General features: G+C 42.1%; 5 protein-coding genes and 2 long non-coding RNA genes across 17 annotated transcripts; 3 read left to right on the top strand and 4 right to left on the bottom strand.

The window, feature by feature from the left end:
- The first annotated feature begins 15,993 nt into the window (after positions 1-15,993).
- tmem14a (transmembrane protein 14A) lies at positions 15,994-25,259 on the top strand. Its single transcript, XM_014213842.3, has 5 exons — positions 15,994-16,121; positions 24,203-24,285; positions 24,411-24,512; positions 24,646-24,733; positions 24,896-25,259. Exons 2-5 carry the CDS (start codon positions 24,210-24,212, stop codon positions 24,942-24,944), a joined length of 315 nt encoding a protein of 104 aa, XP_014069317.1. The 5' UTR covers positions 15,994-16,121; positions 24,203-24,209; the 3' UTR covers positions 24,945-25,259.
- LOC106612563 (glutathione S-transferase A2) lies at positions 24,865-27,824 on the bottom strand. Its single transcript, XM_014213828.3, has 7 exons — positions 27,546-27,824; positions 27,004-27,107; positions 26,783-26,834; positions 26,563-26,695; positions 26,298-26,439; positions 25,998-26,123; positions 24,865-25,515 (listed from the first exon to the last, which is right to left on the bottom strand). Exons 2-7 carry the CDS (start codon positions 27,088-27,090, stop codon positions 25,387-25,389), a joined length of 669 nt encoding a protein of 222 aa, XP_014069303.1. The 5' UTR covers positions 27,091-27,107; positions 27,546-27,824; the 3' UTR covers positions 24,865-25,386.
- A 6,871-nt stretch (positions 27,825-34,695) lies between these two features.
- LOC106612571 (uncharacterized) lies at positions 34,696-40,940 on the top strand. Of its 5 annotated transcripts, none has more exons than XR_014392808.1 (4): positions 34,696-35,030; positions 37,539-38,717; positions 39,248-39,602; positions 39,723-40,940. It is a non-coding gene; the product is annotated as an uncharacterized LOC106612571 (long non-coding RNA). The 5 variants fall into 5 exon arrangements; XR_014392810.1 differs by having other exon boundaries at positions 34,701-35,030; positions 37,539-39,602; positions 39,723-39,840; positions 40,365-40,940; XR_014392811.1 differs by having other exon boundaries at positions 34,701-35,030; positions 37,539-39,602; positions 39,723-40,059; positions 40,365-40,940.
- Positions 40,941-46,055: 5,115 nt separating this feature from the next.
- On the bottom strand, positions 46,056-53,628 carry LOC106612585 (uncharacterized). The gene is made up of 2 exons (XR_014392806.1): positions 52,904-53,628; positions 46,056-51,732 (listed from the first exon to the last, which is right to left on the bottom strand). It is a non-coding gene; the product is annotated as an uncharacterized LOC106612585 (long non-coding RNA).
- Positions 53,629-56,452: 2,824 nt separating this feature from the next.
- Positions 56,453-69,625, bottom strand: LOC106612589 (serine/threonine-protein kinase ICK). 3 transcript variants are annotated; one of them, XM_014213909.3, is made up of 14 exons: positions 69,528-69,625; positions 66,230-66,514; positions 64,711-64,765; positions 61,991-62,112; positions 61,763-61,842; positions 61,507-61,639; positions 59,657-59,828; positions 59,221-59,388; positions 58,594-58,941; positions 58,207-58,409; positions 57,971-58,131; positions 57,499-57,615; positions 57,246-57,353; positions 56,453-57,152 (listed from the first exon to the last, which is right to left on the bottom strand). In XM_014213909.3, the coding sequence occupies exons 2-14, from the start codon at positions 66,328-66,330 to the stop codon at positions 56,998-57,000; spliced, it is 1,923 nt and encodes a 640-aa protein (XP_014069384.1). In that variant the 5' UTR covers positions 66,331-66,514; positions 69,528-69,625; the 3' UTR covers positions 56,453-56,997. The 3 variants fall into 3 exon arrangements, with proteins under 3 accessions (XP_014069384.1, XP_014069364.1, XP_014069359.1); XM_014213889.3 differs by lacking the exon at positions 69,528-69,625 and adding an exon at positions 68,277-68,413; XM_014213884.3 differs by lacking the exon at positions 69,528-69,625 and adding an exon at positions 68,273-68,406.
- An 801-nt stretch (positions 69,626-70,426) lies between these two features.
- Positions 70,427-79,226, top strand: fbx9 (F-box only protein 9). 5 transcript variants are annotated; one of them, XM_045703577.2, is made up of 14 exons: positions 70,427-70,718; positions 71,606-71,686; positions 72,292-72,426; positions 73,883-73,940; positions 74,365-74,452; positions 74,572-74,699; positions 75,018-75,132; positions 75,332-75,450; positions 75,668-75,758; positions 75,851-75,946; positions 77,631-77,724; positions 77,853-78,257; positions 78,416-78,576; positions 78,736-79,226. In XM_045703577.2, exons 1-14 carry the CDS (start codon positions 70,716-70,718, stop codon positions 78,842-78,844), a joined length of 1,683 nt encoding a protein of 560 aa, XP_045559533.1. In that variant the 5' UTR covers positions 70,427-70,715; the 3' UTR covers positions 78,845-79,226.
- Positions 79,227-85,302: 6,076 nt separating this feature from the next.
- On the bottom strand, positions 85,303-100,832 carry elvol5a (polyunsaturated fatty acid elongase). Its single transcript, NM_001123567.2, is given in 8 exon segments — positions 85,303-86,397; positions 86,602-86,736; positions 87,087-87,211; positions 89,357-89,528; positions 90,741-90,818; positions 98,923-99,110; positions 99,492-99,556; positions 100,751-100,832. Coding segments are annotated over 7 exon segments (888 nt in total). The 5' UTR covers positions 99,550-99,556; positions 100,751-100,832; the 3' UTR covers positions 85,303-86,265.
- Positions 100,833-121,431: the final 20,599 nt, after the last annotated feature.

Below are 121,431 nucleotides of genomic sequence, written 5' to 3'. Positions count from 1 at the left end.
CATTGACAAACAGTGTCCGCAAACGGCCTACATAAAGCTGTCCCAACATCTTACTGCTGCTACACCTGGCTATCAGCGGAGCCTTATCTGGCAGCGAAACAGTTCAATTCAGCCTCATTTATTGCCTTTTTAAGAAACAGCTGATATGGCTGACTTGTTTAAACAAATGTGGTTTCTAATGATAATTGAGATGTACAAACTATGGAATAAGGGGACGACAAGCGGATAAGAGGCAGTTCATCATTCCGTTTAAGCCATTGTTGAGCGAGCTAGGACGGACGTAATCAATATAACTATTTGTTTAGCACTTTTGAAATGTACAGTGACAGAATTCAGAACATGGGCCGTTCTTAGTGTTCTCCCTTTACACCAAGTCGGAACCATAGGATAAATAAAGGGGGCATTTAAGCAGACAATGAAAGCTCTTACAATATTCAATGATTACATTTCTCTAAAACAGGCTATAGGCTACATGTGCACCACCAAGTCAGAACAGTAGGCGAAATTTAGAGCGGTAAATAGACCAAATTATTAAGGTGAGGCACATGGACTAGTAACATCTTACTACAAAACATACAGTTAGTATTACTTTCTTAGCTACAGTATACATATCTCCCAGGCATATTACATAATTTATGCAGTGGCATACAATGCATTTTTGGACTCACCTTGTTGTGCTGTGCTCGCTTTGAGGACAATACAGTGCCACCGATAAGGCCCGCTACCAAAACCTGCGGACTCTCCTTCACCGCAGCCATCGTGAGTAAAACATTTAAACGTGTTAACCCTCGCAAGGTTGCCAGCCCAGACGGCATCCCTAGCCGCGTCCTCAGAGCATGCGCAGACCAGCTGGCTGGTGTGTTTACGGACATATTAAATCAATTCCTATCCCAGTCTGCTGTTCTCACATGCTTCAAGAGGGTCACCATTGTTCCTGTTCCCAAGAAAGCTAAGGTAACTGAGCGAAACGACTATCGCCCCATAGCACTCACTTCCGCCATCATGAAGTGCTTTGAGAGACTAGTCAAGGATCATATCACCTCCACCTTACCTGTCACCCTAGAGCCACTCCAATTTGCTTACTGCCCCAATAGGTCCACAGACAACGCAATCGCAATCACACTGCATACTGACCTAACCCATCAGGACAAGAGCAATACCTATGTAAGAATGCTGTTCATCAACTACAGCTCAGCATTTAACAGCATAGTACCCTCCAAACTCGTCAATAAGCTCGTGACCCTGGGTCTCGGCCCCGCCCTGTGCAACTGGGTCCTGGACTTTCTGACAGGCCGCCCCCAGGTGGTGAAGGTAGGAAACAACATCTCCACCCCGCTGATCCTCAACACTGGGGCCCCACAAGGGTGTGTTCGCAGCCCTCTCCTGTTCACCCATGACTGCGTGGCCATGCATGCCTCCAACTCAATCATCAAGTTTGCAGACGACACTACAGTGGTAGGCTTGATTACCAACAACGACGAGACGGCCTACAGTGAGGAGGTGAGGGGCCTCAGAGTGTGGTGTCAGGAAAACAACCTCACACTCAACATCAACAAAACAAAACAAAGGAGATTATTGTGGACTTCAGGAAACAGCAGAGGGAGCACCCCCCTATCTACATTGACGGGACAGTAGTGGAGAAGATGGAAAGTTTTAAGTTCCTCGGTGTACACATCACGAACAAACTGAAGTGGTCCACCCACACAGACTGCTTCTACTGAGGACTGCATGTAATGACTGCACTGGGACTCCCTCTACTGGACAGCATTTGAACTGTTCTGCACATTACAGTTTATTGGTCTGTCTTCAGTTTTTTATTTTTTTATTTTATTTAACTTTTATTTAACTAGGCAAGTCAGTTAAGAAGTAATTCTTATTTACATTGATGGCCTACCCCGGCCAAACCCTAACCTGGGTGACACTAGGCCAATTGTGCGCTGCTCTATGGGACTCCCAATCACGACCGGTTGTGATACAGCCTGGAATCGAACCAGGGTCTGTAGTGACGCCTCTAGCACTGAGATGCAGTGCCTTAGACCGAGACTGAACAACAGCTTCTATCTCAAGGCCATCAGACTGTTAAACAGCCATCACTAACACAGAGAGGCTGCTGCCTACATACAGACTTGAAATCATTGGCCACTTTAATGATGCCACTTTAATAATGTTTACATCATTTAAATCAATCAAATTTCAATCAAATGTATTTATAAAGCCCTTCTTACATCAGCTGATGTCACAAAGTGCTGTAACAAAACCCAGCCTAAAACCCCAAACAGCAAGCAATGCAGGTGTAGAAGCACGGTGGCTAGGAAAAACTCCCTAGACAGGCCGGAACCTAGGAAGAAACCTAGAGAAGAACCACGCTATGAGGGGTGGCCAGTCCTCTTCTGGCTGTGCCGGGTGGAGATTATAACAGAACATGGCCAAGATGTTCAAATGTTCATAGATGACCAGCAGGGTCAGATAATAATAATCACAGTTGTTGTAGAGGGTGCAACAGGTCAGCACCTCAAGAGTAGATGTCAGTTGGCTTTTCATAGCCGATCATTCAGAGTATCTCTACCGCTCCTGCTGTTTCTTGAGAGTTTTAAACAGCAGGTCTGGGACAAGGTAGCACGTCCGGTGAACAGGTCAGGGTTCCATAGCCGCAGGCAGAACAGTTGAAAATGGAGCAGCAGCACGACTAGATGGACTGTGGACAGCAAGGAGTCATCAGGCCAGAATTACATATCTTACATTACTCATCTCATATGTATATACTCTATTTTATACTGTCTATTGCATCTTGCCTATGCCACTCTGCCATTGCTCAACCATATATTTATATGTATATATTCTTATTCCTTTACTTAGATTTCTGTGTATTAGGTAGTTGTTGTGGAATTGTTAGATGCATGTTACATTTTGCTGCGCTGTCAGAACTAGAAGCACAAGCATTTCGCTACACTCGTAAAAACATCTGCTAACCATGTGTATGTGACCAATAAGATTTGATTTGATTTGATCAGACCAGATCATTTTGTTTCTCGTGGTCTGGGTCATTGTCCTGTTGAAAAATAAATGATAGTCCCACTAAGCGCAAACCAGATGGGATGGCGTATCGCTGCAGAATGCTGTGGTAGCCATGCTGGTTAAGTGTGCCTTGAATTCTAAATAAATCCCTGTCAGTGTCACCAGAAAAGCACCCCCACACCATCACACTTCCTCCATGCTTCACGGTGGGAACCACATATGTGGAGATATTCCGTTCACCTACTCTGCGTCTCACAAAGACACAGTAGTTGGAACCATTAATCTCACATTTGGACTCATCAGGCAAAAGGACATATTTCCACCGATCAAATGTCCATTGCTCGTGTTTCTTGGCCCAAGCAAGTCTCTTCTTCTTATTGGTGTCCTTTAGTAGTTGTTTCTTTGCATGAAGGCCTGATTCACGCAGTCTTCTCTGAACAGTTCATGTTGAGATGTATCTGTTACTCTGTGAAGCATTTATTTGGGCTGCAATCTGACGCTCAGTTATTTTAATGAACTTATCCTCTGCAGCAGAGGCAACTCTGGATCTTCCTTTCCCGTGGCGGTCCTCATGAGAGCCAGTTTCATAATAGGGCTTGATGCTTTTTGCGACTGCACTTGAAGAAACTTAAAAACATCTTGACATTTTCCGGATTGACTGACCTTTATGTCTTAAAGTAATGATGGACTGTCGTTTCTCTTTGCTTATTTGAGCTGTTCTTGCCATAATATGGACTTGGTATTTTACCAAATAAGGCTATCTTCTGTATACCACCCCTACCTTGTCACAACACAATTGATTGGCTCAAACGCATTAAGAAGGAAAGAAATTCCACAAATTAACTTTTAAGAAGGCACACCTGTTAATTGAAATGCATTCCAGGTGACTACCTCATGAAGCTGGTTGAGAGAATGCCAAGAGTGTGCAAAGCTGTCATCAAGGCAAAGGGTGGCTACTTTGAAGAATCTCAAATAAAATATATTTTGATTTGTTTAACACTTTTTTGGTTACTACATGATTCCATATGTGTTATTTCATAGTTGTGATGTCTTCACTATTATTCTACAATGTAGGTAATTGAGAAAAAATGAAAAACCCTGGAATGAGTAGGTGTGTCCAGACTTTTGACTGGTACTGTATATATATACACACACACACAAAGAATGTTGCTGTGCTTTTATGGCTATATGCACCATGCCACTGCCTACTTCATTTGTTAATTTAGCAACAAGACAGCTCATATAGTGATTCTATCACCTATATTTTAGCTTTAGTTAACTTTAAAAATGCAAAATCTTCTCTCAGCCTCATGGCAAAATGTGTAGAATAGCATGAGATTAGCTATAAAACTGCACATTTTTCTCTTTGCCTCATGGCAAAATGTATAGAATTGCAAGAGGTTAACTGTTTCTCTACCCACCCAAATTTCTTCAGGCCCACCCAATCAATGGGACGCTCGAGGGGAGGGCGTTCATGCAGGAACCAATGGGATACTCAAGGGTCGGGGAATAACCACATGCAGGAACGCCCGAAATTGTGGGCTGCAATCACACACTATTGGGGAATTGGAGAGAACAGGAAATAGTGCAGATGGTTGTGAGCACATAACTTGTGCATGCACTTCGGACTTTCACCGATCACTTCATTACCGTCCTCCTGGCAGCAGAATATTATGCTGGCAGCACAATCTTGGTTTTATTTAATTTTCTAAATAAGAGTCCTCCTACAAAGACATATGGAAGCCCTGAAGCCCAAGGCAAAAATCTACTAAAACTTACTCTTGGAATTATCTTGTTTGAGATATTATCACTTGGCACTAGTATCTCGTTTGAAAGACAATTGCTATTTTGTCTAATTTGTTACAAAGCTTGTCAGAACGTGTAATGCAGTGTTTCCTAATCTTTTAATAGTCCCGTACCCCTTCAAACATTCAACCTCCAGCTGCGTACCCCCTTTAGCACCAGGGTCAGCGCATTCTCAAATGTTGTTTTTTGCCATCATTGTAAGACTGCCACACACACAGTATACGATACATTTATTAAACATAAGAATGAGTGTGAGTTTTTGTCACAACCTGGCTCGTGGGAAGTGACATAGAGTTCATAGGACCAGTGCACTAATAATAATATAATAATAATCAATAATTTTGCTCTTTATTTAGCCATCTTACATATAAAACTTCATTGAATATTGTGAATAACTCACCACTGGTTAATGAGAAGGGTGTGCTTGAAAGGCTGCACATACTTCTGCAATGTTGGGTTGTTTTGGAGAGAGTCTCAGTCTTAAATACATTTCCATACACAGTCTGTGCCTGTATTTAGTTTTCATGCTAGTGAGGGCTGAGAATCCACTCTCACATAGATATGTGGTTGCAAAGAGCATCAGTGTCTTAACAGCGCGATTTGCCAAGGCAGGATACTCTGAGCGTAGCCCAATCCAGAAATCTGGCAGTGGCTTCTGATTAAATAAAATGTTCACCGAACCGCTTGTTGCAATTTTGATGAGGCTCTCTTGTTCAAATATCGGTAAGTGGACTGGAGGCAGGGCATGAAAGGGATAATGAATTCAGTTGTTTGTGTCATCCATTTCGGGAAAGTACCTGCGTAATTGCGCACCCAACTCACTCAGGTGCTTCGCTATATCACATTTGACGTTGTCCGTAAGCTTTAGTTCATTTGCACACACAAAATTATACAATGTATGTTGTAAAAGCGTTACATTCTTGCTGCCCATATCATTGCATGTTGCAGAAAATACATGAGAGTTCAGGGGCCTTGCTTTAACAAAGTTAACCATTTTCACTGTAGTGTCCAAAACGTCTTTCAAGCAGTCAGACATTCCCTTGGCAGCAAGAGCCTCTCGGTGGATGCTGCAGTGTACCCAAGTGGCGTCAGGAGCAACTGCTTGCGCGTTACCACTCCATTAGGTCTCCCTGTTATGGCTTTCGCACCATCAGTACAGATACCAACACATCTTGACCACCAAAGTCCATTTGATGTCACAAAGCTGTCCAATACTTTAAAAATATCCTCTCCTGTTGTCCTAACGGACATATACCAGGAGCTTTGCCAGGCCCGCCACATCTGTTGACTCATCCAGCTGTAACGCATAGAATTCACTGGCTTGTAGGCGAAGCGACAATTGTTTCAAAGCATCTCCTGCCATGTCACTGATGCGTCGTGAAACAGTATTGTTTGATGAAGGCATTGTCTGTATAGTTTTCTTGGCCTTTTCCCCCAGCATTGTCCCAGCCATATCCGCGACAGCAGGAAGAATTAAGTCCTCCACAGTAGTATGGAGCTTGCCTGTCCTAGCCACTTGGTAGCTCACCATATAAGATGCTTCTAGACTCTTCTTATTAATGGTATCTGTTGCTTTTATACATGTCTTACTACTCGAATCTCAAAAAACTCCTGTGGCTTATTTTTCAAATTGGCATGTTTTGTTTCTAAATGTCTGCGCAAGAGCGAAGGTTTCATTGAGTTGTGGGATAGTACTTTTGCACAGATAACACTACTCCCAATATAAGTGAACCCCAAATCAATGTAGTTCTCATCACATTTGCGCCTCTTCGATGGTCCATTGTCCCTGTCTGTTGTTCGGTGCTTTCCCAGGTGAGGGGGTAGTAGCTCTTTGGCTGTATCAGATTCACAACTGTCAGTGTCCATGCTAGCTGGGCTAACAAGTGTAGAATTACTGATTCTAGCATTGGATGTGCTCGTGGAAGCGGAACAAATTGTGTCATCGAAAGGTGCAGGTGTAGTAGTGCTGGTAGTAGCAGTACTACCAGTAGAGCTGGTATGTGTCTATGGATGCGGGCCTTACTTTTTTTTAACCATTTATCAATTTTCGAGCAAACTGAATGAGCAGCAGCTACGTTTGGCTACATACGGACTGTTAGTGGAATTCCCGTGAGAGAGTAACGGTTAATGTGATTGTTTGTTAATTATTTGACTAGGCTACCTGTATTTGACATTGTGTTGTTTCGCTGAACACTAGATGCTTTCATTTTATTTTTGGCAGTGAAACGAGGCTACTCAGGCGAGAGAAAATCCTCACCCAAATGTATAGCCCTGTTGGAAAATATAAATGGACTGTTTGAAAATGTGAATATTTAAAAATATATATATTATTCTGATTTAAAAAAAATGTGAATCCCATTTTTATTTGGCGTACCCCCTACGGCATTGCACGTACCCGTTTGGGAATACCTGATGTAATGCATTGGTTCCCAAACTTTTCCAGTGACTGTACCACCAACTGAATTTTGTTCTGCCTGGAGTACCCCTGAATTACCCCCGCATCTGCATTTACCAGTAGCCATATGGTCTCATGAGTTTTCTCAAGTACCCAATGTGGATAGGCCAAGTACCCCCAGGGGTCCTAGTACCCCTAGTTGTTAGCCATTCATTCGCTGATGTCACGCTGGTATAAAGAATTTGGAGACAGGCGCAGGAATATACAATAGTGGTTTTTAATACACCCAAAACAAACACGTATACAAAAACACTGGGCTGTACCCAAACAAAACAGCAAGGGTAAACCTCGTTGAACGACACGATACCCGTAATACACAATAATAAAGCAAGCAGCATAACAGCTGCACCAACGCATAGGTACTCACACAACCAACGGACATGGGAACAATAACCGACAAAGACAGAGGGCACATATATAACATACTAATCAGGGGAAATGGGAACCAGGTGTGTGTAATCAGACATGACAGTCCGGGGTTGATGATGATGAATTCCGTTCAGTGAAGCTGAGAAAGCTGGTGACTTAGACCTCCGGCACTGGTGAACAGAATGAGCATCAGTACCCGGGGATCTGTCACAGCTGATTCAAATGAAATGAAATCAGAAAGTATTTGTCACATGCGCTGAATACAACAAGTGTAGACCTTACAGTGAAATACTTACTTACTACCCCTTAACCAACACTGCAGTTTTAAGAAAAATAAGTGTTAAGTAAAAAATAGATAAGTGAAAAATGTAACTAAAAATAACAAATCCTTAAAGTAGCGAGGCTATATACAGGGGGTATCGGTACAGAGTCAATGTGCGGGGGCACAGGTTAGTCGAGGTAATTGAGGTAATATGTACATGTAGGTAGAGTTAAAGTGACTATGTGTAGATAATAAACAGAGAGTAGCAGCAGTATAACAGAGGGGTGGGGGGACAATGCAAATAGTCTGGGTCATCATTTGATTAGCTGTTCAGGAGTCTTATGGCTTGGGGGTAGAAAGCTTTAAGAAGCATTTTGGACCTAAACTTGGCGCTCCGGTACCGCTTCCCGTGCGGTAGCAGAGGGAACAGTCTATGACTAGGGTGACTGGAGTCTTTGACCATTTTTTGGGCCTTCCTCTGACACCGCCTGGTATAGAGGTCCTGGATGGCATGGAGCTTGGCCCCAGTGATGCACTGGGCCGTACGCATTACAGTCTGTATCGCCTTATGGTCAGACGCCAAGGCAGCGATGCAACCAGTCAGGATGCTCTCGATGGTGCAGCTGTAGAACTTTTTGAGGATCTGAGGACCCATGCCAAATCTTTTCAGTCCCCTGAGGGGGAATACGCTTTGTCGTGCCCTCTTCACGACTGTCTTGGTGTGTTTGGACCATGAAAGTTTGTTGGTGATGTGGTAGCTCTCAACCTGCTCCACTACAGTCCCATTGATGAGAATGGGGTCATGCTCGGTCATCCTTTTCCTGTAGTCCACAATCATCTCCTTTGTCTTGATCACATTGAGGGAGAGGTTGTTATCCTGGCACCACATGGCTAGGTCTCTGACCTCCTCCCTATAGGTTGTCTCATCGTTGTCGGTGATAGGCCTACCACTGTTGTGTCGTCGGCAAACTTAATGATGGTGTTGGCGTTGTGCCTGGCCATGCAGTCATGAGTGAACAGGAAGTACAGGAAAACACTGAGCACGCACCGCTGAGGGGCCCCCGTGTTGAGGATCAGCGTGGCAGATGTGTTGTTAACTTTTATTTTTGTTATTTTTTTATTTCACCTTTATTTAACCAGGTAGGCTAGTTGAGAACAACTTCTCATTTACAACTGCGACCTGGCCAAGATAAAGCAAAGCAGTGCGACCGACATAAACAACAACACAGAGTTACACATGGAATAAACAAACATACAGTCAATAATATAATAGAAAAAGTCTATATACAGTGTGTGCAAGTGAGGTAGGATAAGGGAGGTAAGGCAATAAATAGGCCATAGTGGAGAAATAATTACAATATAGTAATTAAACACTGGAGTGATAGATGTGCAGAAGATGAATGTGCAAGTAGAGATACTGGGGTGCAAAGGAGCAAAATAAATAAATAACAGTATGGGGATGAGGTAGTTGGATGGGATATTTACAGATTGGCTATGTACAGGTACAGTGATCTGTGAGCTGCTCCGACAGCTGGTGCTTAAATTTAGTGAGGGAGATATGAGTCTCCAGCTTCAGTGATTTTTGCAGTTCGTTCCAGTCATTGGCAGCAGAGAACTGGAAGGAAAGGCGAAATATACCTGCTGGAGTGCATGTTACGGGTGGGTGCTGCTATGGTGACCAGTGAGCTGAGATAAGGCGGGGCTTTACCTAGCAAAGACTTATAAATGACCTGGATCCAGTGGGTTTGGCGACAAATATGAAGTGAGGGCCAGCCAACAAGAGCATACAGGTTGCAATGGTGGGTAGTATATGGGGCTTTGGTGACAAAACGGATGGCACTGTGATAGACTGCATCCAATTTGCTGAGTAGAGTGTTGGAGGCTATTTTGTAAATTACATTACCGAAGTCAAGGATCGGTAGGATAGTCAGTTTTACGAGGGTATGTTTGGCAGCATGAGTGAAGGATGCTTTGTTGCGAAATAGGAAGCCGATTCTAGATTTAATTTTGGACTGGAGATGCTTAATGTGAGTCTGGAAGGAGAGTTTACAGTATAAGCAGACACCTAGGTATTTGTAGTTGTCCACATATCCTAAGTCAAAACCGTCCAGAGTAGTGATGCTGGACGGGCGGGCAGGTGCGGGCAGTGATCGGTTGAAGAGCATGCATTTAGTTTTACTTGCATTTAAGATCAGTTGGAGGCCACGGAAGGAGAGTTGTATGGCATTGAAGCTCATCTATAGGTTAGTTAACACAGTGTACAAAGAAGGGCCAGAAGTATACAGAATGGTGTTGTCTGCATAGAGGTGGATCAGAGACTCACCAGCAGCAAGAGCGACATCATTGATGTATACAGAGAAAAGAGTCGGCCCGAGAATTGAACCCTGTGGCATCCCCATAGAGACTGCCAGAGGTACGAACAACAGGCCCTCTGATTTGACACACTGAACTCTGTCTGAGAAGTAGTTGGTAAACCAGGCGAGGCAGTCATTTGAGAAACCAAGGCTGTTGAGTCTGCCGATAAGAATGTGGTGATTAACAAAGTCGAAAGCCTTGGCCAGGTCGATGAATACAGCTGCACAGTATTGTCTCTTATCGATGGCGGTTATGATATTGTTTAGGAACTTGAGCGTGGCTGAGGTGCACCCATGACCAGCTCGGAAACCAGATTGCATAGCGGAGAAGGTACGGTGGGATTCTAAATGGTCGGTGATCTGTTTGTTAACTTGGCTTTCGAAGACCTTAGAAAGGCAGGGTAGGATAGATATAGTTCTGTAGCAGTTTGGGTCTAGAGTGTCTCCCCCTATGAAGAGGTGGATGACCGCGGTAGCTTTCCAATCTTTGGGGATCTCAGACGATACGAAAGAGAGATTGAACAGGCTAGTAATAGGGGTTTCAACAATTTCGGCGGATAATTTTAGAAAGAGAGGGTCCAGATTGTCTTGCCCGGCTGATTTGTTGGAGGCCAGATTTTGCAGCCCTTTCAGAACATCAGCTATCTGGATTTGGGTGAAGGGGAAATGGGGGAGGCTTGGGCAAGTTGCTGTGGGGGGTGCAGGGCTGTTGACCGGGGTAGGGGTAGCCAGGTGGTAAGCATGTCACTGTGCGGACGACGTCATCAATGCCCTTATTGATGTGGTGTACTCCTCAATTCCATCGGAAGAATCCCGGAACATATTCCAGTCTGTGCTAGCAAAACAGTACTGTAGCTTAGCATCTGTGTCATCTGACACCTTTATTGACGAGTCACTGGTGTTTCCGGCTTTAGTTTTTTCTTGTAAGCAGGAATCAGGAGGATAGAATTATGGTCAGATTTGCCAAATGGAGGGCGAGGGCGAGCTTTGTACGTGTCTCTGTGTGTGGAGTGAAGGTGGTCTAGATTTTTTCCCCTCTGGTTGCACATTTAACATGCTAGTAGAAATTAGGTAAAACGGATTTAAGTTTCCCTCCATGAAAGTCCCCTGCCACTAGGAGCGCCGCCTCAGGGTGAGCATTTTCCTGTTTGCTTATGGCCTTATACAGCTCATTGAGTGCAGTTTTAGTGCCAGCATCGGTTTGTGGTGGTAAATAGACAGCTGTGAAAAAATATAGATGAAAACTCTTTTGGTAAATAGTGTGGTCTACAGCTTATCATGAGATACTCTACCTCAGGCGTGCAAAACCTTGAGACTTCCTTAATATTAGATTTTGTGCACCAGTTAGTTGTTGTTTACAAATATACACAGACTGCCACCCCCCCTTACCGGAGGCAGCTGTTCTATCTTGCTGATTCAGCCACGACTCGGTGAAACATAAGATATTACAGTTTTTAATGTCCCGTTGGTAGGATATTTGTGATCGTAGGTCGTCTATTTTGTTATCCAATGATTATACATTGGCTAATAGAACTGATGGTAGAGGCAGATTACACACTAGCCATCGGATACTTACAAGGCACCCCGACCTACGTCCCAGATATCTCAGTCTCTTTCTCCTACCAATGACAGGGATGTGGGCCTTGTCTAGTGTCTAAAGTAAATCCTTTGCGTGCGACTTGTTAAGAAAAAATATTTGTCCAGTACGAGGTGAGTAATTGCTGTCCTGATATCTAGAAGCTATTTTTGGTCATAAGAGAAAGGGGTAGAAACATTATGTACAAAATAAGTTGCGAAAAACACACGATAGCACAATTGGTTAGGAGATCGTAAAACGGCAGCCATCTCCTCCGGTGTCATTATCCATCCATGGATATGATCATTTATTGACAGTTATTTGATTGCTTAAAACAGGGCTGCTTTTGAATGCCAAACCATGTAAGTGGGCAAGAGTGGAGCGATGAGGAGAGCGTAATTGGGCAGATTTCAAAAATGGTGTCTGCATTTTCTCCCGCTCCAATTTCTCTCTGGTACTGCTCAGCCACAAGCTCTGGGCATGCTCTGCTGCCTAGCATTTTTCATTTACTTTATCACTATTCTTTTAATTAGGCCCATTTGGTTGTAATTATTTAGCCGAACCCACCCACAGTAGCCTATATCTAGTTTATATTCTACTTTCTAATATTAAGATATGTAGTTTCTATTTTGAAGGATTTCAAATGTATTAATGGATGCTTTAGGTAGGCAATATATAGAATAGAAACACCCTAATATAACTAATCAAGGCCAGTATCGGATTCTTTTCATAGCTGTAATCGAACAGTCTGTCACCGAGGGCATGCGCAATGCTGATATTACCAAAAGAGAACACAGATTACTGGGACACGTTATAGTATGAAAAAAAGCCTCTCAATTTACAATAAAGAAAAGCCTCTCAATATACAATGGCTCTGTGGTTCTGTGTAGCCTAGTAATGCTAATATATTTGAGACCAGTCTATTGCAGTTAATTTTGTCTATGACTTAATAAGTCAAATATCTTTGAGTAGGTAACAGGGAAACGAGTCCCAGACAGTTTGCAATAGAACATACCAGAGGGGGCACTGTTTACTAGACTACCTAAATGATTGGGATCATCCATGGTTGTTGGTTATTTACCAGGTAACAAGAAGTGAAAACGAAACAAGGACTCAAGCAATAGACTCCTTATTTTACTCAACTAGAGATCGAAATAAATGGTGTTTCTTTGAAAAGATGGGCCTGGTTGACATGAAAAATACATTCAAGGGAAAAGAATCCACAGACACAGATTATCTTTCTGCACATCTCTTTATTTACAGTGCTGGCTGCCGTGTTTAACACAAACGCTGGACATTGAATGCTACCTGAACTGACTCAGAAAAATAACATAAGTAGGCCTACAGTATCGCAGCGAGGTCAAACAAGTGTGTGTGTTAGTCAGATTATCTTGTGTCAACAGCAACACTATTGATTATTCTCTACTCCCAATGCATGTGGTGTACTATGGTCTTTGCCATGCTCTCACTAACCCAGATATTTTATCTTTCTCTGTCTCTCCTTCCGGCGGACCTGAGACTCTTGGACCACGACTGAGGACATCCTGGCCTGAGGACATCAGTCACTTGCATGAACACAGAAATGGGTTATTAGAAAAGTACATGAATAGAACACAGAAATTGGTTATTAGAAAAGCACAACCAATAATATTTCCATCACACTGTGTAGCCTTGTGACACTGTGTAGCCTTGTCTTTATTTTTTTCCTTGGGCTTCCGTAATGACATGCTAAACTTTGTGAATATATACAGTGCATTCTGGAAAGTATTCAGATGCCTTCACTTTTTCCAAATTTTGTACATTACAGCCTTATTCTAAAATTGATGAAATATTTATTTTACTCATCAATCTGCACACAATACCTCATAATGTCAAAGTGATAACAGGTTTTTAGAAATACCTTATTTACATAAGTATTCAGACCCTTTGCTATGAAACCTGAAATTGAGCTCAGGTGCATCCTGTTTCCATTGATCATCCTTGAGATGTTTCTACAACTTCATTGGAGTCCAACTGTGGTAAATTCAATTGATTGGACATGATTTTGAAAGAAACACTCCTGTCTATATAAGGTCCCACAGTTGACTGTGCATTTCAGAGCAAAAGCCAAGCCATGAGGTCGAAGGAATTGTCCGTAGAGCTCCGACACAGGATTGTGTCGAGGCACAGATCTGAGGAAGAGTACCAAAACATTTCTGCAGCATTGAAGGTCCTCAATAACACAGTGGCCTCCATCATTCTTAAATTGAAGAAGTTTGGAATCACAAAGACTCTTCCTTGAGTGGCCGCCCAGCCAAACTGAGCAATCGGGGGAGAAGGGTGTTGGTCCGGTAGGTGACCAAGAACGGTCACTCTGGTCACTCTGACAGAGCTCCAGAGTTCCTCTGTGGAGATGGGAGAACCTTCCAGAAGGACAACCATCTCAGCACTCCACCAATCAGGCCTTTATTGTAGAGTGACCAAATGGAAGCCACTCTTCAGTAAAAGGCACATGACAGCTCACTTGGAGTTTGCCAAAAGGCACGTAAAGGACACTCAGACCATGAGAAATAAGATTCTCTGGTCTGATGAAACCAAGATTGAACTCTTTGGCCTGAAGGCCAAGCGTCACGTCTGAATGCAAAGCATCGCGTCTGCCAAGCTGCAGGGACTTGGAGACTAGTCAGGATCGAGGGAAAGATGAACGGAGCAAAGTACAGAGAGATCCTTCATGAAAACCTGCTCCAACGTTCACCTTCCAGCAGGACAAAGACCCTAAGCACACAGCCAAGACAATGCAGGAGTGGCTTTGGGACAGGTCTCTGAATGTCCTTGAGTGGCTGTTATAAGAATTTTATATCTTGATGATAATAATCAATAATCAATTCGCCTTGACTAATGCCCAAGGTTTGTAAGACAATGGGTTAAAATAATTAGGCAAGGACTCAGCTTTCTGCAAAAGGTTTCTGTAGCTTTATTCAGAGAACGTTCTGGCGTTAGGATAACAAAACAGTCATTATATAGTTCTTGCTTACTTACGCACATGCATTTACACACAATCTGTTGATGACCTGCAACCCCCATAAACTTCTCACACTGTTTATCACCTTCTGGCTCAGCCTGTTCCTTTCCTTCAAGGTTAGGAACTCTCTGAAGTTTTACTCCCTTGACCATCTGCTTCTCTAGCTCTCTATACTAATTGCATACACACATTTCTTTCCCTCTCCAGTGGTTCCTGGACTTTCTGGAACTAATCAGACCAATCGATCCCTACATTGATCATTACATTGATTATTCATTAACCATGCTGTATGACTAATAATTCATCATGGTTTATTGATTCATTTACCTTTATTAGATAATTCTCTTATCAGTGGCCAAGCCAGAGCTTGGACTTGAACCCGATCTGAAAATACAGTGCCTTGCAAAAGTATTCATCCCACTTGGCGTGTTTCCTATTTTGTTGCATTACAACCTGTAATGTAAATAGATTTTTATTTGGATTTCATGTAATGGACATGCACAAAATAGTCCAAATTGGTGAAGTGAAATGTAAAAAATAACTTGTTTCAAAAAATTCTAAAAAATTAAAATCGGAAAGTGGTGCATGCATATGTATTCACCCCCTTTGCTATGAAGCCCATAAATAAGATCTGGTGCAACCAATTACCTTCAGAAGTCACATAATTAGTTAAATAAAGTCCACCTGTGTGCAATCTAAGTGTCACATGATCTCAGTATATCTACAATGGGGCAAAAAAGTATTTAGTCAGCCACTAATTGTGCAAGTTCTCCCACTTAAAAAGATGACAGAGGCCTGTAATTTTCATCATAGGTACACGTCAACTATGACAGACACATGAGGAATAAAAATCCAGAAAATCACATTGTAGGATTTTTAATGAAATTATTAGCAAATTATGGTGGAAAATAAGTATGTTATATATATATAATATAAATAATCGTTTTTTCACTGTAAGCCCATATTGTCAACATACCAGTCTGAGCATTGTATTTTTCCATAGAGGTCTTAAAATAATGTTTTTGCATTTGCTTATAAGCACAATAAAAATTGACATTGATTAAAATGTAATATTCTTTGAATGAGTTATCCACCTTGCAATGTTTTGAAATGCGAGCTTTTATTTGGAAGTTTTCCTCATTACCATATGAAAGTGACGTAATCGTTGGTGCTGCTTGCAGAATAGTAGTGATCCCATCCCACTGCCGAACAGTAAACATTGGAGGCGTCTACGTGTGCAAATTTCTAACTAATTTGGTTTACGTTTAATGAGCAAATACCAGGTAAATTCATTATTTTCAAATCTGAGTTGTATGCATACATTTCAAGTGGTGTTTTGTCAAGTGTTGTGTACCTTTCTGTTTGCTAGCTAGCTAGGTGTAACTAGCTATTATTTTGTAGCCTAATGTTGGACTGAACGTTACTCCTTGCAGTCCATGTACCTCACATGGTCTGTTTAAAGGGCGAATTTACTTTGGAAGCCCAAAAAGCCAAATACTCCCATCTAAACGCGAATCGAATCTCAATTGCGATCCAGTTATAGAAACATAAATCCCCCCCTAAATTCACTGTCTTTATCATTGCCACTGGTTTGTTTTTGGACAATAATTTCCCACTCCAGGTTAGGTGGACGTCATATTGTATTTGTATCTCCCCTTTTCTTAGGCCAAGTATATGGATCAGACAACGTCGTTTTTATTGATCTGTTTGTAAGCGTCAGCAGAGTAGGCTACCCTGTAGTTTGTCGTATTAAAAACATTATGCTGTCTCCAGTCAGTGTGTGCTAGAATTGCATGAAATGTATTTGATCAGCCTAATCCACGACACTACTCGCTCCATTGAAGTCTTTTGTTCGAATAGTGATTGAGTTATTATTAGCCTAAATTATGACTATCCAATCTAATCATCACATTACTAATAGTAGGATATTTTACATAAGTCTGCAAATGCGAGGATGCACTTTATGCTGAAAATTAGCTTCCCCTAACTTGATACCCACGCGCTGCCTATGTTAAAAGGTATAGCTTGTTAAAGTGATATGACATCTTTTCTAGGCCCACAGATAATAGGGATTCTATAATTACAACTAGGCTATAAAAACAAGTGTGCGCGCTTGGGTGTCTGTACCAGTAAGAAATTAAATCTACTTTTAACACCAGACTAACAGGCATGATTTAAGGGCTAGCTGTGAACACCCCTTCAAATTTGTGGATTTGGCTTTTTCAGCCACACCCGTTGCTGACAGGTGTATAAAATTGAGCACACCGTCATGCAATCTCCATAGACAAACATTGGCAGTAGAATGGTCTGTACTGAAGAGCGCAGTGACTTTCAACGTGACACGTCATAGGATGCAAATTTTCCAACAAGTCAGTTCATCAAATTTCTGCCCACCTAGAGCTGTTATTGTGAAATGGAAATGTCTAGGAGCACCAACTGCTCAGCCAGGACCGCCAAGTGCTGAAGTGTGTAAAAATCGTCTGTCCTCAGTTGCAACACTCACTACCGAGTTCCAAACTGCCTCTGGAAGCAACGTCAGCACAATAACTGTTTGTTGGGAGCTTAATGAAATTGGTTTTCATGGCCGAGCAGCCACACACAAGCCTAAGATCACCATGCGCAATGCCAAGCGTCGACTGGAGTGGTGTTTAGCTCGCCCCAATCGTACTCTGGAGCAGTGGAAATTTGTTCTGAAGTGATGAATCACACTTCACCATCTGGCAGTCCGACGGACAAATCTGGGTTTGGCAGATGCTAGGAGAACGCTACCTGCCCCAATGCATAGTGCCAAATGTAAAGTTTGGTGGAGGAGGAATAATGGTTTGTGGCTGTTTTTCATGGTTCAGGCTAGGCCCCTTAATGCTACAGCATACAATGACATTCTAGACGATTCAGTGCTTCCAACTTTGTGACAACAGTTTGGGGAAGGCCCTTTCCTGTTTCAGCATGACAATGCCCCGGTGCACAAAGCGAGGTCCATACAGAAATGGTTTGTTGAGATCGATGTGGAAGAACTTGACTGGCCTGCACAGAGCCCTGACCTCAACCCCATCAAACACCTTTGGGATGAATTGGAAAGCTGACTGAGAGCCAGGCCTAATCGCCCAACATCAGTGCCCGACTTCACTAATGCTCTTGTGGATGATTGAAAGCAAGTCCCCGCAGCAATGTTACAACATCTAGTGTAAATCCTTCCCGGAAGAGTGGAGGCTGTTAAAGCAGCAAAGGGGGGACCAACTCCATATTAATGCCCATGATTTGCTGTGTTTTAACTTTAACATTTAGAAACGTCAATCATTGCTTGCGATACAGCTTTTGAAACATATCTTTCATCGGCGAGAAAGAATCCTTTAAATAAAAAAGATACACATACTGTAGCAGTTTTGAACTGATCCGACGAAACTACACTTCCCAGGTTACACTTACACAGGTGTTCGGCGCATGCTAGATAACTAATTAGCTCAGGTGATCGCCTCTTGTCTTTCGTAAAAAGCGCTCTAACATGGAGATATGGCCTTGTGGGAACACTAACCCTATCAAGGTGTGTATCAATTTAACCTTTTTTTATTATTATTTCTCGCAGTTATGAAAGATATGGTCCTTATGTTTCCAAAACTGTACCACAACTGACGTGTGATATTGTTAAGATTGAGCCAGGGCCTAAAATTAACACCCACCAACTGCGGGTAGATTTTGGCATTAGCGGGTAAAATGTCTATTTCACCAGCCACGTTGACGGGTGGTCAGGGTTCTACAGCGCCAGCATTTCACTCGCATTTGTGAATAAAATAGTCAAGTATGATCACATTTATATTAAAATAAATGCTGCAGTAGTTGTAAGTATTTTTTGCCGTTTTGTTTCATAGCTGGTAAAATAATCACACAAAGTCAAAGAACTATGAATCATATTGCCTTTTTCACCTCGCGCTGCAACACTGCCTGGCTGGGGGCTGTGTGCACGCAAAGAGTTGAGTGAAATACCTTTTTAGAAGCGCTGCGCCCAGGCATAAAAGTTGGTCTAATTTACTTGAAATGAAAGTCTACTGAAGTGAGACTTTGTCCTTGTGTTTCTTGGCTCTTTACTTTGTTTTGTTCAACTGCTAGGGAAGAGAAGACAATATGGAGCCAAATACCTGCCAAAAGGTTGTTAGGATTGTAAGAAAATCCATTTGTAAATTATTAGGATCGTAAGAAAAGCCTTGCGTGAAACATGAATGTAAACGTTACAATAGATCTGTAAACGTACAAACCCTATGTTACGACTATTAATGAATATTTACACGTTATTCTTACTTTACGTCTCCCTTTACTCTGTTATAGATATTTTTATGTGTACAAACTGTTGTCAGTAATGTGGCTTCTGCAAAGGACATGAACTGAACGTAGCTAGTCGAAGTTAGCTAGTCAATCAAGCAACTCTAGCCCAGACGTTAGTTTGCAGCTTCCGGTTTAATTTCCAAAATAAGTCTGGAGCTCGTTTTAGAACTGCATTCAATAACGGCGTTATACCAGTAGATGCCATATTATAGGCTTGGGCCTTCAACAAATGACTTCTGTGAGAATGATAAAGAAACAGAAGAGCCATGTCTAGAATAACCACCTGAGCTGCAAAATAGAAAGTAAATATGATTTAGGCTAGGCCTATTTTATTTATTTATATTTTTTATATTTTATTTCACCTTTATTTAACCAGGTAGGCCAGTTGAGAAAAAGTTCTCATTTACAACTGCAACCTGGCTAAGATAAAGCAAAGCAAAGCAGTGTGGCAAAAACACATGGGATAAACAAACGTACAGTCAATAACACAATAGAAAAAATCTATATACAGTGTGTGCAAATGTAGTAAGATTAGAGAGGTAAATCAATAAATAGGCCATAGTGGCGAAATGATGACAATTTAGCATTAACACTGGAGTGATAGATGTGCAGATGATGATGTTCAAGTTGAGATACTGGGGTGCAAAATAGCAAAAATAAGTTACAATATGGGGATGAGGTAGTTGGGTGGACTATTTTACAGATGGGCTGTGTACAGGTGCAATGATCGGTAAGCTTCTCTGACAGCTGATTCTTAAAGTTAGTGAGGGAGATGTAAGTCTCCAGCTTCAGTGATTTTTGCAATTCGTTCCAGTCATTGGCAGCAGAGAACTGGAAGGAAAAGCGGCCAAAGGAGGAGTTGGCTTTGGGGATGACCAGTGAAATATATCTGCTGAAGCGTGTGCTACGGGTGGGTGTTGCTATGGTGACCAGTGATCTAAGGCGGGGCTTTACCTAGCAAAGACATAGATGACCTGGAGCCAGTGGGTTTGGCGACGAATATGAAGCGAGGGCCAGCCAACGAGAGCATACAGGTCGCAGTGGTGGGTAGTGTATGTGGGGCTTTGGTGACAGACTACATCCAGTTTTCTGAGTAGAGTGTTGGAGACTATTTTGTAAATTACATTGCCGAAGTCAAGGATTGGTAGGATAGTCAGTTTTACGAGGGTATGTTTGGCAGCATGAGTGAAGGAGGCTTTGTTGCAAAATAGGAAGCCGATTCTAGATTTAATTTTGGATTGGAGATGCTTAATGTGGGTCTGGAAGGAGAGTTTACAGTCTAACCAGACACCTAGGTATTTGTAGTTGTCCACATATTCTAAGTCAGAACCGTCCAGAGTAGTGATGGTAGTCGGGCGGGCGGCTGCGGGCAGTGATCGGTTGAAGAGCATGCATTTAGTTTTACTTGCATTTAAGAGCAGTTGGAGGCCATGGAAGGAGTGTTGTATGGCATTGAAGCTCGTCTGGAGGTTTGTTAACACAGTGTCCAAAGAAGGGCCAGAAGTATACAGAATGGTGTTGTCTGCGTAGAGGTGGATCAGAGAATCACCAGCAGCAAGAGCAACATCATTGATGTATACAGAGAAGAGTCAGCCCGAGAATTGAACCCTGTGGCAACCCCAGAGACTGCCAGAGGTCCGGACAACAGGCCCTCCGATTTGACACACTGAACTCTATCTCAGAAGTAATTGGCGAGGCAGTCGTTTGAGAAACGAAGGCTGTTGAGTCTAATCCGCTATCTAAATATGCCATGCTGTTGTGTGTTTTTTAATGGCCATGTAATTGCTTAATTTATTTTTATAGCCGCGTGGGGCTATTGTGGTGATCATGTAACCTAATGAATCACACTTTTTCCAGTATTTGGGAGCACGGACTGTAGGCCTCATATTATGCATTTCGACTGTTATATTAATGAATTCCACTCTATATAGGCTTGTTAAAGCCATTTGCGTTGCACAACCCCATCACGCAGAGGCTATATCCATTTCAATAAATGAGACAAAACTAAATATTGATTAAGTCTTGGCTGTAACCTGTCCTGAGCGAAATAGCAAAGGGGTCCCAAATGGTCAAGACTATCTATAGCCTATTCTTATTGCGAGATCTTTTTTCCCTATCTGTCACTGCACGTGCACCTTCAACAATTTTTTCACATTTATTTAGAGGCCTGTGAACTAGTCTCTTAGTTTTTATTTTATTGAACCTTTATTTAACTAAGCATGTCAGTTAAGAACAAATTATTATTTACAATGACGGCCTACTCTATAATAAAAACAGTTAAACACAAATAGTTAAATGATTCCGCAAGACACCAGTACCCAAAATGATAGCCTAAATTGCAATGCCTACAAGTTGAAGGACAATTTTTTTTTTTTTGGATAGGCCTAAATTAAACATTTAATTATTAAACTGAATACACATGCATTTCAATAAACAAATGGATAAGACTGTTCTATTCTCTTTGATTTGGTTCCTATTGCAACTCAGACAAATGACTAAATGGATGACATACTGACTGAAGGATGAATTAAATGTACTAATATGTTGGAATGATGAGTTGCACGCATCATGCATGCTCTGCACTTTATTTGGCTAGTAGGCAAATAGGCCTACATTAGGGTAAAATTACTATGACTGCAGGACTCCAGAAGGTCATCTTCTGAGGCTGAGGGGTGCTTTCCTCAAGGCGTATTGTGCTGTGGTGCTGCATGGAGTTCACAAGCTCTTCAACTGGGCAGCAGTGTCGCAATGGGGGGAATGGCATATATGGAGACTACCTTCATTTCATTTACATTTACATTTACATTTAAGTCATTTAGCAGACGCTCTTATCCAGAGCGACTTACAAAATGGTGCATTCACCTTATGATATCCAGTGGAACAACCACTTTACAATAGTGCATCTAAATCTTTTAAGGGGGGGGGGGGGGTTAGAAGGATTACTTTATCCTATCCTAGGTATTCCTTAAAGAGGTGGGGTTTCAGGTGTCTCCGGAAGGTGGTGATTGACTCCGCTGTCCTGGCGTCGTGAGGGAGCTTGTTCCACCATTGGGGTGCCAGAGCAGCGAACAGTTTTGACTGGGCTGAGCGGGAACTGTGCTTCCTCAGAGGTAGGGGGGCCAGCAGGCCAGTGGTGGATGAGCGCAGTGCCCTTGTTTGGGTGTAGGGCCTGATCAGAGCCTGAAGGTATGGAGGTGCCGTTCCCTTCACAGCTCCGTAGGCAATCACCATGGTCTTGTAGCGGATGCGAGCTTCAACTGGAAGCCAGTGGAGAGAGCGGAGGAGCGGGGTGACGTGAGAGAACTTGGGAAGGTTGAACACCAGACGGGCTGCGGCGTTCTGGATGAGTTGTAGGGGTTTAATGGCACAGGCAGGGAGCCCAGCCAACAGCGAGTTGCAGTAATCCAGACCGGAGATGACAAGTGCCTGGATTAGGACCTGCGCCGCTTCCTGTGTGAGGCAGGGTCGTACTCTGCGAATGTTGTAGAGCATGAACCTACAGGATCATTTCATGCATTTCATCATCATCATTTCAAAGTCCATATGTTCATGACCCGATTCATATAAATTATTTCAAATTCATATTATTAACTCCTACAGAATATGCTTTGGAAAGATTTTGAGTGATTAAATAAATATCAAAATATTGAGTTGCAAAGACTCCAGTGGTCATACATAATTCATAGATTCACCAAACATCTTATTATTCTGTGTTTCATTATTCCTGATATATACAACTGGTTAGGATTTCAGACAGCCCAGAGAATGGGATGGTGCAATATTGAATTAGTCATATTTTGATGATGGGGATGTCCACTTCACCCAGCGACATGCCCATGCTGTGGAGATACACCTAGCGGACTGAAACTTAACTGTTGTAGCACTAGCTGTATTATGCCTATCTACACTTGTACTGGCAAACAAATCCATTACCGTAGCTACCTAAATGTGAAGTACACTCAATAGGAGTAATAGAGAATGGAGACTTTTAACTTGAAAACGTGCAGAATACTTTTTTACCGTTTCCCTGACTTCCATTTTTATTTTTATTTTTTTTAATACTGCGTTATGCTTGTTTGAGTAGCACTCCTAACAGACAGTTTGGTGTATGTTTTTTGTTGTTGTTGGTGAGATGAAACTGCCAAAACTCTGAAAGGTATTATTGTACATCAGAATTGCAACACAAGATTTGTTCAAGCCTAAAAGTCTAATCTTTACATGGTGTTTGTATGTTCACAGATTAAATGTCACATTTACATTCATGTTTCACGCATGGCTTTTCTTACGATCCTAACAATACATACGTTCAAGCTTTTGCCAGCTATCTGGCTCCATAAGACAACACTTCTACTAACAAGGCTCAATCTCACAGGCACAAACATGACTGGAGTCTCACTATCACGATAACCTCCCGCCCTTAAAGGGGCAGGTGAAAATGTTTGTCTTATCTGTGATATTTTGGTTAAAAGACTCGGGTCACAAAAATGTAATTATTCAATATACCACATTAGAAATAAATGTATTGTTTTAGAAACATTACAAGTCATGTGCATCTTTTTTGTGGTCTGTTGGTGTAATTTTAGCAGCAAAAATAAAACATCTGACTGGCTGGTGGAACAAAAATGAAATGTTATGACCTGGTGAGTGTCTGGGTTTGTTTTCATGCACAATCTTTCACTTGAGAAATACTACAGATGATCCATTATATAGACCAGATACTCTAGTGGCCGTTATAAAAATGAAAAGATGTCTTCAAAAATGGAAGGCAGTCGGGAGGGGGCAAGATCAGGTGGGACCATTCTAGCCAATGAGAGGGCAGATGAACAATCCGATTTTGGGCCCAGTTATCCCTCGCTTTGACTCTTCCTCTCTAGAAAAACTGCTCCAACGCTAGGGCATTTTTTGCTTGATTTTCAAGCGAAGGTCTTTTAAGGGTGGGACTATTTGAGCACACTCTTTCGGTTCGCCTAGTCGAAGCCAGCCGACCCGAAATATGGGTAAGCCTTAAGAAGATTTATTGATGTGTCCCAATACTCCTATTCCACAGCACTGCAATGGCAATTGACTGGCTTGGATTTGGCTATGCTGCAGCCATAGCCCTGGGGGGATTCATGGGGTACAAGAAAAAAGGTAGGAGTTTCCAGTCAAGCAGTTCAAACTACACAAAGCAACATGAATTTGTCTGTCATTGTCTCATTGACCCTGTTAACAAGATGATGGAAAGTAATAGCTATTTTTGTATTTTTTTACTACAGGTAGTGTCATGTCACTGATAGCTGGGATATTGTTTGGCAGCATGGCCGCCTATGGGGCCTTAATGATTTCATATGACCCAACCAAGACTTTCTACTCCCTCGGTAAGTATGCCTGCTTTGCTGGGATGTGTATGTGTTGGTCACCAGAAACCTGAATGAAATATAATTTATTATTTTAGGCCTTGACATGTCTTTAAATAGCATTTCATAAATGCATAAATCTTTATTTTCTCAGTTGCCTCAGGAGCGCTGACAATAGTGATGGGAATGAGATTCAAGAAATCTGGGAAAATAATGCCAGCTGGCATCATGGCAGGACTAAGGTGAGAATCACCAAATGTGCACTATACTCAGTATTGGTTACATTTAACTCCTTTTCATTGTATTTTGATGTTTGTTACAATTGACCCTGTTGGAATGTTTCAAATTAAATAATTAACGTGCACAATCAATATGAAGTTATCATATCTGGTTTCTTTATTCAGTTTGCTGATGGTCCTGCGACTTCTCTTCATGGGCGTGATTGTAATGTGATTTGAACAACACAACTGTGTCTAAAGTGAGACTGAATATCACTGCAAGGGATGAAGTTCCATTTGCACATTGTGCTTGCCTATGTATTGTTTTTGTAATGATTTGTTCAATGAATATGGGAACAGAAATGCAGTAACATTTACTACTTGATCTGAATAAATGTTATAGCACTGAAGAAGGTATACTTACATACTTAGTTTGACAATCATGTTTAGCTGCCTCACTGTAAATAACATAACTGTTTGATATAAATGATGGAATAGCTCAACAGACATATGTAGTGTTTAATTACAGCTGATATTTTGTTTAACAGCCTTTTTTGTTATTTGTGTGTATTATTGAACAATTTGGTCCTTACATGTTACAAGAAATGACAATCTGGAATAATGTATATCTAATATTATTATATTCACTTCAACTCTTTACATTTTTTAGATAAGCATCAGTGCTTGAAGTTGAACACCTCATACACAGTCTTTACATATAAGTCATCTGGTTGAGGCTTTCTCTTGCTGCCTGGCTGCAGGAACTTCTGAATGGCTGGCAGGCTTTTCATCCTCCCTTGAAAACCCTGAAAAAACCATTTGCACCCAATCAAGAATTAATCAAATGAAGTATATATGGATCTTTTGACCTTTCTTTCAAATATGCTGCTGACTATGTCCTAATTATCTCTCCTTCCTCCCAAAGTGTGCCTTGGTTCACTTCCCTTAACAGATTTGAAAGGAAATGACAGTCAAATAAATATGCCTCCACCAATCCAATGCTTTTAGAATTATGGGAAGTAGTGAACAAGGGCATACTTGAGAGATTATTGGGACACACCCAGGGTGTTGCAGCAGTACAGTACATGTAAAAAATAGACAGGGTGTTGTACCAGTACGGCCATACTTATGTTTATCTGTATGAAAATGTGCAGCAGGTATGCAATATTCATATGCTGTTTGGGTTATGTGAACCTGTAACATGTTTTGATGAGATGCACTTAAAATGTATCAAGATTTGTCTCAACTTATTTTGCCAAGAACAAAATACATTTGTAATAAACTTTACCTTAACAACAGGGAATTTGGAGAGAATTGTAGGAAATTTCTCCTCCAACATCAAGGTGATTTCAAGTAGCTGGACATCAGCACAGCTCAACTGATCACCCACCAGGTACTGGGAGCTAGCAAGAGCCTGTAAGAAATCAGCGCACACCCTCACATTAGACATTACATAAACTTGTACAGACGTGCCAACCTTTCACTTAGCAGACATGGTATTTCGCAATGACAATAAAACTGCTTAGATTCAGGTTACTTTAGTGAGCTCTACCCTTCCCAGCCGGCCAAGGCCCAAAGCATACAGTACCTTTTCGAACACGGGAATGTAGCGGCTTGTAGCTTTCCTCTCAATGTCCTCCAGTTTAGTTTTCTTGGCATCAGGTGAAATGAATGGCAACATCATTATCATTTCCATCAAGTCCCTCACACCTTCAGAATACATGTCAATCCTAAAGGTAAATGAAAACCAAACCCTTAGCAGAATTCCCCCCTTTTGTACAAACAGCTACCATTATGCCTCTAATACAGCCAAACAAGCAAATAAAAGTTATGACATTAAAATTCATACATACATGACTCGTTCTTTTAGGTCATTCCCGTAAAGATTGTATTTCCCTGCTATGTAGCTTAGGATAGCCTTGGTTTGAACCAGCTTCATTCCATCAATTTCCACCAATGGAACTTGCTCAAACATGAGTGCTCCATCTGGGGGGAAAAAAAGGTCCAACAATTAAACACCCTTCAACACAATGAGCATGTTATCAGAGTTATTAACACCGTGAACAAACTTACCACTCAACAGCTTTACATATTCGTCGTGCTTTGTCAGATTCACTTCATCAAACTATGGATATAAAATATATATTTTCAGAACGACATCAGTTTAGTGATCCATCTGTGTGCATCGCCTGTAGGCCTGTCCACTATTTCACTTAGGGTAGGTCTACTTGAAAATGCAAGTCCTGTAAACAGCCCACAGCCACATTTTTTTTGTATTTGTTCAGCCTACTTACCTCAACTCCAGCAACTGTTAAAAGCCATCGAATTGACTCCATTTTCCCCCTCCCATTGAAATAAGTCAACACCACTTTTCCAGACATGGTGAAATTGAAGTTTACTGCAGGAAGGAAACAACCACACTCCATTACACTTTCATGTGCAAATGCAGTAATGTTGTGTTTGATACATTGCATTATATTTAGTGTATGCAGGCAAATCCCTGTCTGTTTGTTAAAAGTAATGACAGTGTCAAATAAATTACAGTGCATTTTAATCAGACTACTCAAACTATTTTTTAAACGTAACCTTTATTTAACTAGGCAAGTCAGTTAAGAACAAATTCTTATTTACAATGATGGCCTATACAGGCCAAACCCAGACAACGCTGGGCCAATTGTGCGTCGCCCTATGGGACTCCCAATCACAGCCGGTTGTTATACAGCCTCCTCAACTAGAACCACATATGAAAATAAAGCTGAAAAAAACCCTACAAAACATACGGTTGTCTGTTTAATTATCAACCTACAATTTTAAGATAAGTTTAAGAAATACTGACCTTGTGTGTCGGAGAGAAGTATATACCTGTGTGAACACCAAAAAAGTTAACTTGCAAAGTTATGTAACGCCACACCTTTGGAACTCCTTCCGGACAATCTCAGGGCTGTTCAGACTGTTGGAGGTTTTAAACCTTTCCGCTTAGACTTTGATATGGTTATATACTGTATTTGCTTTGTTTTTAAAAAAAACAATTTTTACATTTTTACTTTTATTTTTTGAACTTTGAGATTATTCTTGTATAATAAAAAGCGCTTTACAAATGTCATAAATTATTATTAATGACGTAGCAGGCGGGGGGTGGGGACATCTCTTCTGCACTGTTCAACAAATCCAGTAAATGTGGAGGAGGAGTTAAGATGGAGTGTCGCCTTGTTAATGGTCGTCACTAGTTACAACAGCCACAAAGTCTTAAACCCTGCCTATTTCTACAATTTCCCTTATTAAAATCAGATTTTAAAGCTCAACCACACTGCTAATCTTATACCTAACCATAATTTAAGAAAGTTCATCTGTGTCATTTACAGTGGGACAAATGAAGCATAGTGGGCAGAACAGGAAAGGAGGTGTGCAAAGCCAAGCACGAGCTAGCGAGTGCCTGTTGGCACCTTGTTCTGAAGTGCGCGTGTGAACAAACTCCATTCGACCTTGCACTCTTTCTAAACAATGCATTTTTTTGTAACTTTGGCAATGCGTTAAGTCTGTTACGAACACAGCTCACAGATTCTAGTTTTGGGAACAGAAAAATGTATTAAGATCAATGTTTCATCAATGACAACATTTGCAGAATGTCAGCCCAGTTTACTTCCATCCTCTTCCACTTCCTCTCACTACATTTGGTGGTGAGAACGTTCAAAACGGATGCTTCAGCTTTATAGCCCCTGTGACATGTCTGGGTTACCCCTTTTGTCTGTGGTACAGTATGAAAATAGTCAGAAACTGTTCCTACAATGGAAATCCATGATCACACTTGTAAGCTTTGGGCGCATTCACTGGATACCTTTTGTCAAGTCGGTGACCATCGTTGCTCACTGCCTTTCAAAATGTGTTGTGTTATGGGTATAGAAATTGTCCTACATGTCTACTGCATGAACTTTTGACTGCAAGTTTCTGCAGTTGCTTTTCACCAACTTCATTCTGCAGCATAGCTGCGGGATGTAGAGGTGCAGCACCCCTACAAAAACATTGAACAAATAAATATTGTAATGACCTGGCTAGATCATAAAGGAACAATTGTCCAGGCAGAGGATTGAGTTTACGAATTCACGGTTTATTAACCCAACTCCACACAGGCTACTGTTTGGCCATAGCCCACGTCAAATAAATGAAGGATACCCGTATAAAACAACCGTGACCATCTCTTGTGAAGACCAGACATAAGAGAGAGAACAATGGCTAAACATGGCCTTAAACTTGCGATGCTCCACCCCCCCTTCCAACCTCCCCTCTCTCCGCCGCTCTACCAACCACCAGGATGCCCAGCACAAGAACATTCCAGGCATTCCCGTGGTTGGCAGATAGCAGGTTGCCTGGCATGTCGGACCCCACTGTCTGTGGTGTCAAACGGCCTAGTTACTCCCACCCTCTCCATGGGAGCCCCCATTGGGAACTGTTGGAGCTGAGCATGAGAACGGCCTGGATGGCACTTTCTCGCTGTGCAGTTGTCACAGCAGTGGGAAAAAGTCCTCCACATCCCTCTTTTGCTGGCCCCAGTAAAAGCCCAGACGGAGGTGGCAGAGGGTTTTTGTGACCCCAAAGTGTCCGGTCCCCACCCCCCCATGAGTGCTCTGGAGCACAGCCTCCCGCAGTGCTTTTGGGACCACCACCTGCCACCTATCCTCTCCTGTAGCTGGCTCCTTCCATGCCCGCTGTGGCACGCCATCAGCCAGCCGCAGTCTCTCAAACTTTGACCATAACCTTTTGGTCACGAGTGAGAGAGCTGCCACCTCTTTCCATGGTGGTCTCAGCTTCGCCTCTACCCACTGTAGCACAGGCTGTAGGTCTGTGTCCTGTCCCTAGTGCTGCCACCATTCAGCCATGTCGACAGTCTGCAGCTCACAGCAGACAGGCCCGCTCGCCCGACACACTGTGGCACAGACCCCCTCCTTCCCACACAGCTCTCTCTGCAGTACAGGGCCGACGGGACATGGCTTCGGCGTTGGAGTGGCGTGCCCCTGCCCTGTGCACCATTGTGAAGTCGTACGGCTGAAGCTCCTCCAACCAGCAAGCAACCTGCCCCTCTGGCTCTTTGAAAGACATGAGCCACTGGAGAGCAGAGTGGTCAGTCCTTACAGTAAAGGGCAGGTCACCCAGGTAGTACTTGAAGTGTTTGATGGAAGCCACAACAGCCAGGAGCTCCCAACAGGTGACACAGTAGCGGCGCTCATGTTTGTTGAATGTTTTGCTGAAGTACGCCATCACTCTCTCCCCCTCTGGCCCCACCTGGGCCAGCATCCCACCCATGCCCACATTGCTCACGTCTGTGTCCAGGATAAAGGACAAGGTGAGGTCAGGGGGGGCAAGCACAGGGGCCACGATCAGTGCACGTATGAGGGTGTTGAAGGCCTCCTCGCACTCCACTGTCCAAATGAAGACCTTGTCCTTTGGCAGCAGGTGGTTCAGGGGAGCAGCGATGCTTGAGAAGCCCCGTACAAACCTCCTGTAGTACGAGGCCAGGCCCAGGAAACTCTTCAGCTGATGCTGGTCGGTGGAGGTGGGCCAGTCTCGGACAACACCCACTTTGTCCTCCATGGTTCTGATACCCTCCTTCCCCACTTGGTGGCCCAAGAAGGACACCTCTTTCCTCATGAAGTGGCACTTCTCGGGTTGGAGCTTCAGGCCTGCGGCAGCCACCCTCTCCAGCACACGCCGTAGCGCCCCCGGGGCTGACTAGAAGGAGCTGCCATGGGCCAGGATGTCGTCGAGGTATCCCAGACACTCCTGTCGGTGAATGCCATCCAGCACCCTGTCCATCAAACGCTCAAAAGTAGCTGGAGCATTGCACAGGCCGAAGCACAGGACCTTGAACTGCCAGTGTCCTCTGTTAGTGGAGAACGCAGTTTTTGCTCTGGCCTCTGGGGAGAGGGGCACCTGCCAGTAGCCACTGCAGAGGTCTAGCGAGGAGAACCAGGAGGACCCCCTAACCAGGTCCAGTGACTCATCGATACGTGGTATGCGGTCTGAGTCCTTCCTGGTTACCTCATTCAGCTGCATGTAGTCAGCACAGAACCTCAGCTTTCCCCCTTCTTAGGAACCATGACGACTGGTGCCGCCTAGGGGCTGTCTGAGGGCTCGATGAAGTCTGCCCGCTGCATCTCCAACACAGCCTTGTCTGCCGCCTCCTGGCGTGCCAGCAGGATACAGTGGGGATGCATCTTGATGTGCATATCTCCCTCACTGCAGACAGTGTCCTCCACTCTCCCATCTGGGGTAGCTAGGCTGCGGGGCACACGGCCCGGGCTCACGGTGGGATGTATCGTGGAGGTAGCTGGGGGAATGTAACACACAGCCGTAGGTGATAGAAGGGCTGGTAAAAAGTCACGCACCGATGTGGGGGAGGGAGGGCAGCCATGAGTCTCTGCTGCTTTAACTGTTGGAGTAAGGGGGTAGTTGGGTTGTGTGAATGTGAATTGGGAGGGCCATGATGACTGCCGGCCCTCCCTGGAAGCTCAGTGTGCCCCTATTTAGGTCTAACTGGCAGCCTGTGCTCCTAAGAAAGTCCAACCCCAGGATACCATGGTCCTGCACAGCTGCCACCCACACAGGATGACGTACAGTCCTGCCCCCTACTATCAGTCATTATTCCCTTCCCTTTCATGGGTGCCAGCTCACCTGTGACTGTGCGGAGCTACACAACTGTGGGCTCAAACCTGGCACAATATCCGGCCTCACCAGGGTTACTGTGGACCCAGTGTCCACCAGGGCAGAGCAGGGCACCCACTCCACAGTGACACGGACATGACAAAAGTCCCCAACACAGGTTCGGCCCACCACAACAACAGGCTCCATCTGCTTGCACTCGTCTGCTTCTGGGGTAAGTGGAGCCTTGCTCCCCCGTCTGTGCCGGTGGGCTCCTCCTGGCGATGGTGGTGGTTGGGAAAGAGAGCCAGGGGTCCGGACTGCTCCGCCTATGCGGACCCCGAGCCGTTTCCCTGAACTCTGGGGGACCTAGGGAAATCCCAGCGCAGATGGGACCAGGGCAAATCTGACCACGACTCCATTTTGTTGCTCCCAGCCTATAGACAGAAACTAAAACAGGAAACGCTCGTGCTCAGGTCTGTTCAACGCTGGTTCGACCAATCTGATTCCACGCTTCCAAGATTGCTTCGATCACGTGGACTGGGATATGTTCCGGATAGCGTCGAACAACAACATTAATGTATACGCTGATTCGGTGAGCGAGTTTATTAGCAAGTGCATCGGTGATGTTGTACCAACAGCAACTTCGCCAACCAGAAACCGTGGATTGATGGCAGCATTCGCGCAAAACTGAAAGCTCGAACCACTGCTTTTAATCAGGGCAAGGCGACCGGAAACATGACCGAATACAAACAGTGTAGCTATTCCCTCCGCAAGGCAATCAAACATGCTGAGCGCCAGTATAGAGACAAAGTAGAGTCGCAATTCAACAGCTCAGACACGAGAGGAATGTGGCAGGGTCTACAGTCAATCACGGACTACCAAAAGAAAACCAGCCCCGTCGTGGACCCCGATGTCTTGCTCCCAGACAAACTAAACAACTCCTTCGCTTGCTTTGAGGACAATACAGTGCCACTGACACGGCCCGCTACCAAAACCTGCGGACTCTCCTTCACCACAGCCAACGTGAGTAAAACATTTAAACATGTTAACCCTCGGCAAGGCTGCCAGCCCAGACGGCATCCCTAGCCACGTCCTCAGAGCATGCGCAGACCAGCTGGCTGGTGTGTTTACGGACATATTCAATCAATCCCTATCCCAGTCTGCTGTTCCCACATGCTTCAAAAGGGCCACCATTGTTCCTGTTCCCAAGAAAGCTAAGGTAACTGAGCTAAACGACTATCGCCCCGTAGCACTCACTTCCGTCATCATGAAGTGCTTTGAGAGACTAGTCAAGGATCATATCACCTCCACCTTACCTGACACCCTAGACCCACTCCAATTTGCTTACCGCCCCAATAGGTCTACAGACGAAGCAATCACAATCACACTGCCCTAACCCATCTGGACAAGAGGAATACCTATGTAAGAATGCTGTTCATCGACTACAGCTCAGCATTTAACACCCTGGGTCTCGACCCCACCCTGTGTAACTGGGTCCTGGACTTTCTGACGGGCCACCCCCAGGTGGTGAGGGTAGGAAACAACATCTCCACCCCGCTGATCCTCAACACTGGGGCTCCACAAGGGTGCGTTCTCAGCCCTCTCCTGTACTCCCTGTTCACCCATGACTGCGTGGCCATGCATGCCTCGAACTCAATCATCAAGTTTGCAGATGACACTACAGTGGTAGGCTTGATTACCAACAACGACGAGACGGCCTACAGGGAGGAGGTGAGGGCCCTCGGAGTGTGGTGTCAGGAAAACAACCTCACACTCAACGTCAACAAAACAAAGGAGATGATCGTGGACTTAAGGAAACAGCAGAGGGAGCACCTCCCTATCCACATCGACGGGACAGTAGTGGAGAAGTTTTAAGTTCCTCGGCGTACACATCACGGACAAACTGAAATGGTCCACCCACACAGACAGCGTGGTGAAGAAGGTGCAACAGCGCCTCTTCAACCTCAGGAGACTGAAGAAATTTGGCTTGTTACCAAAAACACTTTTACAGATGCACAATCGAGAGCATCCTGTCGGGCTGTATCACCGCCTGGTACGGCAACTGCTCCGCCCACAACCGCAAGGCTCTCCAGAGGGTAGTGAGGTCTGCACAACGCATCACCGGGGGCAAACTACCTGCCCTCCAGGACACCTACACCACCCGATGTAACAGGAAGGGCAAAAAGATCATCAAGGACAACAACCACCTGAGCCACTGCCTGTTCACCCCGCTATCATCCAGAAGACGAGGTCAGTACAGGTGCATCAAAGTGGGGACCGAGAGACTGAAAAACAGCTTTTATCTCAAGGCCATCAGACTGTTAAACTGCCATCACTAACATTGAGTGGCTGCTGCCAACATACTGGCTCAAATCTCTAGCCACATTAATTATTAAAAATTGGATGTAATAAATGTATCACTAGTCACTTTAAACAATGCCACTTTATATAATGTTTACATACCCTACATTACTCATCTCATATGTATATACAGTACTGTATACCATTACTGCATGTTGCCTATGCCGTTCGGCCATCGCTCATCCATAAATGTATATGTACATATTCTTGTTCATTCCTTTACACTTGTGTGTATAAGGTAGTTCTTGTGAAATTGTTAGATTACTTGTTAGATATTACTGCATGGTCGGAACTAGAAGCACAAGCATTTCACTACACTCGCATTAACATCTGTTAACCATGACCAATAAAATTTGATTTGATTTGGCTTGTGTTGAGTGCCACCTGTAGCGACACAGCACGAATGAGGTCATTCATTTCAGCCACCCATGCAGGCTTTTCCGGCTCTGGGCTGCTCTGCCCCCTAGCCCGCACAATGGGTGTGTCTCCCTGCACCCCCACCGAAGCCCCAGCCCACACGAGCTCACTCTCCAAAGCCATCTCTAAGGCTATCTGCAATGCCTCAGGATGAGCCAGCTGGGTCTTTAAGCGCAGCTCGATAGGAGAGAGCTCCTGTATGAACTGGTCCCTTGCTAGCTTGCTCTGCTCGAAGGGGTGCATGTGTGCATAGTTTATATTTATATTAATGAAATCTCAATCATAAATGTTAGAAACGTACATTTTTTCCCGTACAAGCAGACATTCCGACGTAGCCACCTTGAACTATAGTGTAGCCTACGCTAGTGTATTTCGTGTTATTCTAATGGCCTAGAAAACATGATGCCCAATCTATAGGTAATCTATCTTTCCCTCATCACCTCATGGCATGGTATGTTATCTTATCTCGCTGTATACAGATCTAAATGTTGTTAGCTAATCACAGACTGTGTTGTTGCCAGTAGCATCAGACAACCAATAAGAGTTGTGTCCACGGCTTTCAGAGGAGTTCATATGCGTTATTCGGGTTCCTTGGGATGTACATTCAGTCGAATTGAGCAGTTCATAGACTTTCCCAGAGGGTCCGTGCTATTCGGGATCCTTGGGATGTCCCTACCTCTATCAAGTAAAAATGTGAAATGCTTACGTTTAGTGTTAGTTTAGAGTAAGGACGTCCCAAGGAATCCCGATTGCAGTGACTGTTCATAGACTGAGAGACTGGCACGGTATTTGAGAGCTCGGCGGCGACACAGACAAGCGGCAGAAGCGATTTTCGAGTGTCTGCCCCAGATAGTTTCCTTAGAGACGATGAAAAGAATGACCAAGATGTACTTGATCCAATTGAGGAGTAAGTAGGCTATATTTAAGTAGTGATATCGTTTGGAAATATTTAGGCCTACTGTGTAAAGGCATATTTTGTTTATTTGAATTTTTTTGGGTTGATAACGAGTTGATAACATATTGTCGAAAGCACGTTGGCGATATTATTTACTGTGTCGATAGCGGAGTAGGCTAGTGTACAATAACGTAATTTGATTTGCTAGTATTATTTATTTAATGGATGAATTAAAATGTAAATGAAAATATACACATGTGGTGCTATAGGATATACATATTTTACATTGTAATACATTACCCCTACATGCCATTGTGCTATAGGATATATATATATATACGTGCATATTTTACATTGTAATACACTACCCCTACATGCCATTGTGCTATAGGATATATACACTGCTCAAAAAAATAAAGGGAACACTTAAACAACACAATGTAACTCCAAGTCAATCACACTTCTGTGAAATCAAACTGTCCACTTAGGAAGCAACACTGATTGACAATACATTTCACATGCTGTTGTGCAAATGGAATAGACAACAGGTGGAAATTATAGGCAATTAGCAAGACACCCCCAATAAAGGAGTGGTTCTGCAGGTAGGGACCACAGACCACTTCTCAGTTCCTATGCTTCCTGGCTGATGTTTTGGTCACTTTTGAATGCTGGCGGTGCTTTCACTCTAGTGGTAGCATGAGATGGAGTCTACAACCCACACAAGTGGCTCAGGTAGTGCAGCTCATCCAGGATGGCACATCAATGCGAGCTGTGGCAAGAAGGTTTGCTGTGTCTGTCAGCGTAGTGTCCAGAGCATGGAGGCGCTACCAGGAGACAGGCCAGTACATCAGGAGACGTGGAGGAGGTCGTAGGAGGGCAACAACCCAGCAGCAGGACCGCTACCTCCGCCTTTGTGCAAGGAGGAGCAGGAGGAGCACTGCCAGAGCCCTGCAGAATGACCTCCAGCAGGCCACAAATGTGCATGTGTCTGCTCAAACGGTCAGAAACAGACTCCATGAGGGTGGTATGAGGGTCCAACACCGTGCAGGACGTTTGGCATTTGCCAGAGAACACCAAGATTGGCAAATTCGCCACTGGCGCCCTGTGCTCTTCACAGATGAAAGCAGGTTCACACTGAGCACGTGACAGACGTGACAGAGTCTGGAGACGCCGTGGAGAACGTTCTGCTGCCTGCAACATCCTCCAGCATGACCGGTTTGGCGGTGGGTCAGTCATGGTGTGGGGTGGCATTTCTTTGGGGGGCCGCACAGCCCTCCATGTGCTCGCCAGAGGTAGCCTGACAGCCATTGGGTACCGAGATGAGATCCTCAGACTCCTTGTGAGACCATATGCTGGTGCGGTTGGCCCTGGGTTCCTCCTAATGCAAGACAATGCTAGACCTCATGTGGCTGGAGTGTGTCAGCAGTTCCTGCAAGAGGAAGGCATTGATGCTATGGACTGGCCAGCCCGTTCCCCAGACCTGAATCCAATTGAGCACATCTGGGACATCATGTCTCGCTCCATCCACCAACGCCACGTTGCACCACAGACTGTCCAGGAGTTGGTGGATGCTTTAGTCCAGGTCTGGGAGGAGATCCCTCAGGAGACCATCCGCCACCTCATCAGGAGCATGCCCAGGCGTTGTAGGGAGGTCATACAGGCACGTGGAGGCCACACACACTACTGAGTTTCATTTTGACTTGTTTTAAGGACATTACATCAAAGTTGGATCAGCCTGTAGTGTGGTTTTCCACTTTAATTTTGACTGTGACTCCAAATCCAGACCTCCATGGGTTAATAAATTGGATTTCCATTGATTATTTTTGTGTGATTTTGTTGTCAGCACATTCAACTATGTAAAGAAAAAAGTATTTAATAAGATTATTTCTTTCATTCAAATCTCGGATGTGTTGTTTAAGTGTTCCCTTTATTTTTTTGAGCAGTATATATATACGTGCATATTTTACTTTATAATACATTACCCCTACATGCCATTGTGTGCTGGAGCTATGGGTGTATTTTTCCACTGGCACTAGGCCTACACATTCACACTCGAACTGAATTGAATGGGGGATGCATAAATACTTTTCACTGAAGAAGGGAAACAAGGTACAACATGCAACTTCGATGGAAGACCTAAAATCATGCCTGACAAAATCACAACGGTATCCTAATATAGTGTGGATACAGTAGTAGCCTATTCTACAACAATGTAACAATGTGCTAGTATTATTTATCTAATTGATCAATTAAAATGGAAATGTGGATGGGTACACTACTTCATTCAATGATTACGGTATTGTACAAGGTAGATACAGGAGTAGTCTACAATAATAATGTAATTGAATGTGCTATAGTATCATTTATTTAATTGATGAATACAATTGTAAATGGGGATGGGTAGACTACTTCATTCAGTGAATACTGAATGTATTGATACCCCTGGAGTATGTTAATGACTGCTTTTCAGCTGTTAAACTATGGCAATGTCAAACTAATTTCTAAATCTCTTTCTTTTAGTCAAGATGTGATGAGACAGAGCAACCAATCAACTTCACTGCAGCTGCTCAAACCACCACCCTCACTTTTCTCCCTCCGTAAGTAACCACAGCCTCTTCTCCTGTTCAAAATGGTGGTGCTATTTTGTGTGTTATCTTGAATACCAGGCAGATGTTTGAGTATAGAATAAAATGGTGTTAAAAAAAAAGTACACTCTTTGAGAAAGGGGTTCCAACAGGTTCTTTGGCTGTCACCAAATGATAACTTTTTGGTTCCAGGTAGAAGTATTTTTGGTTCCATGTAGAACCCTCTGTGGAATGGAGCCCAAACGGGTTCTACTAAGACACAGAAGGGGTTCTACCTGGAACCAAAAAGGGTTATCCTATGGGGATAGCAGAAGAATCCTGGTAGTTTGTTGATAGCACCTTTTTATCTGATTGTAGGCCTATATTGCACTGGTGGTTTTCTGTAAAAAATACAATTAATTGGTGGTGGTGAGTTAAGATAATCAGAAATACTGTGAAACATCCCCACTTTTAGCACACATTTGCACAGTAACCTTTTATGTGTGCTGAGGCATTTCTGATCACTCAACATTGACAGGACCAACAAAAAAGACATGCTTGGGGCTGCATCTCAGTGCTAGAGGTGTCACTACAGACCCTGGTAGTGATTGGGAGTCCCATAGGGCAGCGCACAATTGGCCCAGCGTCGTCCGGGTTAGGGTTTGGCCGGGGTGGGTCGTCATTGTAAATAAGAATTTGTTCTTAACTGACTTGCCTAGTTAAATAAAGGTCCAATTAAAAAAAGAAAAACATACAAACAAAAGATAACGTGTCTAACTTGAACCGTTATGCATTTATTAGGAGACTAGATACAAATAGCTAATCCTGGCTACCAATGTTCTAGCATTAATTTATTGAGGCAAGCAGATCAGAGATATCAAGGTGGTACTTAAGCATATGCCATGTGTATATGTGACACACACACATATGTATGGTCATATTTTGAATGTTTTATTTTGTTTATTTTGCCTCCCAGGTATTTGCATTTAATGTATGTATATAAATACTGCCGCTAGGGGAGCTGTGACGTCAATGGAGTGCGTTAGTGAGATCTTTCACATTTCTTCATTATGGAGAATGACTAGTTCTGAAAACTAACGTTTCTTCGTCTCATAATTTTATTCAATTATTTCAGGTATGTAATGTGCAAAAGTGCAATATGACTCAAAATATTGAGGTAACATGGTTAATTACATAGTCCATGAGTTTGATGATGTTTGAAGGCAACTGAAGGGAGTGTTAACCGAGTGAAAAACTGGTTGGTATTTTCTCCATTGTAAGTAATGGAGTTAGGCTAGCTTGCTAATGGTTTACGTGTAAGAGAAGGAATTAAGACGTCTGAACTTTTTGTACTTTTATTTTACAACGTTTTAGATCCAATTTGTTTTATTTTCTATGAACAAAAGCCTCAGTTTACGTAAGGTAATATATGTAAATGTGATGTCACGATAAAATATGTTAGTGTTAATATTTGTACAAAAATAGCGTTTAACAGTTCTCTAGCTTGATGCTAACCAAATTTAGCTTGGCTAAGTGCTAGTTAGCTCTAGCCTAGTTAGTTTTAGTCAATGTCAGCTTACATGTTAGTGGTTTATAATGTAATGGTTGTACCAATGTTTCGCATAGGCGTCCAGTAATTACGTTTTTTGAAATTGACACTGATAGTACAGTGAGTTGTAGATATATGGTGACTCCAGGTTTGGATGAACGGACCTTGACGGGTACCAGGAATTGTAGGACAACCAGAAGGTAATTATCTTTGCACACAACAGCAGCGTCCAGGCCTCCAGATTATTCACTTTATCGCCTGCTGTTCTGACGGGAGCCACAGCTGTTTACTGGGGTTGCCTATACTGTAGTATAACAAATGTGTGATTGACTTAGTGTTTTTCTATTGATATTTTTGTATAACGTACTTTGAGATCACTGATACTCCACCTGATGTGGTGGAAGTTGTCAAACCAGATCAGAACGCCTTCGAGGACCACCTTCATGCAAGGATGTGGAGGTTTTTGACCAGGTAAAAATGATTGTCCTCTGTTAATTTATTTTCTGGCCTTCCAAGATATATATATATATATAAGAGCTGTATTTGTAATAATATGAAATATAATTGCGTTTATTTCTATTATCAATCAAGGTGAGACTGAACATGGACAAGGCGCATGAGAAAAAGGAGAGTCACCAGAGGTGAATCAAGGGAACCAAATATTCGACATCTGGGCTATGACTTGGCTTGGAAGAAGGACGAAAGGAAGGTGAGACCTGGAAAAGCTTTGTGCTCTTTCGCTCCTAGCTGGGGTCAACATCCGTTAAGGTGAATCTAAAAATCTCAGATGATAACTATTTGCATTTGCCGCCTCATGGTGGGCGACATCATCACGCTGTCAGCAGTACCATCACTGGCCCAGAGATTTCTCCAAATAGTCAATCTCAAGGCTAACCACTGGGTCACGTTAAGTAACCGCCACTTCCAGGTAGGTAGTTAAGGTGTATGACTCCAGTGGTCATGACAACATCCTGGAGTTTCTCTCACAACTCATCTCTATCTTGTCCAGGGACCATCCCTTACCTCCCTCATCAACCCCTCTGACATAAAAAAAATTGACATGTATCCTTTCTTTTCTGTCTGCCATTAACATTATTGCATGTCTAATCAAACATTTAAATTAAATCATTCAATAACTGTATTTTTACATACATGATAATCCCTTGACCTGTGTGTTTGCTTGTTTAAATCTGTATCCTACCCTTTTCCCTTTACTCTGCTCCTGTTCTCCAGGACCTAGGGGTTCTGCCTAACACCCAGACATGGATCCACCTGATGTCCTCCATAACCAACCACCCTCTAACTTTTCATTACATCAGCTACTGTTATTGTCATTATCTGCTAAGAGCAATAAAACTATCATACTGGCCACATAATGTGAGATGCACAGATTAGCTAAAAACACTAGCACTTCAAACATTCAGAACAGAGGGCAGCAGCGCCTGGACTTTGCAGTTTCCCTCATCAAGTCCACCTTCCAAGACTGACTACTTGTTGAAAACAAGTGACAGGCAGAACCTCCCATCCACACAGTGCCCAACTCCTCTCTATTCCACACACCAGAATTCAGTATTTCAGTCTATGATTACCATGTGAGTGTACAAACATATCTGAAAATAAATTGACACGTACCAAAAATGTTTTACATTTATGTATTTAAATCTAAAATACTGCCAGATTGGTTTTCACAGCTGTTTCGTAAGGTTTTCATTATTGTAAATTGTAACGTATCCCTTGATGGTGTTTGTTAGTTCAACATTATTCATTGTTGTATCATAAGACATACAATAAATATATATTCAACCACAAGGGTGTACGAATGCGCTATGATTATTATTATTTTTTTCATCATAATAGAGGACTAATGTTATTTCAGTGTAGATAAGGGAAGGCCTGTTTAAAATGAAAATATCCCAGCCAGACAAGCCAGTGTATGAATAAAAGGTATTTGCATATGAATGGAGTGGGAATTAGCTGACTTTGGGATCTGTAAAGTAAGTAACAATGTGGGGGGGGGGCATTGAAATTATATTTTTTACCCTGATGCCTGTTTATTCATGAAAAGCAGAAGATGGTAAATAACTGCTTAGCCTATGCAAATTAATAGGAATGCATTTAGCCTAATTGGTAACAAATATGATGTGGGATCCTAGTACCGATTTTGTTTGTCAAATCCAGATTAAATATAGGTCTTCATGTGTATCAAATCTGTAGGCGATTGTGGGCAAAATCAATGTCAAACTGCTGAAATGTTTAGGCTTCATCATGACCTGTGGTTAAAACAGGCTGGGGTGTTTTCGGTTCCGTTTAGTCTGATTCAATGGGATTCTCCTGAGTAATAAATGTTTTTATCTGTTAAACTGTTTGGTCTATGTATAGACCTATAAAGATTCTAACATTTTGGTATTTTGCGGTAGGCATAGCTCTAAATTGCAGAGCATTTAATAAACCAACCACATTTTCCTGTGATGTTTGAACACGATCTTCGATAGCCTAGTAGACAGCAGAAATAATCATGTAGTTAATCATTGTTACAGCCTAGATCGCTTTATATCATCTGGACTGTTGATTTTTCTATGGCTAAGCAAACAAGTGGTAGCATATGCTTTTTGCCTGTCTCTATAACAAGGGTTAGGCCTATATCCTCACATACCCTCTCAATTCAAACCTTGCATTTAACCATAAACCATCTCCACAGAAATGTATAGCCTACGGATTGCGTTGTAACAGTGATTGTGTCTGTTAATCCGGTAAACTGGGAAGTGGGGAAAAAAACGGGGTTCAATCATGACATCAGGGATTTTCAGGTCAGATAAAGATGCCAGAGTTTCTGATTGGAATTCCGAGTTGGATGACCGTTTGAAACAAACAAAAAAATCACTGTCAGCAATTTTTTTTTAGAGTTCCCAGTTGTCTTGAACGCACTGAAGTTCGAAGTCAGAGATTGCCGACTTCCGAGTTGTTTTGAATGCGCCACTAGAGACGTAGGCTACCTCTTGTTTCTGAATAGGGCTACCTCCAACAAAGAAGCCCTTGTGCCTGTATTGATGTGAGAAATAGGCATATCTACACAGTAATGGTGGATGGCTACGATATCAACTAGCCTAATAGGTTTTGTATTGAGGTGATAGCCCTATTTTAACCAGGTAGGCCAGTTAACAAGTTCTCATTTACAACTGCGACCTGGCCAAGATAAAGCAAAGCAGAACGACAAAAACAACAACACAGAGTTACGCATGGCATGAGAGAAATTACAGTCAATAACACAATAGAAAAATCTATGTACAGTGTGTGCAAATGTAGTACAATTAGGGAGGTAAGGCAATAAATAGGCCATAGTGGCGAAATAATTACAATTTAGCATTAACACTGGGGTGATGCATGTGCAGATGATGATGTGCAAGTAAATCAACAAATTAAATAAATTAGATTACTCAGGCAATGAACATGTAGACGTTTGTAAGACATTCATGGTGAGATCTTTAATAATAAACTAAACAGATGTAACAGTGTAGGTTCCGTCCCTCTCTTCGCCCCAAACTGGGCTCGAACCAGGAACCCTTGCACACCTCAACAACTGACACCCACGAAGCATCGTTAACCATCGCGCCATAAAAGCCGCGGCCCTTGCTACGCAAGGGGAACAACCACTTCAGGTCTCAGAGCGAGTGACGTCACCGATTGGAACGCTATTAGCGCGCACCACCGCTAACTAACTAGTCATTTCACATTGGTTACACAGACACTTAAACTAAGTGGCGCGTAACACATGTAGACGTTTTAAAGGCGTTCATGGTAAGATCCTTCATAATAAACTTACACCAAACTGACACATGAGGCGAAGTGAACACAACGTGAATACTACGTCTACATAACGTGTACGTATCACTTGACGTGAACGCGTCGACAGTTTGACGCCTTAGCCTGTTAGGGCTAGGGGGCAGTATTGACACGGCCGGATAAAAAACGTACCGGATTTAATCTGGTTACTACTCCTGCCCAGTAACTAGAATATGCATATAATTATTGGCTTTGGATAGAAAACACCCTAAAGTTTCTAAAACTGTTTGAATGGTGTCTGTGAGTATAACAGAACTCATATGGCAGGCCAAAACCTGAGAAGATTCCATGCAGGAAGTGGCCTGTCTGACAAGTTGTGTTTCATCTTGGCTCTTTTTATTGAAGACTGAGGATCTTTGCAATAACGTGACACTTCCTACGGCTCCCATAGGCTCTCAGAGCCCGGGAAAAAGCTGAACGATATCGAGGCAGCCTCTGGCTGAAACACTTTATCGCGTTTGGCAAGTGGCCGATCAGAGTACTATGGGCTTAGGCGCGTGCCCGAGTCGACCAAATGCTTTATTTTCTTTCGTCTGTTTACCTAAACGCAGATTCCCGGTCGGAATATTATCGCTTTTTTATGAGAAAAATGGCATAAAAATTGATTTTAAACAGCGGTTGACATGCTTCGAAGTACGGTAATGGAATATTTAGACATTTTTTGTCACGAATTGCGCCATGCTCGTCACCCTTATTTACCCTTTCGGATAGTGTCTTGAACGCACGAACAAAATGCCGCTGTTTGGATATAACTGGATTATTTTGAACCAAACCAACATTTGTTATTGAAGTAGAAGTCCTGGGAGTGCATTCTGACGAAGACAGCAAAGGTAATAACATTTTTCTTATAGTAAATCTGACTTTTATGAGTGCTAAACTTGCTGGGTGTCTAAATAGCTAGCCCTGTGATGCCGGGCTATCTACTGAGAATATTGCAAAATGTGCTTTCACCGAAAAGCTATTTTAAAATCGGACATATCGAGTGCATAGAGGAGTTCTGTATCTATAATTCTTAAAATAATTGTTATGCTTTTTGTGAACGTTTATCGTGAGTAATTTAGTAAATTCACCGGCAGTGTTCGGTGGGAATGCTAGTCACATGCTAGTCACATGCTAATGTAAAAAGCTGGTTTTTAGCTGTGGTTTGGGTTTATGTGACATTATATGCTAGCTTGAAAAATGGGTGTCTGATTATTTCTGGCTGGGTACTCTGCTGACATAATCTAATGTTTTGCTTTCGTTATAAAGCCTTTTTGAAATCGGACAGTGTGGTTAGATTAACGAGAGTCTTGTCTTTAAAATGGTGTAAAATAGTCATATGTTTGAAAAATTGATGTTTTTGCATTTTTGAGGAATTTGAATAAAGCGCCACGGGAATACACTGGCTGTTGATTAGGTGGGACGCAGCCCATAGAGGTTAAAAACAACTTGTCTCCATTGACAGTCCATGTTAATTCATGGCGGTATTTTATAGCGCTAGGAAGACATTAGGTGACTCGGTGAGAGGTATCAGTAGCTTCACGAGGCTTAATTCTGGCAAGAATCATCCCCCATAGTCGACGAAGCACTCATGCCCATCATTCTAGCAGTCACCCTCAAGCGGTCTCTGCTCCGATGCCCTGGCAATCTCCTCGGCCAGATCCTCTGACGTCCATGCACACGCACCTCCTTGGCCATAATCGTCCCCTACCTCCACCTTCACTTTCGGATTCCCTCAGCATTTAACCCCATTCTCACGTACATTAGCTAACCACGGTAGTCAGCTAGCTAGCTGGCTAACTTTTATCTACGTTTTTACTTCAGACACCAATGTAATGACCTGGCTAGATTATAAATGAACACATTTCCAGGCAGAGGTTTGAGTTTACGAACTCACGGTTTATTAAGCCAAATCCACACAGGCTACTGTTTGGCCGTAGCCCACGCCAAATAAATGAAGGATACCTATATAAATCAAACGTGACCATCTCTTACCTGACGTAAGAGAGAAAACAATGGCTAAACAAGGTCAAGGTCTTAACTTGCAATTCTACATCCCCTTCCAAACCCCCCACGCCACTCCACCAACCGCCAGGATGTCCAGCATCAGAACATTCCAGGCATTCTCGTGATTGGCAGATAGCAGGTTGATTGGCAAGTCGGACCCCAAGAACACTGGGTACAACAGTGTAAGTACAACACAACCAACTGATAGCATAACACATAACTGTCTGTGCGGGTTGCTACAATATTAATGATACATGTAAAAAATTGAATCATTTGTTTTATTTTATTTTAAAAGTAGTGCACTGGGCTTTTACTAGTCCTGTATTAGGGACCTATTTAGGCGTCTGTAGCGCGGGTAAACATGCAGACGTGACCAAAGACATGACTAAAACCAGAGCCAACTCTGCAGCAATTCATGTATACAGTGGATATATAGGATATAAAAATGAATGTGATATTTGAGGCGCTCTCACTAATTGATTGTACAATGTACACACATATGATTTTAGTTTGTGAGTTTGTCAGGCATTCACTCATTGCAGTACAATGTAGAGAAAAACATGGAAATTCAAGAGGGTGCTACGAAATTAATGTCAAAACATAGTTTTCTTTGCTTTATGTCACTATCAATTACATATAATTAATGATTATTGTTCTCTACAATATTATAACATTAATATACTTGTACTTGACAGTGTTGATGAAATAAGAATGTTAATTTGCTGTGACCGTTGCTAGTTTAGACTGAGCCGCTCTTTGTTGTATCTCTTCCATATTTGGCGTTGTGAGGTGGTACCATTTGGAGGTGTTTATGTAGTTAGACAGATCAAAATAAACTTGATACCTTCCTCATTTTCACCTCCAGATCCTTGGCTTTCATTGCCTATATTGGCAATCAATCTACATTGAGAGTGGATGTTTCTATGGTGATTTAAAGGGAACGATTTAGAAATACACAATGAAAACAGGAACAGATTGTCTTCCTGGAGAGTGGATATTGAAATGTAGTCTCTTAGCATTGTAAATAAATATATATTTAGTTCTGTTGATGAAAGTTACTTGAGAAGGAGACCAAGTCAAGACGCTGGACCAGGTGGATTCAGTATATAGTAAGGCTGTTTATTATGAGACAAAGATATTTGGCTGAGCGTGCACGGACTCGTTCGTTTAGCTCTTAGGGAACTAGCAGAAGAGAGAGCCCCGAAAACATAGTGTGCGTTTTATTTATACAATGAAATAACAGTGTGTTGACGTAGGTTGAGTCTAGTGGGTCCGCTCTCCTGACTGGTCGATGAGTGGAGGAACGGTCCATTCTCCGGGAGTGTCGACTTCCCATTGGCCCTTGGCAGTGTCCTTTGTCCTCGGAGTCCAACACCCCCAAGTGTGTGTGTGTGTGTGTGTGTGTGTCTGCTAAGTCGTGTCTGGGTATGGGGTGTTGTTTTTTTACACCAGTGGTCAGTTCGTGTGGCTAGGGCGCTTCCTGTTTTGTCATGTTATGTGAGTGCTTAAGTCAGCCAATTGTCTCTGAGTGTGCTCGTGATTGGTATCAGTTGGTTGCCCAATATGTCTCTGGAGCCCTGCTGTGCACCGCTGCAAAGCATGTCGTGCAAATGCCCTCCTTATACATCACTAGGTAAAAAGTTAGATTATCTTTATTACAAATCCCCCTCTTCACGTCTGCAAGACGTGACAAAGAAAAAGGGGAACAAGCTGCAGCAAAGCGGGAGTGAAAACAAACAAACGGAAGTACACAAATTTGTCAGAGACAAATTTTGTGAGTCCCCCTCTTCACCCTTCATCTCAGCAGATATCTTGTCAAGTCTCAATAGGGATTAAAATCATTCCCATTACAAACCACCCGTTTTGCTAGATATTTCACATACATTATAACACATCTATTTTTATTGGATTCAGAAATTTCACACAAATTCAAACTAATTCATGCATCCCAATAGATGGTCTCATCTAACATGTGCTCCTCATATTTAAATGAATCCTCCACCTTGCTCGGCGGTAGGTACTTGTCGTCTCATTGATCTGAACTTTGACTCGGTCCGTAGCTCACCATCTGCTCCGTTATCCATCTCTCTAGAGTTCTGGTGATTAAACCTCTTGCACACGGGACCAAACAACAACCACACAACCCAAACACACTCACACAGGTGAAAGCAGCCCATAATACAGTTCTTGCAACACTTTTCCATTTCCCAAACATGAGCTGTGTTATCAAAAATGTACGTACAGCAATGAACCTAATCATTCTACCTACACCATCCTCTTTGCCCGTAATCTATCGAGAGTCAGTCTATTTTACCAGGTCATGAGGAGGTGGCGGATAATTGGTCAGAGAACCTCTTTACTGCATCCCCTGTTTCATTCATGAATCTCTGTTGATTAAAAGATGTCATTAATTCAATCCACATTATTATTTATTGTTAACCACCAAAATAATGTAGTGTTAAAGCCTTCACATATTTGATTCATAGCTTTGTATTCATCTGGAACTTCCCTGAGGATGCCAATAGCATCCCTCTAGACAAAGCTACTCCCATCCTGGTCAAAACTCCTCCTGTCCCTACTTTAGCCTCCTATAACTGGCCTCTGATGACTAACTCGAACTGGTTAGACCAATAACCCCAGGGCGCAATTCCTAACCACCCTTTGTGGTAATTTCTGTCGTATGCGTCCTTTGCTGGTACTAGCCCACCCTTCATCAGTTGTAGGTGCTATGAGGTTAAACATTTTCTCCTGTGCTTTCAAACCTAAGTCAGTCACATTAACAATTACCTTTCCAGCCATTAAAATCATCTAAGTTCTCGGTGCCATTCTTGTATCTATAACACTGGTGCTCATCAGGAATTTAGGTGAACCGAGGTGGGTTGGCTGAGTACTTCAATCTGGCCAACCCATATTCCTGTACAGTTGTCTGCTTCCCCAGAAAATTGTTTAATGTTTACCTTAAATTCTACATCTTGATCTTCTTTGATTCCTTATTCTGTATGTCACTCATCAGTGTATTATATAGTTTATCTTTTACTTCTTCTCAATGACAACGGTAACCTATGTTTAGTACCAGTAGGTGGTGGATCTGAATATATCAGAAAGATTAGACTATGATGCAGCTCAGAGTCTCTACTCTTCCCAAAAACCGTCAACCCTCTCCTGCCCTTAGTCTCTCTGCTTGGTACCACCCCATACTCACACCTCTAGGAGCACACACAGTGATGAACGGTCGGGATAGGAAATCTTCGTTAAGGAGGTAACCCCCGGACCTTATTGGTTCTCGGTTCTTCTCCTAACTCTGTGTGTGATCATCAGTGCTCATATGTGTACATACCTTTTTGCAGTGGGTAACTTGAACCCAAGTGACTCTCTCAGCTTTTCTAATGGCAAAGGCAATGGTTTAACAGCACCTGGTATGGGCCTTCCCAACGGGACTGCTTCCAGTTTTTTTCTCCTCAGGGACTGGATCCACACCCAGTCTCCTAGTTCGGATTGAGTGAATCACCTTCTCTTGTAATTCACCTGTTGGACACAAAATCTTGGACATACGGGTTTGGTTAAAAAACAGTCTTCTCATGTGCTCTGCTAGTATTTCTTCACTTCTATGTCTACCTGTTCTGGTATCTCTAACTCTGGCATTCTATAGGCTCTACCTAATTAGCTAAAATGTCATCCATCATTTAAAGAGATAGATCCCAGTATCAACACTAGGGATAATATCTTGTCCTCATTTTTTAGTTACCATAATCTTGTCCACCAAGTAAGTTGGGAACACTTCTACCCATTTGCTATGCTTATCTGTTATTTTTAAACACCCCTTCTTCCCCTCATTTCGGAATAGTTCAATAAGTCAATTTCCAAATGTTGGAATGGAAATTCTACAAAAATGTTTTTTGTTCTAGTAGCATCCTATCCTGTTCTATCGCCTGCTCTACCATACTCCCCCTATTTATACATGGCTCAAGCCATGTATCAATTTTGCTGCATTTCTTAACAATGTCTTTTGTAAGGTTAGTAAATTATCCTTATGTCAGCCCTTCTCTTGTAGGATTGCCCCCTTTCATATACCACATGTCCAATTCTCCCTGGGGCATTCATCCTTAGCTACCCTGTGCATTTCTCTATCAAGTGTCCTATCTTCTTTAAGATTGAACAACTTCTTTCAACTAAATTATCATATCTTTTCCTAGCGAATTTTACCAAACATAACTTAAAATCAAAACTATAATACATGCCTATGGAGCCGATAGTCTCTCCATGTATTAATATCCTAACTAAATGAACCTAACTAAATGATCCTGCTATCTTCTATTCTTATGTCTTTTCTGTCTCTCCAGTGTTATTTCTGTCCTCACCGGTTTATAATTTAACTATGCTGGTCTCCACTCACTAACCGTTATCTAATTCTTCTATGTTACTTTTATCTTCTCTTCCTTGTTTATGCTCTCCTCCTTCTACTTCCAACCCATCAAGGTCTCAGCAGTGCAGGGGAGTACTAAATGTCTCATGATCTTATTACATATCTACCTAAATTTATCACGATACCCTCAATAATCCTGGATTCCCTACAGATGTCATATATTCCTGTCCTGTTGGCTTAGAATATATCCTAATGCTTGACATAAGTCTACCATTTAAAACTTATTTAACAACAAAATATAATATTACTATTATATTAATTCCAGTCTTGTTGTGTTAAATCTCTTCCACTAAATACAACCACAGCTGACTTCCTAAGGGAAAATAAACTTATCTAGATAATGTAAAAAGTACCCCTACTTATCAAACGATATTCACGTAACATAATCAGATCAAAATGACTAATCTGAACTACTCCCCAAAGAAAAATTATTGTACCCTTTTCGTCATTTTGTCTTCTCATTGGTTCAAATTATCAATTGTGTCTAAGAACTTTAACTCCATCATAATTATCAGTTCTCCAAATTTCCTTAAAGTTAGTATCCCAAATGACCTTAAATTCACCATCCAATGGCTTTTCATTGCGGCTGATCAGACCACAAAAGGAAAAGTCACCAGTGGGGTCAAAAAGTCATACCCCCTTTTCAGAACCGTTTTTTCTTTCTTACTACATTAGACAAATGAAAGCTAATAACCTTATCTACATTTTGTATCTCAAGTTCCCAGAACATTCCCTATCAAAAGAATTTCACGTGTTTAATTAAAACTCAGAAAATAAAACTTTAAAATGCCATGTGTGTCTACCCCTTTAAGATATCCTGTCCCTAGGAATTTTTCCCCAAAGAGCTAAACGCTCCTTATTCCATAAAATAACCACTTGGTCAGCATTTCCTCATACTACACCGATTTCAGAAACCCAAAAGTTAACTACAAACAAAACCTAAAAATGCTTATACTTCCATTGTACTCCCCCCAATCATTAGTTTTAAACTTAATTGAACATGCGCTACCCTTGGATACAATACTGTACTTCAATCTATGAAACCCCATATTTTAACGTACTATTTAACCAATTTGACCCAAGATTGCTTAAAACCCTAAAACCCTTTCAGTTTGTCTGCAAACCGGCCCATTCTGTTTGCTAGTAATACCCTGCCATTATACACAACTGTGTTTAATGTGCACCTTCCCTGTTAATATAAAATTAACTCCACCTGTAATTCAGAGTATAATGTTTAAATACATAAACTTCCTTTTCTAATTCACTGGTGTTACCTAAACATTCAAACCAAGAATCAATAACCAGCTTCACATCACCAAATGTTTCCTTCCAGCCAAACATAGCTCAGCGCACATAACCAATTCTCTTCTCATCTTTTGTTTTACCCGTAAGCAAAAATATAACCCACTACTCAACCAACGTTCTGCCTTACCTCTATAGTAAGATTAAAACCCAACTTCACAACTTCCTCTTCTCTTTCAGCTTCACATTTATGAAATATCCAAGACTTTAAAAGTAACATGTAAATCGCCATACTTATAAAAAATAACATCATTCAACTCTTTCTTTGTATGCTATTTCCAGCAACAGACAACGTATTATATCAAAATTCCCTCGCTATTATTTTCTAATTAGTTAGCCTTTCAATGTAAACTAATCAAGCTATCAAAATGTTACATTTATATCTTAAACAAACGCTAGCAACCATATCTCTCCAGGCAAAACATATCTTCTTACATTTTAGTCCCATGGTGCATGGGCTGGGATCCGAACCCGGGCCTCCCGCGTGGCAGGCGTGAAAACTAAACTATTCGAATGCATACTCGGGTTCAGTGTCTTCCACCTGAAGCAAAGGAAACATTAGGCCCCTATCAGCCTGACCAGGGTCAATAGCGGTGGTGATCAGCCTAGTAGTGTACACTCACAAAAATAACAAACAGGGGAGCTGATATCCCCAGCCTCTCCCAGGGAGGGAGGTACCCCGACCCTGTGCGTGGTGCCTTAGGTCGTGGAAACGGAAGCCATTGTCCCATTTTCCCCAACTAAGGTTTCAGTGGTTGGAATCGAATTTATGTAGGGCGCGCAAATCGGCCCTGGTTTCAGTCAAAGTTCTGGAAGGGGTTGGGGCTGGAGTGCAATGTGTAAGGTGGTGCCAAGGTGCCCCTGATTTACCTTTGACCTGGACAGAGTGTGAAGTAACTTCCTTCACTTCGTACGGCCCAGTCCACCTGGGTTCCAGCCACTTTCTCTTGTGGACCTTGACCCTCACCCAGTCCCCAACTTTTACCTTCAGTGATGGCGAGTCTCCCAACAGCTCCCCCTCTTGGACCTTGCGGATCTGTGTGGAGAGAGCTGCAGAAAGTTCCGTCAGTTTTCTCACATACAGACATTACAATTTGTTGTACATCAAGGGCGGGCATTTGACCTCCCTCCCTTGGTGGACCAGGCATATTCAAACCTGCACATACCTTAGCTATTTAGCCTTAAGGGTTTGAGTGGCGCGTTCCACTAACTTTGTATACTTAGCCCGTCGCTGGTTGGAACCAGCGATGTATTCACGGCGCGGACACTTACTTATCTCTGGTGTCACACCCTCATAGACAAAGAACTAAAAATTATGTGTTGTGCAGTTATCAATTAAAGTTTTAAATACCCCAGTACAATACCAACAGCACGGCGGCTGATCAATGCTATTATTACAATTTTATCAATAATTATTTATAATTAGAGGGGGATTCGCGGAACGTCCAATCAACAATACAGAATTACACGTATCCGACTATTTATTGATGCTCCTAGCTGATGACCACTTCAGCTAGCCCCAATCTCACGGATATTTCTAGGTTAAATACTATGCACCCGACTGTATTGATGCTCCGGGCTGAGAGTCACTTCAGTCCGCCCCAATTTCACGGAATGCAATATCACTTGTACCCGACTATGTATTAATGCCCCACACCAAACGCCACTTTAGCTGGACAGAAACTCACAGATACACTTTTACCAATCCCAGTTTCACTGATGCTACTTGGTTACAAACGTGATCAATCCCAGTTTTACTGATGCGCCTAGTCGAGCGCCATTTCGACTAGTCCCAGTGTACCGATGCAACTTGACCTAACAACTAATTATCCGACTATATATTGGTGCTCCTAACTGATGACCACTTCAGTTAGCCCCAATCTCACGGATATCTCTGGGTTAATTTATATGCACCCGACTATGTATTGATGCTCCGAACTGAGAGTCACTTCAGTCCGTCTCAATCTCACGGAATGCAATATCCCATGTACCCGACTATGTATTAATGTCCAAACCAAACGCCACTTTAGTTGGACAGAAACTCACGGATACATTTTCAGGCCTATAACAGCAAATATCCTTGTACTCAGCCTTAACGTTTGTCTATATAATTTCATGCAATATTAACAGTAATTCATACTCACGCCCAGTACTACTGATCAAAATTTGGATAAAGACTATAATACAATATGCAGATTTTGTTTTAACAGGCTCTGCTTACCTTTTTTTAGTCGAGCTCGTTGATCAGTTTCCCGGGGCAAGCAGAATCGCCGATGACTCCTGCGGACAGGTCACCCGTCCTTACGAGATTGTCCCGGACTTGTCTCCTCTCACATCAACCATTAATGGACCGAATTCAGGAGTTTGAAACCATCCTCTGCTACCAATTTTGTTGATGAAAGTTACTTGAGAAGGAGACCAAGTCAAGACGCTGGACCAGGTGGATTCAGTATATAGTAAGGCTGTTTATTATGAGACAAAGATATTTGGCTGAGCGTGCACGGACTCGTTCGTTTAGCTCTTAGGGAACTAGCAGAAGAGAGAGCCCCGAAAACATAGTGTGCGTTTTATTTATACAATGAAATAACAGTGTGTTGACGTAGGTTGAGTCTAGTGGGTCCGCTCTCCTGACTGGTCGATGAGTGGAGGAACGGTCCATTCTCCGGGAGTGTCGACTTCCCATTGGCCCTTGGCAGTGTCCTTTGTCCTCGGAGTCCAACACCCCCAAGTGTGTGTGTGTGTGGGTGTGTGTCTGCTAAGTCGTGTCTGGGTATGGGGTGTTGTTTTTTTACACCAGTGGTCAGTTCGTGTGGCTAGGGCGCTTCCTGTTTTGTCATGTTATGTGAGTGCTTAAGTCAGCCAATTGTCTCTGAGTGTGCTCGTGATTGGTATCAGTTGGTTGCCCAATATGTCTCTGGAGCCCTGCTGTGCATATAGAAAAATACCCTGTTTTCACTCACAAAACTGCAGCTACTAGTTAGCTTTTCAGTTGACGTTCGAAGTTAGCGATATTCCATTCACGCTAAACAAGCTAAATTCTCAAGAGTAAATAGTCTAACTTTTAACCATATAAGGTAGATACATGGGGTTTGAACTATGTTTTTCTGACCGAATTCTCTATTGAATGGACATATTTGCGTAAACCTTTAAATAATTCATCCTTTTATGGGTGATATGGCGGTTGGATAATTTATTTCGACATTATAAAGAAAAACTTGGCACCTCCCGGACTTCACTCCTTGACTTTCCTCTTTAGTCGGTTGCTTCAACCTTACCACTCAAACAAGTCCGATGTCATGTTGGCTAGCTAAACTCATTCGTAGAAACAATTAATTGGGTCTGTCATCTCGACACTCCTCCGGTGTAAAGTTGTTTTTGACGAAAATGAAAACTTGTCAGTTTTTCACTTTCACAGGGTCGGAGTAGTAACATGTTCAAGTACTTAACTCTTACATCTAGATGTTCCGCTAGCGGAACACCGCTCCAATATCCAATGATAGGGCGTGGCGCGAATTACAAATTCCTCAAAAATCCAAAAACGTCAATTTTTCAAACATATGACTATTTTACACCATTTTAAAGACAAGACTGTCCTTTATCTAACCACACTGTCCGATTTCAAAAAGCCTTTACAACGAAAGCAAAACATTACATTATGTCAGGAGAGTACCCAGCCAGAAATAATCACACACCCATTTTTCAAGCTAGCATATAATGTCACAAAAACCAAAACCACAGCTAAATGCAGCACTACCCTTTGATGATCTTCATCAGATGACACTCCTAGGACATTATGTTATACAATACATGCATGTTTTGTTCAATCAAGTTCATATTTATATCAAAAAACAGCTTTTTACATTAGCATGTGACGTTCAGAACTAGCATACCCACCGAACACTTCCGGTGAATTGACTAAATTACTCACGATAAACGTTCACAAAAAACATAACAATTATTTTAAGAATTATAGATACAGAACTCCTTTATGCAATCGCGGTGTCCGATTTTAAAATAGCTTTTCGGTGAAAGCACATTTTGCAATATTCTGAGTAGATAGCCCGGCCATCACAGGCTAGCTATTTTGACACCCACCAAGTTTGGCACTCACCAAACTCAGATTTACTATAAGAAAAATTGGATTACCTTTGCTATTCTTCGTCAGAATGCACTCCCAGGACTTCTACTTCCACACCAATGTTGTTTTTGTTCCAAATAATCCATAGTTATATCCAAATAGCGTTCAAGACACTATGCGTTCAAGACACTATCCGAAGGGTGACGCGCCGGCGCATATCGTGACAAAAAAAATCGAAATATTCCATTACCGTACTTCGAAGCATGTCAAACGCTGTTTAAAATACATTTTTATGCGATTTTTCTCATAAAATAGCGATAATATTCCGACCGGGAGACGTCGTTTTCGTTCAAAGACTGAAAATGTAAAATGGACTCTTCACGTGCACACCCGTTTCATTGTTCTCAGATCGACCACTATCCAAATGCGCTACTGTTTTTCAGCCAGGGACTGCAGAGTCATCATTCAACGTTCTGGCGCCTTCTGAGAGCCTATGGGAGTCTTAGAAAATGTCACGTTACAGCAGAGATCCTCTGTTTTCGATAAAGAGGCTATAGAAGGCCAAGAAATGGTCAGAGAGGGCACTTCCTGTTTAGAATCTTCTCAGGTTTTGGCCTGCCGAGTTCTGTTATACTCACAGACACCATTCAAACAGTTTTAGAAACTTTAGGGTGTTTTCTATCCAAATCAAACAATTATATGCATATTCTAGTTTCTGGGCAGGAGTAATAACCAGATTAAATCGGGTACGTTTTTTATCCGGCCGTGAAAATACTGCCCCCTATCCTAAACAGGTTAAGACGTTGACTCGAAACTAGGTTGTGCCTTTAGATTGAGAAAATTAACTAAGGATGAATATGTGTTTAGAAGTCAAAATATCGTAAACATTAAAACAAAAACAAAACAGTTTTTTGGTCAAGGTTGGTAGTGTGCTTTAGAAGAACAATTGTAGAAATAGGCAGGGTTTATTACTGTGGCAACCCAATGGGAGGACTGGAGATGTGCATGTCAGCATAGCATCATGGGTAAGATAACATATATTGTGAATAAACATTAAAAGACAAATCACATTTTCTCTGACGATTTCGCGCCTACATTTCCTCAAGAGATCTCATAACGTCATATTTAAATATTAACATTTCAAAACCGTAACTACAATTCGTATGAGTCTTTCTCAATATTTAAACTGATGGGATAACTAAATCTTATTGAATGTGGGAACAAGTGAGCCTAGGCTAGATTATGCACATGGAGTAATGAGTAGGGTTGTGTTTTAAATGCAAAAGTAATTTTTTGAAAAAAAACCAAGAAAAAAAACCCCTCCTGCCTTCCAAATGAAAACTAGTTTGAAAATTCAAACATATTTTTGGGGAAAGAGATGTTTCTGGTCGATGCATTATCAAATTAGAGTCTATCGACCAATGAGTTTATTGAATATAAAACCAAAACAGAATTGATGTCAAAGACATGACCTTACAGCTTGTCCAAAAACAGTTATCAAGAAAAGAATGTGTCATTACAATACCACATAAATAACAATTTTGCAATGGCATTTGGTAACTGGCAGTTATATATGTTTGTACAATTTGGCCCAGCAGATAAACCAAGTCAACAGTAGGGCCTCTCTCTCAATAAAAAAAGAGCCATGTAATTCAATAGTTGTTTTAGAGAAAAAAAATCTAAAAGAATGCATCAAATATAAGTGTGTTCCTGTATTGCATTACAGAATGTCTCATGAAAGAAAGCACCAAGAAAAATATATTAAAACTACAAAAAAACAAGACAAATCGGCAACATAAAAACAGGGTTCAGCCAAAATATCACAGTGATATTTGAAATATAAAATGCATAAAGACTGGATAGGTAATTTAAACATCATGGAGGCGTTTTACAAAATCTATGGAACAAACATTCTACAAAGGCAACAAAGGGGGTGAGAAAGCTATGCAATAAACAAACCTGGTAGGGAATTTGTCACAAACAAAATCTCAAAATAATCTATTGCATGTGATAACACCAACTTTTTGCTGAGTGCATTTCGCCATATAATACACATACATTGGAAAGGTTGTACATTGAACAATATATACACAGAATAATACAAAACCAATGTTATTGCTGTATAACACATACATACTTTGATATGAAAAACTGATGTTTTCCTTTTATAGGGAAAAGAGAAATCAGGAATACAGACATCTGTACCAGGCCATAACACAAGTGCCCCAAAGAGGCCACTAGCGGTGTCCATATTTGGCAGACCAGTCTGTGCGCCCATGGATGGCCTGAACTGGGGGGCGAGACCGTAGGCCAGGTGTAGTCTTGGTGGGTGACGGCACATAGGATGAGGCACCCATCTGACTTCTGCTTGACGACCTCCAGGTTGCATAATCTGTGACAGCAGGGACAAGCCACATTATTACATTACTACACAGCACTAAACCTGGATTGACAACTGGGCATTGAGACTACAAAGATCACTCACTTGATGCTGTTGAGTCCCCTATCGGTCCAAGTTGCACTCTTTGGCCGGCAGAGTCAACCTCTTTTTTGAAATAGGATGGTACATATCCACTTGGAAGTGTATTTGAACCTGCGATTGGGCCATCAAAGAAAAGGACATTCAAGTTACATTTTTACTGTAAACACATAGACAGACATCACCTTAGCTTATACCACAGCCCTCTGTTTAGTAAGGTGACAGGTGCCAGGACGTTGGTCCCAACCCAAAACGTTACCATGAGTGTTTCTGCTAGGAAACGTCCCTCCTACAGGAATACTGCTGCTGCCCCAGAGGTTGCTTTCACTGTAGTCTTTGTTGGAATTTATTGCCATATTTTTTTTGGTACTTAAACCTGCGGGTGAGATAGGAGAGATTAGGAAGTAGAAGTTGAGAAAGTTTGCAATGTAACTTAATTCACAACAAGCTGCCCCTTGCGGCTCAACAAGGCTAAATCATCATGACTCAGCAACATTAACCAATCCTTAGATTATCATTGATAAATCAAGTGATGAAAATAATGTAGTTTCACCCAGATTTTATGTCTCTGATTTCGTAGACAAATGGCAAATAAACCGAGTTCAAAGTTTACTGATAAAAAAGGCTCAATGCCGAATGAGTGGCCAATTTTATGATATACAAACAGTAACTAGACGTTCCTTACTGAAAATATGAATTTGTAAAGAAGGTAATGTTTTTATATTTTCTACCTGGTAGATATCTTGACTGCTTCAAGTAATGCTGTTTGGCAGAGGCTGTCCTCAAAGGCTCCTGGTAGGACATGGCCTTGTTCAGATTCAAAGGTGCATTGTCACCTGTCGACACCTGCCCCTTACCTTTGGGGTTGCTGAAATCCAAAACATTTCCGTACCTGAAAGACAAAGCAGAAATACATAAAGCCTTTATCTGAAAATATCAAACTGATATCACATGGGGACAGTCTCACCTGCTCAACGTCTCCTCTCTTCGTTTTTCAGAAGGAAAGTTTGTTTTGCACAGAACACTTAGAGAGGTCAACTCTGTGTCCTCAAAGTCATCCCAGCCGTCACCCTTTAAAAGGCCTGAGCCGTGGCCCCATCGCCGGCGTCCTCCACCCTTAGGTTTCACCTGATAGCTTAAGAAGTTGGCATTTTCAGCCTCCTGGGTCAACTGGAAAAAGGAAATGGTGTATTAACAAAGAAGCAAAATGGTTCAATTACATTTCATCAACTTTGCATGCCTAGCCATTGAATTTTGGATGAATTTAACAAGGTATTCTAACATCTAATGACATGATTACACTGATGACAAGCATTCGTGCTCAGCTAGCCCTGGTTGATGACCGCAAACTCACCTGGCTCTGCAAGCTCTTATCAACAATGTAAGGTAAACGGGTCTGTGGGACTCTCGCAGTCTCCTCCTGCTTCACAATGCGGTTGGGCTGCTCTCGCAGCAGCTCTGTGTGCCTCTGGTATAATGGAACCAGGGTGGGGGCTCCCTCGATCTCTTGCAGGGGCCTGGACGAGGTGAAATGTGGATTTGGGGGCACTGACTGGGGAGGGGGCACTGGTTTGAGCAGCAGTGGTTGTTGCTGCTGTGATGGTTGTGGAGGTAGAGGACCAGGCTGAGGCCTGCCCTGCTCCAGGATCTGCTGAGGAGTGCCCAACGCCTGACCCACGTAGAAGTACGAGTACCTGAGGGCCTGCAAATGGAGAATAAAATGATTGATTGGTTTCCATTCAGCCCTAAGCAGGACATATTAATCAGCCAACATGCCATTAAATGTTAGAATATCTAAAATTGTTTAGCTATGCACAAGCTAACACAGCTGTAGATCTATTATTTATTTCAGTATTCACCAGTCTATTGGTGGATGTTAAAATAACTATTCTACGGATGCATGCATGTTCATATGTATCCATTCTCAACATTTATTTTAGTACAGTTTTAACAGAGATATGCCCCAGCCAGGGTTAGCTACCTGTGCAGAGGCTGGCCTCTTCTTAGGGTCCCACTGGAGTAGGTCTCTCATGAGGTGGATGGCCTCAGTACTGGCGTTGGGGATCAGACTCCTCAGATTACTGGGGACACATTGAGGCCAGCGGAAATTCATGGCTACCGACAACTGGAAGCCCTCTGGCCAGTCATTCTAGAGGAAGTGGATTAAAAACAATTATTATTGAACTGCTTCAATTTCACCATACAGAAATAAAACAGATCATTTAAAAAATGTTATGACAAAAATTGTGGGAAAAAGTTTAATTTCAAAAGCATGTCACACAAGACCAATCACATCTTCAGTGAGGTTTGATTTATGCATTTAACACCGTGAGACATTCTACATGAAGATGTGAGGACAGTATAGCTTATAATCAGGTTGATATACTGGATCTAACAGCCCCAGAGAAGAAGGCTACCTTCTTTGGAGTTCCCAAGACTTGGCAAATTTTGAAGATGGTGTCCACTTCACTGGAGCCTGGGAACAGAGGCCTGAGGGTGTAGAGCTCTGCCATAATGCAGCCAACAGCCCACTGGTCTATAGGAGAGCTGTAGGAGGTGGACCTCAGCAGCACCTCTGGAGCTCTGTACCTGGAGATCAAATCAAAGTTTGTCTCATACACAGATTAGCAGATGTTAAAGCAGGTAAAGGGAAATGCCTTTGTTCCTAACTCCAGCAACACAGTAAATGTCTAACAGAACCACAGTAATACACAAATAATCCCCCCCTCCCCCCAAAAAAGAAGAAACAAATATCAGAACTAGCAATGTCAGTGTCCGGGATATACTTGGGATGTATAGACAAATAGGGAAAAAGTTATGTACAGCAGTAGTTATATAGGATGATCCATATTGAGAATACTGTATGTACAGTGCATTCAGAAAGTATTCAGACACCTTGACTTTTTCCACATTTTGTTACGTTACAGCTTTGTTTTAAAATTGATTAAATGTTTTTTCCCCCCCCTCAATCTACACACAATACACCATAATGACAAAGCAAAAACAGGTCGTTAGAAATTGTTGCAAATTCATAAAAAAATTGAAATATTACATTTACATAAGTATTCAGACCCTTTCCTCAGTACTTTGTTGAAGCACCTTTAGCAGCGATTATAGCCTTGAGTCTTCTTTGGTATGACGCTACAAGCTTGGCACACCTTTATTTGGGGAGTTTCTCCCATTCTTCTCAGCAGTTCCTCTCAAGCTCTGCCAGGTCTCTCCAGAGATGTTAAATTGGTTTCAAATCCGGGCTCTGGCTGGGCCACTCAAGGACATTCAGAAACTTGTCCCGAGGCCACTCCTGCATTGTCTTGGCTGTGTGCTTAGGGTCGTTGTACCGTTGGAAGGTGAACCTTCGCCCCAGTCTGAGGTCCTGAGAACTCTGGAGCAGGTTTTCATCAAGGATCTCTGTACTTTGATCTGTTCATCTTTCCCTCGATCCTGACTAGTCTCCCAGTCACTATCGCTGAAAAACATCCCCACAACATGCTGCCATCACCATGTATCACCGTAGGGATGGTGCCGGGTTTCCACCAGACGTGACACTTGGCCTCGGCCGCCCAAAGCGTTCAATCTTGGTTTCATCAGACCAGAGAATCTTGTTTGAGGAGTGGCTTCCATCTGGCCACTGCCATAAAGGCCTGATTGATGGAGGGCTGCAGAGATGGGAGAACCTTCCAGAAGGACAACCACCTCCACAGAGGAACTCTATTACTCAGCTCTAGGAAGAGTCTTGGTCGGGTCTAAACTTCTTCCATTTAAGAATGAGGGAGGCCACCGTGTTCTTGGTGGGTATTGTGTGTAGGTTAATGGCGGAAAAAAATCTATTTAATACATTTTACAATAAGGCTGTACCGTAACAAAATGTGAAAAATGTCAAGGGGTCTGAATACTTTCCAAATGCACTGTACATAAAGTGAATAATGAATTGGTTTAAATCAAATTCAAACAGTATAATGTTGCAGGAATGCTAATCTTATATCTTTGTCTAACTACAGAAACAATTTTAGAATAATAGACATTACGTAAACATTAAAGTGAACAGTGTTCAATGACTGTACATAGAGCAGCAATCTAAGGTCTCAACACAAGGAAGGAAGAAAGGCTTTATAGGCTGGTTGATGCTCCACATGAGAGAAAATACAAGAGGAATCATGTCACAAGCTGACAGAAAAGGAGACCAATAAATTCAGATGGATCAAGTTCTGTCTTACTGATCAATCACAAAATGGTGTCAGACACATCATATGGAGGTAACAAAACTAACCATCTTGTTGAAACATAGTCTGTGTACGGCGGCCGAGATCTTATCTCACGGGCAAGCCCAAAGTCAGCTATTTTCACCAGCTCTGGTCCCATGCACAGAAGGTTCTCAGGTTTCATATCCCTGTGAAAAAATCCTGAGGGCAAAATCATACAGTGAGCATACAAAGTAACAAGTGTACCTCATTTATAGAAAATGTGCAACTAAAAAACATCTCCATGCTAGTGTATCGTTCTGATAAGTATACAGTGGATCATACCATGCTTATGAATAAATGCTAATCCCTGCAGTATCTGGAACATAATATTTCGCACAGCAGATTCAGGGAACAGCCGAGACCTGTAACATGATACAAATAACAATACATGAGGCATGATTTTGACCTACTGACATACTGAGAAAATGTATCCAAAGCATTGAACCCATTTCAAATTGCCTATATTTAGGCTATGATAAAAAATAAAAAAATAAAAATAAAGTTATTTACCTGTCTTTCATTAGTTGATACAAGTTCTCCTTCATGTATTCAAACACAAAGTACAAGTGGTCATTTTCCCGTATAACCTCCTTGAGTTTGACCACATTTGCATGGTTGAGTTTCTTCAAGGACTGAAAGAACGAACAAATTAGATGGTACCTCAGCAATCAAGAACAGGCATAAAGAAATCACCTCAATCTGTATATCATCAAAAACAGCTCTGCAACACTCCATGTAAGACTTCGATACATAAAACGTTAACACATTCAAGGCCACACCCTTAAACCTGCCATACAACAAAACATTTTTGTTCAAAATCAAAACATTTTTGTTCAAAATCAAAACATGGTTTGACAATCAAAGCACTTCCCAGTGGTCACTGGCCAGGATGTCATTCTAAATAAGAATTTGTTCTTAAATCGACTCACCTGGATAAATGAAAGGTAAAATTTAAAAAAGATATATAATAACCTGTATATCATCTTGGGTACAGTGTGGGAGACAACTGGTATTTCTAAAAGTGCAGCCATTAGTGATTAAAAAGCATAAACAATGTTTTAAGCAAACCAGGGCAGATCAACAATGACAAGCCACCAGGGTCTGACAATCTAGATGGAAAATGACTGAGGATAATAACACACGATATTGCCACATCTTCAATTTAAGCCTACTAGAAAGTATGTGCCCTCAGGCCTGGAGGGAAGATAAAGTCATTCCACTACCCAAGAATAGTAAAGCCCCCTTCACTGGCTCAAATAGCCGACCAAGCAGCCTGTTACCAACCCTTAGTAAACTTCTGGGGGGAAAATGGTGTTGTTTGACCAGATACAATGCTATTTCACAGTAAACAAACTGACAACAGACTTTCAGTAAGCTTATAGGGAAGGACACTCAACAAGCACAGAACTTAGACAGATGACTGATGATTGGCTGAGAGAAATTGATGAAAAAAAGATTGTGTGGGCTGTCTTGTTAGACTTCAGTGCAGCTTTTGACGTTATTGATCATAGTCTGCTGCTGGAAAAACTTGTGTTATGGCTTTACACCCCCAGCTTTGATGTGGATAAACAGTTACTTGTCTAACAGAACACAGAGGGTGTTCTTTAATGGAAGTCTCTCAAACATAATCCAGATAGAATCAGGAAATCCCCAGAGTAGCTGTTTAGGCACCTTGCTTTTTCAATTTTTACTAATGACATGCCACTGACTTTGGTAAAGCCAGTGTCTATGTAGGCAGATGACAACACTATACACGTCAGTTACAACAGCAACTGAAATGACAGCGACACTTAACAAAGAGCTGCAGTTAGTTTCAGAATGGGTGGCAAGGAATAAGTTAGCCCTAAATATTTCTAAACCGAAAAGCATTTTATTTGGGACAAATCATTCACTAAACCCTAAACTAAATCTTGTAATTAATAATGTGGAAATTGAGATGACTAAACTGCTTGGAGTAACCCTGGATTGTAAACTGTCATGGTCAAAACATATTGATACAACAGTAGCTAAGATGGGGAGAGGTATGTCCATAATAAAGTGCAGCTCTGCATTCTTAACAACACTATCAACAACGCAGATCCTACAGGCCCTACTTGTCACACCTTAACTACTGTTCAGTCGTGTGGTCAGGAGCCACAAAAAACGACTTAGGAAAATTGCAATTGGCTCAGAACAGGGCTGCACGGCTGGCCCTTGGATGTACACAGAGCAATAATATTAATAATATGCGTGTCAACCTCTCCTGGCTCAAAGTGGAGGAGAGATTGACTTCATCACTACTTGTATTCATGAGAGGTATTGACATGTTGAATGCACTGAGCTGTCTGAACTACTGGCACACAGCTCAGAAACCCATGCATACCCCACAAGACATGTCACAAGAGGTCTCTTCACAGTCCAGAACAGACTATGGGAGGCGCACAGTACTACATAGAGCCATGATTACATGGAACTCTAGTAACTGATGCAAGCAGTAAAATTAGATTTAAAAACAGATTAAAAAAAGGTAAAAACACCTTATGGAACAGCAGGGACTGTGAAGCAACAAACATCGGCACGGCCTCATGCACACACACAATAACATACACATGGATTTAGTACTGTAGATATGTGGTAGAGTAGGGGCCTGAGGACACACAGTGGGTTGTGAAATCTGTGAATGTATTGTAATGTTTTTAAAATTGTATAAACTGCCTTAATTTTGCTGGACCCCAGGAAGAGTAGCTGCTGCCTTGGCAGAAGCTAATTGGGATCCATAATAAATACAAGTCACAGTAAACGGGTGAAGCAGGACTCAGTTTTCCCATGCACTGGAAAGTATGGAGGCAACTTTCAGCATGCCATATTTTCTTAGTAGAAGGGAAAGTCATTATGGGTCTTGGTGGTGGCACATGCTATTTACAGCTGACATTCCAACTAAGATCCCACAGGGGCTGGATTATTCTAATATGCTCCTATGCTTCTTTGGTACCAAGCTCTAAAGTAAGGAATGAATGTCTGGCACAGGATCTAGAGTTCAAATCCAAGGGCAGTACACAGAAGAATCACCTTCTAGATTATTTGTGCTGGTTTCTGTGGTTCTGAGCGGGAATTTAAATAGTCATACAAAAACTGTAACAGGTGAAACAGTCAACAGCTGTGGTAGGTTGTATTTATTATGTTTCCATGTTTTGGAATCAATAGATTGAGCATTTTACCCACAAGCATCATATCTGGAAAGGAGCACTTACTATAACCTCACGAAGATTCATGCATTCTTCCCATGAGTAGAACTTTCTCTTCATTCTGAAACAAATTTGCAATCATTCACAATTAGCTTAACTTAAAGGGACATTTTGGCAATGAAGCCCTTTATCTACTTTCCCAGAGTCAGAAGAACTAATGGATACCATTTTCATGTCTCTGCATCCAGTATGAAGGAAGTTTTGCAAGCCAATGCTAACTAGCATTAGAGCAATGACTGGAAGTATAAGGTATCTACCAGCAATAGTGCTAACACTACTTAGCAACTTCCTTGGGAAATAAAACTGGTATCCACAAGTTCATCTTACTCCAGGGAAGTAGATAAAGGGCTTCATTGTCAAATGCCTTTATTATCCTTTTAATAAAAAGGACAGACATCATAGATCCTTTTTATTATAAAACATACTGGGACTCTTAATTGATATAAGAAGTTTGATTCATAAGAGATGAATACTTAGTGCGTAAAATATATGATTGAAAACACCAAACAGGTTCATAACATGTAGGCCTTCTCTATTTCAATCTCAAGACAGAGAAACCACCAACATCATGGATTTACGCAGCTAATAATGGCTAGTCCGACATTATCTGTTCCAGCTGGCAGATAGCCGCTGATAGGTTGGTAGTGAGGGATACTGCATGATTCTGGCATGTTCTACCTGTCCAGAGTCAGACAAACTTGTGGATAACATTTTTATATCTCTGCATGTATGGGTATGAAGGAAGTTAGTGGAAGTGTCGCGAGCCAATCCTAACTAGCGTTAGCGCAATGACAGTCTACAGGTACAGTAGCGTTGCTTTACAACCAACCTTTACTTGGCAATAGGCTACTTTCTCAATTCCCAACTTGGAAGCCACCGCTGTCTTCTAAACTTCCATGGCTAGTTGTAGGTGGTTCATTGGAATTTAGAAAATGCTCTGTTAAATTAAATAAATGTTTTGCGCCATGGTCGAAAATTTGCTGCTTACCCTTAACACTACCTACATATCAACAGCTATCCGCCAGCTGGAACAGATAGTAATGTCATACTAGCCATTGATTTATTAGCTTGGATTTATGCTGCTCGTCTGCGGCTGACCCACACACTTCCTGTCAAAGCTATAAATAGAATCCAGTGGCTTTTATGGTGCCGCCCAAAGGTACCGTACCCACTAAGATATGCCTTTTTTATCAGCTAAATGTGTGGGCCTGTCAGTCATCCGTGCACTTTTATTTGTCTACACATCTGTTTAGCCAGCTGTCAGCTTAACCACATATACTATGGGAGTGGCCACCTGCTAATGCCATTCCTAGCAAATCCCACAGGCACTGGCAGCTCATTTTACTACACAGCTTAGCAGCTACAACCACTTGTAGGCTAAAGCCCTACAATTTAGCTACCAGAGGATAATATGTAGCCTACACTAGCTACCAACCCTGCAAGGATGAACTGGATAGGCACAGAGATCAGACATATTTTTTCATAATAATAATAATATTTCAATGACAATGTGCCCTACACTCACTTCTTAATGGCGACTAGTTCCCCTGATTCCAGGCTGCGGCCGAGGATGACTGAGCCGTAGGTGCCATCCCCGAGCTGCCTGAGAGTGGTGTATCTATTCATGGCGCTGCCCTCTCCTCGCCATTGCCTAGGGGAAGATCAGATCACTATGGGCAGGAGGAACACAGAGGTGGCAGGCTTGAAGCCCCCTGCATCTGTTGAGTGTAACCAGATTTTCCTGTGACAACAGCAGTGGACCACAGGCACAGCTGCAGGACTCATGTTGTCATGGGCTTCTTGCCTCTTCCTGAGGAAAAGGGATGGGATGTCATTAGAGGAAGCCATAAAACCAGCAGAGGAAAAATATACACTTGGTTAGTTTTAAACAATACAAGGAATCTGTGACAGAGTTTGTAATTGAATGCACGTTACACAATTTATCTAAAACAGACAGTAGTACTCGTTTAGCCTACCCTACTCATAGATGCTAACTACCTTTAGCACCTAATTTAGGGATGCAAATTTCGGTCAATTTTGCTGCCGACTATCTGACCATCAGTAACCTTAACCGGTCAACAAATATTTTTTACCCAGAAAATACTATGCATGCATACAAGGAACGGACAATTTAAATTAAGAGCTTAATGGAAACTTGCATCAATAGCAAGTATATCATCTTAGAGTCAAAATGATATAGCCTACTGTTGAGCATGCAAGCTAATAGAAGCTAATAAAACGTAATTTTCAAACATTTGCCAAAAGGCAATTCGCGGGAAAACACCGTTCTAAACAGCGCATCTAATGTGAGCGGTTCCATGTGTCAGAGATGAAAATCTGTTAGACATTTTGAACGAGGGGGCATCTAATAGCAACAACCATGATTAGTTGCTAATATGACTAGGATTAACGTTAGTTGCTAATATGACTAGGATTGTGCTTTTAGCTTCTGGACAACGAAAGAAAGTTGACATGAAAACCAATAAAACAGGAGAGAAATGCTGGTTAAAGGCATAACAGTCTCTAAAATAATTGCCTCCACGTTTCTGTGGATGGATTTTGGCAAGGCTACTTTGAATCAGGATAAAACATTATTTTAAGTAAAGTAAAAAAAAAAAAGCCTCAAACTCACATTGCATAGTGGTGGGTGACACAGCCTGCCTACCGTTGACTATAGTCTATGCACTCGAATGGCAAATGGAGGCGCGCTTTAATTACGAGTGGAGATGGATAAATAAAAAATACTATTTTTAATCGTGGCCAGTTAAACACATGATTGCATTTAGAATTGTTATTGAATTGTTATTTTTTAGGCAATGACTAAGTCGGCTCTTTTTGCTGGCGCGTGTGATAAATAAGATACATGACCACTAACGAAATGCACCAATGTCATTCCACAAAAGTATGCAAATGAACGTAATTGTTAAGCATGAAAGGTCAAATGTATTTTCGTTAAAGGTTAACATCTCTAGCGCTTATAGATGAAGGCATCGGTTTCCTAAACGTGAACACGCATCGCTTGCGGTACGGTTTGGAAACATAAGGAATATCTTCCATATCAGCGAGAAATAATAAATAAAAAACGAAAGGTTAAATTACTAGGGTTAGTGTTACCACACTAACAGACCGGAGGCAGACCACCTGTGTTACAGTAATTAGCCATCTACCATGCTCCGAACACCTGTTTATGCGAAGAAGGCCGCCAGAAACCAGTTGCAACTGAAAACTACAGGCGGCTGCAACTGTCGGTAGGACGCTACTAATTAAGAGTACATACTTTGAGTCTAGCTAAGTCATCACTAGCTAACTAGTGACCTAACGTTACCAAAAGACATGCATAAGATTAAGTGTAAAAAAAAAAACTGTGGTAATATTTCTGACCATAATGTCATGTTTACATAGTTAGCAGTACTGCTAAATAACTTACTGCTGCAACAAGAAACAAAACAATGCTGCAGCGAGCTAACGTTAACGCGTTGGTTAGCTAGCTAGCTAACTCACGTTAGCCACACGATCAATCTTTGATTGCTGCTGATAATGACAAAAAGTAAGAGTAAAAGACGCTCACCCACTCTGTTTCAACTCGATGAACAAAGCATCGCTGAACTACAATAGTCAACCACCCTCACATAGGCCCATCACAACAAATCACAGCTGCGCGACCACCAAGGCAGGGTGTAGCAGATTTGCGTATTCTTCTTCAGTGGTGTTTGGCAACCAATGTTATATTACCGCCACCTACTGGACTTTCCCTATTGATGTTCTTCCCACTTATGACGAAGCCTGTCAATTTTTTTAATTTAAATAATTAGACAAGAACAGATTTTTTTATTTACAATGACGGCCTACCCCACACGACGCTGGGTCAATTGTGCACCACCCTATGTGATGCAGCCTGGATTCAAACCAGGGACTGCAGTGACACCTCTTGCACTGAGATGCAGTGCCTTAGACCGCTGCACCACTCTGGAGTCTAACATCTCTTCTGTTCTGTTCTGTTCTGACCATTGACTCTATTCTGACACCAACACCTTGTTGGAGCCATAGATAATGAGAGGACTCTAGTGTCCAAAAGCTCAATTTAGCATGGGCAGAGCCATTGAGGCCATTCAACATTTTGAAGTAGTAGGTGGGACTTCCTATGGGTTATTAAGAAAGGATCTTCTTCTTTGGTATCATGGCATTCAAACATTTTGTTTGTGCATGCCACCACGGTAGTGTGTGGTCGATGACATTACATGTTGTGACAAAAATAAAAAGAGGGAAAGGGAAAAAATGCACCACCAACTAACCCTACGCCTACTGTTTATACTAAAGACGGGAGTCTTTCGTTCAACACACCTTGTAACTCTTCTGTGATTTATGTAACATTTCTGCAGTACAGTTGATAACCATGACAATGAATGCTAAGAAGCCAACCTTACTGAAGCACAAATTCGTATCACTCTGTATTGGCCTAGAGCAACTACTCACTCTTGACCTATCATCCTCTACTCTCTTCACTGCCTCAGCATCGGACACGTCTGTTCTACTCTCACCCTGTCAACCTCAACCTGCCTCACACCGGGCACTTCTGATCCCCAGCAACACGGGCACACATCCACCAATACTAGAAATTCCTTTGTCCCATGCCCTTCTGCACACTTCTCACGTCTCAGAATCTCCCTCCTACAGACTGCTGCAACCTGACCATAAGCTTGGATCTAAAACACCTTAGTGGGTTTGGCACAAAAGCTGTCACAGAATAACTGACATATCCTAACATGACTTTGTCATGTAAAGACTCTACTTCATAACGACAGACAGTGTCTTCTCAGTTTTACCAGGTTCGCCACAGGTTCTGCGTCGCACCAAACGGCGGGCGTCACAGACAGCGAATCTTCCATTTCAGTCGCTCCACCCCACCCCAGTAATCACTCCTTTCAAAGGTCCTAAATCAAATCAAAATGTATTTTTCACATGCGCCAAATACAACAGGTACCTTACAGTGAAATGTTTACTTACAAGCCCTTAACCAACAATGCAGTTTTAAGAAAATCCCCCCAAAATTAAGAGATAATAAAAACAAATAATTAAAGAGCTGCAGTAAATAACAATAGCGGGGCTATATACAGGGGGTACCGGGACAGAGTCAGTGTCAGTTACAAATAATAGTTCTCTAACATTCTCTGATTGGTGCCCATCGTCACATTTTTATTATTTAACTAGGCAAGACAGTTAAGAACGAATTCTTATTTACAATGACGGCCTACCCCGGCCAAACCCTAACCCGGCGCCGCCCTATGGGACTCCCAATCACGTCCGGTTGTGATACAGCCTGGAAGATGCCAATTGTTTTGGAAATTCTTTCGCGGGACACTCAAAGTCAATATCAAATGAATCACTCTTTATTGTCAGCAAGCTGGAGAGGTCACAGTCAAAATTAGATGCATAACTACTGGTCTGAAGTGAGGTCTAAAAAGGGCGCTCCTTACATAGAGCCTTATATACTGCTATCTAATCCTACATACACATTAATAATTGGATTGGATCCCACATGTGACTGGCTCCGTCTCTATCTTAACTTAAATAACATATTCTGGGCGTTCTGCCAGATGCTGCTCCGGAGGGGGGCCCCCTTTAATGCTCTACACTTGGTGCTTTCATGACAACTGGGAAATCGGAAAAGAACGATGTCAAATCATGACGTCAGTGATCTTCAGCTCGGAGTAAAACAAAGATGCCCGAGTTTCCGACTTGGAATTCCGAGTTGCGTGACCGTTCAAAACAATTTTTCCCAGTCAGAGTTCGTTTTTCCCCAGAGTTCCCAGTTGTATTTAACGCAGTGAAGTTGGAGATTTCCGAGTTCCCAGTCGTTCTGAACGCAGTATAAGTACTCAGCTGTTCGAGGCAAGTCGTCGAAATGGCTGCATTTCTGCGATCTCTCAAATTTCCTCGATGTGTTGTACGTTTTTCTGACCGTGATCTGTAGACCCTCATCTGAAAACGTTTACGGACAACAGAAGACCACAATGGTAGCTCAATGTCGTTTGCTATGGCTAAGCCTTGCACCTAGGCAGTTATCTAGCTAGCTAGGCTAACGTAGCTAGCCTGCAAGTATGGTCACTAACGCCTACTGCTTTGCTGGTGGTTGCATGACCTGTCTCGTAAGCACGAATGATACGAACTAACTCGCTAGTCAGCTACCGATAGTTCATGTATTGATCAATTAAAATGGCCAGGTGTCAACAGATGACTATACAAACTAGCTAACTGTTTGACAAATAAAACATGGCAATGGCATGCTAAACCCTGCATGCTTCTTTAAGTAGCCAACTCCACGATTTACGATGGAGTTGAGGGCAACTAGTCTGGGCGGACTGGAGCTCTGACGTCAGATACGTTTTTATAAAAATAAAAAAACGACGGATTTCAGCAACGGAATAACAGCCTGCATTTACACATGACAGTGTCCTCTGTGTAAATGAATGCTATTTCGTGCGGAAATACATCGTTTTTGATCACTTTTATGTGACATGGAAACTCCAGTCCGCCGCACAAGTCGCTGCTCAAATCCATCATAAATCGTGGAGTTGAGTTTAGTTGGCAATTGTTTAGGTAAGGTCAACTAGCTAGTGCCATGTTGGGAATAGGTGAAGCCAAGAAAGAGTGAGTGCTTGTTTGTTTGCTAGCTAGTTATTGTGGTGCCACATTTGTTTGAATAATAGTGTTGTAGCTAACTTGTGCAATTTTGTTGTTGTTGCATGTTCACATCTCAAAGTAACTTAAACACTGATCACTTTTTCCTTCCTTGAATATTGGTTGGGTGTGGTTTGTCTGTCTTGTCTAACGGCTTCACTTCCATAAACACAGCTTGTATTTGGGAATTTTTTTTTAATATATTTTTTTTATTTTTCTGCAGGCTGAAAGCATTATAAATTCTCGTGGCATTGTAGAAGATCATGAGGGAGATAATGAAGATACTGATGACTCAAACCTCCAAGTAAGATGGCCTATACAAATGTCTAAACAATTGTCTCAGGACCGCTCTGAGTGATAATGAAGAGTTTAATAGAAATCCATATTGGCAATTTTTTTCCCCGATGATAGCGTACCTATACACTCAGTTATGAACAAAGTTTATGAGATTGAGGGTTATTGCATTTTGTGTGTGTACACAGGGATTGCCATTAAAGTCTGAAAGGCACTTGTCAGGAGTATTTTTTTGGTTGCCCGACGATTATGATCAATTTGTTATTTACATGCAGAATTGCCATATTGTATTGCCTGCCTTTCACCTGCAAATAGGGGAGGAATCAGAAAGATCAGAACTAAATACAAAATAATTCCAGTAACCAGTAAAAACATTCTCAGAGCAGGCTCAACTTGCCAGACTGCAATAAATTGTCTGTCTCCCACTTAAACAATGGGGAGGAACCAGAAATATCAGTTTTACGTTACTGGAATTATTTGCAGTATTCTATATTTTTTTTTTAATCACCTGCCCAATGGGGCAACCTCAGAGCATGCTAATCTTGAAAGACTGCTCAGTTCACTTAGGGAAACCCTTAATGTCAATCACTTATACACTGTTGTTCATGTGACTAGGTGGAGCTCAATGTGTTCAGGGCCCAATGGATGTCTGAACTGAAGCCCAACTCTGGGTCCAATGGGGGGAACAGAGGACTGTCGTCAAGAGCTGCAGACCTGAGAAGAAAACAGGAATTGGCCCGGGAGGAAAAAGTAAGCTGTTTTGTTAGCCATTTACACTGAACAAAAATATAAACGCAACATGTAAAGTGTTGGTCCAATCATGAGCTGAAATAAAAGATCCCAGAAAATGTTCATAGGCACTAAGTGTATTTCTCTAAAATGTTGTGCCCAAATTTGTTTACATCCCTGTTAGTGAGCATTTCTCCTTTGCCAAGATAATCCATCCACCTGACCGGTGTGGCATATCAAACAGCTGATTAAACAGCATGATCATTACACAGGTGCTGGGGACAATAAAAGGCCACTCTAAAATGTGCAGTTTTGTCACACAACACAATGCCACAAATGTCCCAAGTTTTAAGGGAGCGTGTAATTGGCACGCTGACTGCAAGAATGTCCACCAGAGCTGTTCCCGGAGAATTTAATGTTAATTTCTTGACCATAAGCCACCTCCAGTGTAGTTTTAGAGAATTTGGCAGTACGTCCAACTGGCCTCACAACCGCAGACCATGTGTAACCACGCCAGCCCAGGACCTCCATATCCGGCTTCTTCACCTTCAGGATCATCTGAGACCAACCACCCAGACAGCTGATGAAACTGTGGGTTTGCACAACTGAAGAATTTCTGCACAAACTGTCAGAAACCGTCTCAGGGAAGCTCAAATGCGTGCTCGTAGTCCTCACCAGGGTCTTGACCTGACTGAAGTGTGCCGTTTTCACTGACTTAAGTGGGCAAATGCTCAGCTTCAATGGCCACTGGCACACTGAAGACGTGTGCTCTTTACAGATGAATCCCGATTCATTTTATCGATGGCAATGTGAATGCACAGAGATTCCGTGATGCGGTCCTGAGGCCCATTGTCCTGCCATTCATCCGCCGCCATCACCACATGTTTCAGCATGATAAATCATGGCCCGATGTCCCAAGGATCTGTACACAATTCCTGGAAGCTGAAAATGTCCCAGTTCTTCCATGGCCTGCATACTCACCAGACATATCACACGTTAAGCGTGTTTGGGATGCTCTGGATCGACGTGTACGACAGCGTGTTCCAGTTCCCGCCAATATCCAGAAACTTTGCACAGCCTTTGAAAAGGAGTGGGACAACATTCCAAAGGCCACAATCAACAGCCTGATGAACTCTATGCAAAGGCGATGTCGCAATGCATGAGGCAAATGATAGTCACACCAGATACTGACTGGTTTTCTGATCCACACCCCTACCTACTTTTAAAAAAAGTTATGTGACCAACAGATTCATATCTGTATTCCCAGTCTTGTGAAATCCATAGGTTAGGGCCTAATGAATTTATTTCAATTGACTGATTTCCTTATGAAATGTAACGCAGTAAAATCTTTGAAAATGTTGCATGTTGAGTTTTATATTTTTACTGTCATATAGAATATTAGTTTTACACCAGATTCTACTGCCTGCTATCAGCATCATCTTCACTATCGTTCTCAACGTTGGTTTCTTTGTGTTAGGCCAGAGAGTTGTTCCTTAAAGCTGTCGAGGAAGAAGAAAATGGAGCTGTTTATGAAGGTATGTCTGTGAGACAAGATATGCTACACAAAATTACATTTGTATTTTATGGTCAAAATTATTGACCTTTTAAATGTATCGTTCACCCAAATTACAAAATGACACATTGGTTTCCTCAATCAGTAAGCAGTCTATTGACAAGGTATGACCGCAATCCATGCTTTGGTTTTATTTCCCTGCAACTGTTTCCAAATGCTAATATTTTAGCATTTGGAGCATATCTCATTCAGGTCATGGTACCATTTAGAATTTTTTGAACATCATGTTTAAATCATCTTAAAGTATGATTTTAAAAGTAATTACGATTTAAAATGTTAATATTGGTACCATGATTTGAATGGGATTGTGTGGCTATAGTTGGGATTGGGAATAATGGTTTTACACAAAATAACAGCTAAACTTTTTCCCCTCCCTTAATTTGTAGCAATTAAGTACTATCGCAGGGCAATGCAGATTGTGCCTGACATTGAGTTTAAAATCAACTACAGTCGATCTCCTGATCCAGATGGTGGGTAAGTCTTAATATGTTGGTATACAGTAACACTACAATAACGACTACATACTGAAAGTGTAATGCCTCTTTTCCATACAAGTTCTACCATGTGAATGATACTGCATATCTGTTTCCTAGCAATGAGAATGACATGGATGGTGAAATAGAGGATCTACTGGCCTACTTCCATCAGCAGCTCACTCTGCAAGACAACTCTCTGAAGATATGTGTTCCTGAGATGGAGATGACTCAGATGCACATCTCAGGTAGAGTTTTTGCGATAGTTAGAAGGGAAAAATCCACACATCCAATAACATTAAAAAAGTTATGTTGGCAACTCTCATGCTACCACAGTGGTTTATTAAGATGCACCCGCATACAATCCCACTGGGGTCTTGGTCAGGATTGGAACCTCTCAATAAACCGCTCAATGAACCACTGTCTGGGAGAATATTGGATTTGCAGTACTCAATTAGTATACTGGATTTTCTGTCTGCTTTGCCTTTACACAAACTTTGATGGACTTCTATACATTACATCATCTCTCTCACTGTCAGTCTGTTCCTTTGGGTTTCTGTCCACAGCCCTGCCTCCAGAGGTCTTGATATACATATTCCGTTGGGTTGTGTCTAGTGATCTGGACCTGCGTGCCCTGGAGCAGCTCTCCCTAGTCTGTAGAGGCTTCTACATTTGTGCTAGGTCAGACCAGTCATTACAAATCCAACATATTTTAAATGTACTTGCCACAAACATGGTTTTGATTCATTTGAATTCATGCTGAACGTTCTAGTGCTGTGAAACACTGTCCATACACTGTGTCAAAACAGGCTCTTGAATGATGTATTGTTTTTTTTAAATGAAACAGATTGTTATGCCCTTGGTGTAAATTTCTCCTCAGGGACCCAGAAATTTGGCGTTCGGCCTGTCTAAGAGTGTGGGGCCGGAGCTGTACCAAACTGGTACCCTTCAACTCCTGGAGGGACATGTTTCTTGAGAGGCCACGTGTGCGCTTTGATGGTAAACACTAAGGAATATTACTTATCATCCTTAGAGAAAGAAAAACCCTTCTAACATAAGTGGATTTGTTTCATATACTTCTCCATTTTCTCAATAACAATGCACAATTGGCATGTCTAGCAAAGGTTGCATAGCTAAAACTAGATTGGTCCCATTTTATCAGATGCTTCTTATGTTTGATAAATTCAATATATGGTATTCAATGTTGATTTTGCAGGTGTTTACATCAGCAAAACAGCATACATCCGTCAGGGAGAGGAGTCCCTTGATGGATTCTACAGGGCTTGGCACCAGGTGGAGTATTACAGGTCGGTGCTTCAGTCAGTCACTGGCGTCCTTGTTATGACATGCTAATGACTGTACAGTCGGACAAGACTAGCTATACTGTTTGTGTCCCCAGATATCTGCGTTTCTTCCCTGATGGCCAAGTCATGATGCTGACCACGCCTGAAGACCCACTGGTCACCGTTCCTCGTCTGCGTAGCAGGAACACCAGGTATTTAAAATGCAACATACACTCAGGGGCGAAAATCTGATATCAACTTTGGAGGGGACAATTACATGAAATTTTCTCAAGAGCAATTCCTGAGGGGGACACCAAAAGTAGTGCTGTAACACATAGCCTACATTGTAATATGGTAAATGTATATTGAGGAACCAAAGAAATAAGGTGTTTGCCGTACTCCTAACTACCGGTACCCAAAACTACACAACTAATCACAACAGCAATACCAATGCCTTTAACAAATCTTAGTTCAGTCACCAGTTTAAGTTGAGAGTGGGTATCCATGGCATTTTCCAATTATATTCTTATTTTACAAGTCAAAAAAATGGAGAACCTTTCATAATGTTGCCAAACAAAGACTCACCAAACTTACCTGAGACTCCCTGTCTCTGCCAGTATGTCCCTGCATATCTGTCCCCAACTCTGCTGTCTGTGTGCCATCTGTTGCCTGCTCTGCCTAATGACATCATTGTGAAACATTTCCATTAGAATTTCATTTCTTTCTTATGAACATTTTATCAACTAGTCTTTGAGATATTAGGCTACTAGGGTTCTTACTATGCGTTTTGGTGTATTGAAAAATACTCTGATGTCCGTCTTTTATTTTTCTGCCATTTTTCTACCTGGCTGGCTGGCTGGCTACACACACACACAGTGTGTAGGTTATTTACAGTAGGAGATGGGCTTCTATCATTCTATTTGGGCTTCGATCTAAAAGGTAGCTAGCAAATGTGAAACTGATTAAAATGACAAGAGTTGACAGCTGTATGAGTTCACCATTTACACAACATATGCTGCAACCTTTTGTAATTTTAATAGTTTGTTTCATATTGGCTGGCTTCCAACAATAGCTGAATTTGCAAAGCTAGCGAGCACCAATTCAGTTTCAGTGGTGTTTGCTATAATCTTTGCTACCCGGGTTAAATAAAGGTGAAATAAAATAAATAAATAAAAGTTCCCTTGCGACAATTTAGCTTTTGCAACGAGACCATTAAATATATTTAAGACAATGGTAGAAGAGAGTGTAGTTCTGTTCAGTTTGGACTTCAGTTTATTGCTAACCTTATCACAGGGACTTTGAAGCACTAACTTACATCATCTGCATGCTGACCTTGGAATAAATTGACGATAGCAAAGATTCCATCTTTGACGACGCCACATAAATGGAATAGGTACTAGCTAGCTTAATAGTTAATATTTGCGCACTAGCTCTGCATATTCAGCTAGTGTGTGTGCGCGATTGACTAGATTAACCTCACGTCAGTTACATTCATTGAGTGCCTTTCAGACAGTAGACACGACCCCTCTGTTACCTTGCCAACTAAGGAACTGGCAGTGGATCAAACCATTGTGAGGCAAAGGGTGGGGGGGGTCGCAATCTTTTGAAACTTAAAAACGCGCTATTAAGTGTCTATAATCAGCACAATTGCTTTCATTGCGTATTATTAATATTATTTAAATTACATAGTTATGTTTCAGTGATATATTGGGGGGGACAAATCATATTTTTCCCAGGATGGGGGGGTCATGTCCCCCCCGTCCCCCCCGGGATTTCCGCCCCTGCATACACTGGCATCCAAGTCTGGAGTAACACATTTGAGGGAAATAATGTGTTTTTAGATGGTCACAACAGTGGATTTGTAACATTCATGGCTTTCCTTTTCCCTCTACACAGGGTGGAGTCCATTATGTGTGGTCATTACCGTCTGTCGCAGGACACAGACAATCAAACCAAAGTCTTTGTTGTTGTCTCCAAGAGAAAAGAAGAGGTGAGTGAGAGAAGTTACAGCATTGGACTGGGATTAATTGATGTGGGAAGGTATTTGCATATTTAGTTTTCCTGTTATTTATTTGTTTACCCCTTTTTCTCCCCAATTTCGTGGTATCCAATTGAAAGTTAGTTTTTTCCCATCGCTGCAACTCCCATACGGACTCGGGAGAGGCGAAGGTTGAGAGCCGTGTGTCCTCCAAAACACAACCCAGCTTAACCAGGAAGCCAGCCGCACCAATGTGTTGCAGGAAACACCGTACACCTGGCAACCGTGTCAGCATGTATTGCGCCCGGCCTGCCACAGGAGTCGCAATGGGACAAGAACATCTCTGCGGGCCAAACCCTCCTCTAACCCGGACGACGCTGGGCCAATTGTGCGCCGCTCCATGGGTCTTCCGGTCGCGGCCGGCTGCGACAGAGCCTGGACTCGAACCAGGAACTCTAGTGGCACTGCTAGCGATGCAGTGCCTTAGACCACTGCGCCACTCGGGAGGCCCGTTAGTTTTCCTGTTATACCTTAAACCCAACAAGGTAGTCAGTTTCCTTACCTATGAACTGGTTCAGTGCAGGACACAGGATAGGATAAAATACTTTTTGGACTCATGTCATTGTTCACAGATGATTGAAGAGTGCTTTGGCTGTCCAGTTCTGACTGTCCAGATCCCTGTGTGCGTGTTCTCTCTTGACAGAAGGTGTCAGAGTACCAGAGAAACTCTCGGTTTTGCCGGCGGAACCCAGCGGCACCCGAGACGGAGCACAGCTTTCACGTGGGACTGCAGCTGTCGTCTGGTGGGCGCCAGAGCTTAAACAAGCTGAATTGGATTCACCATTCCTGCCACATCAACTACAGGTAATACACTGGGAAGTTAGGGTTTTGATTTGACAGCATTCATTCAATGAATGTCATTGCAAGAGAGAAAAGTGATTGCGAATGTAACTTTTCATTGCGTTCTCAGGTGTATGCATCTCCTAAAGCAGTGTAAATGTGACTTTAATGTTTTTTTTTTAGATCCACTGGAGAAACTGTTGTCACTGCCTTCGACTTGGACCAGATGTATGCATCTTTCTTCTTTGCACGTGTGAAAAGCTACACAGCATTTTCTGAACGCCCACTGTAGGGAAGCCTAGAGAGAAGAGATAAACGTCACCACCCAAAAGTTTACACAACACTTAAGACTAAATGCATATTTCTCTGCCTGTTGGCTATGGGCTGAACTATGATTTTTAATGAATGTATACCAATCAACCTGCATCTGATTCTAAACTTAGTGTGTGTGCCACATAGCCATTATGTCTATGGCTGTCACAGAAAACAAAAATTATTCTACTGATTCTTCTTTTGAAGACTGGATAGTTGTCCAGTATGATGACATAAAATGTCATAATAGATTTTTCACCCATTTCCAACAATTAATATTTTGACATTGTTTTTGTTAATTCTCTAGTAATATATTTTCTCCCATATGGTAAATCAACTGGAATAAACAAAAGTGGGAACTGTGTAGTTGTTTTTTTATCACTATAAGGCGCACAACAAAAGCAGAACACTGATAGTTCCTCTTACTACACCCTCAATCGTAATACAACATTTTTCCTCGTCCTGAACACACATTTCAATTATTTCATTCTAAATCACTTTTCTTGATCAGGACACGCATAATCAATCCACTTATTGCATATCCTAGGAACCCAAGGCTGAAATGGATTTAGATTTTTAAAAAAACATTTGATTAACTATATATTTGCATCAGATTACAAAATATGTAAAATATAAAAATTGTAAAGGCTCTCTTTAGTGATATTTATCTAAATGGAATTGATGAAATGCATAACCTCAAATCAGCCTTCTTCTTAGATGATAATGGTGAAATGAATGGTAAAATCTCATCTTTTCACGACCTTTGATAGTTGTTCAGGTGTACTAGTGTGTCCTCATAAGCGTCATAAATAACATTGGCATGTTTTCCAATCCAGGTGATTTTTTTCATCCTCTTCAGAGCCATCATTTTTTATAACCCCTGGATCAGTCTGGATTGAAAAGAGAGTATTCCCCCAGGTGATAGTTTGGTCACATACCAGGGAAGATTAGCATATAAGAACAGAGGAAGAAATCATTTAGGATTTGTGACATGACAATCCCCACAAGCTTCAAATTATGATTACTAATGGGGTGATACGTATCTATATTTAAATAATAGGCTTACTGTATGATAGCTGGCTTAATAATAGGAAGGTGTGAAAGATGTGTATAGGGAATATCATTGTAAGTGATAATTGCAATGTGCACTGATGGGGGTGATAAGATTCTAGTGCTATTTTTATATTTATTTAACTAGGCAAGTCAGTTAAGAACAGGTTCTTATTTACAATGACGCCCTACCCTGGTTATTGAGGAAGCAGTACTAGCTTTGACTTGATCAAAGTGCTCTAGAACGATGCCTGAAATACATCACAGGAGATAGACAAAACATTCATGATTTTATTATTTCCAATCTAGGACATTACAAATGCAACAGCTTCGAGGCTGGCTTTACTTGCATTGTTAAAAAGCTGAGAACATTTTTACAAACTACTGTAGATACACATCTGATCTTGCAGTCCATTCACAGATTGGGAGAACATGAGAATGTTGTGTCATGCTGTTTCATTCTCAACTAGTCATTTATCTGAGAACATTTCATCATTTGATTACATAATTCAAACAGCTAACATAGCATTTCCACTTTTCAGTAGTATGTGGCTGTAAATGTCTTTCAAAGAGAGACATCTCTACAACATAAATTGGTGATTTGGCCCCTGAATTTTATAATTAAGGCATATGTGGACTACAATACAACACCATAATTAAGGGAACAAGTTAAACATGTACAAACATAAGTAGCAAAATCTATTAAGGAAACGCTTTGGAGAAAATGAGTCACATTCAAACATCATGGCTTGATGTAACTTGTAGCCTGATTCAATCTAATGAGTGAAAACAAGGAGGCAAACACTTGAGTGTAAGAGAGGTGTCGGTTTAAAACAGCATGAACCATGCACATATATACAAACAATATTAAATATGATACAGAATTGTATGTTTAGTTTGTACATTAAATGTATTTATTATTTTATGCGTTCCCTGGAGTTGAGGTTGAAATTCAAAAAATACAGGTAATTCCAGTAATACTAGGGTGACCTTGGGTAAAGAGATACTGAGAATATGAGAATGTATGTCATATCAGAGGCTGAATTCTGAGGGTGGAGTGGACACGTTTATCTACTTCATCATAGTTCATATATTTTCAACACAATCCATGACATTATCAGTGTGATTTTTGCTGCATAATATGTTGCAATAAAGTAGGTCATAAATATACAAACTGGGAAACATTAAATAGAAACTAAATTGCTACTGTAGAGGAATGGTCTTGTGCAGTAGCTAGGGCTCTCAATCTCAGACACCCATAACTAAAATATTAAGAAATTGCATCTGTTCATGAGAGATTAGGGCTCTCATAAAATGTCCTCGTACATAAACTATTGCTACAACAACGGCAATATCTAAAGCAAGACCTAAAATATAAATTACAATTTGTAATATATCTCGTTCACATTGTTCTGATCAGTGCCATTTGATGCAAATACTTTCAAATCTGATCAACTGATGGACAACAGACTAAGCTATTATTGCAACTGGTTTTGAGCTATAGCTCTCCTGAGTCATGAATTTATGATGCAGGTGAACCTCTCTAAGGAGAGTTGCAATACTCACTGGATAAAGTTACTTACTGGATAAATTTGACACTGTGACAGCGTTCTCTATGCACCTGGTAGTTACTTGGCTCCAGATGACGAATACATAGATCATGTTAAATAGGAGTAATTCAACTTATCACCCACATGCAGAAGAATCTGATCCTAGTAACATTCCAGGGATCATTTGAGATTGAAAGTACAGTCTTTACCGGTGTTTACCTCATTGCTGTACCTAAAACTTTAAGGTGCTGGACACAATGATCTCATTGTTTATATGGAATAATAAAAGCCACAAATCCATAAAGCCATACTGCAAAATCTAAAAGAACTAGGGGGTTTGGGGCTCCCTCACTTTCAGAAATATTATTGGGCTGCAAACATTCATAATATCGTGTTTTGGATTCAGCCTCGTGACTTTAACTCCAGGGTCAATTATATAATCCAAATCCTGTATCCAAATCTTTAAGAGCTATCGTATGCTCTCCCCTACAAGCTCCATTTGCTACCTTCAGTAAAGATTACCTGGTCATACAAACTCTCAAGATATGGAATAACCTAAGGCTGGACCTAGATATTAGTGATATTCTTGCCTACTCACCTTTAGTTTGTAGGCTATTTCCACCATCCCTTGCAGACAAAGCTTTTGCTATATGGAGACAAAATGGTGTGAAATCACTCAGTGACCTCTATAAAGATGGCACCTTTGCATTATTTTAATTTCTTTCAAATACATTACATTTTCCAAATGCCCATTTCTTTAGATACTTACAAGCCTGAGATTGGCCCAATATATATATTTCCCACAGGTACCATCTCACACCATTTGGGGTGACATATTCAAAACCAACACAATGCCAAAATTATGCCCATCCACTGTGTATTCAAAATTATGAACTTTTGGCACTCCATGCCTACAATCATTGAGATAAACTTGGGAACAGGATTTAGGATTTTAAATTTAAAATATAACTGAGCAGCAATGAATGGGGTTCACAGGATGACAGAAAGGACAAGATCAGTTGGATAACAAAGCAAGCACTCTATCATGTAGGAACAATATCTTTACGTGCAATCATGAGTCTAAATACAAATTATGGAGTGAATCTGACATATGGTTCATTAGAAGATGATTGGAGATGATTTTCAGCATTAGCGTTACATATGTAAAGAATGAGTTGTTAAAAGATTCCTTGTTTTTTGAGATATCAACACCAAATTCAGTGTGGGACGTCCATGATAGCGATGACAAGTTGATAGGCCACTGTGGAGTGGATTTACAGATTTGGGCACTGATAAATGCCTAAATTGGAATGCAGTGGCTGTACAGTAACATGCTATACATGACATCAGAGCTCTAGCTCTGTGCTTCACAGTGCTGTATTGGTTTTGACAGAAAGCCATTCTGAGCACCTCACGCGAATTGGGAATTTTTTGCAAAAATATACATTCTGAGGGACGAAAATGCTGTAAATTAAGAGGACTGAGACATTGAGGATTATAATAAATACCGCTTTGATGTCATACAAGCAAGTGAAACACCGATGAGTCCAAATGTGCATGTCATATTTCCGTATAATAAAACTCGTCAGATACAGTGTCAATGTTTATGATCAATATGTTTGATGTAGTTACAAGATGACATGGCGTCATACCCTTGGTTGTTCTGAACAGAATTACTCCATTTGTCTATTGCGAAGAAAATTTGCCACGGTACACACACCTGAATGCACTCATGTCTCCTTTCTATGCACATCAAAATGCATGTTTCCCTGAATTGCATTGTGAAAGCATAACACTGAAATATCGTATTTTATAACTTAGCTAGTCATGTTGGCAATAGAACAGGATCCAAATGATGCCCACCTGACCCAGACTGTGATTTATAATGGACCGTTTTTGGATTACGTATACAAAAACAGTAATTGTGTAAGGGCGGGGTTGAATGGTTGTGTTCAAAACAACTACAAGTGAGCTTGGTCTAGTTCCTCAATGGCACAGCTAGGAGAGCTCAAAAAAGCACCACATAGTTGACTCTTCTTTGAGTCATAAAATTGCATTGAAATTACTTAGGAACTGTGCACATTTTGGACAGGTGTGTGGCCACCAAGAGATACCAGTTAGTTCTCTCACTCAAACCCTCTTATGTTGCACCTACCCCACATTTTCCAGGAATATTCTTATCATGTTCCTGAACGTATCCAGAGTTTTTTCAGATTTCATTATCAACAAATGAGGCAAAAAGTACAGTAAATGTAAAATGCCCAAAGTCAACAGTGTAATTTCTGGATTCATATTTGTGTCAGGTGAACTGTTGTGACCTCACTTTATGGTCTAATAATTTTCCCACAATCTCAAAACTGTACCCTTTCAATTGCTACCATGGTTATGCATTGCTCATATTTCTTCTGGAAGAAACATTTCAATCTAGCCCTATCCATATAGGCTGATTTCCACAAGTGTAAAGGGTTAAATGGACACGTAAAATCTGATTTTTGATTTGTCAATAACTCAGCCATCTTTTGACTAATCCCATAGCTTTTCTCAAACTAAGTTAAGACCTGCACCATGAGCCTACATTCCAAATTTGGTCATATGGTTCATGAGAATAAGATTTCTGAAGTATTTCTTAACATTTTAGCATATGTGCTAACATGCATCTACTGTTATAGTGTGGCCATCTTGGAATGCATCAACACTATTTTCTCCAACTCTTTAGGGACTATTGTGATGAGTCCAAAGACCACATTTGGAGTGAATATGACTTTTAGTTCATGAGATTTCTTTATGATTATTTTAAGCATTAGCGTTGCATAGTCAAAAACAAAAAAGTGAATTGTTAATCGTTTCCTTATTCTTTAAGATTTCAATGCCAAACTTAACATGCTTCATCATGGTAACGTCTTTGATGACCCTAAAACAGTTTCAAGTTGATAGTCCATTGTGAAGAGGGTTTACAAAGGATTTAAATGGACAAGTAAAATTTGATTTCCTCTCTTAACCAATCCCTTAGCTTTTCTCAAACTAAGTTAAGACATGTACCATGGGCCTACATACCACATTTGGAAAACCTATCCTGACAGACCTTATGGGTCCTTGAGGCAAATTTGTTCAGCATGAGGAAAGACACCTACATACAAGGCCTCTAGGTCAAATGGGGCTACAGATGTGAGGGTTTAAGTGAGACTGCTTGTAACAGCGCCACCTTCAGGCCAATTAGTGCAATTATTTTTCACCACGTTACTTATGGCGTAGTTTCTGTGTGCCAAATTAGAGAGAAAAAAAGTTTCCAATCTATGCTCGAGTTATTTGCCCATGTCAAGGGAAAAAAAAATCTAAGAATAACAATGTTTCACAGCTTTTATGTGAACCCCTAATTAACAGTTGGGAAAAAAAACTTTTTTTTTTTTTTTTAAAAGCCCTTCTATATGTACCAGTCATGTTGTTACATACAAGTTACTAAACAAATGCCAAGCTGTCTAAGTTCTACTCCCAAGTTGACCCCAAATGTGAACAATGCCAACATACATCTGCAACTCATGAAAATATGTTCTGGTTGTGTGAGTGTCCAAAACTAAAAGGCTATTGGGATGCTATTTCTAATGCAATGTCCAATATAACACAAGTATCTATAAGTCCTGACCCACTAATATCTATCTGGGACAACCGTTGGTAGTTCTGGAATAGCAAAGGTGGAAGCAAATGCCTTTGTTTATGCCGGTCTGATTGCCAGAAACCTGATTTTGACCCCCAGGAAAAAGCCAAACACACCATTTTACAATTAGTGGGTTAATAGCATGTTGCAAAGTCTCACTTTGGAGAAAATGAAATGTACACAAAGTGGATCCACAACTTTATTTTATAAGACATGGCAAACTTTTCTTTCTTTTGTTGAAACCGAAACCGGTGTCAGATTGATTATGTACCTGAGTTTAGATTTGTACTAGTGTGTATATACACTCATGACGGGAACCTCAATAAGAGGATACAAAGAAAAGAAAATCCTTGAGGAACATTGGGAAGGGAGGGTGGGAATGATACGGACACATGGTGTAAAAAATAAAAAGATCACTATCTATTACTGGTATGTTAGGTAATAATGCTCAGCCATAAGTGACAATCTTGTTTGTTTTTTCTCTTTCCTTTCTAGTATGCAAAGCCATTTTGGAACACAAATCAGTATCTGATTATTTATGTTGATATTGTACAGCTTATGTATTTTAATGCATTTTTTTTGAAGCAACTCTTTTGCATACTTATAAATGATTGTATGACCTTGTGGTCAAATAAAATATATATTGAGAAAAAAAAACAGATATAGTACCTTTTACAAAACAGAATCCCCAAAATATATATTTTTTCCCTCATGGACAAGCATGTAGACAAGTGCATATGTTGTGAATTAAAACATAGAAAATAAGTTATTATTTCTGTATGGGTCAAGGTTGATTAAAGCTTTGTCCCCACCACACTGAAGACAGACAAAGTTGAACATCTTGTGCAGCATTAAAAGGAAGTGGGTCTCTGGGGTTACTGTGCTATAGTGTACTCCCTATGCTATGCTTGTTTAGAAACTCTAATAAACTTTGATTCAATATGAATAATAACAGGTTGCGGTGTGCAAAATGTTATGTTAATCTGAAAGAGATTCCTGTCTTGTATTTTGTGAATTAACTAGCTTACACTCTTCTAATACATTTCTTCATTAGTAATCCTCATGAAGAAATGTATTATCCCATCTCTCCTAGCGACATTACATACAGTAGATATGTCCTACAGTTAGGATTGTAACAGTATTCAAGCTTCAGTCCCCCCTCACTTTCCTGTGTGTAATGGTTTCCGTGGGTGTCACCCCATTCACATGGCCATTCAATGAAGCAACAGAGCCATTCTGATGACACTCCTTCTTTTGTGAAACAAGGTGTTTCTTGTAAGTCTAAAAACAGAGGGAAGGAGTCAATATATTAGGATGTGCTAAAAATCTGAACTCCCCCCCCCCCCCCCCCAAATGACTGACAACAATGCACTGTTATATTTAACCCCGTCACCATCAGGGCAATGTAAAATACTTCATAACACCATAATTCATTCATAATAATACAGTATGTCTAATTAATGCAAGGATTTTATATTTGCTCACCTGAATGTAGAAGTTTGAGAAAAGGGCAATAAGTGTGACGACATAGAATATCTGGAAATACAGCCACCCTCTGGGGAAACCACATGGCCAAATGACTGCACATATCGTCTGGGACATGGTCAAAAAGAACTGAATCTAGAGAGTAAATGAGACAAAACTCAAATGACCTGTTTGTAAACTAAGTGAATATCAAATACACACGCAGAAATAATCCAAGACGGTTTTGGAACATCTCCAAAGTACATATTTCTGTAACTCAGTGCACTTAAAATACTGCTCCATCTATGGAAAACATTGCCATTGCATACAGTGCAGAAGATAAGAGGGATTAGAACACTCTGTACCAATGGCCCAATGGTTCATGTGGCCTTTGTCACATTCACGAAGACCCTGAGATTGGATTAACTATACACTGGAAGATTACTATGGATGTGAAAGCCCATCTCTGAGGGTTTTAAACAATACATATGGAAATGCAGGCTCACCAGCTGTCCTTGTGTGATGTATTTCTTCCACCATAGATAGGGCCGCAAGGCCGGGACAGCAGAGAGCCCATAGTAAGAGTACATCAGGACATGGATGAAGCTGTTCAGGGAGGCACCAAAGTAGGCTGAGGCAGAGACATAAGATGGGGGGTAGAGGATTCATCTACATTAGCAGTGTCAGAGACTATGGGGTAGATAATTAATCTACATTAGACATCAATTAATTACAATTATTGCCATTTCATGCCTGTTTTCTAACTTTCTTTGCATAGATGATTATTCATTACTATTCTAGGACACTGTGTGCCACAGTGAGAGGGTAAAGCAATTATGAGGTGAGGGTACAGTATATCACAGCAAAAACATGCTGTGCAGTCCTGAAATAAAAGTAGGTTCAATTCACATTTAATTCTAACAACGGATCACTTGAAGGTATCTCAACCACAGAATCAAGTCAAGAAAAACATGTAATCAAAGACACCTGTATGGCTACTTATAATAATATACCATGTACAGCGCATTCAGAAAGTATTCAGACACCTTGACTATTTCCTCATTTTGTTAGGTTACAGCCTTATTCTAAAATTTATTAAATCATTTCCCCCCCCTCAATCTGCACACAATACCCCACAACGAAAAAGCAAAAACAGGTTTAGACATCTTTGCAAGTTTATAAAAAAATATATATAAAAAACCCCAGAAATGTCACATTTACATAAGTATTCAGACCCTTTACTCAGTACTTTGTTGAAGCACCTTTGGCAGCGATTACAGCCTTGAGTCTTCTTGAGTATTACGCCACAAGTTTGGCACACCTGTATTTGGGGAGTTTCTCCCATTCTTCTCTGCAGATCCTCTCAAGCTCTGCCAGGTTGGATGGGGAGCGTTGCTGCACAGCTATTTTCAGGTCTCTCAAGAGATGTTAGATCGGATTCAAGTCCGGGCTCTGGCTGGGCCACTCAAGGACATTTAGAGACATGTGCCGAAGCCACTCCTGCGTTGTCTTGGCTGTGTGCTTAGGGTCGTTGTCCTGTTGGAAGGTGAACCTTTGCCCCAGTCTGAGGTCCTGAACACTCTGGAGCAGGTTTTCACCAAGGATCTCTCTGTACTCTGCTCCATTCAACTTTCCCTTGATCCTGACTAGGCTCCCAGTCCCTGCTGCTGAAAAACATCACAACAGCATGATGCTGCCACCACCATGCTTCACTGTAGTGATGGTGCCAGGTTTCCTCCAGACGTGACGCTTGGCATTCAGGCCAAAAAGTTAAATCTTGGTTTCATCAGACCAGAGAATCTTGTTTCTCATGGTCTGAGAGTCTTTAGGTGCCTTTTGGCAAACTCCAAGCGGGCTGTTATGTGCCTTTTACTGAGAAGTGGCTTCCGTCTGGCCACCCTACCATAAAGGTCTGATTGGTGGAGTGCTGCAGAGATGGTTGTCCTTCTGGAAGGTTCTCCCATCTCCACAGAGGAACTCTGGAGCTCTGTCAGAGGGACCATCTGGTTCTTGGTCATCTCCCTGACCAAGTCCCTTCTCCCCGATTGCTCAGTTCGGCCGGGCGGACAGCTCTAGGAAGAGTCTTGGTGGTTCCAAACTTCTTCCATTTAAGAATGATGGAGGCCACTATGTTCTTGGGGACCTTCAATGCTGCAGAAATGTTTTTTTTTGTACCCTTGCCCAGATCTGTGTCTTGATACAAACCTGTCTCGGAGCTCTATGGACAATTCCTTCAACCTCATGGCTTGGTTTTTGCTCTGACATGCATTGTCAACTGTAGGACCTTATATAGACAGGTGTGTGCCTTTCCAAATCATGTCCAATCAATTGAATGTACCATAGGTGGACTCCAATCAAGTTGTAGAAACATCTCAAGGATGATCAATGGAAACAGGATGCACCGGAGCTCAATTTCAAATATCATAGCAAAGGGGCTGAATACTTATGTAAATTTGCAAACATTTCTATAAAACCTGTTTTATTTTTTTATTAAGGGGTATTTTGTGTAGATTGATAAGGATATATTTTTTTTAAATCCATTGTAGAATAAGCCTGTAATGTAACAAAATGTGGAAAAAGTCAAGAGGTCTAAATACTTTCCGGATGCACTGTATATATGCTGCTTGTCCAAGCCTATTTCAGGAATTGCATAGAAAGGTTCACCTAAAGCTCAATGGATTTGACTTTAGTGGTTCTGAATTATTGATTGTGTAAACTGACTTGCTTATTCCACTGTGTTGACGATAGAAGGGGAATATTGTGTTAGAACACTCACAGTGACCACAGGGCACCCAGTTCATGACGAACCACCAGATGTTGAGCATGCTAGCATGGTGGTAGATGTGCAGAAACGTGATCTGATGGTTGTTCTTCCGTAGGATGAAGAAGAAGGTGTCCATAAACTCTATGAGCTTGGAGAAGTAGTACCACCACAGCACATTTATGATCTGAGATGAGAAAAAAAGCAAAGAATAAGAGTCAAGCTTTCAGCCAATACAATACTTTTTCTAGTAGTTCACTTCCCTGCAAGGACATAGTCAATACTCATACATTGCCAGACTTGTATTTCACCCTATGAGGAATGGCCAGTGAAAATCATTTGACCAAAAAAGTTGTGTTGAGGGACAAAAAATGGTCATCTGTACTGAAATGCTCTTGAAATCTCTATTAAGGACACAAATAAAAATATGATCATCCACTGCTGTGACGGCAGGGACACTTTTACAAGTTTTAATCACTGTAGAACAGGGATTCTTAAACTTTATCAGTTCGAGACCCAAATGAGAAATTGACCCTCCTCCCGTGACCCAAATTATCCTCCAACAACCCAAATTAAGAAGAAAAGTGTGTGTGATTATATATGTATTCTCATAAATCGCAACCCACCTCCCACAAACTCAGGGCCCACTTTGGGTCCCGACCCATAGTTTAAGAAACCCTACTGTAGAACTGCAATCCAATCACACATTTCACTACTGATGACAGCAGCACAGATTAAATAGACTCTCTGTCTGACCGTGTGGCTTCCCACTGGGCAAAAACTGGTTGAATCAACTTTGTTTCCATGTCATTTCAACCCAAAAAAAATCTCTGTGATAATGTTGAATCAATGTGGAAAACTGATTGGATTTGTAAAAAGTCATCAACGTAAGGGCTTTTCATATTTTTTTTTTACCCAACTTTTGACCTAAATCCAATGACATGGTGACATTTCTTGGTGATTTCACATTGAATTCACGTTAGTTGACAATCTAAAGTAAATCAAAACTAGACGAACTGATGTCTGTGCCCAGTTGGTTATCTGTTAGAATTTGCAGGTACTGGCTGACAAACTTTACCAGTACAATTGGAAGCCACCAGGACAAGAAAATATCAATAAAAGTAGCTGGAAAGAACAAAGTATCTCAGTACATATTGATCTGGTAATTAGTTTGTCTTTGAAGTTTGTTGTCAAGCTATTATTTGCATCTCTGGTATTGAGCCAAAGGGTATGGAAATATCACAAAGAGAATGAATGAAAAGGTGAAGTCAAGCTGGTGTCTGGTGACAATGCATTTCTCACCCCACATACTATATACACATTTTGAATCTAACAGATTGTTTTATATTAAATTCTATATACGTGAACAGAGGGGTGATATAGAATGAGACTGCTTTACCTTGGTATCGGTTTCTCCTGCACTGTGTGTGTCTTGGCAATAGAAGTTATAATCCCCGTGCCACACAGCAGACACCATCTGGGGACAGAGAACAAGGTGATTTAGAAAAACCTAGATCGTCATGTCTTTGGCATCTTCACACAGCTTGAATCACATTAATACCTCACAGCCCTTGTATTGTAATATCACATTTATTTCATTCTTGTATTGCAAGTGTCATAAGATCAACAACAACAAAAAACACTTGCGACATCAATTTGCTTTCTCCCATACAAAATCTGATTGTAAACCTGTTACAATTTACATTGGAATTTAGGATTCTAGCTTCACATACTTGCTGCAGGCGTGGACAGTGGGCAATATTATATCCTTGAGTAATTTTGTGTCTCCTCCTCTCCATTACCAGAGAGAATATCAGTACCCTTTTTGTTGCCACTGCAACATTGTGACTGCATTGTTTATTGTTGTTGAGCAGACCAGTGATGCCACAGTTACTAAATGGAGGCCTTGTTCACACATTTCATCTCATTTGGGATGGATGGAAATGGCTCTGCCTTTATCCACCACTGCCTTGAATAACTGACAAAAACAAAGGGTTAAATGTAACGAGTGTAAAGACATGTCCAGATTCAGGTTCAGCTTAAAGTGTATTATTTTAGCTGTGTTATGTGCTCAAACTCAGAGCACCCCCCTTTTTATGTTGTACTGAATAAAACATTTTCTGAAGAACATTAATCTTTCCCACAGGATTTTAGTGCATTTGAATCAAGACAGGACCAAGTCCAGAACAGGACGGTAAAAAAGCAGGGCAAAGCAGAGAGCTAATTATGTTGATGACTTCGAGGCACACAGTGATATTATCCGATGATTGCGCACCAGGCACCAGGAGAGTGATTGCCCTGTATGTGCCCATGGGGATGAAAGTAGAATAAGGACAGACCTGTGATTGGCAAATGTTGTGCTCCACTACTCAACTGGGTAATCTCGTACATGCAGAGGACACATTAAATAACACAAAAGTCTCAACAGACACTAATCACTTCAACAATGACATTGTTATGCCGGTTGTTGTTTTAAATGTAATGCTGCAGGGCCACTTTTACTATGTTAGAAAAACGATTATTCACAACAATATACTGCAGACTAGGCTATTTTCCTTGACGTATAATAAACCATTTATCAGTACTACACTAATACTAAATCTTCTTTATTCTTACTATGTAATTCAAAACGAAGGATATATGGGGTAAATGTCCATATACAGTACCAGTCAAAGGTTTGGACACCTGCTCAATCAAGCATTTTTCTTTGTTTTTACTTTTCTACATTGTAGAATAATAGTGACGACATCACAAATATGAACTAACACAAATGGAATAATATAGTAATCCAAAAAAAGTGTTAAACAAATTTTATACATTAGATTCATAGGGCGGCGCACAATTGGCCCAGCGTCATCCGGGTTTGGCTGGGGTAGGCCATCATTGTAAATAAGAATTTGTTCTTAACTGACTTGCCTAGTTAAATAAAAGGTTAAATTCATCAAAGTAGCCACCCTTTGCCTTGAAGACAGCTTTGCACACTCTTGGCATTCTCTCAACCAGCTTCACCTGGAAGGCTTTTCCAACAGTCTTGAGGGAGTTCCTACATATGCTGAGCACTTGTTGGCTGCTTTTCCTTCTCTCTGCGGTCAAACTCATCCCAAACCATCTCAATTGGGTCCTCTGATGGACCACTGCATCACTCTCCGTCTTGGTCAAATAGCCCCTACACAGACTGGAGGTGTGTTGGGTCATTGTCCTGTTGAAAAACAAATTATAGTGGGACTAAGTGCAAACCAGATGGGATAGCGCATTGCTGCAGAATGCTGTGGTAGCCATGCTGGATAAGTGTGCCTTGGATTCAAAATAAATCACTGACAGTGTCACCAGCAAATCACCCCCACACCTCCTCCTCCATGCTTCACGGTGGAAAACACACGCAGAGATCATCGGTTCACCTACTCTGCGTCTCACAAAAACAAGTCGGTTGGAACCAAAAATCTCAAATTTGGACTCATCAGACAAAAGGACAGATTTCTACCGGTCTAATGTCCATTGCTTGTGTTTTTTGTCCCAAGCAAGTCTCCTTAGTATTGGTGTCCTTTAGTAATGGTTTCTTTGCAGCAATTCGATCATGAAGGCCTGATTCATGCAGCCTCCTCTGAACAGTTGGTGTTGAGATGTGTCTGTAACTTGAACCCAGATGCAACTCTGGGTCTTCCTTTCCTGTGGCGGTCCTCATGAGAGCCAGTTTCATCATAGCGCTTGATGGTTTTTGCAACTGCACGTGAAGAAACTTAAAGTAATGATGGACTGTTGTTGCTCTTTGCTTATTTGAGCAGTTCTTGCCATAATATGGATTTGGTCTTTTACCAGATAGGGCTATCTTCTGTATACCCTCCTACCTTGTCACAACACAACTGATTGGCTCAAACGCATTAACTTTTTAGTGACGGGGCAGTATTCGGAAATTCAGTTGAATGACGTGCCCAGAAGGTAGGAAATGCATATTATTAGTAGATTTGGATAGAAAACACTCTGAAGTTTCTAAAACTGTTTGAATGATGTCTGTGAGTATAACAGAACTCATATGGCAGGCAAAAACCTGAGAAAAATCCAACCAGGAAGTGTGGAAATCTGAGGTTTGTAGTTTTTCAAGTGATTCCCTATCCAGTATACAGTGACTTAGGTTTCATTTTGCACTTCCTAAGGCTTCCACGAGATGTCAACAGTCTTTAGAACATTGTTTCATGCTTCTACTGTGAATAGGGAGAGAACAAGAGCTCCTGGATGTAGATGAGTGAGAAAATGACATGAGCTCAGTGGCGCGTGCTCCCATGAGAGTTAGCTGTGTTCCTTTTCTTTTTTGAAGACAAAGGAATCATCCGGTTGGAATATTATGGAAGATTTATGATAAAAACATCCTAAAGATTGATTCTATACATCGTTTGACATTCTATACATCGTCTGTAATATAACTTTTTAGACTTTTTTCTGAACTTAACTGCGCGAGCACAGTGCATTTGGAGTACTCTAACAAACGTGCAAACAAAAAGGAGGTATTTGGACATATATATGGACTTTATCGAAACAAATGAACATTTATTGGGAAACTGGGATTCCTGGGAGTGCATGGGGAGGTGCAGGGCTGTTGACCAGGGTAGGGGTAGCCAGGTGGACAGCATGGCCAGCCATAGAAAAATGCTTATTGAAATTCTCGATTATCGTAGATTTATCGGTGGTGACAGTGTTTCCTAGCCTCAGTGCAGTGGGCAGCTGGGAGGAGGTGCTCTTATTCTCCATGGACTTTACAGTGTCCCAGAACTTTTTGGAGTTTGTGCTACAGGATGCAAATTTCTGTTTGAAAAAGCTGGCCTTTGCCTTCCTAACTGCCTGTGTACATTGGTTGCTAAATTCCCTGAAAAGTTGCATATCGCAGGGGCTATTTGATTCTAATGCAGTACGCCACAGGATGTTTTTGTGCTGGTCAAGGGCAGTCAGGTCTGGAGTGAACCAAGGGCTATATCTGTTCTTAGTTCTACATTTTTTGAATGGGGCATGCTTATTTAAGATGGTGAGGAAAGCACTTTTAAAGAGCAACCAGGCATCTTCTACTGACGGAATGAGGTCAATATCCTTCCAGGATACCCGGGCCAGGTCGATTAGAAAGGCCTGCTCGCTAAAGTGTTTTAGGGAGAGTTTGACAGTGATGAGGGGTGGTCGTTTGACCACGGACCCATTACGGACGCAGGCAATGAGGCAGTGATCGCTGAGATCCTGGTAGAAGACAGCAGAGGTGTATTTAGAGGGCAGGTTGGTCAGGATGATATCTATGAGGGTGCCCGTGTTTACGGATTTAGCGTTGTACCTGGTAGGTTCCATGATAATTTGTGTGAGATTGAGGGCATCTAGCTTAGATTGTAGGATGGCCGGGGTGCTAGGCATATCCCAGTTTAGGTCACCTAACAGTACAAACTCTGAAGATAAATGGAGGGCAATTAATTCACATATAGTGTGCAGGGCACAGCTGGGGGCTGAGGGGGGTCTATAACAAGCGGCAACAGTGAGAGATTTATTTCTGGAAAGGTGGATTTTTAAAAGTAGTAGCTCGAACTTTTTGGGGCACAGACCTGGATAGCATGACAGAACTCTGCAGGCTAACTCCACCCCCTTTGGCAGTTCTATCTTGGTGGAAAATGTTGTAGTTGACGATGGAAATTTCAGAATTTTTGGTGGCCTTCCTAAGCCAGGATTCAGACATGGCTAGGACATCAGGGTTTGCGGAGTGTGCTAAAGCAGTGAATAAAACAAACTTGGGGATGAGGCTTCTGATGTGAACATGCATGAAACCAAGGTTTTTACGGTTACAGAAGTCAACAAATGATAGCGCCTGGGGGATAGGAGTGGAACTGGGGGCTACAGGGCCTGGGTTAACCTCTACATCACCTGAGGAACAGAGGAGGAGTTGGCTAAAGGCTATAAGAACTGGTCGTCTAGTGCGTTGGGGACAGGGAATAAAAGGAGCATATTTCTGGGCGTGGTAGAGTAGATTCAAGGCATAATGTTCAGACAAGGGTATGGTAGGATGTGAGTACAGTGGTGGAGGTAAACCTAGGCATTGACTGAGGATGAGAGGTTTCATCTCTGGAGGGACAAGTGTGTGGTGGAGGTGTGTCTACAGATTTGCCGTATAATGTCCTTGACTTAATTCCCTAATTAAGTCCACTACCTTTATGATCAAAGATACCACGAATAAGGTCCAGCAACCTGTCAGTTCCAAGTGGAAAAAGCATGTACTTTATTTTTCCCGATAGGAATAACACCTTTCTTCATGCACTGTAATTTACAATTTGATACGAGTAGGTAAATTAATCATCCGTTTGGATAAGGGAATTGAAAATCAAAGAAAACGTTGAATGACATTAACATTCATTGACACTAATTAAATTGTTCTGGAGCTGAGTGCAGACCAACCCATAACAGTTTGAACCCGACTCATGGCGCAATACTTGGCCATGTCATCACACAGATCAATGGTTAGCGCAGGCAATAGACGAGAGTATAGCCTATTATTGTATACTATTTTTCCTATTATAATTCTATGTCAAATCAAATGTTATTTTTCACATGTGCCGAATACAACTGGTGCAGACTTTACAGTGAAACGCTTGCTTACGAGCCTTTCCCAACAACGCAGAGTTTAAAAATAGTAACACAAGAGGAATATACACAAGAATGGAGCTATAAACAGGGAGTACCAGATCAATGTGCATAGGTATGATGTATTTGAGGTAGATATGTACAGTACATGAAGGCAAGGTAAAGTGACTAGGCATCAGAATAGATAATAATAACAGTAAAATAAAGAAATGAGTAGCAGCAGCAAATTATAAGTGTAAAAGTGCATGTGTGTAATGTGTATGTATGTGTGATATGTGTGTGTGTATGTGAATGTAAACTAACCGTCCAACATTACCATGGGTTGAAAAACTGAATGTGGACATTTTCAGAATGAATCAAACCACAGTTCTTTTTTTTCTGTGTGTAAAGGCTCTCCAAACGTGTTTTTTATGATTCATAAATACTTTCCTAACCCTAAATAATCTACAAAATCGGAATATTTTTAAATCTACCAATTGTTTCTGAAACTGAGACAAATATGCATACATTTAGATGGCTTTCTCTCATTGTTGCCTAATATTCTGAACCCGTTCTCTCTATATATTCTAGTGAGTCTATTGACAAAATTAAAAAAGCTAGCTAGCACTGCGATGCAGTGTCTTCGACCACTGCGCCACTCGGGTGGCCCAACTACTTTGTATTTAAATTTAAATTGGGTGGCATTGATTTCAGAGGACTAAAAGTTCACCCTGAAGCAGGGGCAATGTCAGAATCTGCAAGTTTAATGATTTACACAGCATGGGCACAGCCAATCTTTTTATGCAATGCAAACCAAATTGAGCCAATTAGGCCACGGTGGTAAGAACAGAAAAGACTTTAGACTTACAGGTGCGTGGAGAACAGACTTTGTCCCTCATTAGTATAACTACAGTGCATTCGGAAAGTATTCAGACCCATTTACTTTTTCCACATTTTGTTAGGTTACAGCCTTACTCTAAAATTGATTAAATAGTCCCCCCCCCATCAATCTACACACAATACCCCATAAAGACAAAGTGAAAACAGGTTTAGAAATGTTTGCAAATTTATAACAAATAAAAAACTGTAAAACCTTATTTACATAAGTATTCAGACACTTCACTAAGAGACTCAAAATTGAGCTCAGGTGCATCCTGTTTACATTGATCATCCTTGAGATGTTTCTACAACTTGATTGGAGTCTACCTGTGGTAAATTCAATTGATTGGGCATGATTTGGAAAGGCACGCTGTCTATTTAAGGTCCCAAACAGTTGACAGTGCATGTCAGAGCAAAAACCAAGCCATGAGGTCGAAAGAATTGTCCATAGAGCACTGAGACAGGATTGTGTCGAAGCACAGATCTGGGCAAGGGTACAAAAAACATTTATGCAGCATTGAAGGTCCCCAAGAACACAGTGGCCTTCATCATTCTTAAATGGAAGACGTTTGGAACCACCAAGACTCTTCCTAGAGCTGGCTGCCAGCCAAATTGAGCAATCGGGGGAGAAGGGCCTTGGTCAGGGAGATGACCAAGAATCAGATGGTCCCTCTGACAGAGCTCCAGAGTTCCTCTGTGGAGATGGGAGAAACTTCCAGAAAGAATCATCTCTGCAGCACTCCACCAATCAGGCCTTTATGGTAGAGTGGCCAGACACAAGCCACTCCTCAGTAAAATGCACACGACAGCCCACTTGGAGTTTGCCAAAAGGCACCTAAAGACTCTCAGACCATGAGAAACAAGAATCTCTGGTCTGATGAAACCAAGATTGAACTATTTAGCCTGAATGCCAAGCGTCACATCTGGAGGAAACCTGGCACCATCCCAAGGTGAAGCATGGTGGTGGCAGCATCATGGTGGGGATGCTTTTCAGCGTCTGGGAGACTAGTCAGGATCGAGGGAAAGATGAATGGAGCAAATTACAGAGAGATCCTTGATGAAAACCTGCTCCAGAGCACTCAGGACCTCAGACTGGCGCAAAGGTTCACCTTCCAACAGGAAGGCACACAGCCAAGACGACGCAGGAGTGGCTTCGGGACAAGTCTCTGAATGTACTTGAGTGGCCCAGCCAGAGCCCGTATTTGAAACCGATCTAACATCTCTGGAAAGACCTGCAAATAAGTGTGCAGCGACACTCCCCATGCAACCTGACTGACCTTGAGGATTTGCAAAGAATAATGGAAGAAACTCCCCAAATACAGGTGTGCCAAGCTTGTAGCGTCATACCCAAGAAAAGGCTGTAATCGCAGCCAAAGGTGCTTCAACAAAGTACTGAGTAAAGGGTTTGAATACTTATGAAAATGTGATTTCTGTTTTTTATATTTGCTAAATTTGCTGAAATGTCAAAAAACCTGTTTTTGCTTTGTCATTATTGGGTATTGTGTGTGATTGATTGGGGGGGTGTAATGTAAAACAATGTGGAAAAATTCAAAGGGTCTGAATACACTGTATATCATGACATTTCGAGGCTGATTACACTACAGAAAGTATTGAAAGCTCACTTTCCCTCCTGTTTCATGACCGTATACAAGAATTAGGGATAATGCAATCAACTACTAGCATAGACATCCACAGAGGATACAGACAGTTTATCAGTACATCATGTCAACCATTTCAGAATTAGAAGTCACAACTTCAACTTTCTAATAATAGCAGCAGGTTTTCAGAAACAATTGAGGGCTGTGTTGATGTTGGGTGAGAGATTTGTTTGTGTTAACAATGATCCTGTCAGAGACCAGCTCTGCCCCACTCACTCCCCCACAGCATTGTTTTCTGGGGTGGCTCCCGTGCAAGACACCATTTTTGTCTAATCAGAACCACAATTTCCCTAATCCTCAAAGAATCCTTCAACAAAATTAGCCAAATAAAACAATCCTTTAGCCACGCCTAACAGTCACCCGATCCTCTCACTTCCCATTATCCGCCTGCAGTGTTGCATTGCGATGATACCAACACCTCCTTCGGATGTCTGTATCAGTTCAGATCAGCAGTAGCCTGCCTACCTCATAGAACATATAGAAGGACAAGATCGTGAGGCCCAGATTGTAGACCAACAGGAGACCCCGGCAAGACACCGGCTGTCTGTGTCTCATGTACTTGGGCCCCAGCCATACGATCAGCAGGTACATGACTGTTAGTGCAAAGGTTGGAGGGTAGTTGTCCAGAAGCAGCCATCCCTGTACCCGCTCATCTGAAATACATGGACAGAACAACCTGATCTAACAGTGTACAGTAAGATGCTCCTTCTTTTCTGCACGTTATTCCCATATTTACTGTATTTCCTTTCCAGTGAGATAGAGAGCATAGAGAGGGGTAGTTACATTGCAGGGCAGGCATATTGGTTGAAGAGGGTAAAAGGACAATACAGTTTGAGTGAGAATTGGCTGTGACTACAAAGCATGTTTGTTTAACTCCAAGAAAGGTTGCACTAGAATCATGAAGGTGCAAAAAGACCTGGTGCATTCCACTACATGTATTAACACACAATAAAAACATTTCGTGAGGAGATATAGTGTCATAATTAATTGTATGTTAATAAAAAATACCGTAATGAAACAGTATTAACACTTACCTCTGGGACCCATCCATGAGTCTATGTACATGTTTAGTTTATAATTAAAAGTCTCCATTTCTGACCTAAATAGACAGATGAAAGAGGAGAGAGTACCAAGTCACACATTGCAGCTCATCACCAGAGCCATAGTTATACATTCTGAAAGACCTGAAATGTATGGTAAACTACCACTTTGGTATAAAAAAAAATACCATATTCAAGCAGCACTGCTGGAATGTGACTGAGTAAGTCAGCTTAACTGTGTTGACAAAATGTGTGTCTCTTAAATTACACACAGCAGCTTAAGGGAAATCAAAGCTTGGTTCATTGTACCAGAGGTACGATCATTTGGCACAACCAACTTTGGACTGAAAGAACACGCAAAGATGCCAGTCTGCTTTCTGCTTACGCAAGCTATAAGGTCCATTTCAGAAGGTTAAGGCTTAAGCGATAGTCCGACTATTTGCCCAATGCAATTGGCAGTCACTGTGACAAAAGTGTAATACATTGCCATTCATAAGAAGATTACGTCAAGTTCATAAAAAGCTATAGAATCTGGTTACTTCTTGACCACTCTTAGATATTTTTCATCATTCAGATATTTCCTTTATAATTATTAAGGTGCTGAAGTAGCTGTTCAAGCAGTCCCAAACGCATACAAATACAAACATCAACAATTACATTATTCTTGCAAGATAACTTATTGGTCAATAGAGGTTAATGACCTATCTTCATTGTAAGTGATACTTGTAGTTATTACTGACTTGTCTCCAAATGTTGTCATTTTATATAAACAGCACCTAAACATCTTGTTTAAAGTTCGCTAATAAAAACTAAGCAAAAAGTAAATAAAACAGAGAGCATCATAGCCTAATAGCGCATCAACTTATTATAGCAGGAAAGTTGGATAGCCTATGTCTGCTGCGCTGGACCAGGATGTAGTTTACCATAACCTCACTACTGTCTAAATGTAGTCGTGTAGCCAAAGCCTATATTACTATTACAATGTTGTCGTTAACAAAAAGTACAATTTTATGTCTAAATCAGCTGCCCAAATCCGGACACATATCGCAAACGTTCGCATCAGAGGCCACCGATTAATCATCAATTGTTTTACATAGCCTAGCTGACCTAGTTGGCGAGACATGAACTATGAAACCGCTTCTTAAATTATATGATCAAGTGTATCAATTATGTAAATATTGTTAGCATATCCACAACTCAATGAATACGAAGAACATCTTATTTCAAACCACATTCCAGCTCATAAAACGTACCCTAGAAGATGCGTAGCCTTGGCTGACGGGTCCCTAAGCACAAATGTGTAGCTTCGTCAGTCAGTGGAAACAGCGGGAGAAACACAGGGCGCGTCGAGCAGATCACTTTTGTCCGGTCAACGCCTTGCGAAGTGTGTTGCATTGTGGGAATAAAAAATGTTCCGATTTCCGACTGCAGATGACGACTGCATGAACTTGACAAAAACCATGTGATCAAAGGTCATGAAGTTATGACTTCAGTCGAATGCACATTTCTGCGCTTTGCTCTTCACCAACTTTATCATGCAGCCATCACCTGCATTGTGGGAGGCTCTATTGTCAACCAATCATTGGGGTGTTTGACCCACGCAAACGTGACCAAAGACTTGACTGAAACAGGAACTAACTTTGCCGCAATTCATGCATAGAGTGGATATGTACAATTGAATGTGACATTTGTGCTCAATTCAATTCCAAGGGATTTATTGGCATGGGAAACATGTTTACATTGCCAAAGCAAGTGGAATAGATAGATAATAAACAAAAGTGAAATAAACAATCTGAAATAAACAGTAAACATTACACTCACAAAAGTGTCAAAAGAATAGAGACATGTCAAATGTTATATTACTGGCAAATTATTGAAGTACGAAAGGGAAAACAAATAGACAGACTCTCAGTCTCTCTCACCAAATGAATAGTACATGTACTACACTCGCCGGCCAGTTTATTAGCTACACCACCAATTTCACAAAAAATGTATGGCTCCTACAGACAGTGAGTCACATGGCCATGGCTTGCTATATAAAGCGGGCAGACAAGCATCAAGGCATTCAGTTACTGTTCGATTGAACATTAAAATGGGCAAAACGAGTGACCTAAACAACTTTGTGCGTGGTATGATCGTTGGTGACAGGCGCACCGGGTCCAGTATCTCAGAAATGGCCGCCCTCCTGGGATTTTCACGACAGTGTCTTGGGTTTACCGAGAATGGTGCGACAAACAAAAAACATCCAGTCAGTGGCAATCCTGTAAGCGAAAAACAGCTCGTTGATGAGAAAGGTCGAAGAAGAATGGCAAGAATCGTGGAAGCTAACAGGCGGGCCATAAACAGACGATTAACGGCGCAGTACAACAGTGGTGTGCAGAACGGCATCTCAGAACGCACAACTCGTCGATCCTTGTCACGGATGGGCTGTTGCAGCAGACAACCACACCGTGTTCCACTCCTATCAGCTAAAAACAAGAAGAAGAAGCGGCTGCAGTGGGTACATGATCACCAACACTGGACAATTGAGGAGCGGAAAAACATTGCCTGGAACATGGCAGCGAGTTCAGTTAATTTGAGTGGCCTGCTCAGTCCCCAGACCTCAACCCATGTTTGGGATGAGATGGAACACGTTGTTTGCTGCATGAACGTACCGCTGTCCAATCTGCAAAAACTGCGTGATGCCATCACGTCAGCATGGACCAACATCCCTGTGGAATGTTTACGACACATTGAAGAATGCCCAGAAGAATTCAGGCTGTTCTGGAGGCAAAGGGGGGTCCGACCCAGAACTAGATGGGTGTACCTAATAAACTGTCCGGTGAGTGTATATTTACAGTTTGTGAGTGTGTGATATGGAGGTTGGAGACGTGTTTATTTAGACATTACAAAGAAAACGTTTTATAAACAATGGCAACACTGCTATGCAATGTTCCTTCTAAAAAAATTTGGCACTGAGCAAATTTCAGGTCTGCTGAGTGCAAACTTGAACATTGAAAATTCCACGCAACTTCCAGCGCACGTTTACTGTGAACAGTTAGTTTCAGACTGTGGTCTAGTAGGCTACTGTGTCTATTTGATCATAATGTAGGCCTACCAGAGTGGCCTACCATCAAAAACTATGGAGAAAATGATTCCCATAGCATTTTAACATCGACATAGCTGTTCTATAATTCAGCCTACAGTAGCAGCCAATGTGTGGTGTTCAATTTAGGTCTACATTCCATGAGCCTTTTGAAAAAAAACATGCAGGGCTTGACATTAACCTGTTTATCCACTTCTCCTCCAGACAAGGAGGTGACTGAAAATGTTGTTGTGTTGTTTGATACAAGAAAAACTTTACAAAATAAAATGTATTATTATTCCCATAGCATTATCAGACAAATTATGCTACCTTCTGCCTATTGGCTACTTAATTTATTCAAGCCCGTCTCAAAATACAACCCTGCCACTTTAAGACAAAACATCTATTTACCCCACTCTTTCAAAGATGTCTAGAAATGTACATGTTTTGTGCTCTTGTAGGAAGCCATTTCTGCCCCATTGCTCACTACAAATGATCTATAACTGGACTAATAACTCACTATCAAAGGATATGAACAAATGTGCCCACATGGCTACATGCAGCTCTCACTTTCATCTCAAAACAAGCCATCTACTCACTACCGCTCATGCGCTAAAGCAGGACAGTTCAAAGTGAATGGCACAGATCGATCTATGGCAATGGCCTATTTGCATATAAGCCTACTACAGCTCTGATTGGTTATGCCGCACCGGTCTGTGTGTAGAGTATGGTTGAGTCGTGTGTGTCAATCCAATAGAATCCTACTCCGATGCATTCTGCCTACATCTCTTGCATAGTTAGTTTTACATAGCTCATTTTGTGTAGGCATGTTGCATTAAAAGTGGCTAATATTGCGTTGATTCGATCACAATTCGCACCGTAAAGGGAAACGTTGATAGTGTTAACTAAGGGAGAAAACTAGAAAGTTGAGTGAACTTCAAGCTATGCTTCTCTGCACGGGCTGATATGTATTCTGCACGAGGCCAGCGGGAACAGCGCCAGTTTAGAGGGAACATTGCTTCCATGTTGCACTGCTGTTGGAAAACCAACTTTCGACTGTGATAGATGCACCTGCAATGATTTCACTCCTTGATTTTCGTCTGCAATCTGTTGCTTTCGCCTTACTCAAAGGAGCCCATTACCTATGTGCAATGCAAGGAAGTGAAGACTTCCCTCACAAACGGAAACTCTCGGCCAAACCCCTCCCTCCCTTCCGCGAATTTCACCCGTGTTTATAATGGCCAAAAATCCATTTTTTGTTTTCATGAATTTTACAATATAGCCAATTTTGACTTTGTGGCTGTTGAATCTAATGGAAACCATGTATCATCTGCACATGGGTTTGAAAATCACCGCACCAGTTTAAACACCGCCTAATCCTGATTCTTCCAAATAATTAATGACGAAAATCACACATAATTCTACATTACCAACGACAGATTCTCACCGTTTCATCTGTCGACGAGAATCTGACCACGAGAGATTATCCAGAAAGTGATTTGACCATCTGCTGATGTTGGCGTGCCACAGAGAGACGTGTCCAATATAAATGCCCAAATGCACATTTACACATGCCAAAGACCTATTCTCTTTTAGACAATTTGTTTATTTAATAATTGTGCACTATTTTACGTGTAACTTTATTTGCCAATAACGTTTGCACGACATTTTTTTATGCAGAATCCAGGGAAATGTCCCATGCAAGGACAATGTTACTCTTGGGGGTTTTATAAAATCCTGGATTTATAAAAAGTAACAAGAAAAGGAAACGAATAGCCTCGGCCCCGATGCATTGGCCGATCATGTGCCGAGTGTCACCCCATTCACATCTCGTCAGTGGAAACCAATCAAATCACTGCATCTCTCACATGGCTTTGCAGAGCTGAGCTCGGTAGCAGCTGGTATGGCAATCGGGTCTTGCCATAGAGAACGATAGAGGCCTTTTCGCGATTGAGTGCTTCCACCATTTTAATGTAGTCAACTGGGTGGGACTTCCAACTTCATTAGCTGACCCCGTTGGAGTCATGACCCCGTTGGAGTCATGTCCAACCGGTCATCAGGAGGGATCAGCCAATCATGAATAAGAAAATGGACTACTTTATGGAGATAGCTTCAATAGCTCGGCAGGTAGCCTAGTGGTTAGAGCATTGGGCTAGTGACCAAAAGGTTACCCGATCACATCCCTGAGCTGACAAGGTAAAAATATGTTGTTCTTCCCCTGAACAAGGCAGTTAACCCACTGTTCCCCAGCAGGCTGCCATTGTAAATAAGAATTTGTTCTTAACTGACTTGCCTAGTTAAAAAAATGTTTTATGTTGTCACAGCTGCTTAGTGCTCACCAGTTTGTAGTCCTAAAACCCAGAAATTAGTCACTCGTGGTTTGTTCAGCTGTTCCTATATTGAAAGAATAGGGTTTTGGAATAAATGCCAAAAAATAAGGTCTGAGTTTAACACAGGCTTAGGAGATCATATACGTTTTGTTCTATGAGATAATATCAGTCAGATAAAATGACCTTGATGAATTATAAAGCCTTTATGTGCTTTTTGATTATGTAAATGCTTAATAAAAAATAAAAATAAAGTGATGTTAGCTGATGAAGATTATCTCATATAACAAAACATATCAGATCTCCTAAACCTGTGTTTACCAGACCTTATTTGGTGTGTTTATGCAAAAAAAAAAAAATACAGAGAACTCAGGAGTTAGTGCCAACAAAAATATGCCATTACCATTGCTCTCTATATCTACACAAATACAAAGATGAGTCCTCTATCTATCTCTATGGGTCTGGCTCCAGCAGAGATCTGTACAGCCTGATCTATCTTGTATCACCCGTTCAATGGTGAGAGATTCTTGCACAAGCACCCATTGACAATTTAGTGATGGGCATTCCGGCTCTTTTCAGTGAGCCGGCTCGTTCGGCTCAGCTCATCAAAAAGAGCCGTCTCTTGACTCCCAAACAGCTCGTTAAAATTATTATATATATACTGCTCAAAAAAATAAAGGGAACACTTAAACAACACATCCTAGATCTGAATGAAATAAATAATCTTATTAAATACATTTTTCTTTACATAGTTGAATGTGCTGACAACAAAATCATACAAAAATAATCAATGGAAATCCAATTTATCAACCCATGGAGGTCTGGATTTGGAGTCACACTCAAAATTAAAGTGGAAAACCACACTACAGGCTGATCCAACTTTGATGTAATGTCCTTAAAACAAGTCAAAATGAGGCTCAGTAGTGTGTGTGGTCTCCACGTGCCTGTATGACCTCCCTACAACGCCTGGGCATGCTCCTGATGAGGTGGCGGATGGTCTCCTGACGGATCTCCTCCCAGACCTGGACTAAAGCATCCGCCAACTCCTGGACAGTCTGTGGTGCAACGTGGCGTTGGTGGATGGAGCGAGACATGATGTCCCAGATGTGCTCAATTGGATTCAGGTCTGGGGAACGGGCGGGCCAGTCCATAGCATCAATGCCTTCCTCTTGCAGGAACTGCTGACACACTCCAGCCACATGAGGTCTAGCATTGTCTTGCATTAGGAGGAACCCAGGGCCAACCGCACCAGCATATGGTCCCACAAGGGGTCTGAGGATCTCATCTCGGTACCTAATGGCAGTCAGGCTACCTCTGGCGAGCACATGGAGGGCTGTGCGGCCCCCCAAAGAAATGCCACCCCACACCATGACTGACCCACCGCCAAACCGGTCATGCTGGAGGATGTTGCAGGCAGCAGAACGTTCTCCACGGCGTCTCCAGACTCTGTCACGTCTGTCACGTGCTCAGTGTGAACCTGATTTCATCTGTGAAGAGCACAGGGCGCCAGTGGCGAATTTGCCAATCTTGGTGTTCTCTGGCAAATGCCAAATGTCCTGCACGGTGTTGGGCTGTAAGCACAACCCCCACCTGTGGACGTCGGGCCCTCATACCACCCTCATGGAGTCTGTTTCTGACCGTTTGAGCAGACACATGCACATTTGTGGCCTGCTGGAGGTCATTTTGCAGGGCTCTGGCAGTGCTTCTCCTGCTCCTCCTTGCACAAAGGCGGAGGTAGCGGTCCTGCTGCTGGGTTGTTGCCCTCCTACGGCCTCCTCCCCGTCTCCTGATGTACTGGCCTGTCTCCTGGTAGCGCCTCCATGCTCTGGACACTACGCTGACAGACACAGCAAATCTTCTTGCCACAGCTCGCATTGATGTGCCATCCTGGATGAGCTGCACTACCTGAGCCACTTGTGTGGGTTGTAGACTCCGTCTCATGCTACCACTAGAGTGAAAGCACCGCCAGCATTCAAAAGTGACCAAAACATCAGCCAGGAAGCATAGGAACTGAGAAGTGGTCTGTGGTCCCCACCTGCAGAACCACTCCTTTATTGGGGGTGTCTTGCTAATTGCCTATAATTTCCACCTGTTGTCTATTCCATTTGCACAACAGCATGTGAAATTTATTGTCAATCAGTGTTGCTTCCTAAGTGGACAGTTTGATTTCACAGAAGTGTGATTGATTTGGAGTTACATTGTGTTGTTTAAGTGTTCCCTTTATTTTTTTGAGCAGTGTATTTTTTTCAAGTCAAACAGTTTGCGATAGTTTCACTATGATTGGTGTTAAAACAATTCTAGTTAAATTACTAAATGAAATCATACTCTACCTTAACCACAATGTATTTAAAAAGGCATTGGTTTGTTATGAAAAATAATGCTATTAAACATGTGCATTTATTGTATAACTTTTTAATGTATATAAACAAAGTGCATATAAATGTAATCATTCAAAATGAATACAATCTGAACACCATAAAATAATATTGCACCATATCAAAGAAAAAGAAATAACAATTTGCAAAACTGCAGCATCCCACAAATTGAAATAAATGTAAAAAAGAAGGATGCTATTACACATGTGCATTTAAAGTATAACCTTTTTAATGTATATAAACAAAGTGCATATAAATGTAACAATTCAAAACGTATTCAATCTGAACAACATAATAAAATAATATTGCACCTAATCAAAGAAAAATAAATTACAATGTGCAAAACTGCAGAATCCCACTTAAAACATTAAACTGGTCCCTCTTTTCTCTCTCTTCTTTATTGCCATATTATAACCAGCAACACACAGCAATGCTGACCATATTTTGCTTTTAGAAGAGTTTTGCATTCAGAAATGCAAGCTGTCTCAGTTGAGGGGCTGATGCGGTTTCTTCTCTCAGTAATTTTTTGTTCCATTTTTGAGAAGACCCTCTCAGAGGGAATGGATGTGGCCACTATGCAGAGTCTCCCTGTCATGACTTTAGTAAGCCGTGGGTAGACAGAGGCCTTGTTCTTCCGCTAGCTCAGAAGATCTGCAGATCTTTGGAGAAGGGGCTCCTCCAAATAGGATCGGACCTCCATTATGGCATCTGCTGAGTGATTCCTTCGTGCTGCATCCCCAGTTGCTCTCTCGTCAAACAGCATCCAAACAGCAGACATTTGTGGCACTGCTGCTGGTGCTTCTGCTCCATCTGATCCCTCGTCTTCCTGTTGCCCTGGTGCCTGAGCCAGCTGACTGTTGGGGCTGTCCCTCCCTGCTGCTGAGGTTATTCTTTGAAGAGCCTCATCAATCGCCCTGGCATCACTGAAGGCTAACTTCTTAAACCTGGGGTCAAGTGCAGCGGTTTCTGATAGCACGTGATTATATTCCATTCTGTGGAACTTTCTGTCCATTGATGAACATAGGGTCTCCATCAGCTCTGTCATATGTCCTGTGGTTACATTTGCTTGTCTCTGGCGGCTGGCTGTGAATTGCTGCAGACCCTTACACAGGAGTATCATTTTTGAGACTGTCACATAGCTGAAAAGAGAGAACAGTAACTTATTAGTTCAGGTTCATGTTTTGTCTCCTGATACTATATTCTCATCTACTGCTCATATACATATATAATACTGGATTAAATAATGATGTAGTAATAACTGCTTACTGTACCTCTCTCCACTGATCACTGAGTTCCGGAACTCCAATTTGAGCAGCAGCAGCTGAAAAATGAGCTCCTACAAATATTGAAATTTACATGGTTTTTAGAGTGAAGTACATCGGAAAAAGGCAAAAGAAAACTGCAATACTGAATAGGAGAAAAAACAAGCAACAAACAAAGAAGATAGGCTTTTGAAAATAACTATTTTTCATAAAATTGTAGTTATCTTAGCAAGCTGAATTGTTTACCAGTTACTAAGCAGTTGCTAGGGACTCTTTTGGAAGAAGCTAGCTAGCTAACGAAGAACAACAAAGAATATCTAGTTAACAGAAGAAAAGAAAGAGAAAATCAGGACAGAAGAAAAAGGATATCAAAGTGAAACAGTTCTCTAAAGACACAGGAGACAATAATACAAGAAACAACACTTCTGTAGCTTGTCAACTATGTGTCTGTCTATCCCTGTTCTCTCCTCTCTGCACAGGCCATACAAACGCTTCACACCGCGTGGCCGTTGCCACTCTAACCTGGTGGTCCCAGCGCGCACGACCCACGTGGAGTTCCAGGTCTCCGGCAGCCTCTGGAACTGCCGGTCTGCAGCCAACAAGGCTGAGTTCATCTCAGCCTATGCTACCCTCCAGTCCCTAGACTTCCTGGCGCTGACGGAAACATGGATTACCACAGATAACACTGCTACTCCTACTGCTCTCTCTTCGTCTGCCCACGTGTTCTCGCATACCCCTAGAGCATCGAGCCAGCGGGGTGGTGGCACTGGAATCCTCATCTCTCCCAAGTGGACATTCTCGCTTTCTCCCCTGACCCATCTGTCTATCTCCTCATTTGAATTCCATGCTGTCACAGTTACCAGCCCTTTCAAGCTTAACATCCTTATCATTTATCGCCCTCCAGGTTCCCTTGGAGAGTTCATCAATGAGCTTGACGCCTTGATAAGTTCCTTTCCTGAGGATGGCTCACCTCTCACAGTTCTGGGTGACTTTAACCTCCCCACGTCTACCTTTGACTCATTCCTCTCTGCCTCCTTCTTTCCACTCCTCTCCTCTTTTGACCTCACCCTCTCACCTTCCCCCCCTACTCACAAGGCAGGCAATACGCTTGACCTCATCTTTACTAGATGCTGTTCTTCCACTAATCTCATTGCAACTCCCCTCCAAATCTCCGACCACTACCTTGTATCCTTTTCCCTCTTGCTCTCATCCAACACTTCTCACTCTGCCCCTACTCGGATGGTATTGCGCCGTCCCAACCTTCGCTCTCTCTCTCCCGCTACTCTCTCCTCTTCCATCCTATCATCTCTTCCCTCTGCTCAAACCTTCTCCAACCTATCTCCTGATTCTGCCTCCTCAACCCTCCTCTCCTCCCTTTCTGCATCCTTTGATTTTCTCTGTCCCCTATCCTCCAGGCCGGCTCGGTCCTCCCCTCCTGCTCCGTGGCTCGACGACTCACTACGAGCTCACAGAACAAGGCTCCGGGCAGCCGAGCGGAAATGGAGGAAAACTCGCCTCCCTGCGGACCTGGAATCCTTTCACTCACTCCTCTCTACATTCTCCTCTTCTGTCTCTGCTGCTAAAGCCACTTTCTACCACTCTAAATTCCAAGCATCTGCCTCTAACCCTAGGAAGCTCTTTGCTACCTTCTCCTCCCTCCTGAATCCTCCTCCCCCCCCCCCCCCCCCCTCCTCCCTCTCTGCGGATGACTTCGTCAACCATTTTGAAAAGAAGGTTGACGATATCCGATCCTCGTTTGCTAAGTCAAACGACACCGCTGGTCCTGCTCACACTGCCCTACCCTGTGCTTTGACCTCTTTCTCCCCTCTCTCTCCAGATGAAATCTCGCGTCTTGTGACGGCCGGCCGCCCAACAACCTGCCCACTTGACCCTATCCCCTCCTCTCTTCTCCAGACCATTTCCGGAGACCTTCTCCCCTTCCTCACCTCGCTCATCAACTCATCCTTGACCGCTGGCTACGTCCCTTCCGTCTTCAAGAGAGCGAGAGTTGCACCCCTTCTGAAAAAACCTACACTCGATCCCTCCGATGTCAACAACTACAGACCAGTATCCCTTCTTTCTTTTCTCTCCAAAACTCTTGAACGTGCCGTCCTTGGCCAGCTCTCCTGCTATCTCTCTCAGAATGACCTTCTTGATCCTAATCAGTCAGGTTTCAAGACTGGGCATTCAACTGAGACTGCTCTTCTCTGTGTCACGGAGGCTCTCCGCACTGCTAAAGCTAACTCTCTCTCCTCTGCTCTCATCCTTCTAGACCTATCTGCTGCCTTTGATACTGTGAACCATCAGATCCTCCTCTCCACCCTCTCCGAGTTGGGCATCTCCGGCGCGGCCCACGCTTGGATTGCATCCTACCTGACAGGTCGCTCCTACCAGGTGGCGTGGCGAGAATCTGTCTCCGCACCATGCGCTCTCACCACTGGTGTCCCCCAGGGCTCTGTTCTAGGCCCTCTCCTATTCTCGCTATACACCAAGTCACTTGGCTCTGTCATATCCTCACATGGTCTCTCCTATCATTGCTATGCAGACAACACACAATTAATCTTCTCCTTTCCCCCTTCTGATAACCAGGCGGCGAATCGCATCTCTGCATGTCTGTCAGACATATCAGTGTGGATGACGGATCACCAGCTCAAGCTGAACCTCGGCAAGACGGAGCTGCTCTTCCTCCCGGGGAAGGACTGCCCCTTCCATGATCTCGCCATCACGGTTGACAACTCCCTTGTGTCCTCCTCCCAGAGTGCTAAGAACCTTGGCGTGATCCTGGACAACACCCTGTCGTTCTCCACTAACATCAAGGCGGTGACCCGATCCTGTAGGTTCATGCTCTACAACATTCGCAGAGTACGACCCTGCCTCACACAGGAAGCGGCGCAGGTCCTAATCCAGGCACTTGTCATCTCCCGTCTGGATTACTGCAACTCGCTGTTGGCTGGGCTCCCTGCCTGTGCCATTAAACCCCTACAACTCATCCAGAACGCCGCAGCCCGTCTGGTGTTCAACCTTCCCAAGTTCTCTCACGTCACCCCGCTCCTCCGCTCTCTCCACTGGCTTCCAGTTGAAGCTCGCATCCGCTACAAGACCATGGTGATTGCCTACGGAGCTGTGAAGGGAACGGCACCTCCATACCTTCAGGCTCTGATCAGGCCCTACACCCAAACAAGGGCACTGCGTTCATCCACCACTGGCCTGCTGGCCCCCCTACCTCTGAGGAAGCACAGTTCCCGCTCAGCCCAGTCAAAACTGTTCGCTGCTCTGGCACCCCAATGGTGGAACAAGCTCCCTCACGACGCCAGGACAGCGGAGTCAATCACCACCTTCCGGAGACACCTGAAACCCCACCTCTTTAAGGAATACCTAGGATAGGATAAAGTAATCCTTCTAACCCCCCCCCCCTTAAAAGATTTAGATGCACTATTGTAAAGTGGTTGTTCCACTGGATATCATAAGGTGAATGCACCATTCTGTAAGTCGCTCTGGATAAGAGCGTCTGCTAAATGACTTAAATGTAATGTAATGTAATGATCTCCACAGTGACCTGCTCAAAGGGTTCCAGGACTCTGCAGACCTCCTCCACCACCTCCCATTCCTCTTGGGTCAGAGCATCAACAGGTGCATTGACAATGGCCAGGGTAGAGATGATGGCATCCTTTGACTCAAGAAACTGCTTTAACATATAAAATGTTGAATTCCACCTAGTAGTGCAGTCTAGGCCTCAGCTCAGGCATCCCCATCTGGCGTTGTGTAGACTAGTTTTTCAGCACCTACTGTGCTCCTGTGGAAGTATTCCACAGCTGCTTTCACTTTGTCCACAGTGGGCTTCATCACCTTCAGAGCATCTCTTACAATCAGGTTGATTGTGTGGGCAAGACATGGATGATGGGTCCATTTTAACATTTCCATGGCTTTGGTTATGTTAGCTAAATTGTCGCTAACACAACAGACCACTTTTCCATCTACTTGCCATTCTCTGGCCACTATCAACAGTTCCTCTGCCAAGTTCTCTGAGGTGTGTCTGTCACTGAACTCAAAGCAGTCCAGAAGACAGCTAGACATTGAAAAATCTTCAATTAAGTGACATGTAACCGACATGTAAGAAGTGGTTACCCTTGATGTCCAGCAGTCAGTGGTAAGACAAACTGCAGTAGCTTTTTGGACTCTTTCCCACACTGAAGCCTGTGTGCTCTCGTACAGTTGTGGAATAGGTGATTTTGAAAGGTTTTTCCTGCTTGGAATTATGTACATTATATTTAGACTATTGCTATAATTTCTAAAACCTCTGTCCTCCATGATCGAAAATGGCTGGAAATCGGTGGCAATCATTTTAGCCAATGCAATATCAATTTGGTCTTGTTCTGCTACAGACACAGACTTTGCCATAAACTGGTCCATAGAAGACTGCGTTGCTGTGGGTCGCGGAGTAGGCCTACTTGACTGAGTGGATACATCTCCACATGTGGAGGTGCTGGCTCCACCACTATCACTAGCAGGCCTGCTAGTTTCTCGAAGCGCCGCTACAGCTAGCTTCATAGTTGGGTGCACAGTTCGCATATGCCGGTATAGGTTGTGCGTAGACCCGGCTTTATATGAGATTTTGTTTTGGCAAATTCTACACTGTGCTCTAACATTGTCTACATTATTAAAATGAATCCAAATGCTACAGTGCTTCCGACTCATTTTCCAGCTGTTGTTTTCACAGCTGTCCTTCCTCTCTCTCCTCGGCTGCGTGTGTGACTGTGAGTGAGTTGGCTCGGCCCTCCCTCACGCATCTTTGGTTCATTGGTTGACACTGCGTGTCTGATTGACAGGAACAACAGGTGAGGCTGTTAGTCTGAGCAGACAGTCAGAACGAATGTGTGCGCTTGAGCATTTAGGCCTATATTATTTTATTTATTTTTTCGTTCTTTGAATTAGTTAATTCTATTCATTTAAAAATGTTGATTATTCGTATCTTAATTTTTTTATATTTGTATAAATAGATTTGGCTCTTCTGATATGCGAGTTGGCTCCCAACGTTCACCTACAAGAGCTGGTTCTTAGACCCATCACTAATTGACATGGACATAGTCCAGATTGTCCAACCCAACAACCCAGGTTTCCAAGATTGTTGAAAAAAGATAATTAAATGGCCGGCATTCACTCGTTAGGTAGCTCTCATTACTACTTTGCCAAGAAGAGGTAAGCCATGCTGCTCTTGCTTTCCTTGAACTAGGGTGCCTCGAAGCAAAATGCATGAAACGCATATCCGACGAGAAAAGACTTGTGATTTGGTAAAAAAAAAAAGTTGTATATTTTCAAATTGTTGTCGGACGCATCGCTGCGTTTTTTATGCACTCCCAGTGTTGCCAACTTAGCGACTTTGTCGCTATATATAGCAAGTATTCAGACTCCTCTAGCGACACATTCTCAAAAAATCTACTAGCGACAAATCTACCGACTTTTTCTGGTGTTATTGGAGACTTTTGGAGACTCTGACGTGAAAGCACGTATAGTTCTTACTCTTCTCAACGAGCAGCGGGTGCTGCCAGGGCCCCACCCCCGTCCCAAAGCACTCACAGGCGGCCCAGTCCTCGCACAGCAGTCCCTCCCAGCTGCAGTCAGAGCAGGAGATGTTCACCCCTCCGTGTCCAGGCTGCAAATTAATCGCGCATGCGGGAAGCCGCCGCTGGCTGATCCCGCCCTGGCTTACATTCAGGGTGGGATGTAAATGTAAAATGTTCTTTGTCTAAAATAAATCACTGCACAAAAATAAATCACTGTATTTGACTCACACAGCCTCAGTCACTTACTCACCTTGTCCACCGTGTTTGTGCCTCTCTGTGACATAAGCTAAACATCTAGCTGGCTAGCTCATCATGTCTCAGTCTAAACTGTACACTCAAAAATACAGAAAGGAGTGGGACTCAAACCCTGAATTCAAAGGCTGGTTGAAGCCGTTTATTGGAGATGATACACTGGCATACTGCCTGTATTGTAAGGCTGATTTCTACGCCAAACTTAGTGATGTAAAATAACACATGACAACTCAAAAAGGCAAAGCCTTATAACAGTTCCACCCAAAACAAGCTGCCATTCATTGTTAAAAAAATGTACTCTGCAAAAAAGTCTGAGGCCACCATGGCATTAGCTATCGCTGAACACTGTTCCATGCTGGCATGTGATTACACTGGAGAAGCATGTAGAGCTGCTTTCTCAGACTCCACTGCTGCTACCCACTTCAAAATGCACAGGACAAAGTGCACAGAAATTATTAATGGTGTTCTAGCACCATACTTTCTGAAAAGGTTGGACGCAAATGTGGGTGACCAGCGTTTCAGCCTCCTCCTCCATGAGTCCACAGATGTAAGTGTTTCTAAGTACCTGGGGGTTGTGATAAGGTACTTTAGTGACACCAAGCAGACAATTGTATGAACATTTCTGGGGCTTGTTGAGTTGGAGGGAGGAGATGCCAAATCTATAGCCCGTGCTGTTGTGCCTTTCCTCGAGAAGTGTTGTCTTAAAAAAGAGAAACTCCTGGGGATAGGGACTGACAATGCCTCTGTTATGACGGGGATTAACAATGGGGTCTGTGAAGTTATTTGGCCCAGCGTCATCCGGGTTAGGGGAAGGTTTGGCCGGAAGAGATGTTCTTGTCCCATCGCGCACTAGCGACTCCTGTGGTGGGCCGGGCGCAATGCATGCTGACATGGTGTACAGTGTTTCCTCCAACACATTGGTGAGGCTGGCTTCCGGGTTAAGCGGGCCTGGTGTCAAGAAGTTGTGTTGTGTTTCGGAGGACGCACGGCTCTCGACCTTCGCCTCTCCCGAGTCCATACAGGAGTTGCAGTGAGGGGACAAGACTGTATCTACCAATTGGATACCACGAAATTGGTCTGTATTGAAAACATTCCCAAGTCAGGGGAGATGCCTATTCAGGCAATCCCTAGCTGCTGGGCTGCTCAGTCCTGGTCCTGGGGGTCTGCCGTACTGTTGATTATCACTCTGGCCTTGGCCTAACACGCCTGAAACCAATAATGAATGTTTCACTAAGATCCTAAAGCTGAGTGGGGTATGTTGGCTTGGGGCGCTGCAGGGTGGTTGACCCCTAGGGGTAGGACGGGCCGATCCATCTATATTGTGTGCAAATGAAAAGAGCTCTACAGTACCATTGTACTAATTGAGGAGAATAAGAACAATCCTACAATTATTTTTAATCCTGTATCTTTCGACACATTCATGAAAATAGTCATGGCCTTCGAAACCGTCAAGCTGAATACTGGATCCTATTCCAACAAAACTCCTGAAAGAGCTACTTCCTGTGCTTGGCCCTCCTATGTTGAACATAATAAATGGCTCCCTATCCACCGGATGTGTATCAAACTCACAAAAAGTGTCAGTAATAAAGCCTTTCTTGAAAAACCAAACCTTGACCCGGGGAAAATAAATTATAAATGAAAATCGGCCTGTATCGAATCTCCCATTCCTCTCAAAAATTGTAGTAAAAGCTGTTGCACAGCAACTCACTGCATCCCTGATGACAAATAATGTATACGAAATGCTTCAGTCTGATTTTAGACCCCATCATGGCATTGAGACTGCACTCATGAAGGTTGTAAATTACCTTTTAATGGCGTCAGACCATGGATCTGCATCTGTCCTCGTGCTCCTAGACCTTAGTGCTGCTTTTGACACCATCGATCACCACATTCTTTTGGAGAGATTGCCTGGTTTAGATCTTATCTGTCGGAAAGATATCAGTTCATCTCTGTGGATGGTTTGTCCTCTGGCAAATCAATTGTAAGTTTCGGTGTTCACCAAGGTTCCGTTTTAGGACCACTATTGTTTTCACTATATTCTACCTCTTAGTGATGTAATTCAGAAGCACAATGTCAACTTTCATTGCTATGCGGACGACACACAGCTGTACATTTCGATGAAACATGGTGAAGCCCCAAAATGTCCTACCCTGCAAGCCTGTGTTTCAGACATAAGGAAGTGGAGGGCGGCAAATTTGTTACTTTTAAACTCGGACAAAACAGAGATGCTAGTTCTAGGTCCCAAGAAACAAAGATATCTGCTGTTGGATCTGACAATTCATCTTGATGATTGTACAGTTGTCTCAAATAAAAACTGTGAAGGACCTCTGTGTTACTCTGGACCCTGATCTCTCTTCTGACGAACATATCAAGAATATTTCCAGGACAGCTTTTTTCCATCTTTGTAACATTGCAAAAATCAGAAACTGTTTCTCAAAAAAGTATGCAGAAAAACTAATACATGCTTTTGTTACTTCTAGATTGGACTACTGCAATGCTCTAGTCTACGCCTACCCGGATAAAGCAATACATAAACTTCAGTTAGTGCTAAACACGGCTGCTAGAATCCTGACTAGAACCAAAAAATGTGATCATATTACTCCAGTGCTAGCCTCTCTACATTGGCTTCCAGTTAAGGCTAGGGCTGATTTCAAGGTTTTACTACTAACCTATGAAGCATTCCATGGGCTTGCTCCTACTTTTCTCTCCAATTTGGTCCTGCCGTACATACCTACACGTACGCTACGGTCACAAGACGCAGGCCTCCTTATTGTCCCTAGAATTTCTAAGCAAACAGCTGGAGGCAGGGCTTTCTCCTATAGAGCTCCATTTTTATGGAATGGTCTGCCTATCCATGTGGGAGACGCAGACTCGGTCTCGAACTTTAAGTCATTACTGAAGACTCATCTCTTCAGTAGGTCCTATGATTGAGTGTAGTCTGGCCCAGGGGTGAAAAGGTGAAAGGCAAGGCATTGGAGCAACAAACTGCCCTTGCAAGCTGGCTCCCCTCTCTCCACTGGGATTCTCTGACTCATTTTCGGGGGCTAAGTCACTAGCTTACTAGTGCTCTAACATGCAGTCCCTAGGAGGGGTGCATCACTTCAGTGGGTTGAGTCACAGACGTGAACTTCCTATCCGGTTTTGCACCCCCGCGGGCTCGTGCGGTAGAGGAGATCTTTGTGGGCTATACTCAGCCTTGTCTCAGGGTAGTAAGTTGGTGGTCTGTTGATATCCCTCTAGTGGTGTGGGGGCTGTGCTTTGGTAAAGTGGGTGGGGTTATATCCTGCCTGGTTGGCCCTGTCCGGGGGTATCGTCGGATGGGGACAGTGTCCCCCGACCCACCCGTCTCAGCCTCCAGTATCTATGCTGCAATAGTCTGTGCCGGGGGGCTAGGGTCAGGCTTATCTGGTGTTCTGTGTGAATTTAAGTATGCTCCCTCTAATTCTCTTTCTGTTCTTCTCCTCCCCGAGGACCTAAGCCCTAGCATCATGCCTCAGAACTACCTGGCTTGATGTCTCCTGGCTGTTCCCAGTCCACCTGGTCGTGCTGCTGCTCCAGTTTCAACTGTTCTGCCTGCGGCTAGGGAACCCTGACCTGTTCACCAGACGTGCTACCTTGTCCCGAACCTGCTGGTTTTGACTCTCTCTCTCCCCCCTGCACCTGCTGTCTCGACCTCTAAATGCTTGGCTATGAAAAGCCAACTGACATTTACTGAGTTACTGACCTGTTGCACCCTCTACAACCACTGTGATTATTATTTGACCCTGCTGGTCATCTATGAACATTTGAACATCTTGAATAATCTGGCCTTAAATGGCCATGTACTCTTATAATCTCCACCTGGCACAGCCAGAAGAGGACTGGCCACCCCTCAGAGCCTGGTTCCTTTCTAGGTTTCTTCCTAGGTTCCTGCCTTTCTAGGGAGTTTTTCCTAGCCACGTGCTTCTACATCTGCATTGCTTGCTGTTTGTGGTTTTAAGCTGGGTTTCTGTATAGCACTTTGTGACATCTGCTGATGTAAAAAGGGCTTTATAAATACATTTGATTGATTAGGCCTATAATATGAATTACAGTGACCTCTAATTATTGGGACAGTGAAGCACTTGTTCTTTTAGCTCTATACTCGAAACGTTTGGATTTGAAATCAAACAATGAAGTGCAGACTGTCAGCTTTCATTTGAGGTGTATTATCATCCATTTCGGGTGAACCGTTTATAAATTACAGCACTTTTTGTACATAGTCCCCCCCATTTTAGGGGAGCAAAAGGATTGGGACAAACTCACTTGTATGTGTATTAAAGAACTTGGTCCCACATTCATAGCACGCAATGACTACATCAAGCTTCTGACTCAACACATTTGTTGGATGCATTTACTGTTTGTTTTGGTTGCGTTTCAGATAATTTTGTGCCCAATATAAATGTATGGTAAATAATGTCATTTTGGAATCACTTTTTTTGCAAATAAGGATATGTTTCTAAACACTTCTACATTAATGTGGATGCTACCATGATTACGGATAATCTTGAATGAATCTTGAATAAAGAGGAGAGAGAAAGTTAGACGCACAAATATCATACCCCCAAGACATGCTAACCTCTCACCATTACAATAACAGGGGCGGTTAGCATTTTTAGGGGGGTATGATATTTGTGCATCTATAACGTTCACACTAGTCATTATTCACGATTCATTCAGGATTATCCATAATCATGGTAGCATCCACATTCATGTAGAAGTTTTTAGAAACATATTACATTTACAATACAAATGATCCCAAAATGACCCCTAAAGGGTCATATTACATTTTGTAGAAATGCAGGAAATGAGCTTTAGATGCCCAAAGAATTATGGGGGAGGACCCCCAGACCCCCCGACAATTTAGGTCCCCCCCACTACTAAAACCAAAGTTGCCCCCCCGTATAGATTACATTGATTTTATCATTGGCATATTGGCTTAGTCTCATAATGAGGAGCCTGTAGAATGTAGCTAGCTTCATAAACAGTTTGGGAAAACCAAACTATAAAACTAGCTAGCCAGCTATGGGTAATGGTAGCTAGCTACCTGACAGGAGAGCTAGCTACGTTAGCTTGCTAATGTAAGTACATTAATAGCTTTAGGTTGGTTGTTTTTAATCTCAACTTCAGGATTTCCACTACGGATGTTACCTCTCCGACCATCACTCTCCCTCGCTTGGGCAAGGGACATTTAAGGTACACTCGGATTTGACGATGTAAAACCTCATTCAAGTGCTGAGGGTTTAGGGCCTAGTGCTGTCTACTTTGAGTTTGGACTGCAACCCCGGTTGCCTCAGCATGCATAATCTGCAGCTGGATCCTTCTAGTGGGGAAGAAGGTCAAACTCTAGTGTGTAGGTAACTAAACATGAAGAAATTATTTTTTTATTTTAAAAATATGTTTTGTATATGGCTTATATTTATTTTGTTGTCATTTAGCAGAAACTCTTTTGAACCCTGAGTCGAGTAGGTGAAAAATCTGTGTGCCCTTGAGCAAAGCACTTAACCCTAATTGCTTCTGTATATTTTGTATATGGCTTATATATTTTTTGTCATTAAGCAGAAACTCTTATCCAGAGTGACTTACAGAAGCAATTAGGGTTAAGTGCCATGCTCAAGGGCACAGACAGATTTTTCACCTACTCGGCACAGGGTTCAAAAGAGCGACCACTCGGTTATTGGCTCAACGCTCTTAAAAGCTAGGCTACGACCCGCCCATATCTACACATCAAATGTACAAAGTTCAACTGCTGTAACATACCATAGCCTACTTGACCTGCTCTCTGGAAACGTCAAAGCCTGAAAAAAACATTACGTTTGAACTGCTTGGTTGTCATGTATTTCAGGTTGACAATTACACTATATATACTTCCTGATAGTTTTTGTTCAATAAAGATGAATTACATATCTTTATGTGCACTAATATTATAGGCTAATTAATTTGGGCTTCAACACCTGAGGAATTGGAGACTCAATACACTAACTAGATCTCTAAATAAATACTTATAGACCTATAAGCCTATGCTCTCGTCTGTGCTGCTCCATTTCAGATATCTTGGTTGTAAAATAGTTGCTATTGAGCTGAATATTGAGAGTTAAGAAATAAAGATTATATCTACAGAAAGCTGAGACCCTCTTCTCTTCAACAGGGACAAGAGGATGAAGCTTCCAAAGCGGTGTTTTTCCTACAATTGCATTTTGAAATGTTATACGATCAGAACAAATGTTTCTCTCGAGCGCATGGGGTAGAGGAGTGGCTTTCGCTTCACAGCCACAGGCCCCAGCAAAACAGGGACAGGGACAGTGCAGACAGTTTCAATACAGGAATAAGGAAAATGCACTTTACTGTTTGACCAAATCCTGGTTTCAGCTGCCCAAAATTGACTTTTGAATGAGGTGATAATGTAGAATGTGCTCCATCTGCGTTTATAGGCAAACTACCTGCCCTCCAGGACACCTACACCACCCGATGTCACAGGAAGGCCAAAAAGATCATCAAGGACAACAACCACCCAAGCCACTGCCTGTTCACCCCGCTATCATCCAGAAGGCAGGTCAGTACAGGTGCATCAAAGCGGGGACCGAGAGACTGAAAAACAGCTTCCATCTCAAGGCCATCAGACTGTTAAAACAGCCATCACTAACATTGAGTGGCTGCTGCCAACATACTGACTCATCTCTAGCCACTTTAGTAATTAGAAATTGGATGTAATAAATGTATCACTAGCCACTTTAAACAATGCCACTTTATATGTTTACATACCCTACATTACTCATCTCATATGTATATACTGTACTCTATACCATCTACTGCATCTTGCCTATGCCATTCAGCCATCGCTCATCCATATATTTTTATGTACATATTCTTATTCATCCCTTTACACTTATACACACACAAGGTAGTTGTGAAATTGTTAGATTACTTGTTAGATATTACTGCATGGTCGGAACTAGAAGCACAAGCATTTCGTTACTCACATTAACATCTGCTAACCATGTGTATGTGATAAAATTTTATTTGATATTGGACCAGCCAATCTGGCATTTGCCAAAATTGCCAGATGGCCAATCCA

The sequence above is a fragment of the Salmo salar genome, chromosome 01 (genome assembly GCF_965601325.2).
Source record: "Salmo salar chromosome 01, fSalSal1, whole genome shotgun sequence".
Taxonomy (NCBI): Eukaryota; Metazoa; Chordata; class Actinopteri; order Salmoniformes; family Salmonidae; genus Salmo; species Salmo salar.
The sequence above is the reverse complement of the archived record's forward strand: the minus strand, read 5'-3'. Positions and strand labels throughout refer to the sequence as shown.

What these genes read in the sequence shown, in the direction of transcription:
- fbx9 (XM_045703577.2), top strand. An exon ending in AATTGGCCCGGGAGGAAAAA is followed by an intron (nt 72,427 to 73,882) that starts GTAAGCTGTTTT and finishes TCTTTGTGTTAG; the next exon opens with GCCAGAGAGTTGTTCCTTAA. An exon ending in GACTCAGATGCACATCTCAG is followed by an intron (nt 74,700 to 75,017) that starts GTAGAGTTTTTG and finishes TTCTGTCCACAG; the next exon opens with CCCTGCCTCCAGAGGTCTTG.
- LOC106612563 (XM_014213828.3), bottom strand. Translation starts at nt 27,090, where the DNA reads ATGTCTGGAAAAGTGGTGTTGACTTATTTCAATGGGAGGGGGAAAATG. An exon ending in TAACAGTTGCTGGAGTTGAG is followed by an intron (nt 26,835 to 27,003) that starts GTAAGTAGGCTG and finishes TTATATCCATAG; the next exon opens with TTTGATGAAGTGAATCTGAC. An exon ending in ACATTCCCGTGTTCGAAAAG is followed by an intron (nt 26,124 to 26,297) that starts GTACTGTATGCT and finishes GATTTCTTACAG; the next exon opens with GCTCTTGCTAGCTCCCAGTA.
- LOC106612589 (XM_014213909.3), bottom strand. Translation starts at nt 66,330, where the DNA reads ATGAATAGATACACCACTCTCAGGCAGCTCGGGGATGGCACCTACGGC. An exon ending in TATCAACTAATGAAAGACAG is followed by an intron (nt 61,843 to 61,990) that starts GTAAATAACTTT and finishes ATCATGTTACAG; the next exon opens with GTCTCGGCTGTTCCCTGAAT. An exon ending in GCAGTCAAGATATCTACCAG is followed by an intron (nt 57,616 to 57,970) that starts GTAGAAAATATA and finishes TCTCACCCGCAG; the next exon opens with GTTTAAGTACCAAAAAAAAT.
- tmem14a (XM_014213842.3), top strand. Translation starts at nt 24,210, where the DNA reads ATGGCAATTGACTGGCTTGGATTTGGCTATGCTGCAGCCATAGCCCTG. An exon ending in CATGGGGTACAAGAAAAAAG is followed by an intron (nt 24,286 to 24,410) that starts GTAGGAGTTTCC and finishes TTTTTACTACAG; the next exon opens with GTAGTGTCATGTCACTGATA. An exon ending in CAAGACTTTCTACTCCCTCG is followed by an intron (nt 24,513 to 24,645) that starts GTAAGTATGCCT and finishes TTATTTTCTCAG; the next exon opens with TTGCCTCAGGAGCGCTGACA.